This window comes from Rhamphochromis sp. 'chilingali', assembly GCF_963969265.1.
Source record: "Rhamphochromis sp. 'chilingali' genome assembly, chromosome: 11".
NCBI lineage: Eukaryota > Metazoa > Chordata > Actinopteri > Cichliformes > Cichlidae > Rhamphochromis > Rhamphochromis sp. 'chilingali'.
This window is the reverse complement of record NC_137938.1, coordinates 450,052-594,230: the sequence shown is the minus strand read 5'-3', so window position 1 is coordinate 594,230 and position 144,179 is coordinate 450,052. Positions and strand designations below refer to the sequence as shown.

The 144,179-nt window shown below is 42.4% G+C and overlaps 2 protein-coding genes and 1 long non-coding RNA gene across 7 annotated transcripts; 1 reads left to right on the top strand and 2 right to left on the bottom strand.

The window, feature by feature from the left end:
- Positions 1–28,197: 28,197 nt before the first annotated feature.
- LOC308405418 lies at positions 28,198–36,084 on the bottom strand. 3 transcript variants are annotated; one of them, XR_013973331.1, is made up of 4 exons: positions 35,995–36,084; positions 31,143–35,846; positions 30,035–30,195; positions 28,198–29,239 (listed from the first exon to the last, which is right to left on the bottom strand). It is a non-coding gene; the product is annotated as an uncharacterized lncRNA (long non-coding RNA). The 3 variants fall into 3 exon arrangements; XR_013973332.1 differs by having other exon boundaries at positions 30,035–30,155; XR_013973330.1 differs by having other exon boundaries at positions 30,035–35,846.
- A 25,294-nt stretch (positions 36,085–61,378) lies between these two features.
- On the top strand, positions 61,379–78,321 carry cyb5r4 (cytochrome b5 reductase 4). Its single transcript, XM_080895906.1, has 15 exons — positions 61,379–61,814; positions 62,521–62,674; positions 66,775–66,875; positions 67,578–67,662; positions 67,979–68,060; positions 68,145–68,202; positions 68,386–68,479; positions 69,968–70,000; positions 70,091–70,213; positions 70,345–70,485; positions 71,494–71,640; positions 71,880–72,030; positions 74,512–74,598; positions 74,961–75,122; positions 75,585–78,321. Exons 1-15 carry the CDS (start codon positions 61,731–61,733, stop codon positions 75,637–75,639), a joined length of 1,557 nt encoding a protein of 518 aa, XP_080752032.1. The 5' UTR covers positions 61,379–61,730; the 3' UTR covers positions 75,640–78,321.
- Positions 78,322–78,904: 583 nt separating this feature from the next.
- On the bottom strand, positions 78,905–123,226 carry cep162 (centrosomal protein 162). Of its 3 annotated transcripts, none has more exons than XM_080895905.1 (28): positions 123,140–123,226; positions 121,066–121,156; positions 120,510–120,627; positions 117,515–117,637; positions 116,857–117,034; positions 114,533–114,612; positions 114,389–114,459; positions 113,972–114,002; positions 104,793–104,990; positions 104,309–104,390; positions 102,457–102,706; positions 102,165–102,381; positions 101,804–101,952; positions 99,516–99,650; positions 99,280–99,411; positions 96,931–97,043; positions 96,465–96,564; positions 96,249–96,375; positions 94,632–94,795; positions 87,686–87,787; positions 87,373–87,606; positions 84,538–84,735; positions 84,088–84,355; positions 83,446–83,578; positions 82,794–82,935; positions 82,624–82,722; positions 82,302–82,436; positions 78,905–81,815 (listed from the first exon to the last, which is right to left on the bottom strand). In XM_080895905.1, exons 2-28 carry the CDS (start codon positions 121,123–121,125, stop codon positions 81,615–81,617), a joined length of 3,840 nt encoding a protein of 1,279 aa, XP_080752031.1. In that variant the 5' UTR covers positions 121,126–121,156; positions 123,140–123,226; the 3' UTR covers positions 78,905–81,614. The 3 variants fall into 3 exon arrangements, with proteins under 3 accessions (XP_080752031.1, XP_080752029.1, XP_080752030.1); XM_080895903.1 differs by having other exon boundaries at positions 78,907–81,815; positions 104,784–104,990; XM_080895904.1 differs by lacking the exon at positions 123,140–123,226 and adding an exon at positions 122,975–123,131 and having other exon boundaries at positions 78,907–81,815; positions 104,784–104,990.
- Between the last annotated feature and the right edge of the window lie 20,953 nt (positions 123,227–144,179).

Sequence of the window (144,179 nt, the reverse complement as noted above, 5' to 3'; positions counted from 1 at the left end):
CACCGCATGTGGAGCTGGACAGATGGAACGGCCAATTCTTCCTCAGAGATGGAAAGAAGCGGGGGTTGATAGCCCAAGGATGCCTCGAACGGGGACACTCCGGTGGCCGCTGACGTACTGGAGTTGTACGCATATTCCACCCATGCGAGCTGCTTGCTCCACGTCGATTGGTTGGAGGAGATGACACAGCGCAGCATAGCCTCCAGCGCCTGATTAGCCCGTTCCGTCTGGCCGTTGGTCTGGGGATGGAAACCCGAGGACAGGCTGACCTGAGCCCCCAGTTCCATACAGAACTCCCTCCACACCCGGGACGTGAACTGGGGACCATGATCAGACACGATGTCCCGAGGAATGCCATGGAGCCGAAAAACATGCTGGGTGAGAAAGCGAGCCGTTTCCAGAGCAGAAGGAAGCTGTGGCAGGGCTATAAAGTGGGCAGCCTTGGAAAACCGGTCAACAATAGTGAGTACAGCAGTGTTACCTGAGGACGGAGGCAGTCCCGTAACAAAGTCCAGAGCAACATGCGACCAGGGACGCATGGGAACAGGCAAAGGGCGTAGGAGGCCAGCAGGCAGCGAGGTCGGCATCTTGTTCTTAGCACACACAGGACAAGCCACCACGTACTCCCCAGCATCCTGCAACAGAGTGGGCCACCAAAACAACCGGCGCAGGAAAGAGACGGTGCGGTTCTTACCCGGATGGCAGGCAAAACGGGCGGTGTGGGCCCACTGAAGCACCTTACTGCGGGCCGACGCAGGAACAAACAGCTTGCCCTCCGGGCCCATGCCAGGATCCGGCTCCTGTCGCTGGGCGTCCCGCACAACCCGCTCAATCTCCCAGGTCAAAGCGCCGACGAAACAAGATGGAGGCAAGATGGGCAAGTCCTTCTCATCGCCCCCGACCTCAGGCGTAAACTGGCGAGACAGCGCATCAGCCTTGGCGTTGCAAGACCCGGGTCTGTAAGTGATGGTAAGGTCAAAGCGAGTGAAGAACAGGGCCCACCTGGCCTGTCGGGCGTTAAGGCGCTTCGCAGCCTGGAGGTACGCCAAATTTCTGTGGTCTGTCCACACCGCCACTGGATACTTGCTCCCCTCCAGCCAGTGTCGCCATTCCTCCAGGGCCATTTTAACAGTGAGAAGCTCCCAGTCACCAACATCGTAATTCTGCTTTGCGGGCGACAACCGGCGAGAAAAGAAGGCACAGGGATACATCTTACCGGCCACCCGCTGCGAGAGGACGGCCCCCACCCCGGAGTCGGAAGCATCCACCTCCACAAAGAATGGGAGCTCCAGGTCAGCTTGTACCAGCACAGGCGCAGATGAAAACAGAGCCTTCAGTTGAGCGAAAGCCCGCTGAGCGTCCAGAGACCACTGAAACAACAACTTGGGAGAGGTAAGGTTAGTCAGAGGTAAGGCAATCCTGCTAAAGTTGCGAATGAAGCACCTGTAGAAGTTGGCAAATCCCAGAAATTTTTGCAACTCCCTGCGAGTCTTGGGCTCTGGCCACTCAACCACCGCCTTGACCTTAGCTGGGTCCGCACGCAGCCGCCCCTGTTCCACCATAAAGCCCAGGAAAGACACAGTTGGAACATGGAACTCACATTTCTCAGCCTTCACAAACAGGTGATTCTCCAATAGGCGCTGCAGTATGAGCCTCACATGCTCCACATGTTCCGCCGGGCTCCGGGAAAACACAAGGATGTCGTCTAGGTAGACAAAAACACAGTGGTTAATGAGATCACGCAGCACATCATTAATCATAGCCTGGAAAACAGCAGGGGCATTGGTGAGCCCAAAAGGCATCACCAGGTATTCAAAATGTCCAAGGTGAGTGTTGAACGCTGTCTTCCATTCATCCCCTTCACGAATCCGCACCAGGTGGTAAGCATTGCGGAGGTCCAATTTGGAAAAAACCGTGGCGCCCTGGAGGAGCTCAAAGGCGGACGCCAGCAAGGGCAAGGGGTACTTGTTCTTGATCGTGATCTTATTCAAACCCCGGAAATCGATACACGGTTGGAGCAACCTGTCCTTCTTTGCCACAAAGAAAAATCCCGCGCCCAAAGGGGAAGTGGAGGGTCGAATGATGCCGGCTGCCAAGGAGTCATTGATGTACCATTCCATCGACTCCCGCTCGGGCTTGGAGATGTTATAAAGCCGACTGGTGGGCAAGGGAGCGCCGGGAAACAAATCAATGCCACAGTCGTACGGGCGATGGGGCGGAAGCGAGGAGGCTTTGTCTTTGCAAAAAACCTGGGCCAGGTCGTGATACTCAGGCGGAACACCAGACAAATCAGGAGGTGCAACAGGCTCCACGGAGCCAGCGACCGTCGCACTAAAAGTTGCGGAGCGTAAGCACCCCGAAATACGGCCCGCGGCCCAGTTGATCTGTGGATTATGTTGTTGCAGCCAGGGATAGCCCAATACAAGGGGAGCATCAGGAGATTTAAAAAGAAACAAACTGAGCTGCTCCGAGTGATTGCCAGAGAGGGTGAGTGTGATGGTCTGAGTGCGGTGAGTGACCGTAGTCAGTGGGCTGCCGTCAAGAGCCGAAACCCAGAGAGGTTCAGGGAGAGGAACAATGGGTATGGCTAATTTATGAGCTAGTGATTCATCCAAAAAACTCTGCTCAGCTCCAGAGTCAATTAGCGCACTACACGGGTGAGTAAGGGAATGAAAAATCAGCTTGGCAGGACAACTGAGATGGGGAACAGAGTTAGCTGTAGCACCCGCCAGTATTCCCACAGCTACTGGCGGGCGGAGTCTTTTACTCGCTTCGGACAGGTATCAACCCAATGTCCCTTTTTCCCACACACGAAGCACTCACCCGTGCGCTGTCGTCTCCTCCGATGGGAAGCACCGAACCGAGCCCGGCCAAGCTGCATCGGCTGTTCCTCATCCTCCGCTGGGTCTTCTTCTTCCTCTCGCCAGTGAGAAGGAAGCAACCCGGTAGGCGCATTGGCGCCCCCTGCCAGCCGTCGTCCTTCACCTGCCCGTCTCCCAAACTCTCTCATATGATTATCCAGTTGAATGCACATATTAATCAAAGCGCTAAGGGATTTAGGTAGCTCTTTCGTAGCTAACTCATGTTTGATCTCTTCGTTTAGGCAGTTCAGGAAGGCTCCCCGGAGTGCGTTTTCTACCCAGCCCGTCTCCTCAGCCAGGATCCAAAAGTCAATGGAGAAATCCGTGACACTCTTACGTCCCTGCTTTAGGGTAAACAAACGATTAGCAGCGCCATCTGCATCTGTTCCTTTATCAAACACATAGCGGAACTTGCTCAGAAAATCTTTGTAGGAGATATTCGGTTGAAGATTTAAAACGGCTTGTGCCCATTGCAGCACCCGGCCAGTCATTAATTCCACCATAAGCGTGATCTTCGCATAATCTGAGCCATAAGCCTGTGTCTGTTGTCTGAAAATTAATGAACACTGCATCAGAAAGCCTCGACTCTTTGTTATATCTCCATCAAACTTCTCCAGAACCGGTAATGTATGTTCTCGCCTAGGTAGAGGTGGTGGAGGCGAAGGGGGTAGTGGGCAAGCTGCAGCCACACTTACTGATGGAGTGGGTTGTGGATTCTTAGCTGAGGTGCCGGGCGCGGTGAGTAACATACCTTGAATGTTTGCAAGCACCTGTCGCATCGCCGTTTGTTCCGTCATGATGTGTTTCATCATGCTCTCATGGCGGTCCAAAACTTCGCCCTGAACAGAGAGCTCTCGCTGAACTGGATTTGAGTCCGCTGAGTCCGCTGAGTCCATGGCTGGCTGGAGTATTCTGTCATGGTTGTTAAAGAGTGGACTCAGGCGCGGAGCTCAGAAATAAAGACAGTGCATTTATTTACAGTGCAGCAAGGTGACAACAGTTCAAATGTGCAACAATGGTGATAGTGCATCCCTCCTTCCGTGTAAGCCCGTGCGTGGTAGTGAGTGCCCGTCTCTCCTCCAAGTGCTTCCTTAGTGTCCGTAAATCCTCCGTCAATCCCTGGGTGAACACACACACGACAGCAAAATGAGTACGAAGATTAGACAGTAGTTCTATAACGTTAGCGACTCGAAAACACTACCAGGCTTAGTGCAATACTCCAGCGCTGTCTGTCGCTCAGCCACACCATTAAGTAGCCCTGCTGAAGATGGTAGTTGATTGGCAGCAGCTGGTGGATTGACTGCAGGTGCGGCAGCTCCGGGCGACAGCACTTCCGGGTCGGAGGTAGCCTGTTGCTAGGTTACCTCCTAACACATCACAGCGGAGCCGGAGGGGAAGACAGGGCGATAGGAGAGACACACATACACACGCACACAGATATACACACACACTGGCAGGTCGACCGGTCAGGGCGCCGTCAGATCCTGACAGTTTCTCCTGGTAAACAAATGAGATATTTTTATTTACCAAGTCAACTGCCTGATCTCAACCCAGCACTGCATGCTTTCAGTTATTAAACAGGAAATGCTGAAAAACCCACAAACAGACAGCAGCTGGGGCTAATGATCCTTTCTTAATTAAGCATTTTCAGTGGGAATACTGGTTGATGACCTGTCGGTGTGATGGATGATCATTTATCTCATAAACTACTCAAAAGGTTTAAAGTCATCATCTAAGTCACATCAGGTCAAAAAGCTGATCAGGATATTTTCCACAGTTGTTCTTAAGTAATTATAGGTTAACAAGCTGCTTTGTAAAACATGAGGAGACACAACACCATCATTAGTTTGATCATGGTTTAAATCATATTTATGAGGCCTTTTTCTGTTAAAATTGGGCAGTACTCCTCTTCCTCCGCCCCGATGTGTCGTGGTGTGCCACAGGGGTCTGTTTTAGGTCCAACTCTGTTCCTCCTTATACATGCTGCCTTTGGGATCTATTTTTATGAAATACAACATTCCCTTTCATTGTTATGCTGATGACATCCAAATTTACTTGCCCCCGAAACTGGACGTCTCTGTCCCACTGCAGCCTTCGCTTAACTGTTTACATGATGTTAAAGACTAACACAATTTTATTACACTAAATGAAAATAAGACTGAAGTTATGGTTTTTGGAACTCATGCCCCTTTAAACGAGTGAACTGTTACCCTCGGTCCTCTTGCTTCTCATCTTTCTCACGCTCTAACGAATCTCGGAGTCTCCAAAAGTAGATTCTGTTCATCTGGACGTTTTCAGAGGGAGAAACATTTCATCATCCATACAGGTGACGTCTTCAGTCTCAGCTGACTGCAGGTCTCAATCTTATAAACAGTACATTTGCACAATGACTGAAACCAGCCCACTGAAGGAACAATGGGCTGGGAGGTCAGTTCCTTCATCATAATTATGCAAATTCTCATGACCATTGATCAACAACCACTGATCATTGACCATGAGTTCCATTCACACAGTTGGGAAATGGCTGCAATCACAGCATTGTACAGTAAGATGGTGACAGGTGTACCCTTAGGCCCCTCCTCCATTCAGAGATGGTCTTTCCCTTTTCACGTAAATGGCCTCCTTGACTCCGCCCTCAAACCAGCGTTCCTCCCTGGCTGCTGTGTCAGTGGGGATGGTGTTTGCTCTGTGTTGCAGCATCCTGACACCCAGTTTGTGCTCCAGTGGATGATGAGAGTCAAACCTTAGATACTACGGTAATCCATATGTGTAGGTTTACGGTACACGTCAGCTTTTAGATGTCCCCCATTACTGATGGAAATCTGACAGTCTAAGAAGGCTAACCTGCCACTTTTCATATCCTCCCTGGTGAATTTGATGTGTCGGTCCACCGAGTTAATGTAATCCATGAAATGTGGAACGTCCTGAGATTTGATTTTCACCCAGGTGTCATCCACATACCTGAACCAATGGCTTGGTGGTGTTCCAGGGTAGGATAGCAAAGCCCTCTTTTCCACTTCTTCCATGTACAAATTGGCCACAATGGGTGAAACTGGGAGCCCATGGCACCCCCATGTTTCTGCCTGTAGAACTGACCCTTGTATGTGAAGTAGGTGGAATGAAGACACAGTTCAAACACACTTGGTCGATGCTGAGACTGGTCCTGTTGCTGAGGTTGGGGTCATCCTGTAATCTCTCATGAACTACCTCCAACGCTTCTGTGACTGGGATGCAAGTGAAGAGAGATGTAACATCGTACGAGACCTTTGTTTCATCTGCCTCCATGATGACATCTCTCACCTTCTCAACAAAATCCAGGGTGTTCTGGATGTGGTGTTCAGAGCTGCCCACCAGCGGGTTGAGGATCGAAGCCAGAAACTTGGAGATGTTATAGGTGACAGAGTTGATCATGCAGACAATTGGTCTTAAAGGTGCACCCTGTTTATGTATTTTCGGTATGAGGCCTGGTCAATAGCCTTGTCTTGTTCTAACTGCTTCAGACAGTCTGCCACCGTGGAATAATCTGCCAATCTCTGAGTGTTAGTAGCTCCTTTAAATTAGAGAAGCAGGTGTCCACAGTTGTGAAAACAAGTTTTTATCAGTTATGTGAAATTGCCACAGCTCAGCCTTGTCTTCCTCCAAGAGACCTAGAAACACTTATTCATGTCTTTATCACCTTTAGACTGGACTACTGCAATTCCCTCTATTTGGGTCTCCAACACTCATCTCGCCATCGTTTGCAGTTAGTCCAAAATGCAGCTGCACGTCTTTTAACAGGTGTTAGAGTGTATGAACACATCACTCCAAACTTACACTGGCTCCCTGTATAATATCGTATTGATTTTAAGAATCTTTTACTTACTTTTAAAGTTATAAATAATATTGCGCCCGGTTATTTAAACGAACTCCTCAACATGTATGACCCCAAAGAGCACTGAGATCGTCTGACCAGATGCTCTTAGCACAACCAAGGTCTCGATCGAAGCATAGAGGAGATCGAGCCTTTGGCTTTGGAATAATCTGCCAGAGGAGATCCGTACTTCAGTCTTTTAAATCGCGTCTTAAAACTCACATTTTTACTTTTACTGGCTGTTAATTCAACTTGAATTAACAGCCAGTTAACAGGCCCGTTTTATGTTTTTATTGTTAATCCACTGTCTTCTCATTTATCTCTATTTGTTTCTCTATTGTGTTCTCTTGTTTTTAACTGATTGTGAAGCACTTTGGTCGACTCTGTTGTTTTTAAATGTGTCATACAAATAAATGTTGAATTGAATTAGCAGTGAACCAGACTATTAGTTTCACATGTGGCCATGTGAGAACCACGCAGCGTTTGTACACACTCTTGATGTGCTGAGTGATTCTTCAGTGTCTCCTAGTTGGCAAACCAGCACAAGTTGTCCACTGGCTGTAATGGGACAGCTCTGTACAGTCTGCAGCAATCCTGGGTGGGCGAGGCGGACATCGCTTAACAGGATAATCTCCACAACAGGCTCAGCCCTTTGTTTCTCTTCAAAGGATCCTCGAAAGGAAAATATCCATCCAGAGGAAGAGTCCTGAGCAGCGTCTGTATTTCACTGCACTGTTTCTGCAGCTTTCTCGGGTTGTGCCTTTGATGCATGATTTAGACAGTCTCTCTCTCTCTCTCACACACACACACACACACACACACACACACACACACACACACACACACACACACACACACACACACACACACACACACACACACACACAATTTGTCCCAGTTTCCTTGTCTGAACACACCACACTGGAGGTCAGACAGACCAAGGCCACGACAATAAAAGTGAGTAAACATGGACCTATCATTTTAACCTTTGACCCTGGCCCTAGAGCCTAAACCACCACGCTGACCACTGAAACTGAGAAAGGATGGATTCCTAGGAATAGGAATACTTTGGGAACTCTTCAAATCTAAAACAATAAAGTTTATGCTTATGTTAATTTTGTGCCTTACTCATATTTTTTTCTCCTGTTTACTTTTTTCCTGCTGTCTGCTCTTCACATTTTATTCCAGTTGGTGTGGAGCACCCACAATGACAACAAACGGCTATTCTATTCTATTCTATTCTATTCTATTCTATAAAGGTGCAGTGGGGCTTAAAGAGCAAACAGTGGGAAAAGACAATAACTCTCAAAATGGCAGAAATCAAATATGAGCCACTTCATGTTAATGTATTTGAGCCCATTTAGAGAGTAATTAGTTTGTTATACAGACAAGAGTTACAGGAACAACAAAGTGATTTATTTAATGTTTAATAGCTCCCAAAGATAAATAAAAATATATCACATATATTATTTGCATGAAACCTTTAGAAAGATTTTTACAGTATCCAAATGTTACAATATATAGCTGTGTTAGAGTATAAAGTCATTGTTTTGGAATTTAGATAAATGTGGCCTAAATAAATGATGCTCTGCAGCGGCTGTAACAGCTTCTGTGCTGTTGTGAAGCTCCTCCTGTCATCATTGTGTGTGGTATGAAATATATTATCACTATTTCCAACATGAAAATCCATTTTTGCACCAGTTACATGAAAACAAGTTTCACATGAAATAATAAACAGTTTTATTGGAATGTAAATATATATATTTTTTTGACAGACACAGGAAGGAAAGGACAGGGGGGGCACGTGGCAAAGGGCTGTGGGTCGGACTCGAACCCGGGACAGCCGCTCTCAGCCGTACAGCATGTGGTCGTACACTCAACGCGCTGAGCTAAGCCGGTGTGTTAGAACGTGCATTTAATCATGTAGACTCGATCTACTACTACTAATATCTTTATAATTTTAAACGTCTGGTTTCCCATTGGAGGAAATTTCAGTACCTGAAAAAAACCATGTCAATACCTTTAAAGTTTTCTCATTTCTACCTATAACGTTTTGTTTCGTTAATGTTTCCAGCTGGTTGTTCTATGCGTTTTTCTTACAGCGATACTTAATACGGGTGATTGTTATTACTGGTGAGCTAGTTCAGAAATATCTCGCTGGAGGCTGTAAACACAAAATAGGTGTAACTGGACACATGAGACCTTTGACCTCTGCATCATTGTGTCACCTTTCCCTTGCTCAGTTGTTCATTCCTACATGCTGGGTGAACACAATCCTCCTGGCATGGCAGAAGCAGGGCTACATGTCACCATGACACGCAGACTAATGCAGGAACAAGCAGGACACGGATTAGCAACAATCCTGCCTGGGATTCCATTATGTTGCTGCAGTCGTGATGGAGACAGGACAGGTGTGCTACAACAATGAGCGCTTTCACATGTAGAAGTGAGAGCAGCAAATGCATGTATGTGCGCCCTCAATGGAACCAAATAATGCTGTTAGTGGCTGAAGTTAGCTCTAAATCCAAGTGTCCAGGAAACACTGCTGCAACTATCAAAGTGTAGAAATAACTGACTGTTGTTACAATCAAACACTCATCGCTACGAACAGGCAGACTGATGCCAGGCTACACTCTGATAATATGTATATATGAAAACCACTGAATTTTATCAATTACTATTTGTATGATAGAAAAAAGCAGTAAGTATGTGGGTCTGAGTGCCCTGCAAGCTCCCCTTACAAAAACAGGTTGTGTTCCCATCATTACAGAGAAGACGTGTCTCTACACTGTCTGCTGTTTGGTACACGATGAGCACAGCGAACTGAGCAGGGGGAGCACAGTCCTCAACCAGTAACAGCAGCATGCTGAAAAATGCTCATACATGCTGTAAGGTAATAGAAGTTACATTTATAATGTGTACATGTCTTTAAGGGCTGTAGACAAGTTAGCGTGATTTCATTTAACTCCTTGCAGAAAAACAAAGTGTGCTCGGCAGAGACGCTCATTTATTTGTTTCTTCTAAAACATGAACATGAATTATTGTTACACTATAAATAGTGTAAGCAAAGGTAAAACTCATAACATCTTCAACACACTAAAGAAATTTGTTTTGTATGTAGTAAATTCATAGATTGAGATTTCTAACAGAATTCAACCTTCTGTGTTTGAACAGACAGAGGAGAAGAAAAACTGTTAGACATCAAGTTCAAAGAAATAACTAATATTTACACTCAGTGTTATAAATTTATTGGAAAAAGGGTGCAATTGTCAAATAATGCTGGCAGGAATTTTGCTACATTGTGTGCGTCAGAAAACCATTAACAGTCATAATCAATCAGAAGTTATGGCCGCGCACAGCAGACCACACAAAGGAAGAGGTGACGAGAGCAGCTACCTGTGGAGAGAAAGTCACAGAAGCAGGATAAAGTGTGGCTGCTAGGATGCTGCTGCCTGGAGTGTACTCTGTGTGCTGTGACCTCCTGTTCCGCTACATCTTTATTTCATGGCTGACAAATTGAATGCCAATGTGGCGTAAGGAATTCTGCCTACACATCTGATTTATGGTCCTCAGCTGCTGTCAGCCACCAGCTGGCCTTTAGATAGGCTCAGAGGGAAGTGGACAAACAGATGGACCCAGGCACACAGACAGGAACCGAGACCAGGACCTTCACACACTGGGAGGAGTGCAAGCAGATCTAGAGGAGACGTATTTATATATACTTTTATTGTCAAATCATAGACAGAAATAAGTCGATAAATAAAAATATCAAAAGATATTAAGAATTAATCATTAATATTATTAAGAATTTGTTTAACAGTGGCTGAACTGCTAACTAACACTCCATAGACACCTCACTTTCCGACACTTATGCACTCCATACTGTACATATATGACCTTTCTTTTGCACAATATTCATGCTGCTGACTCTGTATATTTATTTATATATGTATTTATATGTGTACATATTTAGTATGTGCATACATTCTTATATTTGTACATATATTTATTCTTCTAATTCTCATGTTCCTGTTCTTGTATTTTGCACCACTGTTGCTTGTGAAGCTCGCACACAAGACTTTCACTCACGTGTGCCAGTGTAGCATTAATGCGATGTGACAATAAAAGTGATTTGACTTGATAACCCTCTTCATATCCTGATGCCTACATTACCTACACCTTAGTCATAAACAGTTCAGCTGACAGTCGGCTTTGTTAAGTGAGTGGATTCCACAGTGTGGAGCCTGAGGTGAACTCCTGTGACATCCTATGAAAATATTAATGCAGCTCGTCACAGCTTCACGTGTTTGTCCCTGATGTGGTGACTCAAACGCAGTTTGCCTGGTGAACCACTAAGGAAGACTGTTAGGTTTATTCAAAGCAAACAAGCCTAGTTTCAGAAATTTCATATATTACCCTTCAAATCAAGACTCAGCCCGCACTGTTAATGTTGGTTATTGTAAACTAGTGCCCAATCTATATAAAGGAGCAGAACTTCCACCTTGTAGCTTCTGAAAGTATATTTGTTTAGCATGTGTTGTTATTATTTTCTGTTCCAGTTTTCAGGCTACAAAAGTCAAAGATGATGGTTTTGGTGAAAACAGTTAATAATGGTAACCATGTGTTACTTCTTCCTCTTCGTTCTTTTCCCCATGTTGTAAAGCTATGATGTAAACACAACGTGATTAGTCAGTCACAATTATGGTTCTGGAGTAACAGCATATATTTTACTGTAGGAACAACCAACATGGTAACTCGGGGGTAAAGACTTCATGCAACAAAAATGTTTCAGAAACTCTGCATCCATCATAAAACCAGGAGATCTCTCACTGCCATACTCAGCAGCTGCTTTCAGACTTTATTGTAATGGTTTTGCATACGTCCAGGACACAATCATCTCTAAATCAAGCCAAAACTGATTTGTGCTAAAAAAGCAAATTGCTATTTAAACTTCAATGCAGTGCAAACATGTAGGTAAAAGACAGCTGTGTAAAAGATCGCGTAATTGCACCCTGTCATTCCTGTCTCTGTAAATGTGCACAGACTAATATTTGATAAATGCATAACAAAGGAAGGGTGCAGCTCGGGGGGAGGGGACTTGTTAAGAAAGTCATCTGAATTCAAGCCTCATTCCTGCCATTGATCCGACTGTTGAGAAGGAAACCAAAATGTTTGGCGTATTTTAGCCAATTAAGCTGTGAGAGAGCTAATTGTGGATGTGCTATTGAGCGTCTCTTTGTTCAAAGTGCTTAATGCTGGGCTGCTTGCACAAGGATCAATCGTGGGCTCTGCGATGGGATTAGATCACAGAGGTTGCTATTATATTAACAAGGTAATTGTAGTGCTGTGGAAGAGGTAGCAACTGCAACAAGTGCAACACACCACCATTATTGGACATGACAGGCTGGGGCGAGAGTAATCCCCGTTTCCAACCCGCCACACAGCTTTTGCTGTTTTACACACACAATCGCACAAAGTGCTGGCCTTTGTGCCCTTGTAGAGAAGGCGTTAATCACATTACCAATGATAACACTTCACACTTCACTGTACTGCATACGCTCTGTACCACTGAAGACGTACAGCAGGGGGGCTTAAATGTCACTGCTGCTCATTACGAGTTTCTGCAAACAGCAACGTCTGTAGCCTCCATGAGCCACACACACACACACACTAGACTTTGTCTTCCTCTTGACTTTCCATTAATACCAGATTCAGCATGAAATCCAATTGGAGTTATAGCAGAGGATCGCCTAAAGACAGTAAATGTGTGCTGCACATGATGAATGCATGTTGAAGTATTTTATGCTACTGCTTAAGTTGAAGGCTACTACTTCTGTAGTTCCCCTGTGTTGTCCTCGGGCCAAAGACGGTCCCTAGTTGAATGGCAAACAACACAAGACCCAAGTGCTGACAGGCAGAAAACAACACTTAAACTCTGAACAGAAAACGAGCCGTTTATTTACAGCTGGTTAATAGCACAAAACAAAAGCACAAAGCCGAAACGAAACAATAACCTAAACTGGGTGAAGATAGAAAAACCCTAAACGTGACCATGAACATGGAAACCTGGCATGAAAAACTGGAAACGTGAAGACTTGAGGACATGACGATCTTGAAAACATGGCAGGAGCACGATTGGACAAGGAAAGACTGAAAACTCCGAGGCTAAGTACACACAGGGGGGATCAGGGGAAGTGGAAACACCTGGGGAAACAGCTGATAATGACGTCACATGGGAAGTGAAACTAAACACACTGAACATGGAAACACGGGACTCTTCGCAATAAAACAGGATACATAACGGGACGCAGACATGACAGCGCGAGCTTGACAACATAGGACACGCAGACATGAAACACATGACAGACTAAGACACGTGGACGTGACGGACAGACGAGGAACACACTCTGCAGCTACACAGAGGGAAAAGGTGGCCAGAGATGAGACATGATGACTGCGACACGTGACAGATGGAACTGGTCACAATGGGGCAACATGTAAACAAGAGGAGGAGACAATGACATCACCGAATCACATGAAGGGCGAGGGAGACTTAAACTCAGGGGGCGGAGACACAAGGGGAATCTAATAAACATGGAACTATAACTGAGCTTAAGATAACTAAATGAACTTAAACAGAAAAACCATCAAAATATATAAAAACTAAAACGCTGGGAGATCCCCAACAGGAGGAGGGGCCTAAGAGGCCATCTGTCACCATCTTACTGTACAATGCTGTGACTGCAGCCATTCCTCAGCTCTCTGTGAATGGGACTCATGGCCATTGATCATGGTCGTGACACTTTGATCATGAAACTGACCTCACAGCCCGTTGTTGATCAGCAGAGCTGGTTTCAGTCATTATGCAAAAGAACTGTTGTAAGATTGGAGGAACCTGCAGTCAGCTGAGACTGAAGAAGTCACAAAAGGCTCCTCCCACTGAAACCCCACGTCCACATCAGCAGATTCACCTCCTCTTAGGTTTATGTGAATAGAGTCAAGGGCAGCCTAATTACTGTCACTTTAATCTGAAATGAAACTAGTGCAAAAAAAAAGATTAAAATAACATCACCACATTTTCAGTATAGTCATTGTCTTTATCCTCCTCCTCCCTTCAGGACTTGTTGTAATTTGGCTGTACAAATAAAACTGAGTTGAACTGATGTGTTTATCAGAGTATGAATGTTAGATAGAAAAGACTCATGTTTAGGAATAAAGTGCTTGTATGAATGGGTGAATAAGGCATGTTGTATGGAGTGTAAAAGCACTACATAACAAGCATACCAAATGCCAGCATCTTTAGTTTGGCCTCCTGTCTTTCTGTTAGTGGCAGTGTCTCCACACCGTATGTCACAGTAGTTCTTACCTTTCACTCTTGCTGCTGTCATAAATGACCCTGATGCTCACCTGCCCCACCCTGACTGCACTCTGTCACACCTGTGTCCCTCTCACTCATACACATGTATTCTGTCTTACTTCTACTGACTTTCATGCCTCTTCTCCCCAGAGCAGATCTCTCTCTTCCAGCTGCTCCATACTCTCACTACACATCACGATGTCCTCTGCAAACGTCATAGTGCATGGAGATTACTGCCTGACCTCCTCTGTCAACCTGTCCTTTACTGCTGCAAACAAGTAGGGATCAGAGCAGATCCCTGATGTTATCCCTCAAACCCATCTGTCTCTCCTACTGCACACCTCACCCCTGTGTCCCTGTCCTCACACATGTCCTCACAGATGTCCTGCACCGGCCTCACATACTTCTCTGCCGCTCCTGACTTCAACACGACACCACAGTTCTTCTCTTAGCACCCATCACTAACAAAGACACTTTTGACCCTCGCTGCATTTTTCCATCAACATTCTCAAAGCAAACATGACGTATGATGTCCTCTTTCACAGCATGATCCCACACTGCAGCTGGTTGGTCACCTGCCAGTCACATCCATGTGTGACAGCATCCATTATTTACATTACAGTCAAAATCACGTTGGTGTTTGCATTACAGAACGTCTTCAGTGATCTGCACACCGAGTGCAGCAATCAACTGAATTTAGTTCATGTGTGGGAGCATGAAAGTCCAGGGTACTAACAACTGCATTATACTGTGAACTACTGCAACTCCTGCTCCTCACAAACATCTGCACAGACAGCACGCTAACACAAAGCTAGTGAAAAGCTGAACGCTCGTCACAGCCAGAGCCTGAACTTGAACAGATAACAGTGATGCAGAGTTATGCTTGTTGTTGTACAACAGAATCACTGTGCAGATGGATTTGAAGTCTCTTTGTGTTCATATGTAAAACTAAACACAGCGTGTTGTCACTGGGATGTGTTAGTGTGTGGGTCAGATCTGTACTGTTAACTGGTAATTATGAGTCAGCTTTCAGCTCGTTTTATGAAGTAACCAGAAATCAATGTAATGATTAGTGAAACAAATTACTCTTTTAAGTAACGCACTGCAATACTTTTAAGAAAAGTAACAAGTAATGTGTGATAACCACATTTTTTGAGTAACAACTTCAATTTGTATTTGAAATGTGTTATGGTTCTGTCACTCCTGGCATTAAACTGTAGGGTGTTTCCATTTGTTTCCATTAAAAATGCTTATTTTCTTCACATTTTATGAAAAGTACAACAATCTGTGTCACTGACATGAAGGAAGAAGTGCACAGGTTTAAGGCAGAAACATCAACATAGTCGGCGACCATGATAAAGAGTTCATCTTGTCAATTTTCTGGTTTGAGGACTGTGATTTGGAGTGTGGGAGTTCTTCAAGGGTTAGTTGTGCAAAGTATTCCCAAACACTGTCACGTTTAAAGCGCTTGCTGCTGTTAACTGTTTAAAGGCCCAGCGTTTCTTTGAAGAGTTGTCTCTTTGTCTCGTGGATTGGGATGCAGGCTTAGCAGAGCTGCTTGGTATTCCCCCTGAGGCTTTGTTCCTTTGGCCGCCATATGGGAGAGAGAAAACAGCCATATAAGTACTTAAGCAAAGTCTATATTTACTCAGGAATTTTCTCAGCTTTGCTTTACTTTAGTGGAAAAACAATAACCAGGCTGAATCAACGCTACCATTATAAGCACTTATGCAAAGTTCATATTAGCAATGGAGATTTCAACCTTGGCAGGGATGAGGCACTACACAGAGCTTCAGCTGCTGAACAAACCTGCTTTTCTCTCAATCCTGAGCAAGCACAGTTATGAAAGATGGTGTGAGAAAACAAACAATTACTACGTTTTATTTCATTCAAACTGTTGTTTCTTTCTCTTCTTCTCATGCACTGAACTGTTTTTTCTTATTAAAGGAATTAGCACTAATCAAATACCAAGTGAGCATGTCAGGAAAGCTGCAGCCACTGCTGCATGAGATGCGTGTAGTTATCAGGCCATGATAACACGTAGTTATAAAGTCATGTGACAAAGACAGGTTTCACTAACAGACATAAGAGACTGTGACCAGTTTTGCAGATGAGTTTTTCTGTGCTCATCTAATTCACAGAGCTTTGCATGTTTTCACATTATTTTCAAGTATCGTTCAATTTAAAATGTAAAATGTCAGGTTTCCTTTTCGTCGTATACAACACTGTACTCATCGGTGCAGTGTTGTATCAGATCACGGCTTGTGTGTATGAAAGGATAAACTGTTGAACCAAGTGTGAAATAAATGAATGAATGAATGAAATGAAATATATGTTGTAAGAAAATGTCCTTCCTTTAGATACTGAACATCAAATTGCATCTGCAAGCATAAAATTAAGCAGAACAAATGAGTGACTGTGGCTTGTATTTTAGAGAAAGTTGGTATAAAGATGCCCCTTCAGGCTGTCCTCACGCTGCAGAGGGATTTACGTCCTGCGTATTCAGACTTTCAGGCTGCCGTCACGTTAGTCGGCAGTAATCCTGCCATGTGCAGAACATTTCTGGCTACATCGCATTGATAAGATATCAGTTTAGTCAACTCTAGTGTTACTAAACATAACATGCTGTATAATATTTTCTGGGCTGGAGAAAGTGGAAGTTGCTGGCTTCAGTCTTTGGCTGAGTTATACATGTATCTGTCTGGATTGCAACATAGCAGAACATATGAGAGCTGTTTACCAAATAACTCCCAGCAAAGCCGTTCATCTGGAGAACTGAGCGTCAGCCGAGTGCATGCTGGGAGATTAGACTGAGCCTGCTTGGCTAAATCCAATATTTACTGAGGAGGCTGCTGTCAACACTTCTCTGTTACTGTTAGCCTGTGTGTGTGTGTGTGTGTGTGTGTGTGTGTGTGTGTGTGTGTGTGTGTGTGTGTGTGTAGGAGAAAGACACAATAAATATTTAAACAGCTTCATTTCTTTTGTGTTGAAATATTAGTAATGTAGCTTCATCTTTACAGAGACTTTATCCTGCTGTGGTAAAGCCAACCATGCAACTTTAAATATGGGTGGGTGTTTTTAGGCGTGGGGAGTTAGGGAGTAATTGATATCATATGATAAGCAGTTTCTGGCCTTATATTCAACTGTGTTTGTGCATCCCACAGAAACTGGAGCAACTCGCCCACATCTGAGAGCCATCTTTCTCCTTCATGCAAAAAGCACATGCATAAAGAGCAGGCCTCTCAGTGGAGCCCTGATGGTCGATTGATGGCATGTGAACATACAATAAAACAAAGCTCGGAGATTAAGAATAGAAGGTTTTGTGGTTTTCTAACTATAACAGGTCTTAATCGGTTAATCTGCTGTGATTGGTTGGGGTGAGAGAAGGAAGACAGGATAAAGACATGCTGTGGAAGAGAGACAGAGGTTAAAAACAGATATGATTCAGTGCAGAGAGGTCTGTTAACACATAGTGAGTGAGAAAGGTGGATAAGCATCTGACCTGCAGCAGAGCCTCCCCGAGCACAGCAGCTTGCAGAGAAGAACAAACAAAACAAACACAAAGCCAGTCTGCACATACCCTCGCACAGTTCAGGTGCTGGCAGATTAAAAGTTAGCAACTGTGCAAAACAACATTCAGTTACTAGAACAAAAAACAAAACAAGCAAATCTGTGAACATTAAAGTTAATTATGAGGCAGGTGGAGAACCTTTAAGATTCCCTAATATCAGCTGACCTGTTCTGCTACTCCAACGTACACTGTCCTTTGTAGATTCGGCCAGCTACATTTAATGAGATACATGCAGATTTTAATAGACTATACAGCTAATTTCCAACCCCCCTGACATTATAAAGCTAATATAAAGAATTCTGTGAGTGAATCATCACCTTAAATTGATGTCTGCTAACCCTGATGAACCCTGAACTCTATAGCCCACCCTAGCACTGTAATCCTCAGCATAGTACTGTAAAAGAACATCATACTGCTTTGTGTGCCATCTGACTCCCTGGTTGTTCCCAACTGTGTCTTGTTTTACATTCAGCTCTGTGTATATGTACTCTTATCACACCACCTGTTTGTTCCCTCATATGCTGTTTTCTAGATTTCTGTCTCCCTTTTGAACTTTCTATTCTGTAGCTGTTATTCCAAACTGCTCACAGAGCTGCACTTTTCATCTGCTCAACAATCAGTCAGTTACTCAGTTCCTGTTTTAACCCACAAGATGGAGTAAACCTGTTTTTAGGGCCCGATACCACAAAATTAGTAGTTTCTTGTTTCCTGTGTGGTTTCCCTGTAGGGAACTGTTCCTTCAGCTGCCTGTGTAACAAAATGTATGAGGACGCAGAGCCACATGCTCTTATGTTATTCCTGTTTATATTCCATTATATAGAGGTATGATTGTTGGGTTTGTCTCTGTATCTATTATTGTAGGATCTACTGTACAATATAAAGCGCCTTGAGGTGACTGTTGTGATTTGGCGCTGTGTAAATAAAATTTAATTGAATTGATAATCCAGCAGCATTATCAGTGTTTCTCTCCGCTCCCCTCTTTGTTTCTTTGCCTCTCCTGTGTTATAAGTTTCTAGTTTCCTCGGTCTCTGTGTTTGTGCAGCTCCTGTGTCTTCCCTGTTAGCTGTGGTCAAGTCTGTGTCTCCGTGTCTGTCTTGTGTTTCCTGTCTTACCTTGGGAGTCTCTTGTCCTGTGTTCAGTGTTTTGAGTTTTGCTCCCCTGTCTTATTATGTCAACTCAATTCAATTCAATTTTATTTACACAGCGCCAAATCACAACAACAGTCGCCTCAAGGCGCTTTATACTGTACAGTAGACCCTACAATAATACATACAGAGAAAAACCAAACAATCATATGACCCCCTATGAGCAAGCACTTTGGCGACAGTGGGAAGGAAAAACTCCCTTTTAACAGGAAGAAACCTCCAGCAGAACCAGGCTCAGGGAGGGGCGGGCCATCTGCTGTGATTGGTTGGGGTGAGAGAAGGAAGACAGGATAAAGACATGCTGTGGAAGAGAGACAGAGGTTAATAACAGATATGATTCAATGCAGAGAGGTCTGTTAACACATAGTGAGTGAGAAAGGTGACTGGAAAGGAAAAACTCAATGCATCATGGGAATCCCCCGGCAGCCTACGTCTATTGCAGCATAACTAAGGGAGGATTCAGGGTCACCTGGTCCAGCCCTAACTATATGCTTTAGCAAAAAGGAAAGTTTGAAGCCTAATCTTGAAAGTAGAGATAGTGTCTGTCTCCTGAATCCAAACTGGAAGCTGGTTCCACAGAAGAGGGGCCTGAAAACTGAAGGCTCTGCCTCCCATTCTACTTTTAAATACTCTAGGAACAACAAGTAGGCCTGCAGAGCGAGAGCGAAGTGCTCTAATAGGGTGATATGGTACTACAAGGTCATTAAGATAAGATGGGGCCTGATTATTTAAGACCTTGTATGTGAGGAGCAGGATTTTGAATTCTGGATTTAACAGGAAGCCAATGAAGGGAAGCCAAAACAGGAGAAATCTGCTCTCTCTTTCTAGTCCCTGTCAGGACTCTTGCTGCAGCATTTTGGATCAGCTGAAGGCTTTTCAGCGAATTTTTTGGACATCCTGATAATAATGAATTACAGTCGTCCAGCCTGGAAGTAATAAATGCATGAACTAGTTTTTCAGCGTCACTCTGAGACAGGATATTTCTAATTTTAGAGATGTTGCACAAATGGAAGAAAGCAGTCTTACATATTTGTTTAATATGTGTGTTGAAGGACATGTCCTGGTCAAAATGACTCCAAGGTTCCTCACAGTGTTACTGGAGGCTAAGGTAATGCCATCCAGAGTAAGGATCTGGTTAGATACCATATTTCTAAGCTTTTCAGGGCCGAGTACAATAACCTCAGTTTGATCTGAATTAAGAAGCAGAAAGTTAGCGGCCATCCAGGTCTTTATGTCTTTAAGACATTCCTGCACTTTAACTCATTGGTGTGTGTTATCTGGCTTCATGGACAGATAGAGCTGGGTGTCATCGGCATAGCAGTGTAAATGTATGCTATGTCTTCTAATGATACTGCCTAAGGGAAGCATGTATAATGTAAACAGAATTGGTCCTAGCACTGAACCCTGTGGAACTCCATAATTAACCTCAGTGTGTGAAGAGGACTCTCCATTTACATGCACAAACTGGAGTCTATTAGATAGATATGATACAAACCACAGCAGTGCAGTACCTGTAATACCTACAGCATGTTCTAATCGCTCTAATAGGATATTATGGCCGACAGTATCGAACGCTGCACTGAGGTCTAGCAGGACAAGCACAGAGATGAGTCCACTGTCAGAGGCCATAAGAAGGCAAGGCAAGGCAAGGCAAGGCAAGTTTATTTGTATAGCACAATTCAACAACAAGGTGATTCAAAGTGCTTTACAGAGACATTAGAAACAAGAACAAATAAAAAGCATGATTTAAAATTGAATAAAACAAGCAAATAAACTAACTAACTAATTAACAAACAAACAAACAACAGTATATAAAATCAAAACAGATAAAATCAGAACAGTAGATAAAATCAGTAGTTAAATGTAAGTTTTGAAATTTAAGCTTAAAGTGTGGATTTGGTGCTTTATTCAAATGCAGCTGAGAACAGGTGAGTCTTCAACCTGGATTTAAATAAACTGAGTGTTTCAGCTGATCTGAGGCTTTCTGGGAGTTTGTTCCAGATATAAGGAGCATAAAAGCTGAATGCAGCTTCTCCGTGTCTGGTTCTGACTCTGGGAACTGATAAAAGACCGGATCCAGATGACCTGAGGGATCTGGATGGTTCATACTGGGTCAGGAGGTCATTGATGTATTTTGGTCCTAAACCATTCAGAGCTTTATAGGCCAGCATCAGAACTTTAAAGTCTATCCTCTGACGGACAGGCAGCCAGTGTAAGGACCTCAGAGCTGGACTGATGTGGTCCACTTTTTTGGTCTTAGTGAGGACTCGAGCAGCAGAGTTCTGAATGAGCTGTAGTTGTCTGACTGATTTTTTAGGTAGACCTGTAAAGATGCTGTTACAGTAATCAAGCCTACTAAAGATGAATGCATGGACTAGTTTTTCCAGGTCCTGTTGAGACATCAGATCTTTTATCCTTGATATATTCTTGAGGTGATAGTAAGCTGACTTTGTTATTGTCTTAATGTGTTTTTCTAAGTTTAGGTCTGCATCCATCACTACACCCAAATTTCTCGCCTGGTTTGTGGTTTTTAGATGTATAGATTGAAGTTCTCTGGTGACCTGTAATCGTTTTTCTTTGGCGCCAAAGACTATTACCTCAGTTTTGTTTTTGTTTAGCTGGAGAAAATTGTGGCACAACCAGTCATTGATTTCCTCAATGCATTTACCAAGAGCCTGTACAGGGCCTCGGTCTCCTGGTGACATTGTGATATATATTTGTGTGTCATCTGCATAGCTGTGATAGTTTATTTTGTTGTTGTTTATAATCTGTGCCAGTGGGAGCATGTAGATGTTAAACAGAAGGGGTCCCAAGATGGAACCTTGGGGAACTCCACATGTGATACTTGTCTGCTCAGATGTGAAGTTACCTATTGATACAAAGTATTTCCTGTTTTCTACGTATGTTTTGAACCAGTTTAGTACAGTTCCTGAAAGACCTGTCCAGTTCTCCAGTCGTTTGAGTAATATGTTGTGGTCAACTGTATCAAATGCTGCATTGAGATCCAGTAAAACTAGGACTGACATTTTTCCACTGTCTGTATTCAGACATATGTCATTAAACACTTTTGTCAGAGCGGTTTCAGTGCTGTGGTTCTGTCTAAAACCTGACTGGAAGGCATCGTAGCAATTATTCTGTTTTAAGAAGTAACTGAGCTGTTGGGAAACTGCTTTTTCAATGATCTTACTTAAAAACGGGAGATTTGAGATCGGCCTGTAGTTGTTCATTTGTGTCCTGTCAAGATTGTCCTTTTTCAGTATAGGTTTGATTACAGCAGTTTTTAGTGGTTCTGGAAACACACCTGACATTAAAGAAAAGCTGACGATCTGTAACAGGTCTGACTCTAAAGTCTTTGAGACCTTTTTGAAAAAACTTGTTGGCAGGACATCTAAACAGCAGGAGGAGGAGTTCAGTTGACCTAAGATGTCCTCCAGGTCTTTGCTGTTAATAGGTTGAAACTGTTTCATGGTGTTTAAACAGTTTTTTGGTGGACACAGTACATATCCTGGATCTGCTGTTGATGTACCAATTGCTTGTCTAATCTTTTGGATTTTTTCAGTGAAGAATTTGGCAAAGTCATTGCAGGCCATGGTCGAATGAAGTTCAGCTGCCACTGACACAGGAGGGTTTGTTAGCCTGTCAACTGTAGAAAATAAGACCCGAGCATTATGGCTGTTTTTAGTGATGATGTCAGAGAAGTAGGACCTCCTTGCATTCCTCAGTTGTAAATTATAATTGTGAAGTTTCTCTTTATAAATGTCATAATGAACCTGGAGGTTTGTTTTTCTCCATCTGCGCTCAGCTTTCCTACACTCTCTTTTTTCATTTTTCACCAGTGTGGAGTTTCTCCATGGAGACTTTTTCCTTCCAGAGATAACCTTCACCTTAATGGGAGCAATAGTGTCCATTACATTTAACATGTTAGCATTGAAGCTATTGACGAGCTCATTGACTGACCCTCTGGACAGGTCAGGTGTTAATGGGAAGACCTGGTTAAAAATTGCACTACTGTGTTCAGTTATACACCGTTTTGTGATCACTGTTGTTGATATATTTGTGTGGGCTGAGATTTTACTTTCAAAGAAAACACAGTAATGATCAGACAGGCCCACATCAGACACAGTAACCTTTGAAATGCTCAGGCCTTTGGAGATCAGTAGGTCAAGAGTGTGTCCTCTATTATGTGTGGCCTCTGTTACATGCTGAGTCAGCCCAAAGTTGCCCAGAGTGTTACTCAGGTCTTTAGTCCCTTTGTCCTGAGGGTTGTCCACATGAATGTTAAAATCCCCAGCAATAATTACACAGTCAAAATCAACACAGATCACAGACAGCAGTTCACTGAGGTCATTAAAAAAGTCTGTGCAGTATTTGGGAGGCCTGTAAACATTAAGAAACACAACTTTGGATGGGGCCTTCAGCTGTAAAGCCACATATTCAAAAGACTGAAAACTTCCAGGAGATAGCTGCTTACATTGAAATGATTCATTAAATAAGACAGCAACCCCTCCTCCTCTCCTGCTCGCCCTGACCTCACTGATAAAACTGTAGTTAGGAGGGGTCGTCTCGATGAGAACAGCTCCACTGTTACTTTGGTCCAACCAAGTTTCAGTTAAAAACATAAAATCAAGGCTGTGCTCAGTGATTAAATCATTAATTAAAAATGTTTTCCCAGCTAGAGATCTAATGTTTAATAAAGCCAACTTAAGTGTTTTAGAGGTATTACTTGTCCCCTCGTGTTTGGGAGCAGTCTGTGGCACACAAGGTATGTTTACTATGTTTAACGATCTTTTAGAGTGCAGCTCTCTGTGTTTTGACCAGGCCACATGTCTCCTGTCACCTAAAAGTACAGAAATTTTAAAACCTTCTAGTAAACAGGGTCCCAGCTTCTCCTGGGAAAAGTCATCACTGCCATAATCCTCACAGCCCGGACCCTCCACACATCACACATCAGACTGCGGAGACAGGGCATGAAGAGGAACTAAGGGGGGCGAGGCTGGGCAATGTGACTTCGATTGCTCTGTTGAGGGTGGGGCTCGATGGCGAACCTTTGGCCGCTCTGGTGGGGGGTTTATGGGGGACAAAAAGGGATTGGGACGGGGGGTAGATCTGAGCCCAGCATTGACCCGCTCCATCATCTCCTCAGTGAATTTCAGGTGTGGGGAGGAGGGAGAAAGGGAGGGGGAGGAGGGTGATGGCCTGTCAGGGGTTTGGGGGACTGGGGAAGGTCGTGGTCCCTTGTCCTGGTCGTTGGTGTTGTTGAGAGAGTTGGAGGCAAATAGGGACCCCTCTTCTTGCCTTAGATGTCTCTCCTTTCTGAGGCTCTTCCTCAGATGCCATGGATGTCTCTCCTTTCTGAGGCTCTTCCCGGGTGGGGGCAAATGGAGCTCCTCCTCAAGGTTTCTGCTGGGCTTTGTCTGTTCTTGGAGTACTGTTTGTTCCTCTTTATGAGATAACTCCTCGTTTATCTCAGCCTTGGCACCAAGCACAGATGGATGACGTATGGAATAAAACAAGTTGGAGGTGAACAGTTTCACCCCTGACTTGTTAAAATTAAATCCATTTGCTTTAAACAGATGCCTGCGTTCCCAAAAAATATTAAAGTTGTTGATAAAATGCACTGAGTGGTCAGCACATGCTGATATAAGCCATTTATTCAGTGTAAACAACCTGCTGAATCTATCGTCTCCTCCTCTGACCGGCGGTACAGGTCCACTGATGAATACAGCTGCATTCAGAGAGTTTACAGTATTTAATAATCCAGTAAAGTCCCGTTTCAGAACCTCCGACTGTTGTTTGGACACATCGTTTGACCCTGTATGCAGAACAATGTTTGTCACAGTTGGATATTCATCTGCAATTTGAAGAATTCTCTCCTTCAGGTTGTTGACCATATCGTTAGGAAAGCAGAGGACTTTAGTGTTCTTACCGCACATCCTTTGTACATCCTTTATGGCAGAGTCACCCACAATCAGAGTTTCAGGCCTAGCCTTTAGCTTTCCTGTGGCCTTTTACTTTTCAACAGATTTTCAGACCTTATTTCGCTGCTTTTAGATGGATGGTTGTCCGATATAGATCCAGGGTCCTTTGATAGTGGAGCAAATCTGTTCTGCAGTTTCACATTCAGTTGTTTTGGAGGTTTGTTGTTAACCTTCCTATTCACGGTTGTCCAGTCCTGTTTCCTCCCGTATACAGGGGTAGAAGAGCTTCTCTGTCTCGTAGGAAGTGAAGGCCAGTCGGTTTCAGAGATTTCAGCTCGCTGTGCCCTGCCTGTGGTACGTCCTCCCCCTTCCAGGAGACATGATTTATGTCTTGGTTTTGCACCAAGACAGTCTAAGGGGGGATTATCACTTGAGGATTTATAATAATGCACAGAGTCTACTTTCTTGGTCATGTTATCTGTGCTCCTTAGCTGTGTACTAGCTTGCTCATCGCCATTGTTTTGAATCAAAGGCAAGGTTGTTTCATTTCCACACAGTCCATTTACCTCCACGTTTACTTCTAAGCGATTAATTTTTGTCTCCAGTACTGCAATCTTCTGCAGGAGGCTGTGGTAGTCATCTGTGGAGAGGGAAGGCATCTTGTTGCTAGTTAGCCTAGCGGTTAGCACCTTTCCAGGTTATTGAGGCTGCTCGGTGCCCAGACGCTGTAATCAGGCTTCAGCTGTGTCTAGGCCACAGACACACGGAGCGCTGAGGATAAGGTAACCATAAAATGTTGCTGTTTCTGTTAAGAACACTCTAGTCCTAATGATCTACAAGTGTCCAGAAGTTATCGCAGGTAAGCTCACACGGAAAAAAGGGAAAAAATCAGCATAAAAATCAATAAAAATCAATATAAGAAGCAAAGCATTCAAGAGCAAAGAGATGAAGCGTCCACACTCACAAAGGGGAGGAGCAAGCAAGACCAAGATCATTTGTAAGATCATTTGTAACCTTCACTAAAGCTGTTTCTGTGCTGTGATGAGCTCTGAAACCTGACTGAAACTCTTCAAATAAACCATTCCTCTGCAGATGATCTGTTAGCTGTTTGACAACTACTCTTTCAAGGATGTTTGATATGAAAGGAAGGCTGGAGATTGGCCTATAATTAGCTAAGACTGCTGGGTCTAGAGATGGCTTTTTGAGTAAAGGTTTAACTACAGCTAGCTTGAAGGCCTGTGGTACATAGCCGATCATTAGAGATAGGTTGATCATATTTAAGATCGAAGAATTAATTAATGGCAGGACTTCTTTGAGCAGTTTTGTAGGAATGGGGTCTAAAAGACACGTTGATGGTTTGGAGGAAGTAATTATTGAAGTTAACTCAGAAAGATCAATTAGAGAAAAAGAGTCTAACTTAACATCAATGGTACTAAGAGTAGCTGTAGATAATATTACATCTGTGGGATGATTATTGGTAATTTTTTCTCTAATGATAAGAATTTTATTTGTGAAGAAGTTCATGAAGTCATTACTAGTTAACGTTAAAGGGATGGTTGGCTCAACAGAGCTCTGACTGTTTGTCAGCCTGGCTACAGTGCTGAAGAGAAACCTGGGGTTGTTCTTATTTTCTTCAATCAGTGATGAATAGTAAGATGTTCTGGCTTTGCGGAGGGCTTTCTTATAAAGCAGCAAACTATTTCTCCAGGCTAAATGATGATCCTCTAAATTTGTGACACGCCATTTCCTCTCCAGATTACGAGTCATCTGCTTTAGGGTACGTGTTTGAGAATTATACCACGGAGTCAGGTACTTCTGATTAGAGACCTTAGTTTTCACAGGAGCTACAGTATCCAGAGTCGTACGTAGTGAGGAGGTGAAATTATTAACAAGATGATCGACCTCTGTTGGGGTAGCGTTCAGATAGCTGCTCTGCTCTGTGTTGGTACAGGGCATTGAAGATGATAACAGTGGGTGGATTATATTCTTAAACTTAGTTACAGCGCTTTCAGAAAGACATCTACTGTGATAAAGTCTACTCTCCACCGCTGTGTAATCAATTATTGTAAATGTAAATGTTATCAGGAAATGATCAGACAGGAGAGGGTTTTCAGGAAACACTGTTAAATGTTCAGTTTCTATGCCATATGTTAAAACAAGATCTAGAGTGTGATTAAAGTGGTGGGTGGGTTCTTTTACATTTTGAGAGAAGCCAGTTGAGTCTAATAACAGATTAAATGCCATGTTGAGGCTGTCATTTTTAGCATCTACATGGATGTTAAAATCACCCACAATAATTATTTTATCTGAGCTCAGAACTAAATTAGATAAAAAGTCTGAGAAATCAGACAGAAACTCTGTGTAATTCCTAGTTCTCAGTTTTCTAGTTTGAATTTCTGTTTCCAGATTACTTTTATTGATGTTAGAGGTTTTTTTTCTAGAGAATAAAGCTGCTGCTTTGAGTTCACCATATTATGTTCGAGTCCTGCACTTGGCTCCTACATTGTGCCTGCCACACAGCTAACAATGACAATATCAGTACTTGCTTGCAGAGAGGGGCCACCTATAAACTGCTACAGGACCACCCCTGTCTCTCTGAAATGATGCTTGTAGACACGTTCCTGTTAAGATATTCATTGTGTGTACTCATGTTGTACAGTGTGTTTAACTGCATTATGGTTACTGTTGTTTAACAGAGATACAGTATTGTAGTTGTCACCACAAGGAGGCACTGTTTCATTGTAAGGGCACGTATGCTGCGTCATCACGCCCCTGAGAAAAAAGTAATACCACAACGAAAATGGCACCCATGAGGAAAAGTTTTGCCACGTGTTGATGTGGAATAAAGTTCCCAAAATATCAAGGACATTTTTGCCTCCATCTTTTCTTGGACTTTTTTTTTTTTACTAAAGACCACCATCAGCTTAAATTCAAATTGATGACTGTGAGCTTTGTATTCACAGCCTTGTTCAACTTCACTGAAGCACTTTTTGCAGCACTTACGGTTGATCTGATATCCTCGTGTTGGTGTTGTTCCCAGATCATCATACTAAATGTTGTTCCAGGATCAACATTGCAAGTGACCAATCAGAATGTTGTGACATCATACTTTTGCGACTTCGGGAAAAACCGGCGTAAAACAAAAAACTGTACTAAAGCTGCGTGAAACCGCCTCTGTCTGCCGATCAACGGACCCTGACCCTGACCCTAACCGTAACCCTTTAATAAACAGTAAGCAGAATTGATATTGTCCTTGCAACATTGGAATTTCATAAATGCACGAATGGCTTGGCGCGCAAAAGAATAACATCACAACAATGTGATTGGTCACTTGCAATGTTGAACCTGGAACAACATTTTCATGATGGTCTGGGAACAACACCAACACGAGGATATCGGATCATCCAGCACTTACAGCCTCGAGTCCTGTTGAGTACGACCCTTAGAGCTCGGCACACCTCGACCCTCACAAGCTCCATCAAATCAAAATTTCAAATTCAAATTTTATTTGTCACGTACACAGTCATACACAGTACGATATGTAGTGAAATGCTTGGACAACTGCTCGTGACCTAAAGAGAACAAAAAAGGAAAAGGCTATGAATAAGATAGGAAATAAATATGAAAATTTAAAAAGGGTAAATTTAACTAGGAAGGAATAAAATATAAATTAAGGTTAAAAATGAAATAACTGTACAACACAAATTAGAATGAAGGGTAAATTTAACTGGGAAGAATAAGATAAAATATATAAATTAAAGTTGAAAATAAAATAACTGTACAACAAAATACACAATATAGAACTATATAAGAATGTATGAAGAAATCTAAATATAAATAAATATATACACAATAACAGCAGCTGTACAAGTATTAACCGGAAATGAAGAATATAGTGACCAGTGTTGTGCAAAACCAAAGTCCAGAAAGTCCAGTGTGTGTGTAAGAACCATATGTGTGGGTCAGTACTGTGTGGTGGTGTGATTGAGAGACCGTATCGCCTGCGGGAAGAAGCTCCTCCTCAGTCTCTCTGTGTTGGTCTTCAGGGAGCGGAATCGCTTTCCTGACCTCAGCAGAGAGAACAGTCTGTTGTTGGGATGGCTGAGGTCCTTCACGATCTTCCTGGCCTTGGTCCAGCACCGCCTGCTGTAGATTGAGTGCAGGTCAGGGAGCTCGGAGCGGATGGTGCGCTCAGCTGACCGCACAACCCTCTGTAGAGCTCGTCTGTCCTGCATGGTGCTGTTCCCGAACCAGGTTAAGATGTTTCCCGCCAGGATGCTCTCTATGGTGCAGGAGTAAAAGTTCCTGAGCACCTTGGAGGGCAGTTGGAAGTCTCTCAAGCGTCTGAGGTGGTAGAGACGCTGACGGGCCTTTTTCACCACGGTGTTGATGTGACAGGACCATGACAGGTCCTGCGTGATGTGAACTCCGAGGTATTTGAAGCTGTCCACTCTCTCCACTGGGCACTCGTTGATGACGGGGGTCTGGTAGTTCCTCAAGGTCGATGCAGTGTTAATGCACAACCATCATCAGATCTCTGGAGAGAGTCAAAATGTTATGTTTTTTTTTACTTTTAATACATTTCCAAGAAAACTGTGTTTTGTGTTACTTCTTCATTATTGGTAAATGGACTGGTTCTTATATAGCGCAGTCACAGCAGTAATATCTAACATTCACACACATTCACACTCTGACAGATGCATCGGAGAGCAACACGGGGTTTGTATCTTGCCCAAGGACACTGGAGCAGACTCAAACCAGCAATCTTCCAGTTAGTGACCAGCTCCACCACCTGAGCTACAGCCACCCCAGAATGTAAAAGTACTGTGTTTGAGATGAAAAATAAAATGAATCGCTTTTAGAAATAAGGCTGTAACATGACACGATGTAGAACAAATAGAGCACCGTGAATATTTTCCAGTTACACTGTAATTCATTAATGCTTAAATGTATATCTGAGTACAAATGTCATGAAAGCAGAATGAGTGCACGTGTGCTCACAAAGAGTATGTCTTATTGACAGAAATCTCCTGTTTCCTCCTGTTTATTTATTTGGGTAGTCAGGGTGGCTCTGCGAACATCACATGTTTGTTGTCTGAACCATCTGTCTGGCACCAGAGCAGAGAAAAGACAGAGACAGGGAAGAACAGAGAGTAGTAAAAGAAGAGAAGAGAGGTGGAGAACCTAAGCAAGGAGACAGAAAAGATATAGGTGGGGGTGGGGGTGCTGGATGACGTTCATGGCCAACTCTCTCTGTATTCATGGAGATCAACCACCCATGAGATGGGCCTAGAATACGAAACATGGATATCTCCCCTCCTCCTCCTCTTACCGAGTTCTTTTTACCCTCCCTTCTCATCTCTATGGAACAGGTTTCCACGGCAACTCTACAGGAGGTCAGAGGTCAGGTGTGGTGTAGGGTGGGGTGGTTGGGCATCTGAATGTGGGTCCATCTGGATGAGTGACCCGACATAATCAGATATCAATCCTACACTACAAGTGGGGTGAGAGACAGAGGGAGAGAGCGCTGAGATGATTAGTAAAGCTTGAGTTTGCTGTTGATGTGACGGTGTAGCGGTGTCACTGACATCATCTGTTAACCTCCTTCATGGTGACATTTAACAGCACTGAACGTAATGGAGTAAAAGTGAAAATGATGGAGCCGGGGAGACGCTGCCCGACGACGACAAAGTCTGAAACATGCCAGATGGCTGGTTCTGCACGCTGGCGCTCTGCCACACAGTTACCAGACCAGGATGAAATATTCATAATCCCTCATATATTTACATTAAATGTTTTTGGAGACTAAAGCAGGCATGCTCTCTGTCTTTAACTAACTCATGTTGACCCACCACGGGCTATTGGATAAATCAAATACCAGTAATCACTGATACTGAATAATTCACAGCAGCTGTAAAGCATTCTGGTTCCTGCCTGTGCACACGTCATACAGTGGCTCACACTGTGTGCTACAAACTGACAATGTCATTGTTTTTGAGGGACACCAGTTAATAAAATCTCGTCCTGAGTATTTGTATAATCATACCTGAAAAACAAATGTAGTAAAATTAACGTGTTCTGTTTTCGTTTATTACAAATGTATTTTGACAGCTGATTAAAGCCTGTAAATGTTTTCATAGGCTTTGTGTGGAAACAAAGGAAAGTTCTGTAAAAGTTACAGGAACAGTTGTCTTAATTCACAGGCAGCCAATTTCACAAATAAACAGGATTTAATCTCGATATAATTTTATCTTTACTCGTGTTTTTACATGACAGCTTGTCAGCCCTCTCACATCTCTGTTAGAAAATTTTCAGAGCAACTTTGGTTACAAAATGACAACAAAATCAACAAATGAGTGAACATGATGAACCTTATATAGGTCGGGATTCAAGTTAACGTATAATACTCTACATTATTATAAAGGCAGAGCAGGCTGTACCTGCTGTGGAGACTCAGGCCCACTCCTGAAGACCTTCTATGACTCTGTGGTGGCCTCAGCCATCTTTTACGGTGTGGTCTGCTGGGGTGGCAGCATCTCTGCTGGGGACAGGAAGAGACTGAACAGGCTGATCCGCAGGGCCAGCTCTGTTCTAGGATGCCCTCTGGACCCAGTGGAGGTGGTGAGTGACAGGAGAACGGTGGCTAAGCTGTCATCCCTGATGGACAACATCTCCCACCCCATGCAGCAGACTGTGACAGCACTGAGCAGCTCCTTCAGTGGGAGACTGCGGCACCCACGGTGTGGGACGGAGAGATTTCGCAGGTCTTTCCTCCCCACTGCTGTCAGACTCCACAACAAAGACTCCAACTGATCAAACCCACACATGTGCAATAACACTAAGTGTAATTTTGCTGACAAAACATAGTATTTTATTCTACTTTATATAGTATGTTATTCTTTTTTTTATCTTACTCTATTCTATTCCATTGTTTTTCTACAATTTAGCTGCTTGTAACTTTGTACTGTCCACGTTTTACTGTGACCCAACAAATTTCCCATGTGTGGACTAATAAAGGTTTATCTCATCTCACCTACAGGATCTGCCCGTGGAATTCCCTGTATGCAATATTGTAGGGTCTACCTTACAATACAAAGCACCTCAAGGCGACTGTTGTGATTTGGTGCTTTATAAATAAAATTGAATTGAGTTGAAGCTGTGCTGATGTTAACACCAAGGAGCTCTGTAGTTATTGAGTCAGCAGAGTCTGGTGACTTATGCACTGTGCACATGAGCTTCGTAGCTTTACATCAGCACACTTCATGGCCGACTTGCTGTGGTTCCTAAACGCTTCCTCTCACAGTGTATCTAGGAAGGAAGACATTTCACAGACTGGCTTGTTGCAACAGTGACATCCCGTTACATTACCACATTCTCGTTCACTGAGCTCACTGAGCCATCCTTCCACAGGTGTTTGCAAATGCAGATTACATGACCAGGCTTTATACACCTGTGTGTCTTATTCAACAAAGGTCACACACGTCACACTGAGACCAGTTTAAAAAGGTTGTAGGAAACTGGATGGTGGCCCAAGAGGAGATTTTGCAGAAAACCGTTAGAGAAACAAGTTAATAACTTTAAATCCAGGTAAATGTGGTGAACCAAATTACCACAGAGGTGAAATGATCTGGTAGAGAGTTGGGAAAGAAAAAATGAAAACAGAACCCTGAACCTGCCCAGACCACGACACCGTGGCAATGAGACCGAAAATATCTGAGTTCAGAGATCAAGCAGTGTGGCAGTAATTTTGTCCCTACAGTGCAGGAGTGTGGCTGCACATCTCTCCATGGTGCACTGTGCCATCAGCTGCAAAGCCAACAAGGCAAGGCAAGGCAAGGCAAGTTTATTTGTATAGCACAATTCAACAACAAGGTGATTCAAAGTGCTTTACAGAGACATTAGAAACAAGAACAAATAAAAAGCATGATTTAAAGCACGATTGGCTGCGTTTGTTTTGTGTGTTTTTTGTTTTGCACATGCATGTTTACATAGGTTTCGTACCCCACAGCACAGGCACAGACTAATATCTATGGAAACTGACAAACATTAAAGGACGTCTACCTTAATAATTTGCCTTTTTGTTTTAAGTGCTGTGTTGGTGCAGGGTTGAAATGTGTTCAGAGTTATTATATAACAGCAGTGCTGAATCAGTCTGTGCTGTACAACATCGTCTTTACCACAGCGTCAAATGTGTCCAGTTTGCAGCCAATCAGAGCTGATTAGTTTACTCACTCTGCTGATGCTGCTCCCCCAGGAGACACTGCACTGGCCACAGCTGCCAGCACTCAACGATCTCAGTTTCCTTTAATGTTGTCAACATGCATGCTTGTATTCCTGTCATGGAAACTATCCAGAGAAGCCAAAACCACCAAGTTGTAATATAAAATTATATAACGCTCTTTAGTGCTTTAAAGTTGTGCATTTTGAGCATATGACATGTAATTATAAATAATTATAAATTATAAAATTATAAATACAAATACTGTATACTACATGTTTTTAATCCACTTTTCCATATGAGACTGAGGAATAATCTCTTTTTAAATGATGCCCTCTATTCTGTTCTAATTCTATCCTCATGTTAAAATGTGCTCAATTCTGATTAAAGAAAAAAGAAAGAGAGAGAAGACAACAACCAGAACACTAAATTATAGTGTTCAGTAGTCCCTCGAGCAACAGCTGTGACATGATTCGAGTGGAAGATCTGAACTCAGAGTCAAGGCCAGAATCTAAGAACCATAGATCCAAAGAGGGGACTGACATTTTTTACTGTTTTATTTTCATTTTGGATATTTGCTTTATCAGTACCTAAATGCTTCTTATATACATGGCTGTGGCCCACGTGGTAGAATAAGGTGGGCTGCCTACCAGTCGACGGGTCAGTGGACTGAACCGTGGATCTTACAGTCCTCGGGGACTGAAGCTCAACTATGAGTGCAAACTGAGTATATTATAAACGCACCAGTCCACTTACCATGGATACACACAGTCCCAGAATCCCACAGATCTCATTTTCCAATTTTATCAAAACTTGCAGCTACAGCAGAATGAAGATGGTGAGTTCAAAGTCAGCCTGACTCCATGCATCAACGTGGTCGACGGTTCGTTTTCTCCTGTTTTTGACTGAGTGTCAAATCTCCACTGTGTCAGATTTAGTACAAAAATACATCAATTTCAAATCATGTATTCTTACTCAGAATGTGAAGAGATTAAACTATTAAACTTTTCCACCACATGAAGACATCTGAATTAATTTGGTAGATCATCTTGTGCTGTCCTTCAGGTCCAATTTCACAAATGAAGAGACAGCATAGTTTTAGTAAGAAAGATGGTGAATCATAAACATGCTGTAATTGTTATTGTCACAATCGTGTATTTCAAGTCAGACAGAGGCGATTCAAACGTATTTAGATGCTAATATTTGCTAATACAATCTAAGTGCTTTTCTGTAGAGGCTGTTTAATGTTCTCAGTACACATTTTAACCAAGTGATAACAGTCTTAACTCATCCAGCATTTCCATGATGGCAGCATGGTCTAATTTCTTTCACAGAGCAGATTTAAGCCGTGTTATCCCATTTGCTGACCTCTGAGGCCATGTTTACATTGATTGTATTATCAAGTCTTCAGTGACAGGAAAGATGTGCAGTTTTCTCTGTAGTCTTTGTAACTCAGTGAGGCAGGAGCTTTTTGCACTGTGGACTGTTTTACTTGCTTTTTTGAAAAATACCTTTTCAAACAAGTTTCATAGTTCTGCAAATAACAACTGCTTACATTTAAATGAGTGCACATCCTGCACGAGACTGTGTGCACAAGATAAGCTGTTATCCTTATTAAAGACATGTCCTTTGAACACTGTGGTAGCAGAACAGAGAGTAATAATTACAGTTTAGTTTATACATATTTGAAAAAGCGATGTAATTCACCTATAATTGTTTGATTTAAAATTCAGTGTGCTGACGTACAAAATATGACTGAAGTGCAGATTTTCAGCTTCAGGGGATTTAAAACAAAGTGCAATAACTGTTTAGGAACTGCATTATTACATGATTATTCTATAGTCTCCCAACGTAAGAAATAATAGGACAAACTAACATGATTTTCAACTTGATGATTATTTTCAGTACTTGTATGGAAGTCATTTGCAGTCAGTGAACCCATGGACAAAAAGTACAGCAGGAATGCTTCATATGGCCTCTGTCACCACCAAGGTTGACTCTTACAGATAAAGAAATTAAGAATTGTACATTTTCAGTGCTTGAATTGTTTTGATATTTATTGACAAGACTTCTTTTACAGTTTATTTTTGTTTTTCCTTTGTAAATCAGAAGTAAAATTCCCATTTCAATACTGTACAACATAATGCTGAATTCAGCATTAGAGTTCTATTTTATTTATATGTCACCTCAAGGCACTTTATGTTAGAAGACTGAACAATAATATGGAGAAAACCCCAACAATCAAACAACCCCCTCTGAGGATGCACTTGGTTACAGTGGGAAGGAAAAGCTCCCTTTTAACAGGAAGAAACCAGCTGAACGAGGTTTAGGAAGGGGCGGCGCCATCTGCTGCGACCGTCTGGAGATCCGAGGAAAGAGAAGACAAAAAAGGACAAAAAGGAAACTATAGGGGAGAGAGCCAGAATTTATTAACTGCTAATGATTGATAGGACGTTTCTAATTTTAGAAATACTGCACAAATGCAAGAAAGCAGTCCTACATCTTTGTTTAGGATCCACAGTGAAGGACATAGCCTACATAAAAATACTCCAAGATGCCTCAGTGTTACTCGAGGCACAATAATGCCATCCTGAGTAAGCAGTAGCTCAGTTTTATCCGAATCTAGAAGCAGGATATTAGACGTTATCTGGGTTTTCATGTTTTTGAGAGTGTTGAACTTACTGGTGTCATCTGGCTTCATGGATACAGTGTTGCCAACTCCTCAGTAAGGAAAATCGCTATTGGCTGTCCTAAAAGTCGCTAGAAGTCGCTAAATGACGTCATCGCCTAATTTGTATAATTGGTCACCCAATGTAATTGTAGTGTTTTCAACGAGGATGTTGGTGACACCGAGTTAAACCACAAATGAAGACCCTGGAGTTTAGTTGCAGCTTGTTTAATTGTCTCCATGAACATGTGGTGAAAACTGAAATGACAGAAAATAAACTCCATCTCAACAGGCAGAAGCATGTTTACATCAATAAAATGCATTACTCTCACTAAAACATTCATGTTAGCAAATACACATTAATATCCAAAGTTATCTGTACAAACTGTCATATAAAGTAACTTACGGCGTTCCGGCCTGATAATTCGGAGTAGATGGCATTAGATTACATCTCCATACTGCCTTTAGCATGAGCCTGTTTCTCAGCAAAACCGAGCGCTTGACCCAAACCGGAAGTGCTCGAGCGGAACCGGAAGTGCCCCGCCAGAACGGGAAATACATTTTAGCGATATTTTCCTTTTAACTAAAACGTATGTAAAGCATGAATTATTCATTTTAACAACACATTAATTTTTTAATGGCAAATCTTGAACCTATTTATTCAGAGAAACGCCTTAAGGGCAACACAGTAATTGTAACCTACGTTGTGGAAGAGACATAAAGTGAGTAAAAAACGTCCTTAATGCATTTAGAGTTTATTTAGAACTACAAATTAAATTTGTTTTAGCAATTATTGTTTTTTTTCAATGTCACTTTCCAACCTTATTCCTTTATCTGGGTTTGAACCGACAAGTAACTCCAGGCACTCTGGTGGAGTTACTTTGTGTGTGTGTGTTTATAAGTAGTTTTAAACCTTGTGATCCACAAAACAGCATAACATTAAAGAAGAACTGACTGCGTTACAGTCAGTGCAGGAGCAGCGGCTTCGCTCATGCGCGATTCATTTGCAATTTGGACGCATAGGGGTGAACATCTTCTGCCCTGATAGCAGCTGGGGGAGGACTATCCTTCGCCTGTGAGCGCTTTGGAACGGGCGAGGTGCCCACGGCAGCACCGCTGCTTGTTGAGAGTAAAAGCGATACTCGCTTTCACGTCAAAAAGTCGTCATAAATAAGTCTCCAATAACACCAGAAAAAGTCGCCAGATTTGTCGCTAGTCGCTTTTTAGAAAAAATGTCGCTAAGGGGGTCTGGAAACTCGCTAAATATGGCGAAAAGTCGCAAAGTTGGCAACACTGCATGGATAGATACAGTGGGGCAAAAAAGTATTTAGTCAGCCACCGATTGTGCAAGTTCCCCCACTTAAAATGATGACAGAGGTCAGTAATTTGCACCAGAGGTACACTTCAACTGTGAGAGACAGAATGTGAAAAAAAAATCCATGAATCCACATGGTAGGATTTGTAAAGAATTTATTCGTAAATTAGGGTGTAAAATAAGTATTTGGTCACCTCAAACAAGGAAAATCTCTGGCTCTCACAGACCTGTAACGTCTTCTGTAAGAAGCTTTTCTGTCCCCCACTCATTACCTGTATGAATGGCACCTGTTTGAACTCATCATCTGTATAAAAGACACCTGTCCACAGCCTCAAACAGTCAGACTCCAAACTCCGCCATGGCCAAGACCAAAGAGCTTTCGAAGGACACCAGGAAAAGTATTGTAGACCTGCACCAGACTGGGAAGAGTGAATCTACAATAGGCAAGCAGCTTGGTGTGAAAAAATCAACTGTGGGAGCAATCATCAGAAAATGGAAGACATACAAGACCACTGATAATCTCCCTCGATCTGGGGCTCCACGCAAGATCTCATCCCGTGGGGTCAAAATGATCATGAGAACGGTGAGCAAAGATCCCAGAACCACACGGGGGGACCTGGTGAATGACCTGCAGAGAGCTGGGACCAAAGTAACAAAGGTCACCATCAGTAACACACTACAACGGCAGGGAATCAAATCCCACAGTGCCAGACGTGTTCCGCTGCTGAAGCCAGTGCATGTCCAGGCCCGTCTGAAGTTTGCCAGAGAGCACATGGATGATACAGCAGAGGATTGGGAGAATGTCATGTGGTCAGATGAAACCAAAGTAGAACTTTTTGGTATAAACTCAACTCGTCGTGTTTGGAGGAAGAAGAATACTGAGTTGCATCCCAAGAACACCATACCTACTGTGAAGCATGGGGGTGGAAACATCATGCTATGGGGCTGTTTTTCTGCCAAGGGGACAGGACAACTGATCCGTGTTAAGGACAGAATGAATGGGGCCATGTATCGTGAGATTTTGAGCCAAAACCTCCTTCCATCAGTGAGAACTTTGAAGATGAAACGAGGCTGGGTCTTCCAACATGACAACGATCCAAAACACACTGCCCGGGCAACAAAGGAGTGGCTCCGTAAGAAGCATTTGAAAGTCCTGGAGTGGCCTAGCCAGTCTCCAGACCTCAACCCCATAGAAAATCTGTGGCGGGAGTTGAAAGTCCGTGTTGCTCGGCGACAGCCCCAAAACATCACTGCTCTCGAGAAGATCTGCATGGAGGAATGGGCCAAAATACCAGCTACTGTGTGTGCAAACCTGGTAAAGACCTATCGTAAACGTTTGACCTCTGTTATTGCCAACAAAGATTATGTTACAAAGTACTGAGTTGTATTTTTGTTATTGACCAAATACTTATTTTCCACCCTGATTTACGAATAAATTCTTTACAAATCCTACCATGTGGATTCATGGATTTTTTTTTTCACATTCTGTCTCTCACAGTTGAAGTGTACCTCTGGTGCAAATTACTGACCTCTGTCATCATTTTAGGTGGGGGAACTTGCACAATCGGTGGCTGACTAAATACTTTTTTGCCCCACTGTAAAGATGGATATTGTGTGCATGTGGGCAGGGTTAGGGTAAATCTGGGTCCAAAACTCTGTCCGCTTCAGGTCCCAAAGTCAAATGAACAGTGCGACGTCACTGAGAGCTAAAAACTGTCTAAATTCTTTCACCTTTAATAAAATGATCAGCATTGCTGCTTTACCAGGTGTAACAGTTAAGTTTAACGTCCAGGCATCCATGAAAACAGAATTTATTACATTTAACAGTTAGAAGTTAGCAGGAAGTTAGCGGAAGTTAGCTTGCTAGTTTTGCTAGTTACCTAAGCATGATATAGCATGTTCTGACGGAGAGATTTCTGAAAAAAAACAAACGTACAGCTCTGCTATCACTTCCAACATAAATGAAGACAGAAAAATAAACAGCAGTGACGTTTGTAGGGTTACTGAAGTTGGGCTAGCTGGTATATAATGATGTGCTATGTGATCTCTAGCGACACAGCTATGTTAGCATAACATAAACAGTGAAGCTGGAGGATGAACTTTTTTCCACTCGATAAAAGTTTACGTGAGGGTTCCTGATGGTTAGGGACAAATGTAGTCGCATAGCAGGATGCTGTAAACAGACCAAATTTCAGTCAGGAGAACAACTGAGATAATCCATCCACAATATGAGGTTAGTCATTAATATACTGCAACAACATGGGAACAGAGCAGCTGCCAGAGAATTCAGCATTAATGAATCAATGTTACAGAAGTGGAGGAAGCAAGAAGAATGAGTTGAGTAAAGTTTGATTTATCTGACTGCTTTGTTTCGCTTAATGTGTCTTATAATCCCGTGCACCTTATGGTCCGAAAAATACATATGTGGCTTTTTTATTTGGCACACTGCAGTTTAATGTTGCAAAGCACCTCTTTTTAACTTCAGTGGATATCATACATGGTTATGCTCAGGATATGTCAGCCCATTTCTACTGGAGATGCCCTTTGGTTAAACTTTCAGCAAGGAATTTGCATTTTCACTGTTACATTTTTATATAGCTTTAATGCACATAAAAAACAGCTGCTTGTTTAAGTGAAAATAAATGGATTGTGGAGTTTTATTTTGTATTTTGTCTCGCATCAATTATATTGTCAGTTATATCGTTATCACAAATTTTCAAATATATATCGTGATCAATATTTTTGGCCATATTGCCCTGCTCTAATCATATAATAATAGTGGATTGGATTTATATAGCGCTTTTCAAGGCACCCAAAGCGCTTTACAATTCCATTATTCATTCACTCTCACATTCACACACTGGTGGAGGCAGCTACAGTTGTAGCCACAGCTGCCCTGGGGCAGACTGACAGAAGCGAGGCTGCCATATCGCGCCATCGGCCCCTCTGGCCAACACCAGAACGAGCACTTCGCTCTCACACTGCAGGCCTACTTGTTGTTCCTAGAGTATTTAAAAGTAGAATGGGAGGCAGAGCCTTCAGTTTTCAGGCCCCTCTTCTGTAGAACCAGCTTCCAGTTTGGATTCAGGAGACAGACACTATCTCTACTTTTAAGATTAGGCTTCAAACTTTCCTTTCTGATAAATGTTAGAATTAGGACTGGATCAGGTGACCCTCCAAGGGTCAAAAGGAACCGTTTCTAAGTCATACAGCAATAGGTTTATGCTGCTGATGCACCGAGCATTTGTCCTTTACAGTCACTGTACTTCACAGTGGTTGTCACCTGAAATGATTTTTAGTTAACAGATTCTCAGAAATGAACTAACTGCGTGTTTGGTTACTGTACAGAGTATTAGTATGCACCAAGCAGGATTAGCCACTGAACTGAATTAAATGATTTAAAAGTCAATGATTAGTGTATTATTAAATATTTTTGTGAAGCATTTTGCCACGCTGTTTTTAAGTGTCAAACTAATAAACTTACCAATATCATCATCTTCTTTGAATTTTTATCATTATTATTATCATTAGTGGTAGTAACAGTAGGTCTTTGCACCTAACCATCCCTATTGAAAAGGGCAGGTCATAAAATACCCTTTAATGGAATAAAGGATCATTACAGATAAACTAAGAACACACACATTAAAGACATTCAACATATCCCCACATTTAGTTGTGAGCCTTCAGTTAAGAAAAATATTCACACATAGCATCTTGTCATCTTTGTCCTCCTTCAAATCATCACTTTGTGTGTAAATAAGACACTTCTATGTAATGTAGGCCAGGAAACAGGCACATAAAGGGATATGTTGACCTCAACCTCAGTAAAGAGCTATTGTCTGTAAAATACATGTTTAGGTAATCACTCATACAGAGTAAGAAAACAGGCATCTCCTTAAATTAACATGTAAAACGAATCATTTAAAGCACAATGGAAATAAAATTACATAAAAGCCAACGAGTTCTCTTCCAGCTTGTGGAAACAGAGAAAGCGGGACCCATGCAGATGGGAATGTGTAGCACGTGGGTGATTTCAAGTGAAATAACCTCTAATTATGCTGTAAAACACAGCCAGAGGCAGCTGAGAACAATGCCGGACCTACCGAGGGTCGCAGCATGACTTAAACACTATCAGCTGTGCTCACACTGTCAGCTTGTTCGATCAAAGTTTACACCCAAGACCTGCCTTCTCTCTCTCGAAGTCATTATCAGGTTGTCTTTCCACACCTTTATCTCTTCGTGTGTGAGAGGACATATCTACCTTCGAAATCACCTGTAAAGACAGATTTCATTTTTATCACATCCAAACTAATTTTGAACTTTTTATTTAAAAATTGTGCTGAAAACATAAATTTGTTTGAAATCACTTATGAACCCCATATTTTCTCTAGTTGTTCCACTTTCTATATAATTACAATCATTTGGCATCAGTGAGGTGATTTCGTCTAATGACAACATAACAACATTATAACAACATAATAACCCTGTGACTGTCCACTTTCTGCCGTGACCCAACAAACATGTGGGACTTATAAAGGTTTATCTGATCTTAATAAGAACATTGTTAGTGTATGTTATATGGTAAATAAATCCACTATTGTTTAAGGAAATATGTAGGGTCCATGAAAGACTGGTAGCTTCAGTTACTGTGTTACACCAAGTTCCACTGTGGAAAGAGATGGATGCGTATACTACATTATACTACGGTATACTACGGTGGCGCTGTCACTTGGTGTTCGCTCGCTCTGCGGTAGAGTATCACTTCCTGTTCCTGCTCAAACACAGTGGTGTTTCTGAGTAGCTTATTTGCTTAGCAATTTAATTAACAACTTTTAAATACATTCTTTTTCATAGTATAATCTTCACATGCTTCATTCGAAGCACACTTTCTGTGTACTCACTACCTAATTTATAGCCAAAGTATTCACTCACTGTCTCTGTACTGTTTCGCTAGCTTAGCTTAGCTCGTAGCCGACTCATTAGCACCATGGCTACTTCACCTGTCCCTCCTGCACTTTCTTGCTCATTGTGTCAGATGTTTAGTTACTCCTCGGCCTCCTTTAGCAGTAATGATATCTGTAACAAATGTAGCATATTTGCAGCTCTGGAGGCCAGGATTACTCAATTGGAGACTCGGCTTCGCACCCTTCATTCACCCATAGCTAGCCAGGCCCCTGTAGCTGGTGCAGCCGAAGATAGCGTAGGCCCCGCTAGCTGTTCCCCGGCAGACCCCAAGCAGCTGGTGAAAGAGGGCGGCTGGGTCACGGTGAGGAGGAAGCATAGTCCTAAACAGAAGCCCCAGGTACACCACCAACCCGTTCATGTGTCTAACCGTTTTTCCCCACTCGGCGACACACCCGCCGGGGGTCAAACTCTGGTAATTGGTGATTCTGTTCTCAGACATGTGAAGCTAGAGACACCGGCAACCATAGTCAATTGTCTTCCAGGGGCCAGAGCAGGCGACATTGAAGGAAATTTAAAACTGCTGGCTAAGGGTAAACGTAAATTCAGTAAGATCATAATTCACGTCGGCAGTAATGACACCCGGTTACGCCAATCGGAGGTCACTAAAATCAATATTGAATCGGTGTGCAACTTTGCTAAAACAATGTCGGACTCTGTAGTTTTCTCTGGTCCCCTCCCCAATCAGACCAGGAGTGACATGTTTAGCCGCATGTTCTCCTTAAATTGCTGGCTGTCTGAGTGGTGTCCCAGAAACGATGTGGGCTTCATAGATAATTGGCAAATCTTCTGGAGGAAACCTGGTCTTGTTAGGAGAGACGGCATCCATCCCACTTTGGATGGAGCAGCTCTCATTTCTAGAAATATGGACAAATTTATTAAACCCCCCAAAATATGAGTATCCAGAGTTGGTACCAGGAAGCAGAGTTGCAGTCTTACACGCCTCTCTGCAGCTTCTCTCCTCCTGCTACACCCCCAAAAACCCATCTCCATAGAGACTGTGTCAGCTCCCAAACAGACAAAAAACAAACTAAAAACCAGCAACAAACAACTTAAACATAAACAATCACAAAGAAAGAACAATACAGTATCCACATCTGAACCAAAGAGTAAAACAGTGAAATGTGGATTATTAAATATTAGGTCTCTCTCCTCCAAGTCTCTGTTAGTACATGACTTAATAATTGATCAACAAATCGATTTACTCTGCCTTACAGAAACCTGGTTGCAGCAGGATGATTATATTAGTTTAAATGAATCAACACCCCCGAGTCATTCTAACTACCAGAAATCTTGAAGCACAGGCCGAGGGGGAGGTGTGGCAGCAATTTTTCACACCAGCCTATTAATTAATGAGAGACCAAGACAGACTTTTAATTCATTTGAAAGCCTGATGCTTAGCCTCGTCCACCCCAGCTGTGAAACTCAGAAACCAGTCTTACTTGTTATCATCTATCGTCCACCTGGGCCTTACACAGAGTTTCTGTCTGATTTCTCAGACTTTATATCTAATTTAGTTCTGAGCTCAGATAAAATAATTATTGTGGGTGATTTTAACATCTATGTAGATGCTAAAAATGACAGCCTCAACATGGCATTTAATCTGTTATTAGACTCAATTGGCTTCTCTCAAAATGTAAAAGAACCCACCCACCACTTTAATCACACTCTAGATCTTGTTTTAACATATGGCGTAGAAACTGAACATTTAACAGTGTTTCCTGAAAACCCTCTCCTGTCTGATCATTTCCTGATAACATTTACATTTACAATAATTGATTACACAGCGGTGGAGAGTAGACGTTTATCAAAGTAGATGTCTTTCTGAAAGCGCTGTAACTAAGTTTAAGAATATAATCCACCCACTGTTATCATCTTCAATGCCCTGTACCAACACAGAGCAGAGCAGCTATCTGAACGCTGCTCCAACAGAGGTCGATTATCTTGTTAATAATTTCACCTCCTCACTACGTACGACTCTGGATACTGTAGCTCCTGTGAAAACTAAGGTCTCTAATCAGAAGTACCTGACTCCGTGGTATAATTCTCAAACACGTACCCTAAAGCAGATGACTCGTAATCTGGAGAGGAAATGGCGTGTCACAGATTTAGAGGATCATCATTTAGCCTGGAGAAATAGTTTGCTGCTTTATAAGAAAGCCCTCCGCAAAGCCAGAACATCTTACTATTCATCACTGATTGAAGAAAATAAGAACAACCCCAGGTTTCTCTTCAGCTCTGTAGCCAGGCTGACAAACAGTCAGAGCTCTGTTGAGCCAACCATCCCTTTAATGTTAACTAGTAATGACTTCATGAACTTCTTCACAAATAAAATTTTTATCATTAGAGAAAAAATTACCAGTAATCATCCCACAGATGTAATATTATCTACAGCTACTCTTAGTACCATTGATGTTAAGTTAGACTCTTTTTCTCTAATTGATCTTTCTGAGTTAACTTCAATAATTACTTCCTCCAAACCATCAACGTGTCTTTTAGACCCCATTCCTACAAAACTGCTCAAAGAAGTCCTGCCATTAATTAATTCTTCGATCTTAAATATGATCAACCTATCTCTAATGATCGGCTATGTACCACAGGCCTTCAAGCTGGCTGTAGTCAAACCTTTACTCAAAAAGCCATCTCTAGACCCAGCAGTCTTAGCTAATTATAGGCCAATCTCCAACCTTCCTTTATATCAAACATCCTTGAAAGAGTAGTTGTCAAACAGCTAACAGATCATCTGCAGAGGAATGGTTTATTTGAAGAGTTTCAGTCAGGTTTCAGAGCTCATCACAGCACAGAAACAGCTTTAGTGAAGGTTACAAATGATCTTCTTATGGCCTCTGACAGTGGACTCATCTCTGTGCTTGTCCTGCTAGACCTTAGTGCAGCGTTCGATACTGTCGACCATAATATCCTATTAGAGCGATTAGAACATGCTGTAGGTGTTACAGGTACTGCGCTGCAGTGGTTTGTATCATATCTATCTAATAGACTCCAGTTTGTGCATGTAAATTGAGAGTCCTCTTCACACACTGAGGTTAATTATGGAGTTCCACAGGGTTCAGTGCTATGACCAATTCTGTTTACACTATACATGCTTCCCTTAGGCAGCATCATTAGAAGACATAGCATACATTTTCACTGCTATGCAGATGACACCCAGCTCTATCTGTCCATGAAGCCAGATAACACACACCAATTAGTTAAACTGCAGGAATGTCTTAAAGACATAAAGACCTGGATGGCCGCTAACTTTCTGCTTCTTAATTCAGATCAAACTGAGGTTATTGTACTCGGCCCTGAAAATCTTAGAAATATGGTATCTAACCAGATTCTTACTCTGGATGGCATTACCTTGTCCTCCAGTAACGCTGTGAGGAACCTTTGAGTCATTTTGACCAGGACATTAAACCAGGACATATTAAACAAATATGTAAGACTGCGTTCTTCCATTTGCGCAACATCTCTAAAATTAGAAATATCCTGTCTCAGAGTGACGCTGAAAAACTAGTTCATGAATTTATTACTTCCAGGCTGGACGACTGTAATTCATTATTATCAGGATGTCCAAAAAACTCCCTGAAAAGCCTTCAGCTAATCCAAAATGCTGCAGCAAGAGTCCTGACAGGGACTAGAAAGAGAGAGCAGATTTCTCCTGTTTTGGCTTCCCTTCATTGGCTTCCTGTTAAATCCAGAATTGAATTCAAAATCCTGCTCCTCACATACAAGGTCTTAAATAATCAGGCCCCATCTTATCTTAATGACCTTGTAGTACCAGATCACCCTATTAGAGCACTTCGCTCTCGCTCTGCAGGCCTACTTGTTGTTCCTAGAGTATTTAAAAGTAGAATGGGAGGCAGAGCCTTCAGTTTTCAGGCCCCTCTTCTGTGGAACCAGCTTCCAGTTTGGATTCAGGAGACAGACACTATCTCTACTTTCAAGATTAGGCTTCAAACTTTCCTTTTTGCTAAAGCATATAGTTAGGGCTGGACCAGGTGACCCTGAATCCTCCCTTAGTTATGCTGCAATAGACGTAGGCTGCCGGGGGATTCCCATGATGCATTGAGTTTTTCCTTTCCAGTCACCTTTCTCGCTCACTATGTATTAACAGACCTCTCTGCATTGAATCATATCTGTTATTAACCTCTGTCTCTCTTCCACAGCATGTCTTTATCTTGTCTTCCTTCTCTCACCCCAACCAATCACAGCAGATGGCCCCGCCCCTCCCTGAGCCTGGTTCTGCCGGAGGTTTCTTCCTGTTAAAAGGGAGTTTTTCCTTCCCACTGTTGCCAAAGTGCTTGCTCATAGGGGGTCATATGATTGTTGGGTTTTTCTCTGTATCTATGAAGCGCCTTGAGGCGACTTATGTTGTGATTTGGCGCTATATAAATAAAATTGAATTGAATTGAAATTATACTACAGTATACTACAGTATACTACAGTATACTATGTGTACATTCTGGACGACAAAGTTAGCAGTAAAGCAGAATAAACTACTCTTCGGTGTACTAACAACTATCAATAGGTTACTTTGATACAGAAAAATAACAATTCTCCGGTTTTTAAGAATTTCATTTAGAAATCTGATTTTAAAAAAATTTTGGGAGTGAGAAGGAGAACCCAAATGCAGAACACAAGAGAAGACAGAACCAAGTTTAAACAAAACGTGAGCCGTTTATTTGTGCCGACAAACATGAATACAAAAAGGCAAAAACGAACAATGGGGAAAACTAAAACCTAAAGTGGGAAAAACTAGACTGTGACGACTATGAAAAAGACATGAACATGATTCAGAGCAGGAGCATGCGGAAACACATGAACATGAAACCTGAAGTACCCGAACGCTTGACATGACATGAAGGGAGGAAAACAGACGACCTGAAAAGACTGAATGAAACACAGGAGGTGATCAGGGGAAGTGGAAACACCTGGAAAACCAGCTGACACAAATGAACATAACAGCGTCACAGGAAAGAGTACAACTAAACACACTGAACATAGAAACACAAGGCTTTCAAAATAAAACAGTAAACACGGCGAGACATAGACATGACAACACAGGCTTGACAACATGAAACATGCGGACGAGAAATACATGACAACTAGCACAGAAGCCTGGGCGAAACACAGACTAAACTAAAACTCACGGCCAATTAATAATAATCCAAAACTCCACATTATGCTCAAAATATAACAAAGCAGATCAAAACACACTGAAAGCAGCAGGTCACAGACCCAGCCCCTGACAGAAGCCTTCTTCAAATGAAGAATGACCTTCATTTGTTAAAGCAATGATAGACTGTTTCTGGTAACTATAATTTATATAGTATGGTAAAGGTGGCTAATCCTGCTTGGTGCATACTGATACTCAGTACAGTAACCAAACACACAGTTAGTTCATTTCTGAGAATCTGTTAACTAAAAATCATTTCAGGTGACAACCTCTGTGAAGCACTGATGATAGCATCAATCAATCAATCAATCAATCAATCAATCAATCAATCAATCAATCAATCAATCAATAAAAAGGGGGTTAAAGCTCTAAGAGCACTTGTAGTAGCTACAAAAACCCAACACATTTATGCTTTTGGTATTGATTAGGGTCTCTATCAAGAGCACCAGCTAAAGCACACCAAACATTAAAGCTGTTCTGCATGTTGCAGGTTTTGCTGAAGCTTTAGCCTCTGCAGACTCCACCCTCTCGTCTCTGCACGTGGGAAAGAGGTGAAGTTGTAATAGAAACCTCTGTTTCTACTGAGTGACCTATTTTCAAAGCTTTCAATGTTATAGAACTTTTACAGGATGGTGAAAAAAAGCTGTTACTTGCAGTCATCAACTGTTGTTCTTTGTTACAAAATAATACTTTAAAAATAAAACTGCACCTTTCATTTGAACAACTTTGAGATAAAACTCCTGTTTCGTGACAGTGTTCTAACCTGTATTCTACAAAGTATCCAGATAAGTTGAAAGTTAACATATGGCTCTTTCCTTATGACTTTCATCTCAATATCATCATGTCATTAAAGCCAAATAAATTTCCAATTACAGACTTTCCCCCCAAGCATGTGGCCTTATATCATCCAATCAGCAACAAAGGCACACCTTTACCTGTGATTAGACTGTCTGACCTGACCTCCCAGGGCTGCATGTGTGATATCATTAACATCCAATAAGAGCAATTCATAAGCCTTATTCTGGCTGATGAGGACCATCATCAAGAAGGCACGAAGCAATTAGTACATGCACGGTGCTTTCATTAATTAGCACAAGTGCAGAACATTCAGGAAGCGACCAAAGGCCAGACTCATTACAAGAGACAGTGTAGTGTCAGCATCGCTGTGTTGGAGCAAGAAAACACTGATGTTTAAGCTGGGGGACGAACCTGTGTGTGTGTGTGTGTGTGCGTGTGCGTGCGTGCGTGCGTGTGTGTGTGTGTGTGCGTGTGTGTGTGTGTTTGTTTGTGTGTGTTCATGTGTGTTCGTGTTTGTTTGTGTGTGTGTGTGTGTTCGTTTGTGTGTGTGTCTGTGTCTTCGTGTTTGTTTGTGTGTTCGTGTTTGTTTGTGTGTGTGTTCGTGTGTGTTCATGTGTGTTCGTGTTTGTTTGTGTGTGTGTTCGTGTGTGTTCATGTGTCTTCGTGTTTGTTTGTGTGTTTGTGTGTGTTCGTGTTTGTGTGTGTGTGTTCGTGTTTGTTTGTGTGTGTGTTCGTGTGTGTTCGTGTTTGTTTGTGTTTGTTTGTGTGTGTGTTCATGTGTGTTCGTGTTTGTTTGTGTGTGTGTGTGTGTGTTCGTTTGTGTGTTTGTGTGTGTTCGTGTTTGTTTGTGTGTGTGTTCATGTGTGTTCGTGTTTGTGTGTGTGTGTTCGTGTTTGTTTGTGTGTGTGTTCGTGTGTGTTCGTGTTTGTTTGTGTTTGTTTGTGTGTGTGTTCATGTGTGTTCGTGTTTGTTTGTGTGTGTGTGTGTGTGTTCGTGTGTGTTCGTGTTTGTTTGTGTTTGTTTGTGTGTGTGTTCATGTGTGTTCGTGTTTGTTTGTGTGTGTGTGTGTGTGTTCGTTTGTGTGTTTGTGTGTGTTCGTGTTCGTTTGTGTGTGTGTTCATGTGTGTTCGTGTTTGTTTGTGTGTGTGTCTGTGTCTTCGTGTTTGTTTGTGTGTTTGTGTGTGTTCGTGTTTGTGTGTGTGTGTGTGTGTGTGTGTTCGTTTGTGTGTGTGTCTGTGTCTTCGTGTTTGTTTGTGTGTTTGTGTGTGTTCGTGTTTGTTTGTGTGTGTGTTCATGTGTGTTCGTGTTCGTTTGTGTGTGTGTTCATGTGTGTTCGTGTTTGTTTGTGTGTGTGTGTGTGTGTGTGTGTTCGTTTGTGTGTGTGTCTGTGTCTTCGTGTTTGTTTGTGTGTTTGTGTGTGTTCGTGTTTGTGTGTGTTCGTTTGTGTGTGTGTCTGTGTCTTCGTGTTTGTTTGTGTGTGTGTGTGCGTGTTCGTTTGTGTGTGTGTCTGTGTCTTCGTGTTTGTTTGTGTGTGTGTGTGCGTGTGTGTTCGTGTGTGTGTGTGTTTGTTTGTGTGTTCGTGTTTGTGTGTCTTACATGGAAATAAAATAAAGTCAGGGTGTGCTGACTTTATTTTATCGATCAGTGATAGCAGTCTTATCGTTCTACATATTACAAGCCTGGGTTTGATGTAGTTCACTCAGCACTTCATGCTGTTACAGTCGCTGAACAATGATGCGTTTGAGTGCTTTCTGACACTCTAAAATCACAGACTAAAATCACAGCTAGAAAATGAGCCTGGTAACCAGCAGCTCAAAAGAGGTCATCAATAAATACTGTAAGTATTCTCTAGTGATGCTTTATAAAACAGATAAAACATCCACTCTGTTACAATTTCTGGTACATTGGTAGACTTTTACAATTGAAACCATGATACTGGTGCCTACAGACAGCTATGAAAAATGAAGTGGCTTTAAATTAAGATTTACCAGAGCTTCACGAAGTTTTTCAGAGCCCAGAACTCATTTTAGTTCTTGCAAGAGTGCAAGACTGTAGCAATATGACATCCAATTTATGTGATATTGCTACTTTAATGAGAGGTTTTTAACTTAGCAGTATGGAAAGGATCAGGTGAAAATAACTGGTATAGAAAACAAATGGAGTTGATTGAGGGACGAGTGAAAGTGGGAGTCAGTGGGATGAGAAGCTAAAGATTGAGCCCAAAGAAACCTGAGGCACTGAGGATGAGACACTGCAGCAGCAGTAGTGAAAACTGTCCAAAGTTCTTGTATTTGCTCTAGAAGCTTCTGTTGATTATTCAGGGTTTTAGGTTTGTTTCTCCTTTATTTAACCGTGTATTGCCTTCTCTGTAGCTGCCACTTGTCTTTTGAGAACTTCTTTACAAGTTGATCCATTTCAAGTTGCCAAAGGGAACTCTGGATGTTTCCTCAGTGTCAGCGAGTCCTACATTTCTGCCCTGAGGCCGTCTGCTTTGACGGGCAGGCTCCACAGATCTGATAATCTCAGTGGGTTTTGTCCTGCTGAGTATTTCTATGTGGGGCTGCTCATGTAACCCTCACACTGACAAGTAGTGATGGGATTTCTGGCTCTTTTTAAAGAACCGGCTCTTTCGGCTCGGCTCACTAAAATGAGCTGGTTCTTGTTTTGTTGCTTTAATTAATTTATTATTAAAAACAATATAAAATTATGCACAAAAGGAATTACTAATGTACAAAAGTGGTTTTATTTATATATGTTTATATATAAATATATGCGGTGGCCCCTAGAGACAAAACACGTACATACTCCAAAACACATTTCTAGGGTTAACTAAACTTCAAAGCAGAGCTACTAGATCACTTAAATTACACAATTGAAAGCATGTGTGTATGGTTTGTGTATTTATACACAGGCACTCATATATATTCAAATAATTAAAAAAATGTTCATTTACCTGTTACTACCTCACACCAAATCCGGTCGTTGGTACTTCCTGGCTTGTGTAGCCATGAGGTAACAAAAGCTCAACACTGCCCCCTAGCATCCTGGAGCACTTCTGTTGTGTTTTGTACGTGCTTCAGAGTTCGTACGTGTTTTGAAGTTTGCACGTGCTTTGTCTCTAGCAGCCACCGTAAATATACTTTTATTTATTCACTCCACATAAAATGTAATAAATAAATCATATAATAGAAAAAACAACTAGTCACAGTTCCACTTTTAACTATTTAAATTTTCAGCTTTTTCCTTTTAAACAAATTTAAAGTGAAACAACACAAAGCACTGCAAACCACAACACAATTAAATATAAATTAAAATATGAAAACAAAAAGAAGATGCACATTCTCTGTCATATGGACCTGTATGAATAAACTTTCTGAATCCTTTATCATCTGCAACTGAAAATAGTTGTGGATGATTACTATACCTTTCGATGTGATGTTGTTGTCCCTGGCTCTCTTTCTCTCTCTCTCCCTCCCGCTCTGTTCCTGTGCTACTGAGTGTAACTACCGCCCCTCCCCCCTCTTCCTAGCGTAAAGCACAAGGCTCGCACGCAGAGTGAAGCGGGAAAAAGTGCGAGAGAGAGAGGGTGAGAGAAAGAAAAAAAACAACCCACGGCTCGCGATAAGGAGCCGGCTCGCGTCGTTCATGTCAAAGATCCGGCTCTAAGAGCTGTTTCGTTCACGACCGACACATCACTACTGACATCACTGGGTTTCAACAGATACATGCAGACACATTTTTAGACTTCAGGTGGTTTTTGAAAAATGAATAATTTAATTATCACAAAGATGGCGTCTGTTATTCCAAGTGCAGTAAAAACAAATCAGCAAATAAGAATCTGAAAAATAATATGAATAAATGAAATGTGTCTCTCCCAGGAGCTGTCTTGAGTGATCTGTTGACTACTGACCTGACCTTATGAACATGGATCTGAGTTAGACACAGCCAATTTCAAAGATCACGACAGAATCGATTGGTTCAATTCTATTTAAGTGCCTGAGCAAAGGCCAGAGGTGAAAGGTCGACCAGACTGCCAGTGAGAAGTTTGGAAGTTCTTCAAACAAGTTACTGCTCACCGAGTGTATAATGACTGTGTAGATGATTCCTGGGCAGGAGGATGCCCCACCAAAATGTGACACACACACAGTGTGTGTGTGTGTGTGTGTGTGTGTGTGTGTGTGTGTGTGTGTGTGTGTGTGTGTGTGTAAAGCATTGATTTGTTACTGTGTTATTATCTGATAAACTACTGAAAGGTGCAGTAAAACTAAAACTGCCAGGGCGATGTTCATGCACGTTTGTGGACAGCTGGAACATAGCTGCTCGTTGTTATGCTCCACCTAGCACCAGCTTTACTTAAACATGAATAAACCACACCATACGTTATGCTCCACAGTTGATAATTAATAACTCTGTCAAAACATAGACATAAGTTAGAGATCAGAAAGGTAAAGCCAGATCAGAAGCTGCTTTCTGTTTAATGGCCACAGCTGTGGTCCTTCCAATACTTCCTGATTATGTAATGGCTCAATCATTGTATGTTTAATAAAACATAATTTTAGAAACCAAAGTTTTCTCAAGAGATGGAGTAGACCAAAATCAGAGCTCTTAGTAGTTTATTCTTTAGATCAGGGCCCTCAAACCCCTGGCCCCGGGGCCTCTTCTGGCCCGTGTCAGCCCTACTTATGACCCATAGGTTTATGTAAAAAATAGGATGCAATTTGGCCCTTGAAGTTACTTTTTCTGTTAGGGAGGATGTGTTTTTTGTTGAGTGCAACAGTTCTAATGTGCACATTTATGTCTGCATTTTGATTTTGTTAAATACAAACACAATGATAGCAGAAGTGCTGCCACGTGTGTGGACAGAAAGAGACCAGTGTGTTTATTTGGTCAACAAAAGGCTTCAGTTTGTTACGAGGGAGAAAAAAGATTTATAGAATAGAATAGAATAGAATTCAACTTTATTGTCATTGCACATGCACAGGTACAGGGCAACGAAATGCAGTTTGCATCCATCCAGAAGTGCTTTAGTGATATAGATATATTACAATATATATTAGCAATAGTATAGATATGTGAGTATATTACAGAAATGGGTCTATTATGGTATGTTATAATGTACACGGTATGAAGTATGTTGTGAATATTCTATAACTATAAGTATGTACAGGCTGTAGTGAGTACAAGCTATGTACAGGATATGAACAGGATATAAATATGAAAAACTATACAGAATATGAAATAAATAACTTTACAGAAACTGAGATATACAGCTATACAGAAATGGGAACTATGCAAGTTGTAAACAGTTGTAGGATTAAAGATTATCGAATGTACAGAATGATTATTTACACAGAGCTATACAGTAGTGCAGTTAAGATAAGTGAGGGTGTAGATAGTTTCTACAGAGGCTATATAAAGTGCTAGTGGTTGTGAGTGGTGGTTCAGTCCATGTTATTATTGTGTTTGAGGGTACAGTTGTCCATTGTGGGTGTGTGTATGTCCAGTCCATGAGTTTAACGTGGGTCAGATGTCAGGAGGCAGAGTTCAGGAGTCTGACAGCTGTGGGGAAGAAGCTGTTCCGGTACCTGGTGGTCTTAGTCCGGAGGCTCCTGTAGCGCCTCCCAGAGGGCAGGAGGGTGAAGAGTCCATGTGATGGGTGACTGGGGTCTTTGATGATTTTCCCAGCCCTTTTCAGACACCGCTTCCTGTAGATGTCTTTTATGGCAGGAAGTGGTGCTCCGGCGATGCGCTGGGCAGTTTTCACGACCCTCTGCAACGCCTTCCGGTCCGAGGCAGAGCAGTTCCCGTACCAGACTGTTATACAGTTGGTCAGGATGCTCTCGATGGTGCAGCGATAGAAGTTCACCAGGATGTCTGAGGACAGGTGGTTCTTCCTCAGAGTCCTCAAGAAGAAGAGGCGCTGGTGAGCCTTCTTGACCAGCTTGGAGCAGTTGGTCGTCCAGGTGAGATCCTCGGAGATGTGGACTCCCAGGAACTTGAAGCTGCTCACACGCTCCACAGCCGTCCCCTTAATGTGGATGGGTGGATGTGGGTCAGCATTCCTCCTGTAGTCCACGATGAGCTCCTTGGTCTTCTCGGTGTTAAGCAGCAGGTTGTTTCTGTCGCACCACTCAGCCAGACGATCCACCTCCTCCCTGTAGGCGGCCTCATCGTTGTCACTGATGAGGCCAATCACCGTGGTGTCATCTATGCTCATGTTATGCTCATGTTTGCAGTTTTTCTCTTATTGTACAATATTTGAAATAAAAAACCTACTTTGTACTACTTGAGCCACTTGAGTATAAATATATATATATATATATATATATATATATATATATATATATATATATATATATATATATATATATATATATATATATATGTATGTATATATATATATATATATGTATGTATATATATATATATATATGTATGTATATATATATATATATATATATATATACATACATATATATATATGTATGTATATATATATATGTAGGTAGCATGGTGGCACGGTGGTTAGCACTGTTGCCGCACAGCAAGAAGGTCCTGAGTTAAATTCCAACATCAGGCCGGGGTCTTTCTGTGTGGAGTTTGCATGTTCTCCCCGTGTTTGCGTGGGTTCTCTCCGGGTACTCCGGCTTCCTCCCACCGTCCAAAGACATGCAGCTTGTGGGGATAGGTTAATTGGATAATCCAAATTGTCACTAGGTGTGAATGTCCGAATGAGTGTGAATGGTTGTCTGTCCCTGTGTGTTGGCCCTGCGACAGACTGGCGACCTGTCCAGGGTGTACCCCGCCTCTCGCCCTATGACAGCTGGGATAGGCTCCAGTGCCCCCCGCGACCCTGAGAAGGATAAGTGGAAGCGGATGGATGGATGGATGGATGGATAGTTTGAATCTTTGAACTTTCTGCACATCAAGCAAAAATGTAATTATATGCAACAGGCTTTGACTTAAAGAAATTCGTTAACATTTAAACCTATTGTCTGCATATTCCAGTATATAAAATAAAATAATGTTTTGTGTATACACTCACTCTTTCAAATAGATGCAAGTAAAACACAGCAGAAAATGAATAAAATCAAAGATTCAGCAGCTCTTAAATCTATTGTCACCTGTTTAGCAGGAGTGGGGCGGGTGGAGGTTGGCCCGTCACCTAACCCTAACCCTTACTTTACTCATTACTTGAAAAAAGTAATCAAATCACAGAAACACGTTACTTTTAACGTGTAATATCTCTGCATATTACCCATAACTGCAGTTGGAGTTTGAAACCACGATTCCACATGTAATAAATTACATTGGTCTGAATAGTCATTAAGACTTTGGTAAGACAGATGCATTTATACACGTGTGCACACAAACAAGAACAACTGACGTGTTTGGCAAATGCCTCCGACAAGGTTGGAGTGATGACGGCAAGTGTGCAGCACATCAAATAAAATGGTCGCCAAAGTTATTTGTTGATCTACCCGCCTCGACCGCATGAGTTACCATGGAAACTCTGTTTCTGGTCAACTGACCCAGGCCAGAACACCGTACATTCAGCCAATCCAACAACCGCATGCCACTGGGAACTAACTGTCAACAACAGCAAACAGTCCATTCACTGCAAATGTTTACGAGAAGACACCGGCAATAAGGGCTGAACATGCAGAGGAAGAAGCAGATGGACATTAAGGTCTAATGGGCGGCTTCTGGTACGAACCAAGTGTTTTTCATGCTGCCTATCTTCACAGCTGCTCGGCAAAGTCCTGGCACAGATGGCTAGTTGTGAAAGAAGTATCAGGAAACAATTGTCCAGAACAACTGGTAATTTCCTGTTGCTGAGATGTGACAGCTGAGCCTAGATCAGGTACATCCACTGAACATAATACTAATTTTAATATATCAGATGCCTTACAAATATTTATTATTTATATAAATGATATTTGTAAGGCATCTGATATATTAAAATTAGTATTATTTGCAGATGACACAAATATTTTTTGTTCTGGGGGGAATCTAAAGGAGCTGCTGGATACAATTACTTCAGAAATGTGCAAAATTAAAAAATGGTTTAACAGGAACAAACTATCGCTAAATCTAAGTAAAACTAAAATTATCTTATTTGGGAATTCCCTTAGAAATGGACAAGTGCAGATTCATGTAGATGGTGTGGAAATTGAAAGAGTACTTGAACATAAGTTTCTTGGTGTGATTATAGATGATAAATTAAACTGGAAGTCTCATATAAATCATATACATGACAAAATTTCAAGAAGTGTCTCAATCTTGAGTAAAGTAAAACACATTCTGGACCACAAATCACTCCACATTCTCTATTGTTCCCTGATTGCACCGTATTTGAATTACTGTGCAGAGGTTTGGGGCAATACTTACAAATGTTCGCTATCATCAATCTTTATATTACAAAAAAGGGCCATAAGGATAATCCATAAAACTGGTTACAGAGATCATACAAATCCACTATTCTTAAAATCAAAAATTCTAAAATTCACAGATCTGGTTCATTTTCTCACAGCACAAATTATATATAAAGCAATAAATAACCTGCTTCCTGACAATATTCTAAAAATGTTTTCTAAAAGGGAACGGGGATACAATTTGAGGGGGGAATTAAATTTAAAACATCCTCGTATCCGTACAACATTAAAAAGTTTTTGCATCTCTGTGTGTGGAGTGAAGCTGTGGAACAGACTAAGTAAAGATATGAAGCAATGTCCAAGCATGGCGCAGTTTAAAAAGCGGTTTAAGGATATGGTTTTTACAGGGTACAGGGAAAAGGTAGAGATTTGATAGGGTGTTCTTGTCTAATATTTTCATGTGTGTGCGCATGCACGGGTTTGTTGGTATGGGTATATATATATATATATATATATATATATATATATATAAAATTGTAGGTTGTGTATCCTTGAGGTGTTAATGGGGTTATTGAAAATGTGTATATGTGCGTATGTGTGTATATACGTATGTATGGATAGATAGAAACATATATGTGTATATATTAAAAAAAAAAATTTACACATAACATATAATGTAATTACAAGGAGGTATTTCTGTAGTCTATTGATACTAGATAGTAGAAAAGGGGTGGGATTAAATAAGCTTATGCTTCTTCCTGCTCCTTTTTGAACATGGACGTTATTTGGAGTTGTGGTTGCTCGTTTTCCTTTTGTTTGCTTTGTTCATTTGTCTCTTTTAATTCTATTTTTTTTATACTTTTTCAACATGTTCAAAATAAAGATTCAATCAAAAATCAATCAAATCAATCAAACATCAAAAATATACTATCATCATGATTATATATGACAAACTAACAAATCACCATGTCTAATGAGACATGTACGGTGATGACGCCACCAGGAATGATTTTGAACCTTGCAGTAGTCCGTAGCAGTGCTGTGCATTTTGACCTCATGTTTTCTGCTGTCTTAGGTTTTGCTCAGTGAAATGTGAAGTTTCTCTTTATTCAAATTCAGATACTGGAGTGTTTTTGAAACTGAACTATAAAGATTTGGCCGTAACAGCCCACTTCTCTTCATGTCTTCTGGGTTTTTTCTCTGTTCTGTCTGTCTATGCACTAACTGCCACAAACAGCAGCTGTAAGCATCTCCTTATTTCTCATTGTCTGTGGCATCATGAGAATCAGCTGCTGATTTTATCAGCTATTAGCCACTGCATACAAACCCTAACAACTCGTGTGTTCATTCGTGAAACTTTAATCCTCAGCACAAGGGTCACATTCCAAACACTACTACATAATTCAGAGCTTAAATATTTTTGGTAAATTAAACTGCATATTTCAATCTTTTCAGACTGCAATAACCGAAAAACGATTTCTGACTGATATTTTTACGTTTCCCAATTCGCACACAGCTTGCATAAATTTTTATTTGTATACCAACACTATGGAGGTCTCCTTCATTATCTGCATTAGACCAACTTCCTGTTAATTGTTAACCAATATGGCTGGTAGCGCATGTTCTAGACAAGTAGCAGGTACAGGAGGGACCTATGAGATGTGGGAGTGATTACAACATTAATTTATAGTGCAGAGTGCAGAAAGATGTATGAACAGAGAGCATGCAAAGGGATAGATAAAAATGAATGGGACTTTTATCCTCACAGAATGATTGCTTAAGTGCATCGCTTTAGTCTGCACACAAACACAAGGCCCAATAATCTTTAAAAATCTTGTCTAGATTTACACTCTGTCCCTTAATTTCCTCTGTAATGGATCCCTGATTGTCGTGGAGGAACAACCCACCATCCCAAGCCCAACCCAAGCAGTGTGGTGGCCCCCGAGGGCAGGCTGGTGGTCCTTGGCCAGTGTTTGTGAAAGGGCCCCAAGCTGCATGCACCGTGGCAAATGAGGCGCGTGACTCATCAGACCAAACATGGGATTAGCTGGTAATGATCTGGCAAATGGTTTTGAAATTGTAATTATCTGGCCTTCAGCTGGATCTGCTAGGAGGCAGGGACACATAGAAGGACTGACAAAAAAGGAGATAGAAAGGAAAATTATAGTTATTATTTGCTACGTGACATGCACATTAGCAAAAGTCTCATTTAAATATAGTACAGTTGGGACTAACAGAGAATACACGCACGAGATTCAAGCAGACGGAGAACTTAAAGAAAAAGGACTGAAACATGAACATGGAGAGGCAACAAACACTTTCACATCCTAACACATGTCCACTCCAATCTGACATAACTGAGCTCTAACTCTGTGTTGATCCATCCAGGCAACAAAATAACTTCCACAAAGACTGATGTAACCCGTCCAGTCATTACTGCTGACCTCTGCTGCCACCTGCAGGGAGGAACATAGAACAACTTGTAGCGATGCCCACTAAAGTTCCACGTGCTGGGGTATGAGTTACTGCAAACCCAGCAGCAAAGCAAGAAAAATATCAAATAACACAAGTCCAAGTAAGTAATGAACCAAGAACACATATTATAGTTTTAGACTACATTTTACCAAACAGTCTGAGTTCACTGAAATATTCAATAATACCCTTCATGAAGCCTGGCCATCATTACAGTTTTTCTCAAATGCTAAAACACATGTCACAAACGTTACCACCAGGTCCCCCAATGTCCAAACACAACACCCTTCTCTAAAGCTACATAAACACAACCACACCTTCCCACTGCAAAACTCAAACTCCCACACCAAGAGAGCAGCTCGAAGCTGTCAAAACTGTAAACACTATACACAGCATTACACACTACAGCAAAACAATTGAAAACACAATGCTCAATTTGTGAGAAGGTTCTTTGTTCCATAACTGCCAATGCATATTTTAGAAACTATACAGTAACGGATCGTCGTAGATCTCTGCAGAGGATTAGGCATTTAGATTTGTGAGTTTCATATGAGTAGTATAAATCTATGGAAAATCCTGCATGTACGTACACTACTGTAACACAACTCAATGCAAAAACAGAATCTATTGCACACAACAGTAATCTTGAAAACATGAACAGGGTGTGAAGTTTTTTTATTTACGTTATTCACACCACACACACCACAATCACTGTGCGGCATCATGTCGCTGAGCTGTTGCTCGCATCTCGTCCGTAATGATGGTGCGAGGTTGTCTTGCTCTCCCTCCTGGACCTTCTCCTCTCCCATGTTGGCCTCCTCCTCTTCCTCGTTGGTCGCTCCTCTTCTTCCAGGGCCAGCTCTTCTCCCTCCTCTGCATCAAATTCCTCTTCCCCTGACTCTGCCTTCATCCATTGTGTTTGTTTGGAACCTTCAGCATACTGTGCACTCTGAACTTGCTTTTACATGTGGGTACAGCATTAGCAACAAGTGTCTTCAATTTTGAGTCATTGTGTGTAGTGACTGACGCCAGGTGTGTTCCCTGTGTTCAAAGATTGGTGACTGTGGCAAGCATTTTGCATCACATGGGCTTTCATTTGAGGATATGAGCAGAGTTGTTTTGCAACATGTGTTTTAGCAAGGAAAAATGTGTTTAGATTTATGAGTACAGAGGGTTGTGTTTTGTGAATTGTGTCTTCATGTGACATGTGTTTACGGTACTGGAATATGGTGGCTACATTTAGTAAATGTGTTTAGACTACTGGTCATTTGGGTTACAGGATTGGCTTTTGTGTTTTAACATTTGAGAAAAACTAATGTTACTGCTCTCTACCAACCCTCTCTCCGTGAGTCTTGACTAGGTACATACAGACTTTTATTGTGAAGGTTGGGCACTCTTGTCCATTAATCCTCTTAGCAGATTAGCCTTTGAAAAGCAAACCCTCCAGCTGCCATGATGTCTTTTAGAGTGCACAGTAGTAACACTGAAATGAAGATGCCACGTTTCCACAATGCCAGCTGACAACCAGACAGATTCAGACGAGGAGGAGGAGGAAGATGACGGCGGGAGTGAGGGAGGAAATAGTTCATCTGTTGTCACTTTTTTCAGTAGTTTAATTTCAGGTGTGTTTTCATGTCAGTGTAACTAACCTGACTCTATTCAAGCTAACTTTGAATTGTTGTGAGTTTTTCTGAGTGGTGTAATCAGTGTTGTTTTTGATGCAGCTCCTCTTGTTCTGTAGTGACACCCTACCAAAGACATCACACAGTGTCACCAATGTTTTGCTGATGTTGTTTGTAAATGTCTTAACTGCAGCACCCCGAGGAAACCCTGAGGCCTGTACTACAAGGCAGGGTGTGGGCTGATCTGGGTAACTCTAGAGTTCACTCTGAGCCTTCTGTACTATGAAGCAAGTTCAACATATCCAGAGTATCTTTTCATGACCTGGAAGCACTTCCCCTAACACTGACGGTCAGCATAAGTGGTTGCATGATGCTGGTTATCAGCCTGCTAAGTTAACCTGGGGTTTACTGATACAAGCGTGTTCATATGAAAGAGTTGTGTTGGAAACATCTGGCAAATCGCATTGATTAGTGCACTGGCAGCTGAATTGAAGAATAAACTATAGATTTAGAAAAATACACACATAATACAAAATGAAAGCAACAAAACATAAATAATTGATGAAAGATGAAACTCACTTTACAATGTTTACAGTTGGGGCAGATTGCTGCCCCTCACTGAGCCTGTTTGGAAGGTTCTTCCTGTTAAAAGGGAGTTTTCCTTCCTTCCCATGTTGGGGTTTTCTCTGCGTTATTGTAAGATCCTTGTCATACAATATAAACCTGGAGGCAACTCTTGCTGTGATTTGGTATTATAAAAATAAAACTGAGCTGAAATGAATTTATTTAAAAGTATGAACAGCATCAATGACTTTGCACTTCAGGAGCTTCGGTCAATAAGACTGGAAAGAGGCTTTAGCTGATTTGAAGTCTAGAAAGAAGCTAAACAACTGGGAAGTCCACAAACTTATGACGATCTCAGCTCCCAGACACGGGAGAATCTGGTGGATCATAATCGAGCATTTTCTTAAATTCATATTTTTATCGTAAGAATACAGAAAGATAATCTGCTCACGTTAAACTTGTTTGGTCGCAAAATGATGACTTCACGTGTTGACTTTGTCGTCAGACTGCGCGACAAATGTAGTCTTATTTATTTACGGAAGCTTAAGCCAGGCGGTAGTTCGCACTTACATCCTGGATAAGGAGAACTACTGGATTTGATTATTAAATATTTCTTTCAACTCGCGAACATTAACTTCAGTCGAAGTCTCACTCTTTAGATTTGCCTCTAAAGTGCGTTGACCTGTTAGCCTAGCTTAGCCTAGCAGCACTGCTCGGCCGAGATGTGTCCTGAGCTAGCACCGCCGACAGCATGACAGCACTGTGATATCTGGTGTTTGTGTGTGACTGTGTTAAACTGCCGCTGGTTAAACAGGGTTTGTACGAAAGTGGGGCTGCTTCCGGACCGTTCACAACATGTTAAACGTCCCGACCCAGTCCTTTCCGGCACCGAGCTCCCAGCAGCGGGTCTCTCCGTCCGGCCAGTCCGGGAGGAACAAGGTAACTCACTTTCTGGATCCCCCGAACACCCGTGAATCCCGCACACGCCCGTTACACACTTTATTGTGTTGATGCGCTTTCTCCCTTCTTTACTTTTGTAACCATTTATTAATTATCCTCCAAAATATTTATTGCGCAATTGACTTTTTTTTACATTTCTCTTTATTATTCTAATAAATCAGAGCTTCTATTCTGGCAAATAAGTCAGTGAGTTAAACCTGGCACATAAAATAAACTCGCAGTGGAAATAACCGAGTAATCTGGAGACACCTGTGTCGTCGTTTCCGCTCATGAGAAGAACTGAACACTTTTTGCCACATAAATCAAGATTTCATGTTGTTACCTGGAAATGTCGAATCCAACAACGAGTTCGTGCCTAATTTATTCCAAGTGAAAATGTTTTTTGTTTGTTGTTTTTTCAGTGGCGGAAGCAAATATTCTGCTAAATAAGTAAACGTAAAATAATGTCAGAGCTTACTTCGTGGGATGCATCAGTTGTTGTGTATGTGAAGTAACAAGGCTGGTTGCTGTTATGGCAGATTTATGTTTTGCATTAGAGAGCAGTATTTATTCGTTCAGAGTTTTGGGGTTTTGAACGTCACACCATTAACATCTGGCATATTAGCAGAATTGAGTTTCCACAAAGCTCCAGAGCTCTGCTGTCTAAAATGAGTTCCTAACGTTTTTCATGACTCTGCCCTCAAAGGTGGCCTTGAAGCCGGGCCACAGTCTCATGGACTGGATTCGGTTTGCCAAGAGTGGAAAAGATCTTACTGGACTCAGAGGGCGCCTCATTGAAGTTACTGAGGAAGAACTGCAGAAACACAACAGGAGAGAGGACTGCTGGACCTGCATACGAGGTGAGTCTGCAGAGGCCTTTCTTCTTGGAGAAAACTTCATGGCACTTCTCTTTGTGAAGTTTGTCCTTTTGACAAACTATATAACAAACAAATATGACAAACTAAATAGATGCAAGTAAAACACAGCAGAAAATAAATAAAGTCAAAGACTCAGCGGTCCTGTTGCTCTATTTTCACCTGTAAAGCAGGAGTGGGGCAGGCGGAGGTTTACCCTGGTGCAGGTGTGCCGCGGTCAGTGGAAGAATCCGCGAGTTTCTCTGTGAGTTTCCCATTACGTCGTAGCTACTCGGTGCTTGCTGGAAGTTTAGGGGTTTTTTTGCTGTAAAAAGAAGTTTTCTTCCCACGCACAGCGGACACTGTTTTTGTCACTTTTTATGGAATCAAACTTAAAGTAAGGTCAGTACTTCCACGCTTTAAACGCTGCACGCTCATACTCTCTCTGCACTCGATATGTGATCCACTGTTGATCTGCACACAGCTGTTGTCACTAACAGCGCACTCGCTTACGTCACTGTCGTGAGACATTCTCGCAAAAAATCACGGTTTTAGTAACGCAGTAACGCAGCGTTCCTACGGGAAAGTAACAGTAATCTAATTACCGTTTTTGCAATAGTAATCCCTTACTGCCCATCTCTGATCACGATACACGATATATCACAATATGTCTGAATAACCTCCAAAAACAAATGTGATTTTCAACCATACACGGCCCAACATTGCACAGCTGTACTCATTCAAATTCACCGTTCAGTATGTTTTTCTACTTTGAACACAAAAAATCTGAATGAATTGAAATGTTTTATTTGAACCCTTGTGTTGTCCTTGGGACATTTTTGTCCTCTAAAGAAATGTTTTGCTCTCAACAATGTGTTTTTTATTCATCAGATGGTCTGAAAATAACAGAAGTTATTCATTACTATACTATGCATGACTGGAATAAGTTTTAAGTAATTTGAGTTATTTATGGGATTTTTATTGGATTTTATGACATCTCTTGTCCTCGGGGACAAAAATGACCCCAAAGTACAAAGTGTTGCAAAGAGCCGTATTTTCACACCATACTGTTTTCAAACATCTTTGATCTTGGATCACTGATGTGTGGGGTCAAGCACTGGTCATAACAACCACAACAGGCAGCACAATGAGGAGGCAGGTGCTCTATATTCAATGAAATTTTATTTATACAGCGCCGAATCACAACAACAGCCGCATCAAGGTGCTTCATATTGTAAGGTCGACCCTACAATAATACATACACAGAAAGTAGCTCACAGGTCTCCATTGCAGTGGAGGCTTGTGAGCATACTTTTTTTTTTTTTTTTACCATGTTGTGCAAAGCAATGACCAGTAGGACAAAGCACATATTGTCCTCTAGTATAATGAGGAGGGAGAATCAATGTTCAGGAAGATCCAGGGTTAGAAGATATAGAAAATATTTGTCAATATTTAGAGCACATGCTACCCTTTCTCTGAAAAAGCACATCAGCCACCTGCAGAAGTGGAAGAAGGCTATGAAGTGAAGAAAAGTGATGAAGAATCTGAACTATGTTCAAGTAGGTTCTCAGGCATCCAGGACATGGTAGTCTGAGGAGCTTGTCCAAGGACACCTTGGTAAGAACTCCAGACTAGAGCACACAGAGATTGAACCAACAACCATCCAATTAGCAGATGACCTGCTCTACAGCCAACTCAATGATGAACAAGGAGGGACAACAAGAGAGGAAGAAAAATGGACCGAATGCAGCTGTAGGCATATGTGGGTGTGTTGATTCTTACTGCCGTGCATCCAGCAGAGTCGCTACGGCCAGTTTATGACATCCTGAGTCTGGTAGAGAAGTTTTAAAGGTGACACAAGATTAATCACAGAAGCACAAAAAGGATATAATTTCTTGATAAAGACACAATAGATGATCGTCGTTCATGACACAAACGTGCTCCCATTTGAGGTGTATGGAACAAGTGGGTGTTCCTCCTGCTGTGATGTAAGATCCTGGTACTGATGTGACTGTATGAGCACCAAGTCCCCTTCAGAGGACTCTGTCCAACAGAACATCCAAGTAAACCAGGGAACTTTGAGACAAAAACATGGGCAGCATGTGATGCAGGTCCAGCTGTACATGGAACATGCTCGTGTGCGATGGCAAACCGTCTGTCCTGCAGTCAGGACACGAGTTGTCCCTAACATTGCAGGTTTCCAAAAGAAAACAATCACCTGTAACAGCTTGTTTACTGTATATGCCCCTTGGCCTGCAACTGCAGAAAGAATGCTGTCCATGATGGGACCAGTGCAGAGGAATAAACCTGAGCTTCCTCCTGCACTTGGGTCAAATATGGACACGCCTTTGTCCTCATGAAAGTTTGCCTTCACTCAGACTCATGCCCTCCTACCATGCCAAAATATAGAAAACTGTCAGGCAATGAGTTGGAATAAAGTTGAATAAAACCTTGAAACACAGAAATGATATTTTATACTTGACAGGGGATTTCTCTAAATCACCCCGTAGTTCTTCAGCTAAGACGCCTGAGTTAGAAAACACAAACACTGCAGTTGTCTTTACTCGCGAGAGCAGTCATGGACGCACGACCTGCGTCTCATCACTGTCTGCGTGCTTTATTTATACTTGTCTGTGTGTGTGTGTGTGTGTGTGTGTGTGTGTGTGTGTGTACAAATAGCTTCTTATTCTAAGAACTCTGAGCTGAGGTTCCCCTTTTTCTAAGTCTGTATGTTCTTACAGAAAGAGGAAGCTATTAGTTGTTTATCACACAAAAGTACATGTCAAACGTCACGTAGACATTTGCTTAGTGATCAATAAAAGAATACATTTCATGAAGCTGATCACATTATATAAAAACTATTTTCCTTTGACAGTACTTGTTGCTTTATAAACAGTCAAAGCAAACGGGGGCATTTTTGAGCCCAGAGGACAACAGATGTGATTATTTGCTGCCAGTAAAAAACTAGTAGTTTAAAAACAGTTTCCTACATTAACTTTGACATAAACCCGTCTGTGATCATCTGTTAAAGCAGCCGACTTTGGTTGTGAAACGATAATCACAATAACTGATGATTTAATTTATTTTTTACCCAAAAACAAAGAAACATTTTGTATAAATGAGACATACATTTGAAATGGAATAAAAAAATAGTGTCAAAACAGTGCCCAAAATGTAACATGTAGGGTAAATTTTGTGGTCATGTGTTGGTCTTAAGTAAAACTAAGCTGTAACACTGAATTGATTGGCAATTTATACTTTTAAAAACAGTCAAATGAAGTGGGGTCCCGTGGTATCAGGAGGACATTATGAGGGTTCGCCACAGAGGTTTGTCACAGTGACGATGCTGTTCGTCTCTTTCTGTCATCAACAACACTGATATTTAACAAAAGATCACGGCAACAGAAAAGGGCATCGAGCAATGTTTCATCAGACAAAACAACTGAAATTAAAAATGTGCTCCTTTGTGCTTAAACAAAAACTGTCTAAACAAAAGTGTAGACGGCGACTACAAAAACCCCCGACTGGTGCAATCCAAACGACAGCGAGTCTCAAACTCCCGCCGCCACCATGTTTTTCCTGATGTTGTAGTAAATAAACACGCATGCTGAGTGCAGTGTGTCAGGTTGGGAGGGGGGAATTAGTGATGCATTTGCAGTGTGTGGGAGAAAAAAAACTCAGTGAATTACATGCAGACAGCTTAATATTGCCATGGCGACGTATACTCAATGGTTACGATAAAGCCATTTATGCGTCGCACGTGGAAAAACTCGCGATACCTCGCGTGTATTCGATAAACATGGCCCGCCCTAGTTTGAAGCTGTTTCATTTAAGGTAAAGCAGACGTGCTGCAGCCTTTGAGGACGAGGTCTCTCTGTGTGAGGAGCCCAGTCACTGATAACACAGCTGATTTCTCAGCAGAGTGTGCACGCTCACGATGTGGGACCTTTCTGGGTTTTCTGGGTGTATTCTGTGTAATTTTAAAAATATAATTAATTAAAAATATGATAATATTGAACAATCGTTTTATACTGTTTTATCTGTTTCTGTCTGCAGAGGACAAACATAACTTAATACACAAAACGTTGTGTGGATGTTTTTGACAGGTATGGTGTATAATGTGAGTGCCTACATGGACTACCACCCTGGTGGAGAAGAGGAGCTGATGAAGGCAGCAGGAGTAGATGGAACTGAACTCTTTGACCAGGTATGGAAGCAAAAAGTAAATGCAGTGTATTGTATAGTCTGGAATGCATCTGCAGATTTATGATAAGTGGTAAACGTTTAATTGGTTTACCAGTGTGCACATGAAGCGCCTGTAGGCTCATTTTCCTATCAAGCATCACTGGAATCAATAAATCAGTTACAGAGTCGACTTCACATGTCCGCTCTTTATTCTAGGCAGGATTTGTTTGTTTAGTCATGCCGATGTGTTTAGCTTCGATTTTAGCGTCAGACTGTGACATAGTTCTTTATCAGTCTCAGAGTCAATTAAAACGACTCTCCTGTTGGCTTCATGTGTGAAAGTGGGGCCTCGCTAACGGGCAAAGCTGAGCAGAGGTGAAAATAAGTCTGTAAGACTGCAGCAGGACTTGTGTTTGCAGTATGATATAGATTTGTAAGCTCAAAGCTTCAATTCAGCTTTATTTACACAGCGCCAAATCACAACAACAGTCGCCTCAAGGGGCTTTATAGTGTAAGGTAGACAATACATTGATAGATACAGAAAAAACCCAACAATCATATGACCCCCTGTGAGCAGCACGTTGGTGACAGTGGGAAGGAAAAACTCCCTTTTAACAGGAAGAAACCTCCAGCAGAACCAGGCTCAGGGAGGGGCGGGGCCATCTGCTGTGATTGGTTGGGGTGAGACTGACTTGGATGAGTGTATATGTGTGTTTGTGAGCAGGTCCATCGCTGGGTCAACTATGAGTCTATGCTGAAAGAGTGCCTGGTGGGCAGGATGAGCACCAAGGCCGCCACAGCTGTTAGAGGTACACAGAGATTTACATCCGTCTGCACTCTGCAGAAAAACACAGCCTTTAACTAAGTCTATGAAGCTGGGGGTCGGGGGGCTTCTCACAAGTATACATGTAGAAACTGCTGTGACGCTACATCCTGGTGCTGCCATAGTTGTGTTTAAAAAATAAACATGTGTGCAGCTGTGACCAGTTTATTGGCACATCTGTAATAAATACACATAAATATAATCGAGTCATGCTGTGTATGTTCATGTTTAGTATGATGTGTTGTTGTTATTCCAACTGAAAGTTTTTGCTGCACCTAACATGGTTTCGTCTGTTGCCATAGCAATCCTCCCTCCCCCACCTGTGACTGGCCTCGCCTCACCGACTTCAGTGGCTCCTCTTCCAGACAAAGACTCTCGCCCTCGGTATGAAGGACAGTAAGCACCTAAAGAACACATCTGATAAGGAAGCTCTCGAGTGACAAAATCCTCTTCTTCCTGTTGCTGCAGGTACGATTGGTTCCAGACTGATGGCACTGTTCATCTGGTTGTTTATACCAGAAGAAAGGTAATCGCTCCACCTGTGATGTGCTGTAAGATGGAGCTCTTCACATGCCCCCCTCTACACTGTGTGCATCCAGGCCCTGACTGTTATTGAGCTCCACTTGTGTCCTGTGTTGCTTTCATTCCTCTAACCAGTACAACCAGTACCAGCTGTGCACACAGTAACTGTACCATCTGTATGTGTCAGATACCCAGCTCAGGCTGTACCACTGTCGATCTAAAGGCAGGTGTTCTTCGACTGGAGGTGCTGCTGGGGAAAATGTCCTACATGATTCATTTGCGTGAGTATTGCTGTGTTGCATCGATCCTACGCAGCTCACTACGCTGTGTCGTTGCAGCAGTCTTTCACTCTACATAATGAAAGCCCAACTCTCAGCTGTCCAATCTGGCAAACACAGAAACATTTTCATTAACTGTTGTTATCATCTGCCTGTCAGTCATAGCAGACTTGTGTAAGGAGGTAAGGTTGTGTAAGGTGTGGCACTAAGCTAAGAGGCCTTAAAGAGCTGCTGGGCTGGAAGTGTGATACACTACTTTAAAAAAGCACCTCAGCTGTAAAAGGCTCCTGGGGTCATCAACGTGGCCCTGCTGCGAGGCCGGCAGCATAGGTGCATCAATGAAAAGCAAACTACAATAACTCACATGAGGCAAACACTGAGCTTCACTGACGAGAGCGGGAGCTTCATACAGCACGCCTCATTCACCCGTACAAGCACCTTTTATCTGCGCTTAAGTTCTTTCTGTCTAACATCGATACGCATTCGTACTCTGATGGGCACGTCGGTAGATCAGCTGATGACCCGCTCTACCTCCTGAGCTATCGCCACCCCAAGAACAGCAGATCAGCTGTCAAGCATGGTGGTGGTAGCATCGTGCTGTGGGGCTGCTTTGCTGCCAGTGGTCCTGGTGCAGAAGAAGGACGACCTCTGAACTCTTCAGCTAGACAGTTAAAACAGCACAGGACAGTGATCTCAGACCTGTTCCCAGCTGTTGTTCTGCATAAAGCAGGTTAACATTAACCTTCCCAAAGCTCCGAGCTGAACTGTATTGAAATATGTGTAAAACTGACCAATTTAAACGAACTGTTCAAGGTTCAACATACCGAGAGACATTTAGTCAAGTATTAGTTGGGACGTGTGTACAGTATTTAAGCCTGTATGTATCTGTTTGACTTTGGTGAGAGAAAATACAAAATGGATTTAGATTTGTGTGCTCAATTCTTGTTTTTTTTTTCAGTCCACTTTGGGAAAAGAGCCGTTCCAAGAAATCATTAAAAGCCCAAAGAGAGCCTGAGTTTCGTGTAAACGTTTGACCACAGCTACACAAGAGCTTTCTCCCAAGCATTCCTCAGTTGTGGAAGTCCTACAGAGATATTTGTTAGCTCCCACATGTGTTGCTGCTGACTCTCTGTTCTCTTCACCCCTCACAAGTCACAGCAGATGTTTCTCTTTCTGCTGTCATTGAGCATTTCACCATAGAGGATCTGAAAGCTGGGGTTGTAGTCTTGGTCTTTGCTTAGCTTTATAAAGGTGTGAATCGGTGGTATCCAGATTTAGCTAAAATCAGATTATGGTTTGATTTGGTGCCAGAACTACTTGAATGTCTAATGAGACTTTTAGGTGCTGTTACTTGTGGAAGCCCCAGTTTTTCTCCTGTGGAGATTGTTCCTCCAGCTTTTAGCACAGCTTCTGTCAACACAGCCCTAATGTGAGTTTCAAGCTTATGAATAAATGCTTTTGTTTGTAAAATCGACTGTCGTGCTTTTGCAGGTCTTTCTGATGAAGTTGAGGAAAATGTTGCAGGTGAACAACATCTTTGAAAACAGATTCTGTAAAATGAACATGCACTGTGTTGCTGTTGTCCTTAAGTTGGTAAGTTGTTATCATCTACAGTTCACACTGCTTTCTCCGTGGGAAAGATCCAGGTTAGCATACGCAAAGGTGCTCACGGAAAATGGGCGAGTCTCGGTCAACCTCTGGAGTCCCATAATACGTTTGTACGCCAAAAGGACCGAGGTGGGTTCCAACAGCATCACAGATGTGCCCGTGTAGCCCGTTCACATCGCTCCACTCGCTTCCTGCATGCTGTGTGCTCAGACAAAAAGAAAGATACATAGGAGACCACGTTGCTGTTCCCTGTTTTACAGCTCTCTTCTATCGGGATTGTGTGTTGGTGTCTAAGACTGAGGTGAACCACAACACTTACCTGTTCAGACTGCAGCTCCCTGCTGGGACTGTCATGCATGTGCCAGTCGGGAAACACGTCTGTCTGAAAGCGCTCGTCCAAGGTGAGCAGTCGCACAGGCAGCTGGTGAAACGTGTATAAGCTGCAGTTAGAGGAAGCTTAAAAACACCTGTGGAAGCAGGTGTGGTAAGCTGCTGAAGATAGAGCAGTGTTAGAAAGTTTATATTGTGTGGGGATGTTTCATTATCATCTACAACCATGAAGTACACAGTGGTACAGAGTATTCACATCCTTGTTGTTGGTGTCTTAAACCAGGTGCATTCAGTTTGCAGGCCTCCTGTCCAGAATAATGTGCTGCCCTCTTTCATCAGTGGGACAAACTGGTCCCCAGTGCTGCCGCCTGTGTGCGTTTGCTAACCTCCAAATAAAATCAGCATAAGGCATAAAATCTGATTATTGTGCTCATTTCATTTTGATGTGGAGAGGACGCAAACTGAAAATAAGAAAAACACATTACATGAAAGTTGTAAAGTGATTTTCAGTGAGTAAAATAAGTATTTGAACCACATGGAAAACATGACCTTGCACTTGGTGGAGAGCCTCTTGTTGGCAACAGTAGATGGTCAGCAGGTTTGCACACATCTCAGGGTTTGTGCTCTTCCACTCCCGAGTCTGCAGTCCTGATGTCCTGTCACAGCTCTCTGGTTGTTACTTCAGGAGTATCTGACTCATCGGTTCATTATGATGTAGCGCACAGCCTTTGTGTGGCTGGGTTGTAGGGGATCGCTACTTATTTTACTCAGTGACCTGCAAATGTGTATAATTCAATTCATATGTGATTTCTAACTTTTATGTAATGATTTTTTACATCATTGCGCATTTTTGTGACAACTGTTTCCACCAGTCTCATTCTAAGCCTTACTATAGTTAAAAATGAGCACAGCTAGATAAGTGATGACAGGTCAGTTAGTAAAATGCTGATATTAGTTTGATTATTTCAATGGCAGCGAATCACAGACCGAAACAGCTCTGACCTTGGACTGTTTCTGGGAGTGTGACATCACCGAGACGGGCACAGCTGTAAATCTTACTGTTTGTTATCTACATGCAGACGTGGAGGTAGTGAGGCCGTACACTCCAGTGGAGCACATATTTCCAGCAGCTTCTAAGAACGGGTCACAGGAATCAGACCTCTACCTCATGATCAAAGTCTACCCTGGTGGAGCGTTCACCCCACACCTCAGCAGCCTGAGTGTCGGTGAGTCACATTCAGGGAGCAGCTCCCAGGGTGGGAACATGGATGAGGTCCAGTGACTTCTCTCTCTTAACCTGTAACAAACAAAAGTACAATGAAAAAACCAATGTGTGCTTTTCCACGTGCGGCACAATAACGCGACCAACTCGCCATCGAACAGTAAATAATGTTCTGAATTTTGATTTGATGAAGGTGTTTAATCTGTGGAAACTGTTGTAATAATGACGCGTTTACTCTTCTAGGTGACCGTGTGGCCGTAAGTGGTCCAGAAGGCACCTTCAGTCTCCGCCCTCTTCGTGATGTTACAAACCTCTACTTAATAGCTGCAGGCACAGGCTTCACGCCCATGGCTCGTCTCATCCGTGCGGCCCTCGAAGACATCGAAACCATCGGGTAGGAGCAAACTTTCAGAAGCAGCGCTCATAAGTGACACCTTTGTATTCAGTGCTGATCAGTAAGTGCATTCATTTATATAAATCAATGTACTTGGAGCAACCATCTGGTTGTTGGTCGCCTCCCCGAACTGTATCAGGAGTCTCCAGGGCATGAGAAACAAACACACAACAAGAGAAGCAAACAAACAACAAGAGAAGCAAACAAACAACAAGAGAAGGACACAAACAACAAGAGAAGGACACAAACAACAAGAGAAGCAAACACACAACAAGAGAAGCAAACAAACAACAAGAGAAGCAAACAAACAACAAGAGAAGGACACAAACAACAAGAGAAGCAAACACACAACAAGAGAAGGACACAAACAACAAGAGAAGGAAACACACAACAAGAGAAGCAAACAAACAACAAGAGAAGCAAACAAACAACAAGAGAAGCAAACAAACAACAAGAGAAGGACACAAACAACAAGAGAAGGACACAAACAACAAGAGAAGCAAACACACAACAAGAGAAGGACACAAACAACAAGAGAAGGACACACACAACAAGAGAAGCAAACACACAACAAGAGAAGCAAACACACAACAAGAGAAGGACACAAACAACAAGAGAAGCAAACAAACAACAAGAGAAGCAAACACACAACAAGAGAAGCAAACACACAACAAGAGAAGCAAACAAACAACAAGAGAAGCAAACACACAACAAGAGAAAGAAGCAACAAGGGAAAGAAACACACAAGAAAAGCAAACACACAACAAGAGAAGCAAACACACAACAAGAGAAGCAAACACACAACAAGAGAAGCAAACAAACAACAAGAGAAGCAAACAAACAACAAGAGAAGCAAACACACAACAAGAGAAAGAAGCAACAAGGGAAAGAAACACACAAGAAAAGCAAACACACAACAAGAGAAGCAAACACACAACAAGAGAAAGAAGCAACAAGGGAAAGAAACACACAACAAGAGAAGCAAACAAACAACAAGAGAAGCAAACAAACAACAAGAGAAGCAAACAAACAACAAGAGAAGCAAACACACAACAAGAGAAAGAAGCAACAAGGGAAAGAAACACACAACAAGAGAAGCAAACACACAACAAGAGAAGCAAACACACAACAAGAGAAGCAAACAAACAACAAGAGAAAGAAGCAACAAGAGAAAGAAGCAACAAGAGAAAGAAACACACAACAAGGGAAAGAAACACACAACAAGGGAAAGAAACACACAACAAGGGAAAGAAACACACAACAAGGGAAAGAAACACACAACAAGAGAAGCAAACACACAACAAGAGAAGCAAACAAAGAACAAGAGAAGGAAACAACAAGAGGAAGAAACAAACAAACAAGAGGAACAAACAAACAAACAAACAACAAGAGAGCAAACATGCAAACAAAAAAGATGACTTGCAAAGACCTTACATTCCTGCATTCATTCATTGCATGCTGTGGGTCAGATGTTTGCGTACTGGAGATATTTCCCGTCTTTGTTGTGATCAGTTTTGGGTTTCATTGCTCAAAAAAGTTACTTATTGGTCACTTTTCTTAAATGTAGTGCCGTACGTTACCTTCCAGGAATTTGTTTCACTACTTTTTACACCGTTTTTGCATTTTTCCAAAACGCACTGAAACACACTGTGTGATAATCACCATTTAAACACATAAAGCTACAGCCCCACACACCAACACTGATCTGTCTTAATGAGGACACACGTCATCTTTCTCTTAGTACTTAGGTGTGACCACGAAGCAAAGATGAAAGTGGTTGCCATGGTGATAGTACTGTAGAAACGGAGGCTGACTGCTCATCAGTGCTCATGTTAACTGTTGAAACATAGAGTGTGTCTGCTGGGCCGCCTCACTCAGCTTTAACGTCGCTGGGTTTTTGGCTAGATTAGCATTAGCATGTTTGCAAAGCTCTAAAGTTGCGTTAGCAGCATGATGCAGCTGCTGTGGATGCAGTTTGCACTCCTTTTATAGAAATAAAAGTCATGTCCATCCACTCTGAAGACTGTGGCACTATGAAGTGCAAGGGGAACTGCGGGATGGATAGACAAGCAAAGTAACAAGGAATTAGACTTCTGGGAACCGGTTCTTGATTCCCATCAATACTTCAGAGTGCTTGAAGGATCTGGTTAGCTGTGCAACAGCTTTAGTATCTCACACCCACTCACCATCTTTGATTTATTCTTACAAATCCAACAAGACAACAAATACGTTTGCACAAACCTGATCATTTTATGAAAACCAAAGTGTTTGGATGCAACATCTGTCTGTCATGTGTGGGTGGTTGATTATATTTTGTTTGAGGCTCTGACACTGTGTTCTTAGATGCTCTGTGTGCACTGTGACCTCTGGTGTTTTACCAGTGAACTCCCTGTGCTCTTGACACTAGTTTGAGAAAACAGTCGTAGTGTTTTTCAGTTGGCTGCTTGCTTCATAACCTACAACATGTTTGTGTGTCTCCAGAAACACAAAGCTGCTCTTTTTTAACCGACGAGAAGAGGACATTCTTTGGCGCTTTGAACTGGATGAACTGGCTGCTAATAACGGCAGGTATAGGAGCTGTGTGCCTGGGGAGGGCCTCACACTGTGGGTCGTGTTAACAACAAGCCTCTAAGGTGGTGCATGTGAACAAACGGCAGGGTGGAGTCATCGGTAGAAAAGAACCCGAGCTCTAAGAAAGAAAAAGAAAATGCAGAGAAAGAGAGACGATGAGGAGAGGAGTAGTAACCAGTTTAGGCCAGTCCTGTTAAATGTAATTTAGATAGCTGGTTCAATATTTGTTTTAGCCTTTGGAGCTTCAATAAGCCGGTGTGTCAGAAAAATAACTCTTCTCAACTGAAGTGAATGGCTGTGGAGACATGTCTACATGTAAAATGGCTCTCGTGTCTCGTCTTCCGTTTGCTGTGTGTTAGGTTTCAGGTGGAGCATGTCCTCTCTGAGCCCAGTGAACGCTGGACCGGCCGGAAAGGTCCGGTGAACGAGCCCATCCTTACTGAGCTGCTGTCCAGGCCTGATGGGTCCAAATGCTACGTGTGTGTCTGTGGCCCTGCAGCCTTCACAGAGCTAACACTCGGGTAGGTAACACAACCGCACTGCTGCTCTGACAAAGTGTTTTATTTAAAAGCCATCCTCACGGAGATCTATGTTCTGTTCGACTGACTGCACTGTTTCACTTGGTGTGCAATCACAGCATTTAAGAGCGCCAATACAGTCATGTGATACGTCCCAGATAATATCATTGAAACATGCAGCAAGCATGTTCACATAGACTCCGGCAAAGTCTCAGATTTTATATGATCATTAAATAATAAATGTGTTATAAATTCAAAGGCCAAACTGCCTCAGCTCCGCGCTCTATTGTTCTTTTTTTTCCCAAGGACTTGATGTAATTAATGGCACATATTTTTCCACCTGAAATCTTTTTAAAACATTCAGCTGCACGGGCCTAACAACACCACACTGAGAACATTTTCCATGTGTAGCGTGAACTGACTCAGCTTTGTGTTGACCTCCTTTCCTGTGTGCTCTTCTTGTAGGTTGTTGAAGCATCAGGGCTTCAGTGAGCAGGAGCTCCACGCCTTCCAGGGTTGACGTGAAGGGAACACTGTGTTTCTATGCATCGAGAACTTGATGATGCTGATACGTTGGAGGTGCTCTGAGGAACGTCATATAAATAAAGAGAAATATCACTGGTACTGTTTCAGATACAGTGGATCCAGAAAGTATTCATTCAGCATTTGTCATGATCCAGCCTTATTCCAAAATACATTCAATTTGTTTTTCACTTCAAAATTCTACACGTGACACACCATGATAGCAAACTGAAAAACATTTGCTATATATATATATGTTTTTCAGTTTGCTATCATGTGTACATGGCCTTAATGCCTACTCCAGCTCATTTAGCTTAAAGCTGCTCTTAACCTCGTCAGTGAGGTAACCTGCGCTCACTGGGCATATTTAATTGCTGCTCACCTGAATGCTTTGAGGAGTGAACAGCCAGTGACACCTCAGCCTGAGTCCAACCTGCTGATTTTTATAAACACACTGCACCTTCAGTTCTGCCTTGACAGAACCTCATCACCTGCCTCTAGTTTTTAATTCACTTTCATTTATAAAGTGTTAAAATCACAACAGCAATCCCTGCGAGGTGCTTTATATTATAAAGACCTGCAATAACACAGAGTTCACATTGCAGGATGTTATGCCACACAGCTACGAGAGTAGAAGGTTACTAACAATGAAATGTCCCAGGAGTATCTCTGCCTGCTAAAGAAAAGTGTTGCAACAGAAGGAGATTTTTCCAACTATCAAAAAGAAAACTCTAATGACCGCCACGTGCTTCCTAGCATGGTATGGTGGCACCACCGCCTGGTCACGGTGCCAGTAAAGCAGCCTTTTCCCGGGGCTTTAAAAACGTTGCTCAGGCTAAATTCAAAGGTTTGCTTTGATCATATCAAACTCATTGCTACATAATACAGGCCTCAGCAGTGCCGACCTGTGGCTGTAGCTCAGGTGGTAGAGCGGGTCACCTACTAACCAGAAGACATGATACTAATCCCAGGTTGCTCTTCAGTGCATCCATCGGGGTGTGAATGTTAGGTAGCACTGGAAGCCTAGAAACGTGCTGGTGTGATTGGGTGAATGAACAAGTTGTATAAAGCGCTTTGAGTGCTCAGATTGGGTAGAAAAGCGCTATATTAGAACCAGTCCATTTACCTTTAGCTCCTCCCACAATAGTTGGTGCACATTGTTCCCATTGGGCTGCAGTCTCTGGATCTTCAGTTTCAAAAGGTTCTAGCACTGAGCTACCAGGTGTTTCTTGGTTCTTTGCCCGTTCATAGTCATCACATTTATGCATATAACCTCTCTGAGTGGGTTCGCTGGCGTAGCCGTGTTACATCAGTTCCATGTTTCCTGTCCTTACCCGTGTAGGCAGCTTCTCATCTGTCCTGTTCTGGTTTCCCAACACCTGACCTTGTTAAGCTGGGTGACGTCTAAGCCAGTAGTTAGGCTTAGCTAGCATTTGGGGTCTAGCCCATGCTGCATGCATGTCTTGAATGGGTATAATACTGTCAGTGGATACAATTAGAAAACATCGTTTACATTACAGTTGGTAAACTTCATCAATACTTGGTCACCTAACATGACTTATCAGTCAGGGACGCACATCCACTGTTACAGTCACGCCAAGTACCCCAGCATGGCTCCTCTGCTCCTGCAGTGTGATAACACAACCCTTGAATTGTGCAACAAAGACATTCAGGCTGCAGACAGAACAACGACAGAATCTGCTGGATTCCACTAATGGAATCCAGCAGATTCCATTAGTGTGCGAGCTACACCACAGCTCTGTGTTTGTGTCATATCAGTAATGCCAGCTCACAGTCTGGGTTCAGGGAAACTGCTCTCCTTTAACATAAGGCTTCAAACTTGCATTTTTTGTAAGGGCAGCCTGTAGCTTCAGCTGGAACAAACAATCTTGAACTTGTGGAAAAATAAATTGACACCAATCAGATTTTCTGAGGTCCATTAAAATAAATCCGGATCAATAAAGCCAGAGCAGGCTTCACACCTGCACTGATACTGAAAAGAATAACTAACATCTCCTCTACACATGTGTGGATACAAACACTGTGTTTGCAGCTGAATGCAAACGTTACAGTTAACAGTACATAGAGGTTAAACCAGGTGAAACATTTCTAATCTTGCATTATTTTAATTCATTCACAGCACAAAACTCGTGTGTAAAATGTATTAATAAGAGCGGTGGTGAATTAACATTGGCTGTTTTGTAGCAGATGGGCATCTCACTGCACACTGTAAAGACAAATGAAAGCATTTACACCGAGTGTGGTGCTCAGCTGCCCCGTATCGCAGACACAACCTGGAAACACATTATGCAGAAGGTTCATAACATCATCCTCCCATCCAGACCACAGTCTGTGCTCCCTGCTTCCCTCTGGGAAGAACGAGGTTCAGGAACCTCTGATCCAGAAACAACCAGCTCAGGAACACCGTCCTCACATTTTAAACCCTAAACACACACAAGCACACAAAAATAACATTGTGCAAATACTGTGAATCCATGTACATATTTACTCTGTAGGCTTCTCTTTCATTCATGTTCGTTACTCTGGACAATAATGTTATATCGTTTCCACTTCACATCAGATACCAAACTTTGTGTCATAGTTTGAGTATTGTGGTTTTCAGTGACAATAAAACAGTCTAATCCAAAGCCGTCTTAGTTTTGATTACTAATCTTCATAACCTTCCCGGGATTCAGGAGATCAGGTAGTTTATTCACGAGAGCTGTTATTGAGTTTAGGCTCTCGTTTGCTGTGCGACACACTAATAGGTCCCTCTGACAAGCCGCTCTCTTAACACGACATCATGTGTTAAGAGCAAACACTACATTAACACTACTGTCAGACTAATATTGTTTTCCATTGAACATTATTGTTGGGCTGCTGTAGGCAGCTGGGGTCAGCGTCACTACTGGTGCCATGAAGTAGTTCTGACGTTGCACAGACCATAGAGAACATTATGCTGCTCGTAACATCGTGCAGATGAACGGTTTGGTCTGAGGACTCCTCCAGAGGAAGGCACAGACCTCTGCAGGCTGAGCACCTGACTGCCATTACATATCGGGCCTGAGCCCAACAATGCCTGGCCTCATGTGGCAGATTGCACTTCAGACTGTCCGGGAGCTCGCAATGACCATCGAGACGTGGGGGGGAAATGCCCCAGGACACTGTCGTCTCATTAGGAGCATGCCCTGATCCTGTCAAAGTCAAATTTATTTATGTAGCACATTTAAAACAGCGACTGTTGACCAAGGGGGTGTACATTTAAGGTAATCAAGAGATAAAAATATAGGAAGAAATGATAACATTTAAGAAAAAGAAGCATAAAAAGAGAAGATTTAAGTAAGAAATGAGACAAATAAAAGTCATACAAACTCTTTCTGATTTAAAAGCCAAGGAACAAAAGTGGGTTTAAAAAGAGTCCAATGTTGGGGAGGTCCTGATGTGAAGGAGCAGTTTGTCCCACAGTTTAGGAGCAGTTACAGCAAAGGCCCGATCTCCTCTGTGCTTTAATCTGGACCTCGGCACAGGAGCATTTGAGCCGTACCCCCAAGTGAGCTCTTTGGGGTGTACCAATTAAAAAGACCAGAAAGGTGTGAGGGTGCTAACCCGTGCAACGCCTTCAAAAACGAATAATAAAGCAACAAAGGATCCAGCAGGTGCATCGTTCCAATCCTGGGAAATGTAGGATGCATTTGTAGGCTGTATTTGGATGAACCTCTAAATTGGGACATCCTTCACTGCCTACAATACGAAGCTCAACGATGGCACATCCAGTGTCCAAACACAGTAGTCCAGTCAGGTAGAGACATCTAGCACGGTTTTTTGGGTGTTTTTCTAAACTGATGTTTAACACTATATTAAGAATGCCTTTGCAGTGTAATTGAGAGAATCCTTCTCTCATCTCACATGATTTTATGTTATTTATGTTAAATAACTTTTTCTCCCTCTTCTTTTTGAAGTCTTATGTTTACCAGTTTAAAACAGTGTTAATGAACACGGGGTCGGTCAGTCAGTTTAAAGCCAGCACATCCTTTATCACACAAATGCATTTCATCTGAGAGAGTCAGGCTCCAACACAAAGAGATGCAAAATTATGAGAACCTAGAAGTTTGTAGATAACTGCTGGAACAAAGTTGAGAATTTGTGTTCGTGATCTGACGTATTTTCTCCAAAACAAAATATTCAGCAACTCATCCACAAAGTGGCAGCCAGGTGTCAGAGACGTCCCGAGATGCATAAAGTGTAAAAGCTGCCAGTGCTCCGCTGACACAATAACACAGACCTCTGAACTTCTGGCGACACAAAAACCTCCTGGTTGTAGCGCAGTAAGTGCCAGGAGCTTACAGGAGTTCATAGTAAAGGCTCCAGTATTTTTGTCAGTTATTAATTTCACCCCCTGCTTTAAGTTCACTTACATACAAAAGAAACGAACAGTCACAAATTTCATGGTAGTATCCAGAAAGAACAGAAAAAAACTTAAATAGATTTTCATGTCATGAGTGAAATAAATATTATATCACACCAAGCACAACATGACTTAACACTTGATGGAAAAACGATTCTTTCGAAGCACAGCAGTAACTGGTCACCAGGTTTGCACACATCTCAGGAAGGAGTTTGTTCCACCCTCTTTATAGAAACTCCTGTAGTTTTCTTGGCTGCTGCTAAACAACAAGAAAGTTCAGCTCCCTCCTGAGTACCGAGGCCTGGAGACTGGCTCGGCCGCTCCTTTGTTGCCTTGGCAGTATGTTGGCAATCACTGTCAAGTTGGAAGACCACGACAATCTTCAGTATTCTTGCTGGTCTTGTGCAGGTCCACAGCCTCGTTCCTGACATTTTTTGACAGCTCTTTGGTTTTTCCAATGGTCGTAGAGAAGCTGGAGCGGAAGAAACTGACTCTGAAGACAGGCGGCGTGCTTTAAACACAAGTTAAGATCAGTAGTGTCTGTAATTGACTGATTGTAATCTGTGTCCCACATGGGCGCACAGCTGCCACAGACTGTTGTACACCGTATTTCACTCAGTGACATCAGGTTTGACAGCATTCCTCGTCAGTGGCTTGAGCATGAATCGATGATTAATGTATTTGCTCGCTTGAAGATTTTATAGTAGACTTAAATATGGCTACTCGCTGCACTTTTCTGTACTTAACTGAAAGAGTGATCACAAGGAAAACGGCATGTACATGAAGTCTTCAGAACCAGGAGTTTCAAATTCTGATTCAATGACTCTGCTGCTATAGATATGTAAGAGTCTGACAAATGACTGTAACAAAAAACCTTTCTCACCGCTATGGGTTTAATTATATTGCCAACTCATGTAGGACCACCAAACTGTGCAAAGAATCCAAGAAGATGGAAAATCTGATAATGAAGACAAATTGGATCTATAAGTTGAATCTGGAGCTGATTTCTTATTACAAAGTCTGGCATGTAGTTGACCTGCAAAGGCACTGAAACAGAGGAAAAGAGATGAAGAATTGAGACTCTGATGTGAGTCCCATCAAAAACACCTGCAGAGGATAACAACTGACGGGCATGTTGCGCAGCAGCCATGCTTGGGTGCAGGCTGCTAACCAAGCCGGCCAGTGTTAGCTGAGACTTGGCCTCCACCTCACACCGGGGCCATAAGGAGAACATTTACTGCAGAATATTTAAATATGTGTTCATATTGTGGTTGTGATCAAGTATATTACTTTTATCTGCAGGCCCTGCTGTCATATCTAGACATGTAAAACAGTCAAAAAACAAAATGATGTTCGAGAGGTTTCTTTATTTTACACGACTGTTTCCTCTGTGGAGGCAGGGATGGTAAGCCAGTCTCTGCAGGTCTTTGGTGCAATACTGATCCTAATAAACCATTAACATGAAAAATATAAAAATAGTTATTTAAATAACAAGTAAAAGCTTCTATTGCTGACACACTGGCATGGAATCAGTGCAGCATTCACAGTCTCAGCTTTCAAACGTTGTATTAACTCCTCTGTGGAATGGCGAGCTCAGGAGTCGGCAGAACCGCTCCCTGTCGTTGCAGATGTCTCAGGATGTCCAGGATGGAGTCGAGCTCAAGGCGGAAAGCATCCATCTCCCTGCTCTTGTCCTGAGCCAGACGTCTCCAGTGCTCCAGCTCAGACTGCAAATCATCACCTGGCGTCTGCCACGCCCCCCCAAGCACCTGAAGGACACAAACAAAAGACCTCAGGTTGTATTTGATACAGTAGAACTACTTCATCTGACCTCTATGTGGATAATATCATCAGGGGAAGTGCACAAGCTTCTCCACCAAACAGTGTATATGTTTGGCCACAGGTTCAGCAGTGTGTTTAACGCCGATGTCTGTGTGACTCGCAGACGGTTTCCCAGAGTCCAGGAGACGTTTAAAGTCATTTACAGCATAACATTCAGGTCAGCTTACGTTTTCGTACAAGTTTGCCACTAGTTCAAGTTAGTTTCATTTACGCTGACAATGTGGATCCAGACCTGCTTTTGTTTGAACGTGGTTAGTTCAGGGGATCACCCACCGTGGATGTCCAAGCCTGTGTTCAAAGTTTATCACAACTGCTGATTTAAAACACCTGAATCTTGACCTTAGGGGTCACTACAGGTTCACATCAGGTTCTGGGTTCCAGTTTCTGTCAGCTAGTTGGGCCCTCACTGGTACCTGCTGCAGCTCCTTCTCTCTGTGCTGGTGTCTGAGCTCCATGTTCAGTATCTTCCTCTCCAAGGTGCACAGGAGTTTCACCTCTGAGCTTGAAGCTTCTTTAGCTTCCTTCAGCTCCTGCAGCAGTTTGGTTAGCTAAACATGAGACAGAAGCAGCTAAATTAAATTAATTAATTCCAATTAATTATTGACACATTTAATGAATTGTTTAATGGTGTATTTCATTAATTCATTTTGGCAGTCCTGGCATTCCATAATTCAGAGTCTTTCTGTGTACAATCCTGGATAGAGCCAGCACAGCGATCTTTCTCCAGCTCCTCACCTGCGTCTGCAGAGCATCCTCTCTCCTCCTGGATATTTTCAGTGCTTCTTTGCACCCCTGCGTTTCTTTCAGCTGCTTGTCCAGATGATTCATCATTATCTGCAGGTACATATGAATGTTAAAGCAGCAGGCTCATGTTGTACAGAGGCTGCTTGATGAGGGAGCCCTACCTCTTGAGTGCTCAGCTTATTAGTCAGTTCTGCAACCTTAGAGTCTGAGTGTTCGAGTGCATGGGTGGCCCGCAGGTGGTCCAACACTCTAAAGTGTTCTGCCTTCGTAGTGGATAGCTGCTCTTCAAACTCCTCTGTCAGCCTGGGAGATTAAATCATATCTTTAATTCAGGGGCAGCAGGTGATTGGCTGGGTTGTTGAAGAACATCCTGCTTCTTTGCAGGATGGGTCTCTATTTGCACTATGAAGCACTGTCCAATCAGCTTTGCCTGAATCTGAAGAGAGTGTAACTTTATATTCCTGAGAATTCATCAGCAGCACAAATGTTCCAATAGCAGCCACGCATCCCCAACGTGACATCCCCTTCACCGTTGTCCTGACAGATGATGTGATCTGTATCATCTCCACACACTGTTTGTTCTCGAGTATAACCAGTGGTTGGCACTTTGTTGTACACCTGTGTATTGACGTTGACAGTGATATTCCCCATCAGCCTTTTATGGCTCAGGGATAGAAATTCAACACTGTAAATGAACTTTGATATTTAGTCTGCTTCACTGCTTTAAGTATAACATTTCCTAAACAGCAAGTGCAAGTAGAAGCATTTGGAAACAAGCAGAAAGCACACAGAAGCAAAACTACAAAACTGTACCTGCACAGCTGCTGCTTGGCCTGTGCAGCATCAGCCTTCAGAGCTTCCTTCACCTGCTCGCTCTGCAAGAGCACAAGCTCCACCTGCTTTTTTAAAGCTTCGTTCTCCTGCAGAACCTCAGAGATATGACTCCCTGTCAGAAGGAAACATGAAAAAAATCTTCTAGTGCCTCCAGCTAGCTGCATTTTTTAAATCTGGAAAACCACAGCCCTGCTTATAGACGCTTCTATATCCCTGCTGTTAGTGTTCACACTGGGATCGATGTGGGCATGTTCTTCCTTCTGATGCAAGTCTAGAATATGTAAACAACACTTGTGTGTAAACCACTTTCAAGGATCGCTCGACAAATAACAGTCACACACACACACGCACACCATAAATTGCCCCCTTCACGCACTATGTACTTATACAGCACTCTGCATTGAATTATGAGTTGTTATTAATCTTTGGCTCTCTTCCACAGCACGACTTTAGTCTCGTCTCCTTGCTCTCGTCCCCGATGAGGCGAATCTTGTTGGGATTTGGAATTGAATAAATAAAATCAAAGTGAATTAAACAGTGTGACCACAAAATATTTTGATTGCATCAGGTGATCTTTAGTCCCTTTTGTGTATTACTTACTTTAAAAAAGTGCATTCCCACCTGTGAATACGGTGGGCTGATAGGTCTTCTCACACGGAGCAGCTGGGAATGTTTCTCCTCCTGCAGTGAGGAGACCTGGTTGTTGGAGTTTGCTCTCAGTGGATCGTCTTTCTGCTGGTGTGTTGGGGGCAGACGGCATGTTCCTCCGTTCCTTCTTCAGTTCCTGAATGGTCCGTGTCTTTTTAGCGAGCTCTTGATTCAGCCGCTCAAGCCGCACACCAAATGCTGCCTCGGCTTGGCGCTGGTGCCGGCCGGGACTCAGCAGGGCCTGTAGAACGAAGGGCTCTCCTCAGTATTGTATAATCGAGTACAAGTTTATTTTGTGTTATCAACTCCTCCATTATCCTACTTCATCCATTATTCCAAGGTTTCAGAGCAAAGGCTGCCTGCTCTAGCATCTGGAGGCAGCTAAGAAAATAGCTCTTTGCTTTTAGTAAGACTTGTACTGACCTTCTGTTTAAGCTGCTGCTGGAGAGACTCGATCTGCTCATGCAGAGATTTCTCCTTCTGTTTGTGGCTCTGCTTCACACGGTACAGCTCTTCCTCCAGAGCCTGGACTACTGGTGACTGGGACCCAGCTGCTGCTTCAAGCTGCTGCTTACGCTGCAGCTGCTGCTCCAGCTCACAGATCTGCTGCTCGTAGCGGAGCTGCAGAGCAGACACATAGTGGCATTCAACAAAAATCTGCTACACTGTTGCAGGTTGTTTGTTTTTAAGACTCAGTTTGTGAGCATGATTTAAAATGTATTTGATTTTATAATGTGTCTAATTTGATTAAATAACTGTGACAAGTTATATATAAAACAGTCCTTAATGAAGAGGAATTAATAATACAGGACCAAGCGCAGTACATCAGTGACTGCAAGCAAAGAAGCAACAAATCAAAAGCAGCTACCGACCAAAGAACACTGTTACTGATCCCTGTGTGAAACAAGCCACATGTGCTTCACACTTTCTACTTTACGTATAAACAGTGAGTGATACACAAACCAGTTAACAGGTACAGCTGGAAACTGAGCCAGTCAGCAGCTGACAGGCTCGTGGGTGTGACTAAGCAGGCCGACGCCTACAGACTCAGATCCTCCACAGTAGAGAGGCTGCAGTCCTTTATGAAACAATGCTCTGAAAACACTAATGAATATGTCCATGTCCATGACAAGAGTCCAAACTGAAATAAAACCTTTCTGTCCGTCAGTTTTTCCACAGAAATCAAAATGGCCAGTGCTGTAAGTGACTCATAGTGCTGTCACACAGCTGCTGAGGGATTTTACTACAGTGAAACTGGAGTTGAATCAGAAAAATATTATAATGTATTCACTCTGCCTCATCTCTTGAGTTATCTGCTAATGGTGCTTCAACCCCTGGCTGCTCCACAGCACTGTGACTGAGCTTGTGGACAGGTGACTGAGACGAGCTGTGTAAAGAGCTTTAAGTGCTACGAGGCGCTACAAGAGGAACTGGTTCATGTGTTCCCTCATCTGATGTTTTTAATGATCATTTCATCATTAAATGATACAAACCACAGAAAATAATGGTTCTGACACAGACTTCTATAAAACACACGGAGTCTCTACTATAAGCAGACGTCTGAAACGTGATTCTTCACTGTGATGAATCAAACTACCGTAATTGTCGGGCTATAAGCCGCTACTTTTTGCACAAGCTTTGAACCCTGCGGCTTTTAGTCAGGTGCTTCTTTTCTATGGATTGTCCGTGATTTTTGTCATATCGTAAGATTTGTTTTGTTTGTTCCGCTGTTGTACGGCACTACGTTGCCTGGCGGAAGGATCGGGGTTCAAGAGTGGTATGTTGGTCACATGTCCGTCCGCCAGGCAACATAGTGCCGTACAAGTAGCGCGAAAAACAAACTTCAAAGTAGCGCTACGGGTTCAGCGGGAGGCGTGGATGACCAGCGGCGATAAACTTGCGAAAAGCAAGTTATGCTCAACTCCACCGGTGGAATCTGACAGCGTGGAAAAGTGTGAAAACATCCACGATCACCAACGGATTTTGAAGGGCTGGACTGCTGCATGATGGAGAGGAGGACACCGCCACGGCCCTTCTGAGGGTGTTCGACTCTGACACTGACAACGAGGATTTCTTTGGTTTTGAAAGTGACAACGAAGGAGAGAAGAAGAGTGGATGACGAAGCCATCCTGAGCCTGTTCGTTTCCGACACTGGAGAAGAGGACTTTGGTGGTTTCAGTGGCAGGAAGAAGAGAAAGATGGTGAATGACTGACTTTTCTTCTTGTTAAAGCCGTGTCACTGCACCTGAGCCTGAAAGGTAGGCCGGATCTATTTTTCTGGTGTGCTGTAGGTTATTGTTATGTACTACATTTGTTACTCATTTATGAAGCACAGCACATGTGCAAATATGTACCCATAACTTGTTTTTCAAAATATTAATAAAAGTGATGTCTCCAAACAGCCGTCTCTTTCCTGACAATTCCCTTTGTGCATATTCTCTTACATATGATGAGTCAAAATTGAAACACCTGCGGCTTTTGGTCAGGTGCGGCTAATGTATGTACAAAACAGGATTTTCCCCTGATTTTAGCTTGTGCGGCTAATATTCAGGTGCGCTTTGTAGTCCGGGAAATACGGTACTTCCACAGCAAGAACATTTAAAAGTGTTGGTTCAGCACAGACACACGTTTCCTCACTGATCTGCTGTAAGTCAGACATGTGAAGGAGAAAAATAAAGGTTTTACTGTTTAGTCTCACAGCTGTGCGGTTAAGAAGCTCATTGACTGACTGAAACTGAACTTATTATGTCACACGGCTTCCTCTTTGGGCTTCAGTTCTCTATGAAGCTTTTGTCTGTTTGTCGCTCTGCTTTGCTTTTCTAGCACACCAAGCAGGAGGAGACGTGGTGATCACAAAGTGTGGATTCAGTGACTTCTACTGATGACCAGCAAGAGACGGTGGCTGCCCTATTTCTTTGGTATTAAGATGTGATTAACATATTTTTTGTCATTTAAAAAGGACAAAACCCCACACTAGCAGACAGCTGTAAAAGGTATAAACACGCCCCCAGCAGCCGAGGCTGGATGCAGGGTCACCTGATCCAGCCCTGACTATACGCTTTATCAAAGTTTTAAGCCCAATCTTAAAAGCTGAGAGTGTTTGACCCCTGAACCCAAGCTGGAAGGGGGTGAACAGGTCGGTGGTGTGACGGGGGCTTTCTGTTTAGGGTCCTCTTCACAGTCACCCAGCTGTTACTTCCAGGCTGAGTGCTGGCAGGTCGTTACATCGACAAGCCTGTGGACTGATGTTAGCTGTACCTTGACTCTGTGAAACTGCTGCTCCATAACCTGGAGGCTGCGTTTGGCTTCCTCATCGTGATTCTCCAGCTCGGCCTCCAGACGTTGGATCCTTCGCTCCAGCAGAGCAGTGATCCGGCTGGAAGAGGACATTTTGCCAGCGTCCTCGTGGCTGGCAGATGTGGCTGCAGCATAAATCAAAGCAGGCAGCGAATTTGGGTTTCTGCTCCTGAGTATTTGTTCCAGCTCCTTCACCTGGTGAAAACACAAGTGATATGAAGTTGTAGAAGAAGGAAGGAGAAATGAATTGTTAGTGTATGCCCGTGTGCCAAACCTGTCGCTCCAAGTCCTTCATCCTCTTCGAGTCCACAAATTTGTCTCTCGCCTTTCTCTGCCAGCTGTTTCTTTTGCCCACTTCCTGTTTCAGTTTTTCTACCTGAAATGGAGACGGCCTGTTACTTCCCATCCTCATTCCTAAAGCTTTCACTGTTGTCACTGTAAAGCACCACAAAAGAACTCTCGCGGCCCGGTACCAAACGAGTCACGGACCGGTCCCCAACCCCCGGACCCCGAGGCCCGGGGGTTGGGGACCGCTGCTCTAGAGCAATGTTTCCAGAGCCAGGAAAGATAGGCACGTTCCTCAAAATTAACACAATTTAAATCAATTTTAGTTTTAGTGGGGCGATCGTGGCTCAAGAGTTGGGAGTTCGTCTTGTAATCGGAAGGTTGCCGGTTCGAGCCCCGGCTCCGACAGTCTCGGTCGTTGTGTCCTTGGCCAAGACACTTCACCCGTTGCCTGCTGGTGGTGGTCAGAGGGCCCGGTGGCGCCAGTGTCCGGCAGCCTCGCCTCTGTCAGTGCGCCCCAGGGTGGCTGTGGCTACAATGTAGCTGCCATCACCAGTGTGTGAATGTGTGTGTGAATGGCTGGATGACTGGATATGTAAAGCGCTTTGGGGTCCTTAGGGACGAGAAAAGCGCTATACAAATACAGGCCATTTACCATTTTTTCAAATCAAAACAATAGTTTCCTTGAGGCACATTTTGCTGTAACATAAAGAACTGAATGTTAGACTGAAACCAACAATCACACAATCCCCTGTGGGAGGTGCTCTGTGACAGCAGGAAAAAAAAACGATGGTTTGTGGCAAAACCATCACAGCCTGGTCACATGGTCTGACTGGGAGAGTACAACCACCAGCCTGCCTTAAATGGGAATGATGAATTATTCAAGTTGTATATCTAAAAAAGGTACAACAACAACAAAGACAAATAAAGTTCTGATCAACAAAGGAAACCGTCTCTAAGACTAAACACTGACCTCATTAATTATAAATGGTGTGATTGAATGTTTTGTTTCTATTATAAGTCCTGTTTAAATTAGTTGTTTAGAGTATTTAATGAAAACTGTACCACACACATGCTAAAACAGACTCTTAGATGGCTCGACTACACCATCTATTTCAGGTACAAACACTGAGTCACATGTTAGAAGGTTATGTTACAGTCATTGAATTAGCCTGCTTTATGTCCTGGTGGGCGGGGCTATGACTCGCCACACCCACTATCAGATCGTTACATGGAGAAACCTTTTGAATAGAGATTGAAAATGTGACGTCATTTCCGTGGTAAAACTGCAAAGGATTCTGGGTAAGAGTGGCAAGCGGTACCAGTGTACGAAGCTGTTGTATTATTAACTGCAATAGCCGGTCGCATGACAGCCACGGGAAGCCGACGGGTAAAGAGATCGTTTTTATCGGATTCCATCGTTGAACAGAAATTGTTCGAGCCATGTTTCCGAAGTAACAAAGAGCCGACGGATGGCCTGGATTGCAGCCATTCAAAGACCAAATATAACGTCCCAGAACACTCACAGGTTAGTCTGCTCCAAGCATTTACACGAAGGTCAGTCTGCTGTTGTAATTGTTGATGTAGGTTACAAATAAGTCTTAATTTGAATTGAATTCGTTGCTATGCTGCTTTGTTCACTGTGGCTTTGCGGGCTAATGTTTGTGTTTTGTAGGAAAACCAGCCTACAAAATGCAGGAATGTGATCCAGACTGGGCCCCTCTATCAGCCTGGGTCAGACCGAGTTTAAAGCTGCTACCACAGCCCGATTTGATCGGTTAAGAGAGAGAGCGAGATCGAAACGTCCCGCATATATGTGCCCAAGTGTTGTATTGAAGCAATCAATTGATGAATAACTTTTCCAGTATGTTGTTTTGTAATGTTTTTTTTTTTTTGTTGCATTGTTGATTAGTTTTTCACCGAAGCAGCTAATAAAGCACGATGGATTTTTTTTTTTACAATTTTGCCTCTTTCCTGTAAGATTCTATAATAGAGCGAAACAATAATGCCAGTTATAAATAAAAACAATAATTGAATGAATTACGAAACACTCATTTTATTTCTATTAGATCTGAAAATGTTGTGTAACACTACAACCTGAAACAACAAATAGATGCGTTGGCCTGTAACAACAGCTGTGAGATGGAATAGTCCAAATCACCAAAGTAAACTGGAGCTGGGCTTGTTGCAGGATCTGAAGTTACTAAACATGTTGTGAGTGTGTGCACTCACACTTAGGACCATATAATAATAAATATGTGCGTGATGAAAGTTGTGCAGCATGCTAACGTCCTTACTCCACTCTGTATGCTCGTGTGGGTCTGACCCTTTCACTCCTTTGATTTTTTCCTCGTCCTTTTTTTGCCTCTTCGCCACGTCTGTCTTCGTACAGAGCTGCCGTGTTCACCGTCGTTTTGTACAGAACTGCAACTCGTAAACATAAAATGCAAGTAGGGATTAAAACCGCAGAATTAATGATTGCCGGTGCTGGAAATGCTTGATGCGCTTGATGCAGTGTTTTGATGTTGTTGCCACTCGTACCCACAATGCAATGCACGAAAGTCACGTGGTCTGTCAATCTCTATCTCTGTCAATTTCTATACAAAGTGTTCACGGACACCTTGGCTGCTGCCTCTAAACATATTGAGCGTTGTCGGTCGTGCATGCTGCTCATTAACATTCAGTATTTGTTAGTTACTGTTACAGGTTGCTGCTGTGGTCTGCCTACTGTGTTGTTCTCTTTTGGTTTCTTGACTTTTCTTCCAGCAGGTGATCCAGCTGACTTTTGTGGTCTTTTCCTTCTGTCCCTCTGATTTTCTTGAACTTCCCTTGTCTACGCCTTTCCCGTTCCTATCCCCCGGTCATGTCTGTTCTCATTGTAATAACTTAAAAGTAAAAATAAAGATCAATCAAGTGGACCAGTATGACAAAGCCGTAATGATCCACGTTGCCTGTTGGGCCTCTTTCTTGGCCTTCAGACGATAACTCTGATGCTACAGTGCCGAACGGCACAGGAAGAATAACTGAATTAAACTAACAACAATGACTTGCATGAGGGAAGTTCACTGAAGTCAGAGTATCATTTAAATATGTCTGTGAAGGTTCTCAGTCATCTAGGTCATTTTGACTCAAAATTGAGTCAAAGGACTCAATTTTGCCATTTCTCCGCAACAGTTGCCCACAGTGGACCTCATCTCAGCCACAGAAACCGCCATACGGATTAATAAATTATCACAGACAGAAGCAGAGCAAATCAGGATGAAAGTCTCAGCCACCCTCTCCAGTGCCAAAGTCCCTCCATCCAACCTCACAATACAGGAAAAGAAGGCCGTCGCTTCCCTGAGCAAAGACCACAACATCACTGTTTTACCAGCTGATAAGGGAAGATGCACCGTGGTCCTAAACACTACAGATTACCATACAAAGATCACTACTCTCCTCAGTGACAACAATACCTACGAAGCCCTAAAGCGAGACCCCACAAGCAGCTACAAAAAGAAAGTTATAGCTTGCCTTCAGGACCTTGAAAAGGACAAAATCATTGACTGCCTTACATATCACCGCCTTTACCCAGGGGATGCCATACCCTGCATTTACGGACTTCCTAAGATCCACAAGGAAGCTGTCCCACTCAGACCCATAGTCAGTAGCATAAACTCAGCCACTTACAACATTGCTAAACACCTTGCTACCATCCTTGCGCCTCTCGTGGGGAACACCCCACACCACATCAAGAACTCCACCGACTTCACCGACAAGGTCCAGAAACTTACCCTGGATCCAGATGAAACCATGGTGTCCTTTGATGTAGTCTCTCTCTTCACCTGCATACCCACCACGGAGGCCGTGGAGACTGTCAGAAAACGACTACAAGAAGACAGCTCCTTGGAGGACAGGACCAACTTCACACCCGATCAGATCTGCACACTGTTAGACCTCTGCCTCACCACTACATATTTCAAGTACAACGAAGGCTTTTACAGACAAAAACATGGCTGTGCCATGGGCTCCCCCGTGTCACCTATTGTAGCAACCTTTACATGGAGGAAGTGGAAAGGAAGGCTCTTGGCTCTTTCAAAGGAAGAGTACCCAGCCACTGGTACAGATATGTGGACGACACCTGGGTCAACATCAAGACACAAGAAGTGGATTCCTTCACTGCGCACATTAACGCTGTGGATAAAAACATCAAGTTCACCAGGGAAGACACAAAGGACAACTGTTTGCCTTTCCTGGACTGCGCTGTGCACATTGAAGAGAACGGCAACCTCAACATCGAAGTTTACCGGAAGCCCACACACACGGACCAGTACCTCCTCTTTGACTCCCATCACCCTCTGGAACACAAACTTGGAGTAATCAGGACCCTACACCACCGCGCAGAACATGTTCCCTCTAAGCATGAAGGGAAAAAGAAGGAACACACACATCAGAAAGGGTTTTATTGCCAAATGTTGAGCGGGTTTACAACATTAGGAAATTGCTGCGGTGCTTCAGTGCAAACATACTGTTATAAATTACGCTTAAATAGACATGAAAATAAAAATAAGAATAAGAGTTAAAAGTGCTAACTAGATAGATATATACATGATATATACATGAGTGCAGGTGGTGATCAGTGCCAAACATGGAATGATGCAGTGACACAGCGTAGGGTCATGTGTTAGTGGTGGGAACAGTCATATGGTTATTGTTCATGTGTCCAACAGCAGAGGGGAAGAAACTGTTCTTATGGCGAGAGGTTCTGGTGCGAATGGACCGGAGCCTCCTGCCTGAGGGGAGCAGGTCAAACAGACTGTGTCCAGGGTGAGAAGGGTCAGCTGTGACTGAGCTGCACGCCGCAGTGTCCTGGAGGTGTACAGGTCCTGCAGAGATGGGAGTCTGCAGCCAATCACCTTCTCAGCAGAGCGCACAACACGCTGCAGTCTCTGTTTGTCCCTGATAGTGGCTCCAGCGTACCACACGGTGATGGAGGAGGTGAGGATGGACTCGATGATTGCAGTGTAGAATTGCATCATCGTCCGTGCTGGCAGGTTGAATTTCTTCAGCTGCCTCAGGAAGTACATCCTCTGCTGGGCTTTCTTAATGACGGAGGTGATGGTGGGCTCCCACTTCAGGTCCTGAGTGATGGTGGTACCCAGGAAGCGGAATGAGTCCACAGAGGTGATGGGGGTATCAGTCAGGATGATGGGGGGGAGTGGAGCTGTGTGCTTCCTGAAGTCCACAATAATCTCCACTGTCTTCTGGGCATTCAGCACCAGGTTGTTGTGGCTGCACCAGGACACCAGACGTTCAACCTCCCTCCTGTAGGCAGACTCGTCCCCGTCCGAGATGAGTCCGATAACGGTGGTGTCATCTGCAAACTTGATTAGCTTGACAGACTGGTGGGTGGAGGTGCAGCAGTTGGTGTACAGGGAGAAGAGCAGAGGAGAAAGAACACAGCCCTGAGGGGAGCCGGTGCTGATGGTCCGGGAGTCCGAGACATTCTTTCCCAGCCTCACGTGCTGCTTCCTGTCCGTCAGGAAGTCAGTGATCCACCGGCAGATGGGATCAGGCACATTCATCTGGGAAAGCTTGTCTCGGAGATGGTCTGGAAGGATGGTGTTGAAGGCAGAGCTGAAGTCCACAAACAGGATCCTGGCGTAGGTTCCTGGGGAGTCCAGATGCTGCAGGATGAAGTGTAGGGCCATGTTGATGGCGTCGTCTACAGACCTGTTGGCTCTGTATGCAAACTGCAGGGGGTCCAGGAGGGGGACCGTGAGGGTCCTGAGATGGGAGAGAACCAGGCGCTCAAAAGACTTCATGACCACAGATGTCAGAGCCACGGGTCTGTAGTCATTTAGTCCAGTGATCCTAGGTTTCTTGGGGACAGGGATTATGGTGGAGGACTTGAAGCAGGCAGGCACATGACATGCCTGCAGTGAGGAGTTGAAAATGCCAGAAAACACTGGGGCCAGCTCGTTTGCACAGTGTCTGAGGGCTTTTATAAAGTCAGCAAAGAGGCACAGAAAAGAAGACCAGACACCAGTGAGGGAGGATAAGAAGGACAGACGCAACAACATTGTCATCCCCTATGTAGCCGGTGTATCAGAGAAACTCAGGAGAGTTTTCTCCAAGCATGACATCCCAGTGTATTTCAGACCCAGCAACACGCTCAGACAAAAACTGGTTCACCCGAAAGACAAAATGCCAAAACACAAACTTAACAATGTGGTGTATGCTGTACAGTGCAGCGAGGAATGCTCAGACCTCTACATTGGAGAGACCAAACAGCCACTTCACAAGCGCATGGCACAACACAGAAGAGCCACCTCCACAGGACAAGACTCAGCAGTCCATCTGCATCTAAAGGTCAAAGGTCACTCTTTCGAGGATGCCAATGTTCACATTTTGGGCAGAGGACAGATGGTTTGAAAGAGGAGTGAAAGAAGCATCTATGTCCACTGTGAGCGACCATCTTTGAACAGAGGCGGGGCTTACGACACCAACTCTCTGCCATCTATAATCCAGTTCTGAGTTCCTCCCCAGACGCCTTAACGCCCACTCACATCCTGGGCCATCTGACCTCAGGAAATCACATGATAAGGTGGGGCCAGGTTTCACAATGAACACACCCGAAACTCTGGCTAATTGGGACCCACACCCAGTTTCACACCTTGGATTAGGTAGATGATCATCAGGGGGTCCTTTTGTCCCTCTGTGGGGGGAAACTCCCACTAGGTTTAAATCTGGGACTCTCCACCATTTGACCTTAGAACTGAAGAAGCTTCTTGGATGAGAGGTGAAACGTCTTCAAGCAACTCAAAGAAGTCCAGACGCTTTTCTTTGCAAGTATCATTTAAAATAAAAAGTAGTTAGCACAGACAGAGGATTCATGCAGATTGAGGGTACAAAACAAATCAGTCTGTAACCATCGTGTGAGAGCGGAGCATCACCTGTTCTCTGAGCTGGTGTATCTCAGCTGTAGCAGCCTTCAGCCTGCCAGCATCTCTGTCCAGCATCTCCTGCTTCTCAGCAAACCACTGCAGTTTTTTCTTAAGGGCTGTCACTTCCTCCTGGTGCCTGTCCTCTAATACACGCATCTCAAAGGTCTGATTTCCTAACACGTTCAGGAGAAACGCACTCAGTTCTTACTCACATATACACAGCAGGTACAATAAGTATTGAACATGTCACCAGTTTCCTAAGTAAGTATATTTCTAAAGGTGCTACTGACATGAAAGCTTCACCAGCTTAATTCCCACATTACAAGAAATCAAACATAAATGTCCACAGATTAAGTTGTGTGTAAGAATGAGGAGTGACACAGACAAGTACTTAGAAAGCAATCCTGCCTTTTTATAGGCCAGATGGGACCATCAAGAAACATCTCATGATGGGTAAAAACAAATAATCTAGCTCAAGACCGTCACAGTCCTATTGTTGTAAAACATCCTGATTGGTTACAGAAGAATTTCTAAAATCCTGAAGGTTCCAGTGGCCAGCGCCCGGTCATGGCCGGTTCTCCCCACAGAGCAGTGAACAGAATTATCGCAGAGCCAGGGGCCACTTGTGGAGAGCTACAGAAAGACCAGGAATCCTGCAATTGTTTCAAACAACACAATGAAAACACGGCCTGTATGCACAATACTGTTCATTACTGAAGAAAAAGCAAAATGAAACATTTAAATTTTGCTGAAAAACAATCAAACAAGCCTTTGAAATACTGGGCGAACATAGTCTGGTCAGATGAGACCATAGTTCCACTCGTTGCATGCATAATAAACACCATGCCAACAGGTATGCACCACCAAGGCCTGGGTGTTTCAGCATGTGACACTGGCACACTTCAGGATGAAGGGAAAAATGTGCCGAGACATTCCTGATAGCGAAGAAATGACAGTAGATGTACAGAAAGGAAACTACTGACTGGCTTCAGAGAAAGAAAGAAAGTGTCTCGCCCAGCCAGTCACCTGACCCATATCCAGGTTAAAGTCAGTGGAAAGAACTAAAGGTCAGAGGTCATAGAAATACTTTCTCCACACAGGAGACGTCGTGAAGCCGTCGCCTCCAACAACGGCTTTTTGTGCGAACAGTTAAGTAAACATCAGTCAGCACGTTCAGTACTTTCATCTGTGTGTGGATTAGATGTTACCCACATCTGGTGACAACTTCACTTTGAATCATACATTTAATGACATATTTGTCAGTTTGATACTTTTTGGGGTTTTATAAACAAATCACCAGTAGCAGCTGGTTACACATCTTTTCAGTGTTGCAGTAATCCTGACAGCATTTGATGCTTTTCTTTGTCACACAACATTAAAGTGAGTCTCTTTGGTCAAACACAACATTTGAAGCTGCCACTTTGATTTATGGGTTTCTGCTAAGGTGGCACATTTTTTAAACTGGCAGAGTTTTGCATATTTCTACATGTTTTGAAGGCAAAACGAAGCTCCAAACTTGGGCTTGTCATTATCCTATTATAGCATTTTGGAATTGGGTTTGTATATGAAGTGAAAAGGGGATGAAAAATATGAATATTGTAGTTTCAGGACTGTTCTTTATCTTACCCGATGTGGAGGTGGCTCGGGCTTCAGCCAGGTCTCTCTCTTTCTTAATGAGCTGCAAGTCCACCTCCAGAGCCTGCTTTTCCTGCTTAAGCTTGTGGACGTCCTCAGACATCTTGGCCTCATTTCTCTGCACAAAGATTCACATCTGTGCTACATCAAAGAGGCTAACATAGCCCTTCAAGCCTTACAGTACAGGTGGATGAGAGCGGTACTAACCTGAAGTGAGTTTATTTGCGCTAACAAGTCTGCAGTGCGTGGAGTATGATCCGTTAAGCATATACTTCCCACTGGCCTCGAAGTTTTATGCAGCTGCTCCCTGGTGAGGTTAGAAAAGGTTTACCCTAACCACAGAACAACCACTCCACAGCTAGAGGACTTTATGATCTCTATTTGTTAACAACCTACTTCACAAACTTTGAATAAAGTTAGCGCTGCTGTCCCTGAACACGAGTGACTCTCCGGTTTGGCCTATGAGTTGAATACCTTCCATAGCCCAAACACGTGCTGTTAGCTTCACTGTTAGCTTCACTGTTAGGTGCTTAAATGCACAGAATGAAGCGATGCATGAACATGTGTATGACTCGCAGTGTTCCAAGTGGTCAGTCTTTCACAGTGCACATAAACACACATATATGGGTACAACAACATGTGTGTGGGACGTACAGGTCTGTCAGACGCTCACCTGGTGGCAGCCAGCTCATTCAGCAGCCGCTGGTTTTCTTTAAACATGGCCTCCTCATTAGCTTTACTCTTGGCCTGCTGAGCCTTCATCTGTAAATACAGCTTCTCATTCTCCTGGAGGAAGATTAATGTAAAAAAACAAACAAAAAAACAATGAAAAGAACAACAACTAGGTACAAATGGCTCTTGTTTTTTTAAACCGTTGCTCACACCTAATATGGGCTTTTCTATTTACTGCAGTTTGTATAAAACTGAAAATGATTAGAATTTCATAAACTGTGCCCACACGGCGTCTTAACATAGAGCTTCTGAGGCAAAGCACTGCTACGAGTGGAGAGGACTTCTAAAAAGTTGTTTTAAGCAGATGGCAGAAAGTTTAGTGCTTGGGGAAAATGAGTCCCTCTCATTAAAGACACACTCATCTCCCAAACCTATGCAAACTAAAGCAGGGGTCCCCAATCCCAGACCTCGAGGGCCGGTGTCCTGCAGGTTTTAGATCTCACCCTGGGTCAGCACACCTGAATCACATGATTAGTTCATTACCAGGCCTCTGGAGAACTACAGGACATGTTGGTCGTGTCCAAATTCATGGGCTGCATCCTCCTGAGGACCCGGCCTTCGCGGTCTATGTGGGCCGGGTCCTCAGAAGGTCGGGTAGGCCGGAAGTAAACGGCCGTGAAATTGGACGGTCTAGCCTTCTGATTAGCGTCGCCGCTGTCTCGGTGGAGTTTAATAAACTCGGCCGTCTGCTCCTTGCTATCTAAAATATAACAGGACACTGGCGTAAATTCTCGACTGTCTCATACTTCTGTTTAATCAGTTTTCTGTTTGACGTTTAGTCAGCTGTGTGAAAACCAAGGAGGAACCCACCCGGGGGATTAATAAAGTTTTATTTTATCTAATCTAATCTAAGAACTTTAATCTCAGCCAAACCGATTTACTCACGAACAAACAAAACACTGAAAAAAGCCCAACAATAACATTTTTAGGTTGTCTAAGTGACTTATATATTACGTTTAACCCGAGCAGCGAAAGTCCGCGGTGATCTGAAAATGATGTGCCGGGAGTTGTGCCGTTCTCGGCCGCATCAGTAACCCTCGAGCTCCCGGCTTGCTATCGAGCTGGTGGGTAACAGACGCCTCTGAAAACGTCGAAGCACTTTTGCAAATATGCGATATCTTGATAAACTGAGCAGATATTTGATGTTTACACAACTACTTTCTCGCCTGAAAATATGTTAAAAGTTTATTTTGTGACCCAGAAAGATTAGTATGAGTAATTTTAAAACTTAGTAGCGGCCGCCATTGTTGGAAACTGGAGTTTGGCTGGGCCGCGCTATGAGTTCTGGGATATGGTGGGCCACGAAGGACACACCCGACCCATCCTTCAAATTCGGGGAAAAGGAGGACGCATTTGTCGGCTGCATTCGGAGGAGTCTACGAATTTGGACAGCCTTCGGCGCGTCGCTGTGACGTAATCGGTCTACAAATGCGGCCTCAGGAGGATGCAGCCCATGAATTTGGACACGACCGTTGAGGAGGTAACTTATCCATTTAAATCAGCTGTGATGGATCAAGGACACATCTAAAGTAGATGTAGAGTAGCGAAAGTCTGCAGTGATCTGAAAATGATGTGTCGGGACTTTGCCATTCTCGGCGGCTCTAGTGACCCTTGACCTCCCGGCTAGCTATCGAGCTAGTGGGTAACAGACGTCTCCGAAAACGTCAGAGCGCTTTTGAAAGTATGCGGTGTCTTGATAAACTGAGCAGATATTTGAGGTTTACACAGCTACATTCTCCATGAAAATATGTTAAACGTTTATTTTGTGACCCAGAAAGAATAATAAGAGTAAAGTTAAAACTAACTAGCTGCCGCCATTGTTGGAAACTGTGCTGGGCTGCGCTATGAATTCTGGGACACAGCTTCTTCTTCGGGGTTTAACGGCAGCTGGCATCCTTGTACATGCAGTGCTGCCATCTTCTGTTTCAGTGCGTTATTACACTCTTAAATCCTGCTACTTATTCCTGCGTCTTTTGGGATCTTACAAAGCTTCAAACGACGCGTCGACTATTAAATCAGTCGTCGACGATTTTGATAGTCGACTAATCGTGGCAGCCCTAGTATGTAGTGTCATAAATTTGCATCCATTCAGTTGATGATGTAGCAAATGTATAAAATTACTTACACTGCTGGGATTACAGCTGACAGAACACAAATTAGAAAACAGTCTATTTGTTTTAGAAACAAGTCCTAATAAAAGTCCTTAAAAAGTCGAAATAACACTGAAATCATTGAGAGAAAAACGTTGTGACAAAAGTCACAATAAGATGTAGAGTTCAGGGTCACTAACCTGTTGGTAACCTTTTATGAGTGCCTCCTGCTCTTTTATTTCTTTATCAATCTGCTGGAACTTCTCATCTGCAGCAACATCTGCAGCCTCCACCCACCTCTTCTTCTGACTGGCTTCTTCTGCACTTCTCAGCTGTTGAGAGAAAAAAGTCTTACCCTGGCAGTACCCAAATAAGAATGGGCCATCCTACAGATTTCCCATATATATGGAATGAAAGTAGTGACGTGTTTGTGCACCTTGCTTTGCAGTAGGTAATTCTGCTGTCTGAGTGAGCTGAGCTCCTCTGCTCCTGCCTTCATCATCTGCAGCTCCCTCTCCTTCTGTGCCAGCTGCGTCCTCAGCTCCTCCAGCACGGAGCTGTCGTGGCCAGTCTGAAAGGCAACAAACCAAAGTCACGTCTCTCTTTCAGCAAGAATCAGTGTGCACAGGAGCTGCAGCATGTTTTTGCTTTTCTCCTATTGAACACACATTTTGGCAGTATGTTTGTGTTGTGACACTCTAAATGTAGTGTTAGGTAAAACAACACTGTCCTTGTAAAAGGTGAAAAACACTATGGATGAACGTGTGAAATCCTTTAAGCAGAGGCTGTGGCACTTTAGCTCTGCAGCTCAGTCACTCCCTGGATGGCTCTCAGTTTGCTAAAGTGATGTGCAAACAACAAAGGCTCTAACTTTACTCACATCTTTCCATTTTAAATATTTTATGTTTTAGCACCCAGAGCTGTACCAATGACCAGCTACTACGCATACTCAGGTTTTATCTAGGAGCTGTAAGCTTTAGGCTCTGCTTTGGTAACCAGCAGCAGATTTTAGGCACACAGACTTCATCCCACAAAGAGCTGGGCCTAACACTGTAAAACATGGCAAAAGGAGACCTCTGGAAGTTCAGCTCAATCTCAATGCCAGACACCAACACAGACATCGAACAGGCTGGAGAGAGGACACATCCCTTCCATCTCCAATACCCTAAATGTCAAAGGAGCTTGCAAAGAAAAGCGTCTTTAAGTTGCTTGAAGACGTTTCACCTCTCATCCAAGAAGCTTCTTCAGTTCTAAGGTCAAATGGTGGAGAGTCCAGATATAAACCTAGTGGGAGTTTCCCCCCACAGAGGGACAAAAGGACCCCTGATGATCCTCTAATCGCCTGAGCCAAGGTGTGAAACTGGGTGTGGGTCCCAATCAGCCAGAGTTTCGGGTGTGTTCATTGTGAAACCTGGCCCCACCTTATCATGCGAATTCCTGAGGTCAGGTGGCCCAGGATGTGAGTGGGCGTTAAGGCAGGGAAGGGAACTCAAAACTGGATTATAGATGGCAGAGAGTTGGTGTCGTAAACCCTGCCTCTGTTCAAAGATGGTCGCTCACAGTGGACATAGATGCTTCTTTCACTCCTCTTTCAAACCATCTGTCCTCTCTGTCCAAAGTGTGAACATTGGCATCCTCGAAAGAGTGTCCTTTACTACTGTAACTTGGCTTCAGATAAGTAATAGAAAATAAATGGATTCATGTTCGCTGTATGATGTTGTTCAAGAAAAGCAGAGGTCATGGTTACTGCTGACACGCTTAGTATTAGAAGTTGAGATGGAAGTAAGCATGAGGGTGTTTGGTAATCCAATGCCACGTTCTAGATGCAGCCGGAAATTTAAATTTCCAAGTTCCAGTCAGAATATCATCTGGAATGTTCCCTCAAATCAATTAACTAATATCCCAGAAATGAAAACTGCACTGACACTGTTGTGTATTCAAGACTCACTAAATAAGCAGTGCGCAGCACACAGACCAGGCTCTATCCATCAATGTGCTGCAGGAGTGTTTCTCAGCACAAAACAACAAAAGTGTTACGGCAGAGGTTCCCAAAGTGGGGGACGCAGAGCCATTGCAAGGGGAGTATGAATGAAAAACGTGTGGACTCTGCTGGCATAACGGACAGGTTTTTGACGGGGCTCCCACACAAATGCAAAGCAGAGGATGAAGCATCTCCAAATATGTTTCCAAACCAACTTCCTTCCAAGTCAAAGAACAGATGATCATATCTTGCCTTTGGCTTCACCTGCACAAGTGCAAAGGTAGGTCTCCCTGCAGGATTAGTTTCCCCTGCGTCAGGAGCAGCGCTGGGCTGTTTAAATCACGGACACGGACGAATGTATTGACAGCAATGCTGAATATTATTACACAGGAAAAAACAACTACACAAAATAGACCATGACACCTTTCTAAATGGAGGGACAGTAACTGTGTGTAAGTGTGAACACAGGAACCACTGTGTTATGGTGTAATGTTAATGATGCATTAATGAATCTACTTTGCTAAGATACAAAACAAGCCCTGTTTTCCTCTTTTCCAGCTTCATCACTGGAATGTGAGTGATGAAGTCACTGCAGAGTTCAAACAAGATTAACCAAACGCAGCACAACAGCTGTCGTAATCTTCCTGAAGTTATACAGGTTATTACCAACCACACAGAGTAAAAAGAACAATGTGAAAAGATGCTGGTGGTCAGGAAAACCTGCATACACAGTATTTCCTTACACGGATCTGTGGAAGATGTTGCTCCAGCCTGGTTTCTCTGACTTCCTGTGCAGAATCCTGGTGTTTGGTAGCATCTATTTGCTGCTGGAGGACAGCCACTAAGGACTGAACAGATGCCACTAGTTCATTCCTCACTGTTACTCCTGGTTCTACCAGTGAAAACACACAGAAAGGGATTCAAAGAAGTGCTAACAAGTCAAGACATTACAAGGTAAACTGACAGAATTGATGCTGGTTGATAAGAAATGAAGTTAAGCAGTTATCCAATGATCGATCAATGAGTTTCTAACAGTGTGGAAAGCACACGATTCTTTCCTACATTATTTAAGCCTCTGATGACTTGATGTGTGCAGTTAATAACCTGTGCAGTCCCAGCAGTCTTCATGGTTCGCTCTGTGTGGACACTGTGAGGAAACAGCAGACCGGGTTTTGGCTGGTGTAGCAGAACCTCTACTTATCCCCGATGACCTTGAAGTCACCGCCGTTCTCCCATCCAGGCGCTTGCCTCTTACAGGAGCTGGAGTGGCTTGTCTCATTGAAGAGGTACAGGAAGGAGAAGTAAGGGAGCCACGGGAGGCCTGAGAAAAACGTATAATGCAAAGTGTGAATGTAATCTCTTTTCTACAGTAGTGCCTTTTATATAGTTTGCTCACCGGGTGTTTCTTAGTTTTGCCAGTGTGAGATGATGTGAGAGAAGAGCTTTTGGTATGATCCTGCATCAGCTTGTCTACTTCTGCTCTGATGCTGCAAATCAGATCCTTGTTGGGGGGGTGAGCAGCACTGATTGGGTGGCTTGTCGACTCCTCGGCCCCATTTATTGCTGCAGCTGCAGGGTGCTGTGCCTCATCCGGGAATGCCCTTTCCAGTCCCCTGGAAGTCTTTTCTTGGTTGGGCTCCACAACACTGCAAAGTGACAACCACAGTAAAAAAGAAACAAAATATTTTGTGTATTGTAACTTTACAGTTACTACTGTAACTATTTTTTCAGAAGAGTGGCAGTGATGTCACGATGGTGAGTTCTCCTAAATACAGACAGACGGTGGATAATACATTTTTTCTCTCATATTCATCTACATAAATGAGTACACATTAGTGCCGAGCAGAAGACTGTGGACGGACGGACGGGTGGACAGGCTTCAGCATGAGTCGTCACATCTGCCCGAGTTTCATTGATAGGTAACACATTTAGCTCACCTGTCACATTTGCCTTTGCTGTGTAAACTACATACTTTTATTTTCTTGGAGGGTGCAGATGGTTTCCTAATTATTACAATCCATTTCATAATCATTGACACTCTGAGTCCAGACCTTTTACCAACTGAAAACATTTGATTCATCATGAAAAATAAAGAAGAGTCAGGAATGATGAGCAGCTGGACAAGAATGGGACAACAATGCTCTCCAACATGTCCAGCAGCTGGTTTCCTACTTCCAGATGTTTCAGGACTGTTGTAAGAAGAGGGGCTGGTACACATGGCCCAGTGTTTTTGAGATGTGCTGCTATCATTAAATACAACAGATTTTTTTTTTTTATTGTACATTTTATAAATATCGGATATATTTTCTTTGTTTTGCTGGGAACAAATAGGGGCTTCAACATATTTGCAAATCAATGCAAAGCGCTTTAATTAACATTCTGCACAGCCTCCCTGAATTTTAGAACTGATGATCACAGAAGTGATCCCTGTGTGTTGGCCCTGCGACAGACTGGCGACCTGTCCAGGGTGGACCCCGCCTCTCGCCCTATGACAGCTGGGATAGGCTCCAGCGCCCCCCGCGACCCTGAAAAGGAGAAGCGGAAGCGAATGGATGGATGGATGATCACAGAAGTTGTCATGCTCTCCATAACGATCGATGCTTTCAATACTGTTTGTTTCACTGTTTTTGTTTGCGAGTTTATTCTTTGCTTCACTTCTTGTTTTATTGCTAGCAGAGTTCCTCCAGTTGATCATCCCAACCCACGGATGAACTGCTGTCCACGGCATACCAAGAACTCTTGTTTATAATAATAATAATAATAATAATGGATTACATTTATATAGCACTTTTCGAGACCCTCAAAGCACTTTACAATGCCACTATTCATTCACTCTCACATTCACACACTGGTGGAGGCAGCTACATTTGTAGCCACAGCTGCCCTATGGCAGACTGACAGAGGCGAGGCTGCCAGATCGCGCTACCAACACCAGTAGGCGGTAGGGTAAAGTGTCTTGCCCAAGGACACAACGACCGAGACTGTCCGAGCCGGGGCTCGAACCAGCAACCCTCCGATTACAAGACAAAATGCCAACTCTTGAGCCGCGATCGCTCCTTAACATAGTTAAGACAGATTGTGACGTCAGATTTAAGCTTGTCTGTTGGCTGACGTTTGAATATTTACAGTGAGTCCCTTCAAATGTTACTTGAACACTGTATTTGTGCCACAAACACTGAGATACTGATGAACTGGGAGGAAAACAAGCTGGCTGCTTGCTGAGAATCCATCGACTGCGTAGTCCTGACCTGACAGGCTGGAGGGTGAAGCCTCTAATTTGAGCTGCCTCTGGTCGGAGGAGCCTCATCAGCTCTTCTGCAGTGGGCAGCTCTAAATACACACAAAGACAAAAGAATTTCTTAGCATACTTTTATCATTAACGATCCTGCCCATCACAAATACTTTTGCACAAGTAGGATGCATCTTATTTATAGGGCTAACACACATGAAGTGACATGATGTGACACAGAAGTGGAGCCCAGGTGTGACAAATGTGAAATGAAGACCTTTCTCTCAAGTCTTTGAAATCTGTGGACAAAGAAAATAATCAAAAAATTTTGATGCTTTTTCCAAAACTGTCAAATGACATTGAGGGTTCATCCCTGATCTCATTTGTAGTGTCAGAAAGAGCCGTTAGGGTACGCTCACTGAGCAACCACAGACCTGGGGTTTATACACTGTATACTCAGACCGACAAAGACTTAAAGTAGAATCATTTCTGACCTGACTCACTGGTAGAAACAGGCTGCAGAGACTGTTGGGCACGTTGAGGAGGAGAGGAAGGAGACAGAGGTCTGTTGATGCTCCATCTCACTTCCAAAGATGAGGTATGATGACCATGATCATCTGAATCCTCCACAGCATGGACCTGCCTGTAGGCCTCCTGAAGAGCCTCCAACTCTGAGGCCCCACTTTGCACGTAAGACTGACCTGTAGAGGAAATGAATGAAGTTTATCCAGAAAGCAAAGTTAAAACTTGAATGATGTTTTAGGGAAGCTTCAGTCACGTTTAAAGACCTTCCTGAAAAAGCTCGTTTCACGTGTTTACATGCTTGTTTACATCCTGACCACATATGTATTGTTTACAATTTTGTCTTATAATCTGGTTTTCATTATGCATATTTACATATTATTTTACCTAATGAGGCTAAAGTTATTAAAATGTTTTCTGTAAAAGTCAATATATAATTCATTCATTGCATAGACTGAAAATGTCACATGTGAATCACAGTGTGTGAGATGTGGATTAGACACTTTATAACCTCAAATTGGGATTAAAGTAATCTCTGTCAAAGATCAGGGACTGTGGCTGATCTCCTTAGAAGTAGTAAAATCACACAGACACTAAAGAGAAAACTGCATCAGGAAAGAGAAGCCCAGAGAAAGGGCCACATCTTAAAGGAATACCAGAGCTGAAGACCATCTATCATCCTGACACTATATTTCTGATCATGGTGGAACTCACAGTACACTGGGAGGAGCGGATTGAGGAGGCCAATGAAAGGAAAGTACCAGGAACTAGTGCAGGAGTGCAGGGGAAGGGGCTGGAAGACTTTCTATGAGCCCATAGAAGTGGGATGTAGGGGCTTTGCAGGACGATCTCTCTGCAAAGTCCTAGGCCGGCTGGGCGTGGCTGGGGCAGCCAAGAAGAGGGCCGTCCAGGCTGTGAGCGAAGCAGCAGAGAAAGCCACAAGGTGGCTGTGGATTAAGAGGGCTGATCCGTGGGTAGCTACTGGTACGCAAGTCAGGGCCTGATCACCCCCGGCTGGGTCGCCTGGGTGAGGGTGTGTGATGTTGTGAGACCCGAAACACCTGATGACCCCAGGATACATCACTGAAGATGCGTACCAGTGCATCCAGGAGATGTGTCTTGTATAAGAAAATAATTTATAGAGTGAGGAGGAACTGGAGCGAAAAAAGAAGCAGCAGCACTCCTGACACAATTTGTATGTTGTATGGTCGTTACCCTTCAAGCTCAGTTTGTCAGCCACGGAACTGGGAGCGTGATGGTCCTACAAGCACTACCACTCACACTGTTTAGGGGTCCATGCCCCGAGTGCCCCAAACACCTCGTGAACCACTATTGGCTTCACCCTCCACACAAGCTCCTCTCACAGCCCTTGGGTTGTGTCGAGCTTTTTGTGTTACGTCCTCCTGATGTTGCTTCTACCTGGTATAACATTTATCACTATGGCCGTCTTCTTCTTCTACGCCTGGTCATCACCAGTCTGTGAGAGCGTTCAACCATAGAACTGGGACTGAACTGCACTTGTGGTGTGGTAGACCCCAGCCTCTATCGAGCTTGTGCCTTTGGTGCCATTGGTAGGATTTTTCAATATCAGGTATTTCTATCTGCTGGTGGTGCATGTTGTGCAGAGGTTTGTCTTTCCATGATGTTTCCGTTCTCTGTGTTTCTGTTGCCTCAACAGAACCATGTACTCACTAGGCACACTATCAGCTGTGGCCATGTTCCTGGTGTACTCATGGATCTTAGCCGTTTCATTCTGAATAGTGGTTCTGACTTTCACTGGTTCTTAGCCTCCTTCCTTTCGCTATGTATCGTCTCAGGGTGCTGGACTTGGGCTGAAAGCCTCCATGCACAGAACATGGCCCCCTGCTAAGTCCAGTATCTAATTTAAAATCCTTCTCATCACATAAAACATCTTACGTACAGTATTTCCCCACAGAACAGTGTAATTTAAGTTCTACGCCTCCCAGAAACTACACAGAAAGGCATAAAGTCAAACATGACTTTCAAAAACACCAGCTGACCTTTGAAAGGCCCTGTAGGGGGAAAACTATTTTCCCCACGAAAAGCGACACCACTTCCGGTTTCCCCAGGTAATGGCGGACTTGAAAGTTCGCACTGACAATTTGATGATGTTAATTGCAACGTAGGAAGTGCTATGAACAGCTGATCAAGGTGTGTTTCTGGATTATGTTACTGTTGTTGCGTTTTACTTGATTTTTGCAAAGGAAACCCTGACCTGGGACAAGTTGAATGCATGCTGTGTAAGTACAACTCCTGTGGTTTCATACGCAAAAAAATGATTGCACTAGCTTATTTGTGTCATTGCGGGGCAAGCCGTGTGTAAATTATTAAAGGACCCTTTATGCAGGCAGCTCAGATGCAAGTGAGTTTATTCATCAAATGTTGATACAAACAGAGATGGCGAGGGTGAGCATGAAACTAAGAAAAAACCTAAACTGGAAAAACTAACAAAAACAAACCAGAAACAGAGATGCAGGGAGACACGGAGAGACAACCTGAGACGACGGAGGGAGAGACGCAGACCAGAAAACACCAAATAACGCAGACAAACCAGCAACGCACACGAGAAAACACAGGGTTTAAATACACACAGGGCAATCAGGGAATGGGAAACAGGAGGGAGACACGGCTGGGAGTGATTGGACATAACGAGACAAGGGGAAGCGAAACTAGAAACACTAACGAGAGACGCAGACCTGCAAAATAAAACAGGAACTCACACATGGAAAGACACAGACTAAGGAACACGGACTTTACACAGAGGAAACACTGACAGAAATGACTAAACATTAAACTGAGGAAGAACAGAACCAAAATATATCACAACAATAGAAAACACAAAACGCTGGGTCAAAGACCCAGGATCATGACAATTCTACCAGGATTTTAAAATAGTTACACAAATGGGAGCGTGTACGCTCCCATGGGCTTAAAGGGTTAAAGTACTTGCTCATACGGGGTCATCTGATTGGTGGAATTTTCTCTGGATCATTGTAGTCTTTACCTTACAATATAAAGCACCTTGAGCCAATTGTTGTTGTGATTTGGCGCTGTATAAATGAAACTGAATTAGCCAGCTGGTTGCAGTGATGGTCACAGTAGGGATTGTGCATAATGCTGCACTCTTATCCTCTAGCAGACTTTCACAGGGTACGTGACACGGGTCTTGGTAAATAGCCATGTAGAGTCTAAATTTTCTTTGCCATGATCTTCTCTTTCAGGTCAGCTGCTCTGGCATTCAATGTCAGTAGTCTCTATCGTCTCCTGTGGCCAGCGTATTATTCTAGTGGGGGATCTGATAATTGGTGCATGCATTGATGGCTGTGATCTTATTCCTACCGTTCAAATGGCTTCTCAGCAGCTGTCTCGCCTTCTGGAAATATCTGGCTGTGGCTACCCTTTCTACATCTTCATCATGGTTCCTGTTGGCCTGTGGGTAACCCAAGTACTTGTAGCTGTCCTGTGCATCTCCTATTCTGCCTTTTTACAGCTCAACCCATTCAGCCTGGACCATCTTCACTTTCTTTGCAACCATTCAGCCACCCTTATCCAGTCACAAGAACGTCCAGATATCCTTGCGGCAGATCCTGGTGAGATGGATCAGTAAAGTAATGTCTCACTAACTCTTGGGATATAGCTCGATGTCATCCATGTACAGCAAAAGGCCGATGGTATTTGCTCTTAATGACGAGCTGACTTAGGCGAGTGAAGCCTATGCAGAACAGCAGTGGGGACAGTGCATTACTGTGTGATTGCCTTGTAGATGGTGTCCAGTGTCATTTTCCACAGTCCCACTGAATTTCTGATGAATATAATTAGGGCACTATTAGAGCACCTTGTACAGTGCCAAGCACTCCAATATACTCAATCCAGCTTCATCTGTTGGCCTGAGCTACAGCCACCCACATGATCTCACCTTCAGCTCTAGGTGTGTCTGGCTTGTGCTATTGTTCCCTTGTAGCTGAGATTCCCCCATAGATGAATCTTTGGAGAAACAGGCTATTTATTCTTTTTGCCTCTCTTCATCCTAGTGGCCAACGTTGTGACCCTTATTCTGGATCCGGTCTTTTATCAGTTCCCAGAGTCAGAACCAGACACGGAGAAGCTGCATTCAGCTTTTATGCTCCTTATATCTGAAACAAACTCCCAGAAAGCCTCAGATCAGCTGAAACACTCAGTTTATTTAAATCCAGGTTGAAGACTCACCTGTTCTCAGCTGCATTTGAATAAAACACCAAATCCATTATCTACTGTTTTTTTTTAAATCAATTTTAAATCATGCTTTTTATTTGTTTTTGTTTTTTAATGTCTCTGTAAAGCACTTTGAAGCACCTTGTTGTTGAATTGTGCTATATAAATAAACTTGCCTTAGTTTGACAGTTTCTAGAACTCAGTTATTGAGATCTTGTCCCTCTTTTTCATCCAGCAGCTGTCTCTCAGAGTCCTTCTGTACCTCTGTTAACTAACATGTTTCTAGGCTTCTCTGATTTACACTGAATTACACCACACGGTTCTACCATAGTTGGCTCTTTACATCCACACAGCTTACTACTGTTCCCATTGTAGCCTCTTGATTTCCAGCTAACAGGGGCTCCTTGATCAGTGTGTCTTATTTGCATTGTACTCATTCATAGAGCCCACATACACTGCATATAAATGCTCTCATTGTGCGTGTCTAAGATATTAGGTTTCAAATAAAACCACTTTAAAATACACATATCGATATTCTTCTCTGGAGTTGGTGTTGCCTCTGTTCAGAGACTCCACTGTGTTGTTCTTTCTCTCCTCTTCGCCTGCCTCATCCAGAGAATCATGAAAAGACACTGAAACAAACATTAAGTTGGAGTGACATATATTCTTCAATAACTAAATCCAAAACAAACAAAAGAAGAGGAAGCCTTTAAGGTTTGATGAAGACCTCAATCATATGTTTTGGAGAAAGTGTTGTTGTGTTTCAGACAGAGCTGAGAAGTAACAAAGTACTTGTACTTTGTTACTCTACAAACTTTATTCATTCTTCTTGCCTCCTCCACTTCCGTACCATTGATTCATTAATGTTGAATTATCTGGCAGCTGCTCTATTCTGGACCTGAAAACAGGGTTTGATCTTTGGTTTCACTCTGTAATACTGGGCTTATTTTTCTCTGAACGTTTGAACTTTGAGAGTTTAAACAGGAGAGAAAAGTGTGAAAATGTTCGTGCCTGTCTGAGAAAAGTGTAGAAAGTGTGTAGTGAGGGGTTTTACAGCCTTAAAACATCTATAATAACTGTAAAAAATAAAGCTGGCTACTTTGTGGATTTCACCTTTCACGGGTCATTTTTACAACGTAACTCCCGCGATAAACGAAGGACCGCTGTACTCTGAGAAATGGAAGTTAGCAAAGATGGCTCATGAAACATCTGCTGACATCTGTTAAAGTCAGCTGTGTGAATCCACAAAGATCAGCAGCTCTGCTGATCACAGCCTGTCCACAAAGAAAATCTCCTCAAGCTCACATTAGACCACAACTTAGACCACAAAAGTTTAGGGTTCTCCCACATGTTGAATCTAACTGTGGCGGGGGCGTGGTTTGCTGGCCTGTTGCAGAGGAGGGGTGACACAGTGAGCTCTCCGGGCGGCACGGAGGCGGGGAGGGAAAAGGTGTATGGGACTGTTAATGAGGGAGATGTGTCTTAAAAAAAAAAAAAAGGTAAATGGCCTGCATTTGTATAGCGCTTTAATTAGTCGCTAAGGACCCCAAAGCGCTTCACACTACATTCAGTCATTCACCCATTCACACACTGGTGATGGCAGCTACATTGTAGCCACAGCTGCCCTGGGGCGCACTGACAGAGGTGAGGCTGCCGGACACTGGCGCCACCGGGCCCTCTGACCACCACCAGTAGGCAAACATGGGGTTAGTATCTTGCCCAAGGATATTTGGCATGCAGCCTGGAGGCAGTCTGGGATCGAACCACCGACCTTCTGGTTAGTGGCTGACCTGCTCTGCCACCTGAGCTACAGCCACCCTTATGCGTCTTATGTGTGTCTGCAGTGAGAAGGAGCAGAAGATGCTGGGAGAGAGTCGGAGTGGCTGCGTCCGAGGCGGGTGCCAAAAACCGCAGATTATTTCTCAATAAACGACAGTCTAAGCCAGGGGTCGGCAACCCTGGGCACGCGTGCCACTGTTGGCACGACCATAGCTGGACTGGCCATCGGGCATACCGGGCATTTGCTCAGTGGCCGGCCCGATGATTTTTTTTTTTTTTTGTAATGGTATAAACAATGAAAGGTGGTGGATTGGCCAGATGCTGGCAGATGTGTAAAAATAACTCAGTTGTTTGGTGGTGGCTATGGCGGGGCTTCCACAGATTCAGTGACATTAGCAAGTGGTGGAAGCCAGCAGGTGGAGGAGGGAGATCGGAGGCAGGAGGAGCAGAGACCCGAGGCGGCCGCCGGTCCGAGTGTGAACTGAACTTCAGGTAAGAAGTTATGAGCTGCAGTCTCTCTGGTCAGATATGAACCAAGTTTAGGTGGAGTTTATTTTCGTTATGCTGACTTTTTACAGTCAGTTACAATAACTCGTACTGGGTACTAGCTAGCATGACGCAGTTTCTATACAGCTGGGTGGGTGCTATGATGTTACTGATAGTGAACTTTATTTAATTCATAAGGTTAGTTAGTAGCTGCCAACCGTCCCTTGAAAATATGGAATCGTCCCGCATTCAGAGAAAATATTACGCGTTTCATGTTGAGCTGAAAAGGAGCAGTTTGTCCCGGACTTCAGCTGAAAAAGACACAAAGCTGGAGTTATTCTGTCGTAACGCTGCACAGCTGCCTCTTCTCCTCTCATTCTCTCACCCTGCCTCTCCTGTTGCTACTTCAATCATGAAACTGATCAATGATCAGCTGATCGGCTCTCGTTTGTTTATCATCCACTTTGTGCCAGAAAGAGGAAACCAGCAGATGTCGCGCTAAACAACAGCAGCACGTTTAAGCTTGATCAGCTGTTGTTAGAATTTATTTAATATTAATTTCTACTATCAGCTGATGTTTGCTGGAGCCACAGCTGTAAAGCTGCTGGTCATGATGTCGGTTTGGATATGTGGTGAGAGGGAAACATGAAGATGAAACCAGGAGATGTCCTTACTGAATCATCAGAGCTGTGATGGAGAAACAGGTTTACCTTTTAGGTGACATGGATGAGTTGAAGTTATGAACTGTTTCTGAGAGACAAATAACACCAGGATCCTTTTCTAAGTAGCTGGGTCTAGCAAAGTGTTGCCAGGGGGGCAGGTAGGGCATTAACAGGGAGAGGAGGGCACAAAGAAATACTTTTATTTCTTATTCTCATTTTAAAAGTCTCACTTTTATTAAATAATTATCTGAATCTTACAACCAAAGTCTTTATCTGATGTAAAATGTATAGAAATCACACATATACCAACAAGACTGTGCATCACTGTCACAACAGCGTTTGTTTTCATTCAAAGGCTTTATGGCTTTAATACCTGGGGGGCCGGTCTCTAGTCAAAATGTCCAGGCTGATGTTTTGTCCCAGTCCAGCCCTGGGCACGACACGCAGTGAGTTAATCTGAGAGGTGCATTAAAAAATAAATGGCTGGGCCAGCGGTGCACATCGCAAATTAGCTCGCATAGACACATTAGTTGTGCTGCTTCTTAATGACGGTATCTTAGCTAACAACCCAACTACCAGATTCAACTTGTAATTGGCTAAAAATAAGTTAGCCTACCGGTGAGAGGGACATTGTTAGCTTTCCACATTCCGACACTTCAACAGCTTCAGCAGCTGTCCGCTCAGCATCAGCACCACGGAAATACACAGATACATCCGTAGACTCGAGACACAACGTGTTTTTGGGACTTTCAGGTGTTTGGACCAATGTTTTATTTTCTGAACAAACCAGAAATCTTTAATGAGCAGCTGGATTTGTCTCGCATTAACTGGCTGAGTTAATGCCAGTTAATGCAACATCGAAGCAGCTGGAATCCACAGCTGTGCGTGTTCATGGAGCTGCATGTTCACCTGCTGGACGTCACTACCTGACAGGTTTAACTGTCTTCAGAACATTGCAGAGGCCTTATTGACAGTAGCTTGCCATCACCAGTGTGTGAATGTGTGGATGACTGAATGTAGTGTAAAGCGCTTTGGGGCCCTTAGGGACTGAGTAAAGCGCTATACAAATGCAGGCCATTTACCATATTTGGCTCTACATGTCTGCGTGAGCAGGTTTTCTCACACATGAGTCCTCAGGTAGCCTCTGAATGCTGGACACTGGGAGACCTGTGTCTCTGAGTGGGAGACCAGAGATCACATTAACATGTGTGTCTCTGTATTAACAAACATGCCATATTGGCCCAGTTTATTTTTCTTATCATTGTTGTGAGGAGACCATAAATAGCATTTGTATTTTCTGTTGTACAGTTCATTTGCTGTTATGGATTAAAAGTGTTTTGTTTCTAAATAGCTGATAACTATTCGCTGACAGCTGCCAACATCTGTGAACAAATATAATCCTATAACGTTGTTCTATATAGTGAGTAACTGTTCATATAGAGCGTTATTACATTTATTGCTAATGCAGTCATACGGCACACTGACCTCTGAGGAAATGTTAGATGCACTCATCATCAGAAAGGTGTGTGTGGGTCCTGTGTTACACGAACTTTAAGCCCCGACTGCACTCGTTTTTCTATTTAGGTCTACCTGCACTGTAGTTCTCTAATTCTCTGCACGTGTCCTACATAACAGAGTCAAGCTGAGTACATTCATTACAACTAGAATTTAGATTCAAATAACATTTGTATTCTCATGTACTTTATTTTATTATCATATTAATAGAGCACAAGAGTCAGTTACTTTGTACTGTCTTACTCTGAGTACATTTCAGAGCCTGTAGTTTTTTACTTTACTTGAGTAAAGAAGTTGATTCAGTACATCAGGCTTTACTGGAGTATTTTTTAAACTATCTGTACTTCAGATTGAATCATTATGACGAGACTTGGAAGAAGAAGAAGAACCATTTAGACTTCACAGGCTTAATGGGAACTAAAGGTCATCGCTTTAGGAACACTGCCGGTGACGACAGTAACACATCTCAGTGTGCTGGCCTCAGCACAATGTCATCTGTGTCTTACCTCTGGCAAGAACTGAAGCCGTCGTTGACGTCTGAAAAAGGACAAGAGTGTGACAGTGCCACAGTCACATGATATCCGTTCATTTGGAACAGTAAGTGATATATTACTAACATGAATTATACACCGCTGTTATTATATCCACTGGTTATCCTGAGGTCGCTGTTAAACAATCATACGGTTTCCCCCTGGACAAACGTCCAGTTGAACTCAGATCCAGTTTGTTTAGCTAATTTTTTCTTTTTACAGCATTTTTAACTTTGCAGATACATCAACAAAGTGTGTTCAGCGACACTGATTTACAGTGTTATACTGTATATACTATTGAACTGTATTCTGTGTGCTTTTCATTGGAAAATGAACTTTCTGATGAAGTTTCTAATATTTTTGACTTTAACGGGTACAGATTTGAGCACAAACCTCCTCCAGTGGAACCTTCACGTCCTCGTCATCTTCAAAATCCTCGCTGTAGTGTGGGGAGCCTGTGAAGGCTGAGAGAGGACAGACATGATTAAGACAAAGACAGAGACACAGCAGAGTTGGCCTAGATTTCATTATTCTTACCTGGACTGATCGTCCCTCTGGCCTTGCTGTGATCATCACCGCCCCCTCGCTCCACTGGTTCTTCTGCTTCTTCTACATTCCTGCAGGGAGGACATCCTTCTTATTACATTGAAATTACAACACTGAGCTCCACAGCAGCAGCTGTTGTAGAGACGCTGAAAGCACAGCTGTGCTTTACTACTGTCCAAAATTAACTCATGTGTCTTACTCAGAAGCCTCATTTAGGGGCCTTGGGGGTGGGCACGCTACATGGCGTCCAGAGGACGGTGTGTGTATTCAAGCTCACCTCAGTTTGTGTCCACTAATAGATCGTTACACGGAGAAACCCTTTGAATATAAGCATGCTCACGCACACAGGTGTGCACGGACACCTTTGCTGCTGCCTTTAAACATATTGATCGCTGTCAGTCCTGCGTGCTGCTCATTAAGTTTCAGTATTTATTATTTCCTGTTACTGACACTTATCCAGGCTGCTGCTGTGGTCTGCTACTGTGTTGTTCTCTTTTTACTTGTTTCTTCTTTTCTTCCAGCAGGTGATCCAGCTGATGTTTACTGTCTTTCCCTTTCCTATCCCCTGGTCATGTATGTTCCCATTGTAATAACTTAAAAGTTAAAAAAATAAAATAAAGATCAATCAAGTGGACCAGTATGGCAAAGCCGTAATGATCCACTCGGAAAAATAAACCCGTCGGGCATCTTTCTGGACCTTAGGCTGCTGCTGAACGGGGCAGGAGGGAAAAAAGCCTAATTTAACTGAAATGACCACAGAGGGGAGAAAAGTATCTACCATGAAATTCAGTAAGTAGTTATGCAGTATAGCGGTCATCAGCAACAGATACGGGTATTTAATTGATTTACTTGTAATTCCTTTACTAATTGAAACAGTAAAAACTGTATTAAGTGATAATATTTGCTGAGCTTTATCAGACTAATATGTAATGCTAACAACTTTATAAAGGTTTGTATTTTTGGACGGTGGATCCCCAAAGTGACTCAAAGACAGACTCTCTGCAGCTGTCCACAAAACATTTTCACATAACCAGAGATGGGCAGTGTAATCCGATTACTTTTTTCGAGTAATGAGTAAAGTAAGGGGTTACTATTGCAAAAAAGGTAATTAGATTACTGTTAGCGAAAAAAAACCCTAAACGTCTGATCAAGCACCAAATACGCTGCAGTGTGAAACTCACAGAGAAGCTCGTGGATCCTTCCACTGACCGCTGTGACACACCTGCACCAGGGTAAACCTCCGCCTGCCCCACTCCTGATATACAGGTGAAAATAGAGCAACAGGACCGCTGAGTCTTTGACTTTATTTATTTTCTGCTGTGTTTTACTTGCATCTATTGAAAGACTGAGTGTAAACACACAAATATTTTATTTTATGTGCTGGAATGTGCAGAAAATAGGTTTAAATGTTAAACTAATTTCTTCCAGTCAGAGAATGTTGCAGATAATTAAATTTTTGCTTGATGCATAAAGTTAAAAGATTAAAACTGATAAAACAAGTTTTAAAAAGAGACTTTTCCATTTGATTACATTTTGTATGATGGATTATGTAGAAAAAGTAGAATTGGGCTGAAAGATCTATTGTTTTTTTAGGGGATAAATCATGTTTTAAAAAGTAACTAAGTAACTAATTACTTTAAAAAAAGTAATCAGTAAAGTAGCGTGATTACTTTTTTCAAGTAACTTGACCAACACTGCACATAACTGACTTTAACTGATTTTCAAATGTTTGAATATTTAGTTTGAGAAACGATTTCCTTTTTCCTAAATGCAATGAAAACCTGTTGTGTTGATGGCTGCTGCTGCTGCTGCTGCTGCTGCTGCCACTCTGCACTCATGTACACAAACTGATTTAGATGTGAAAAGTTCTGATGGTCTTCTGTTAAGCTTTTGTTCATGTTTGAATCTCACTGCAAGAAGGAAATGCAGCACAGGAACTTTCTCTGTGTTCGAACAGGTTTTAGTGACGGGTGAATGAACACAGTGCTCAATGGAAACACAAGAGCTAAATGTGGCAAAATGAAGAGAGGTGAAATAAAGGATCATTTACTAGTGCTGAGGGGATGTAACAGAAAGAAAGAAAGTGTACTTTATTGGTCCCCGTGGGGAAAATCCCTCTCTGCATTTAACCCATTCACTCAGTGAAGCAGTGGGCAGCCACTGGGCGCCCGGGGAGCAGTGTGTAGGGACGGTACCTTGCTCAGGGGTACCTCAGGGTAGTTGTTCAGGGGAATCTAACCCCCGACCTTCCGATCATGGGGCCACCACTCTACCTGCTGAGCTATCCCTGCCCTAACACATAGCTGCTGACATGCCTGTAGTTGTTTGCAGGGGTAGAACGTGTTGAGTCCAGCTCCCTGTTCAGCTTGGAGTAGTCTATAGTAGATGAAGCTCCTGCCTCCAGCTGGGCAAAGAACCTGGCCTTCTCCTCTTCCTCCTCCAGAGTGTCTAAACCCACCGCGCTCATGTACACAGCTGGCACCGTCGCCGAGCCTGCACACACATTTAAACACAGCACTTCTCCACAAGACTCCTTCATGTATAGTGCTTTATGTGGGTGGACAATAACGGTGGAGCTACTCAGTGCTACATGCTCAAAAAAATGTTTTGCACCATTGCCATCCTGGTTACATAATAAAAGATGAAAAATGCTTTTTGATCTGGATCTGGGAGAACTGGAGTGCTAGCACAGTTTCTCCAAGCATGAATTTGTGTAACACCTTCTTAGCTGTCAGTACATTTCTGCAGCCTCCCAAATAAACTGGTAGTCTCACAAATTTCACTGAACATCTGTTTCTGTTCTTCATCGCATATTTTTCTTCTCGGGCTTCTTTCCATTTGAGCCTATTATTGATTTTCTTTCTTTTATAAAAAGTTTCTAAGCAGAGTTTTCTGCATGCTCCTCTGTTGTTTGCTTTTTAAATACCTTCACATATCGCTCTCGCTGGTTCGTCTGTGTGTTCAAGGACTCACCCTCTGTGTCTTTGTTGTCTCTCAGGACGAGGTCTTCCTCCTTTGAGTGAATACCTTCTGCCTCCTCATCCTCCTCTTGAATAGACTCAGACTTCCTTAAAGAAATCTGAGATTCCAACCGTGCTGACAGAAATAAAAACATCTTGATCTAAACAAATTAGGAAAAGCAACATCGATCCACCACCTGGGACCCAACAACACATCAGACACAGTCACCATAATAGAAACGATATTATTGGCTGAACAAAAGGCCCACGCTGCCACCTAGTGTAGGCATCAGCTCACTGACTGTCTTCATCAGATCATTTCAATTTTTTCTGTTTAGCCTGTGTCAGGTTTTAGGTGCTGTTGAAACATTTCTCGCTGTCTCATGTTATAGAATGACACCAACATTAACATGTACAGTAAGGTCCTATCATCACTTGAATAACCCAATCAGGGTGGCTGGTATCCCTGAGCAACATGCTGAGGCCACGTTGGTCTCTGATGCAGCCGAGTATGAATGTGTGTGAATGTTAGACAGAAAGCACTAAAACAAGAAGGACGTGCTGGTGTGAATGGGTGAAGTGAAGACAACGTACAAAAAATAAATAGTTATTCGAGTGACTGTCAGACGTTTAGCTGGATGCAACCCAACACATTCAGAACGCACTGGAGCAGCTTAGAGCACATTTAAGTTCAATATTAGCTCTAGTCTGAAAGGTTCCTGTTTATAGTTTCTTATGTATAACATTTTATAGTAAACAGTATAAATGTGTTCTTAAGATGTATTTATTATTGTTGTTATTTTAGTTTGATGAGTGGCTGCTTGCTGGTTTCTACCAGAGACACAAATCCCCTTCGAGGCTTTCGTTTGTATTAAATATGAGTAAACAGTAAAACATGTTCCCAACTGCTAACAAATACATCCTTGTGGTTTATGCAATGATAAAAACATGCGATTAAAAGAAGCTGCAATTCCTGCATTAGATGCATAAAATAACTGCAATGAAAAAGTCAGAACAAAGTCAATTACTCAAAAAAATGCATTTAGAAGCCACAATAAACAGGGCTGGGTTTAAAAGTAGCTCTTTGAATATAAATGTATTTTGCTAGAAACGCCAGAATCTCAGGGTAAAGCTTAGAAAACCGGCAGGCAGGTTTCATCCTTACAGAATCCACAGACATCCACATCACTCACACTCTCATAACACATACATGTAGGGCCTGCTACATGCTACATGGCATCCAGAGGACGGTCTGTGTATTCAGCCTCACCTCTGGCCGTGCTGGCACCTGCTGCTCTCTGGCAGCAGCACCATGCCCTCCCGTGTTTTAAATGCAAATGGCCTGTATTTATATAGCGCTTTACTAGTCCCTAAGGACCCCAAAGCGCTTTACATATCCAGTCATCCACCCATTCACACACACATTCACACACTGGTGATGGCAGCTACATTGTAGCCACAGCCACCCTGGGGCGCACTGACAGAGGCGAGGCTGCCGGACACTGGCGCCACCGGGCCCTCTGACCACCACCAGTAGGCAACGGGTGACGTGTCTTGCCCAAGGACACAACGACCGAGACTGTCAGAGCCGGGGCTCGAACCGGCAACCTTCCGATTACAAGACGAACTCCCAACTCTTGAACCACGATCGCCCCACATGCACTTTAGAACAACACGCAGCAGCACTACACATGAGCAGGAGGAGGGAGGTTTGGGGTCTTCCCCATAAATTAGAAAACGCAGTTTTTGCGTTGCAGTGTGGAAAAGCTAAAGCCAAAACAGAGGCTTTCGAAAAATGATAACGCATTTTAGTCACATGATGCAGTCATGCGACCAATTCAACTAAGATGACGGACGGCATGGTGCAGCACTTGTTTAGTCTTTTCCCATTTTTCACAGCCCCGTTAAAGATTACTATCTGTTTGCACATGCTCCCCAAAGCTTTTCTTCAAAGAGGACCAAATGCTAATTTCGGCATATTTGTTTTGGTCTATATTCTCGCTCGCTTTTCAATTTTGTACTCTTGTGTTACTCGCAGCAACAACTCCACCTCATTGTTAGTCCATTTAAAAAACTCTGTGTTTTTCCTCGACATTTTGCCGCGACGTTTCAGAGAGTTGGAAAGTAAATAAACAGCAGACAGAAATGAGGCAGGTTGAATTGTCTCACGTTTCACGCATGAGCAGTACTGGAACGTAGGCGTTTTTAGTCGTTTCATTGTGGATGAAAAACTCGTCGGCTCCTGTGGACACGGAGCGTTTTTAGATGAAAACACCGTTTTCAAATTTATCCAGATTAGTGTAGACTAGGGCTGCCACGATTAGTCGACTAGTCACGATTACGTCGACTATCAAAACCGTCGACGACTGATTTAATAGTCGACGCGTCGTTTGAAGCTTTGTAAGATCCACTTCACTACTCAGGTTAAACATGATATATGAGTCACTTAGATAACTTAAAAATGTTATTTGTAATATGTAATGTTATCTTTTTTTTAGTATTTATTTGTTCCTGAGTAACTCGGTTTGGCTGAGATTAAAGTTTTTACACAGCTGAATAAACCTCAAGCAGACAGCTGATTATCAGAAGTGTGAGATGCTGGAGAGTTTACTCCGGTGTCCTGTTATATTTTAGATAGAAAGGAGTTTATTAAACTTCACCGAAACAATCTGCAAATTTCATTAAAATGTAATAAACTATCATCTTGTCTTTATTGTTAGTGAGCACCTTACACACTTAAAGCTGTAAGCTAATGATAGTTATATCAAAGCAGATGCTGCTGGTGCAATAAGCTGTACTTTTACGTCCAATGGATGATGATCTGATTAGTCGACTATCAGAATAATCGTTTGTGGCAGCCCTGGTGTGGACGCAGCCTAATTCATGTTTTTATTTACAGATTTCTGCATCTAAGAAAAAAACCCCACAAACAGAGAGAGAGGAGAGAATGATCTACAATAAAGCTAATGTCTCACATGTGCATGTGCTGGATGTTTTATCATTATTACCTGCTGCTGATCCTCCACCACTGAGTGCCTCATCTTGCCTCACTGTTGGGTTCTGGTTGCTTTTAGAGTGTGGCTGCTTGTCAGCAGCACCTAAATCCACAGAGTCATCTGAAACAGACTGACAAAGAGATGCTCTTAAGACAAAACTGTGGTTTCCTGTTTTTTATTGCTGATATAAAGGGACCACTGATCACGGTGACATTTTTGATATTACATACACAAAGAGCTCCCTCTGTTTGGCTGAGATACGAACACTTCTCAGTAAAATCACTTCTGATATTAGCCTTTCAGCACCAGCACAGTTCACATGCAGTCGGCGCTCTAAGGGGCGCTGACTGTAGGCTAATCTTTGCTTGTAAAGCTGGTCATTAATGTTTACAGGCAGTTCTAAATATAGCCCAAGAGGGGTACAGATGAAAAACCCACCACCCAAAATAATAAGTGACCATTTAGATTTTGATGATCAGAATCAGATGAATGAAAGACTTTATACGGGTAATTGATAGTGTGAGGATGATTTACAAACATCGGCACAGACGCATTAATGTTGCGTTACCTCTTTTAAGAACTGCTCAAACTGTGCATCCAGCTCTTCTTTGGTTAGTCTGCGAGACATAATCACGCTCACCTCATCCACCAGCAGGAAACTAGGAAAGAACAACACACAATAAAACATTTTTATGAACATTATGAGAAGCATCACCCTCACCTACTTAATGCTCAGTTACAAAGAGTCCATATGCCATTCACAGAATGCTATTTCTGTTTTGTTGCATCATTCAAATGAATGAGAATAGTGTATGAAATATGTGAGATAACTAGGGTTTTGGCCCGGGAAGGGCTTGAAACAATTCACCCTATGAATCATCCAAACACTAATGTTCTCATGTCCTTTCAAGATTTCAGGTTTTCATTTAACAGGAGCAGAAAGCCTGTTCAGAAGCACATCAGTGTAATTCACATGTTTTCATCACATTTGAAAAACACAGAACAGTTGTAACCGAACTGCCTGACCACAGCCAACTGTTCAAGGAGAATGCACTGCCCACAAGAACCCAACAAACCACTTAAGCATGTTCCTTTTAAAAATGTGTTCACAGGAGTCAAAACCATCCAAAGTCAGCGTCCTACCTCAACAAAATAAACTTTCCTATCCATCCAAATAAACTTCAAAGCACCTGTCAACCCATAGTAAGCACTTTGTGAAAGGCAATATCATTTCTGCTGGCTCATCTTGCTTTGACACTGTTTCACTGTATGAAATATCAAGATTGGAAGAATGCAGTGAAATGAAACATCGTTCAGTTGGTTGTATAAATTCTAAGTCGTTTCTTATAGAGACAACATTTATTTCTAAACGGTTTTAAACCAGAATTTTCAGACAAAATAGCATTTCTGTTACTATTTAGGGTGATTTTTTCTTCTTTGAAAAGTTACTGCGTTGCCTATAGTGGAGACTGATAAGGAATACACCTACTAGAAAATATGACACACTGTACTGTTGGTATATTACGTGCAGAAAACAGATTAGAAAACATAATGTTCTGTCCAAACACCCCAAACTACCATTACTTTAATGAGTGAAACACTGTGGTGTGTTTTGCATCACATTTGAGAGAAACCGAGTCCCCACTTTGACTGTGAATGGATCTTTACTAGGTCAAAAACACTTAATGATGACAAAGCAAAGTCTTCAACCATAGATGGAGTTTGCTCAGTTGTCATGGAGATATCTCTTACGGCCATTTCACACCTGAATTATCGCCATGGCAACTGAGCAAACCATGCTGCTAATGAAGACTGAACTGAGTAGTTTCTTGAGTTATGATTACCTTATTAAATAAAACAGATTTTTCATATTAACTTTGACAACATTTTCGATGTGAGGCTCAAAATGATCCAAATATAAAGTGAAAAGACTCACTCGCCTAGCAGGTCAATCTTTTCTTCACTGTAACACGAGTATAACGTCAAACCATCATTACGCTTATTAACAACACAAATAGTCAAATATTTGCGGCTTTCACACTTATTTGACTTGGCTCTGATTCATATTGTTTAATTACTACATATGTGTTTTGTCAGGTTTCATTAGGTATGTGTTTGTGAAGGGGTTTTTCTGTAAAGCAAATTTACCTGTGGGTATAAATAAAGTCATCTTAACCTGGGTTTCTACGAGCACCATCAAGTGTTTTTCGACAACAGATTCTAAAATACTCTCACGCATCTTCGAATCTGTAATTCTCATTCAACTTAATTATACCTAATAAGGTCTACTTTTGTTAGTGTTTTGTAAAGAATCGTTTCAGCAAATGAGTTTAATACTTCACTCTTATTGCCTGTTCTTATTGTCCTTATCTAAACGTTATGCTGCTTTGTTGTTTATTAGTTGCCCCTTGGGGATAAATAAATTCTGATTCTGATACTTTGTGACTGGGTTTTATTTTGAAAATGAACTAACTTACTTCCGGTACTTTCGGGCGCCTTAAAGCCAACTGCAGCCGCAGTTTATCTTGTAACGCTAGCTGGCTAAAGAGAAGAGCTATTCCCCTACTGCATCTGCTGCATCTTGAGTAGCTTAGCTGTGTCGCTCCTGTATCAGCACAACTCACATAACACAATGGACTTACTCAGCTGAAAACTTGTTGAAACGTCTCCTCTGTTTGTTGTCTTAAATTGCCTGACGCAACCCGATTGGCTGACCCGATGCGTCACAGACCAACGACTACAGAAATAAATTCACGACCTTTCAAAAACTGAAAGCAAAGCGTCTCTATCGCCCCCTGGTGTCGGGCGGCAGGGTGGCTGTTAAACTGGTCATACTAAAACAATAAAGCTAACCTCAGCCATTAGTAGTAACTCTCGTCTGGCTGATTTATTCTATTAGTTTTATTTTGATTAATAACCTGATTCTATAAGATGAGGCATTTGATTGGCAGCTGCTGTCACAGAGAAACATGCTTATGTCTGTTTGGAAAGCTTGCTGAAAGTCAGTCAGTGTGTCATTGTTTTACTAATACTTTTTTCACTAAGATGAGTCCATTTTCACATTTTGTATCTAATTTCTTTGTGATGACTTAAGAGATGATGAATCCATTATCAATTTGCAAGTTCTAAATACATTTTACTGACCACTATATGATTACTGTGATATTTGTGTTATACAAATGTTACACTAACAAAAAACATTTGACAGTCAACACAAACAGTTATTATCTTCAGACTTTTTTCATATGTATTTACTAACATTTCCTGTAGTTAGAACTTGAGATCAAACCTCACCGTGCAGCTTTTTCTATCTTAATGGAAGTATGGTTTCAAGTTCAGGAGAAGTTTTTAACTGCAGTCTCAGTGGGCCAAAACTAGTGTCTCTGGATCCATATAATCTCTCTTTACAACTGCCTCACCGGCTCTGTTCCACACAACCTTGCACACACTCCCCCAGCTGTGTGACAGGGATACTAGCTGGAACAAGAACGCATACATGGTGCTCCATTTTGCTGACCATCATTCCAGTTTATCTGACAGACATTACCCATAATTTTGTGCACAGTAAGCACAATACACTCATACCATATAGCTTAGCTTGTAAAGTAACAGAGGAAGCATTAAATGAGCGTGCTTTCCTCCTGCCTGGGTGTTTGGTACGCAGGGGCCACTACTGAAAACAGGAAGCCTGTGCAGACGGTAATCAACACAATGCAAAAAATCACTGGCTGCCCTCTGCCTCACCTGGAGGCCATTGCCAGATCCTCCAGCCTCAGTAAAACCAGGGTAACCCCTTGCACCCCGTAACCCTTTTCTCACATACGAACTCTATACACAGACCTTTTGCACTGCTTCCAAGCACTTTACTCTCCATTGTGTGCCTTTCTCTTGTTTTGTATATATTCCTCTTGACTGTATATATATCAGTTCATTTGCTATTTATTCCTGATGTCTTTACTATTTATATTTTTTTAATCCTCCACAGTTGGCATGGAGCACCCATGATTTTGTTGTACATGTGCAATGACAATAAAGGGCTATTCTATTATATTCTACTGCATTTGAGTTTCATAAAGTTATTTATCCAGAACTACTCCTGGAAATACTTGTGTTTTACACCACATCACTAGACATCCTTAAGGCTTTTTGAGAGAGGATTTCTTAAGAAAAATATCACCTGCTACCAGAACAACTCACTGATAGTTGTCAAGAGTTAAGTTCAGGAAAGATATTCACAGATACAACAAAACAGATAAAGTGTTTAACACACAGCTTACAAACAAATGCTTCAAATTGTCACTAGGGGTGAATGTGAGAGTGTGAATGGTTGTCTGTCCCTGTGTGTTGGCCCTGCGACAGACTGGCGACCTGTCCAGGGTGTACCCTGCCTCTCGCCCTATGACAGCTGGGATAGGCTCCAGTGCCCCCCGCGACCCTGAAAAGGAGAAGCGGAAACGAATGGATGGATGGATTGTAATATATGAGAATAATGAGAGTATTATTACCATTTCTGCTGCAGCAGATGGTGGAGGTGGAGAGCTGATGAGCATCTGCAAAATGATGCATTGTTCCGCCTGCCATCTCCGTCTGAGAGAGCACAAGCTATGCCCCATTAGCTCTGAATACACTGGCAGGGAAAAAGAGGGAGAGATTCGCTGAAAAAAGGTACAAAAATAATATAGAAGGAAGAGTTAACACTAGCTGCTTATGCTAAAAATGCTTTCATGCATGTGTACTGCTAAAATGATGCGTTAAGTTCAAAACAACTAACTAGTTCTGGTTCTCTCCGCATTGTTTGGTCGTGGAATGTCAGGGCTTAGAGACGGTGCCATCTCACGCTCCTGCGCTGTCCTCTTGTGAGATCGGTGAGCAAACTATTTTACCTGTTCATTGTTTATTTGCACTTATTATGAGTTCACTGTGAGTAAAATGTTTGTAGTGTTTACTGGAGAAATAGGTTACAATGTTTTGTGGAAATCTTTATTTGCTGAACAAAACTTGAGGCGATGCCCTACAGTTGTGTTTTCTTCAAAATGTGATTGAAATTGTAAATATTTTAACTACTGAAAAGACTGAAGAAGCCCTTGAAACCAATGCAACGATTATTACATATTTCACAGTTTTATTTTCAGTTGTAAACATGGTTAATGTTACAAACAGTACTTTTATGTGCTAACAGTGTGTGAAGTGTGATAATTTGGAAACTCAGTGTTTCCTATGACACTGTTGTTGACAGGTCAGGGTTTCTTTTCGATGCATTAGAATGGATCTGATATTGATGGCGAGCCAATCCCACCGACAGACCAGTTGATTTTGTTCCTGTGCTGCACGGCACACACACACACACACACACACACACACACACACACACACACACACACACACACACACACACACACACACACACACACACACACATTCCCCTGGACCTTTGGACATTTTACTTTGAGGAGTTTTACAGACATCTCCACACACAGGAAGTGGATTTGGTGTGGGCAAGTTGGACCTGTTCCTCCAAATTAAGGTTTTGTTGCAACTAGCTAACAAGGTCTATGCAATGTCAAATGAATGTTGCCATTTGGACTTTTGTCTTTGAAATTGTGGTTTATTTTGAACTGGAAACCTCAATTATACATTTAGAAGGGTGTACCCAGGGGGTTTCCGGTATGTGTAAGGTGAGAGCTCCCAGACTCACTAACCAAAAATCCCCAAATTTACTCGAATTATTACTCTGACAGCATTTTACACTAATGGAGGGGAAAACTGGTCGTAAACAGAGAGGCAAGACACAGATGATGACAGCGACGAGGGTATGGATGGCCTGCAAGCTAGCATCCGTGCTATCCACGAAGAGCTAAAAGCTACCAGGTTGGACATGAAAACAGACCTGAAAAATTTCAAAGATGCCTTCTCCACGGAACTTACGTGTTTTAGAAAAGATATTGATAACATATTAAACGAAATTGTCAGAGACATAAAGGACACAATAAGTAGAGTGGATGGGGCAGAAGGGAGGGTGGCGGAGGTGGAGGAGTGGGCTACCGTAGCTAACGAGGTTCTGCTTCAAGCTATTCAAGCACAAGAAAATATACAAGCTAAACTGACAGACCTGGAAGCCCGATCACGAAGAAACAACATTCGTGTTTATGGAATCCCAGAACACACGGAAGGGAACAACCTACGGGAGTTCTTGGAAACATTTATTAAATCGGAGTTGTCCCTAAGTGATACTGAGCTGGGAATGCAAAGATGTCATAGAGCTCTCAGCCCGAAGCCACCGCCGAATGCCAGCCCCCAGTCAATAGTGATTTACTTTCTGAAGTACAGAATTAAAGAACTGGTGCTCTGCTCTGCTTGGAAAAAGAAAGGTCTTTCTGAACGGAGTGAGAATCTACTTTGACCAGGACTATCCCACTGAAATTCAACAGAAAAGAAAGGCTTACGCCCCCATCAGAAAAGGAAGGTTCTGAGCTCCGCGGGAGAACAGGCCCAATCCATGGATGCAATACAGGAAAAGCTGAAGCACCTTTCCTGGAAGACAGCAGAGACAGCGGGATGCCGGAACCGTGATGAACATCAAGAGAGAGCGAAGATGATGTTCTAGGCATTTCGACATGAACCAAGGGACACAGTTTGATCATGTTCTAAGCTGAATAGTTGAGAAATTCAGTTTCTCTACCGATTTGACTTTTCCTGGGTAAGGATTGACATTTCAGCCTTACACTGTACACAATACAATTTAGTGTAAACGTTTAGGTTTCATTTTACACCTAAATATATACTGAAAGTTAAATGTCTGCCTTAGAGTACTTAGAGATTAAAACACTGTTTGATTGTTTGATTACTTCTTACTTTGTGGTATTTTGTTTATGCATAACCTCAGGAGACGTCACTTTACACAGGAGAGGCCGCTTGTGAAACGACAGCTTTCCTCTCCAAAGGGTTTTTGGGGATTTCTGTTTTTTAGTCGAAACCACAGTTCTCTCATTTGTTCTGTTTTAGTTAAAGTTCAAGTTTCAAATTTTGAAATCAAATTTATGTTGTGTGTGGGTGTTTTTTGTTTATTTGTTGTTGTTTATTTGTTTTGTTTTTTGTTTTGTTTTATCACCCAGGTCTTACAAGGTAAATGCTCTGACTTATACAAGACATGTCATTTTAAGAGTACAGTTTAGTAACACTTAATGTTAATAGGGTTAGGGTTAAAAGAGGTAAGCTCTTTGCTTATAGAACAGTTACAAAAATTAAAAATCCACTAAGACCTATTCCCACAAACCCGAAGATATAGAAGAATCTTTTGCATCACATTACAAAGAGCTTTACACTCAACCCCAAATAATGGATTCATCACTAGTGAAAGGATTTCTGGAGTCTCTAGATTTGCCTTCCATAGGAGAAGAACAAAACAAAATACTAACGCAAGAGGTTACTAACGCAGAACTTGATAAAGCTATATCTAGGCTGAAGACAAAGTGCCAGGAGCAGATGGATTCCCTGCAGAATGGTTTAAGCGGTATAGGGACCTTTTGTCACCAGTGCTGTTAAAATGTTTTAATTATATCTTGAAGGGAGGAGAGACTCCAGTATCCTGTAAACAAGCTATCCTATCTGTGATTCCAAAGGAGGGAAAGGACAGATCAGAGTGCACCTCATATAGACCTATCTCAGTCTTAAATATAGATTACAGAATATTTACTTCAATCATTGCAAGAAGACGGAAAAATATTAGTCCCGACTTGATCGACCACGACCAAACGGGTTTCATAAAATATAGACAAACACAGGACAAGAAGAGCATTATACCTAATAAATATTATGAGTCAAAATCAATTTATATCAGTTGCTTTGAGTTTGGATGCAGAGAAAACCTTTGATGTGGTGCAATGGGAATTTCTTTATCTAAAACAGTTTGGCTTCAAAGAGCAGATCATAGGCTGTTTGAAATCGCTATACAGTTGTCCAACTGCGCGGATTAAAATGAATGGAAATCTGTCCAGGACAATTATACTGGAGAGAGGATGTCGTCAGGGGTGCCCCCTAAGCCCTACCTTGTTAGCATTTTTTATAGAGCCCCTGGCTCAATGTATTAGAGAAGACCAGAAAATCGAGGGCATTCAGGTTAAAGGAGTGGAGTATAAAATATGCTTATACGCAGATGACATACTTTTGACCTTGTCAAATCCGGACTCTAGTCTTCCCAAACTGATGATGCGCCTTGAACCGTTTAGCCAATTCTTGGGTTACAAATTAAATATACACAAAAACCAAACTCTAACTTACAACTATGTACCAAAAGAAAACATACGTAAAATGTATGATTTCAAATGGAATACTAACAAACTGACATATCTTGGAGTCATTATACCAAAGGATTTGACAGAAATTTATAACTTAAATTATAATGCCATCACACAAAATATAAAAGTGGACGCTTTACACATCCACACACAGGTGTTGGCAAGCTACATTGTAGCCACAGCCACCCTGGGGCGCACTGACAGAGGCGAGGCTGCTGGATTCATGTTTTAGTCCTGGACACTGATGCTTGTTTGTTTGAAAGGACACAGATGGCACTTTTGTTCCCTCTTTCCTTACTTTTTGTGACTTTGATGCTTCATCTGCTGCTCTTCACTCTGTTAGTTTGGACTGATTTCACTCACATTCACTTTTTTACTTTGTTTTCAAAGAACTGTTGAGATTTTTGAGTATGAAGAAGCTTCCAGGCAGAAAGCAGAACAAAGAGCTGAACATCAAGAAGAAACAAGAACAAGATGGCAGTTTTAATGGCCGAGCAGGGAAGGGAAAACAGATGAGGGCACTGTGGGAGTAACTCAAAGCAGGAGGAGAGTGTGAGGACACCTACTGGCTGGATGTGGAGTGACAGCAGATGGATTGAAGAAGTGAAAACAACAGAGGGATGAGACAGGAACATAGACTGGGGGCACTTGAATTGAATTGAATTGAATTCTCGACATTCAACTGACCCACAACAGACTCCTTGTGGCTCTGAAAGCAGCCTCTAGCTAAAGAAGCATTAGGAGGTCATTTGCATTATCTCTGCTATGGTTCCTTTTTCACACCAACATTTATCATCTGATTTCCTCTATTTAAAATCAGTTGGAAGCTTCCTTTTAAAGAGCTGCTCTCACATAACTGATTACATACACATTCTGCTGGCTTCTGAACCCGAAACATGTGAAGTAGCACATCATGGTTCTATCTTGAGATGCAAATGAGGAGACTTCACTCAGGCAAGTCTGCTGGACCAGACGGAGTGAGTCCCCTTGTCCTCAAGGCCTGTGCCCCCCAGCTGTGTGGAGTCTTTCATAAACTGTTTATGCTGAGTCTGAGTCTGCAGAGGGTCCCGGTGATGTGGAAGACATCATGCCTCGTCCCTGTACCAAAGACGCCTCGTCCCAGTGGCCCCCAGGATTACAGGCCCGTGGCACTGACCTCCCACATCATGAAGACCCTGGAAAGGCATCCTGGACCAGCTGCGACCCATAGTAAGACCACATCTGGATCCCCTTCAGTTCGCTTATCAGCCTCGTCTCGGAACAGAGGACGCCATCATCTACCTGCTCAATCGTGTCTACACCCATCTGGACCAGCCGGCGAGCACTGTGAGGGTCATGTTTTTTGACTTTTCCAGTGCTTTCAACACCATCAGGCCGACCCTCCTGGGTGATAAGTTAGCAGCGATGCAGGTGGATGCTTCTCTGGTGTCCTGGATTGTTGATTACCTGACAGGAAGACCACAATATGTACGTCTCCCACAGTGTGTGTCTGACAAGGTGATTAGCAACACAGGGGCACCACAGGGGACTGTCCTCTCCCCCTTCCTCTTCACCCTCTACACCACAGACTTCAGCCACTGCACAGAGACCTCCATCTTCAGAAGTTTTCTGATGACTCTGCGGTGGTTGGATGCATCAGCAGGGATGATGAGACAGAGTACCGGGCTGTGGTCGACTCCTTTGTCACGTGGTGTGAGCAGAATCATCTGCAGCTCAACGTGGCAAAGACCAAGGAACTGATCGTGGACTTCAGGAAGACCAGGAAACACTTGACCCCTGTTTCAATCCAGGGGGTCAGTGTTGACATTGTGGAGGACTATAAATACCTTGGAGTACACATTGACAATAAACTGGACTGGGCTAAAAACACCACAGCACTTTACAGGAAGGGCCAGAGTCGTCTCTATTTTTTGAGGCGACTGAGGTCCTTCAACATCTGCCAGAAAGTGCTGAGGATTTTCTATGAGTCTGTTGTGGCCAGTGCGATCCTCTATGCTGTTGCATGCTGGGGGAGCAGGCTGAGGGTCGCAGATGCCAACAGACTTAATAAACTGATCCGTAAGGCCAGCAATGTTGTGGGGATGGAGCTGGACTCCCTCAAGGTGGTGTCGGAGAGGCGGATGCTGTCCAAGATAAAGACAATGTTGGATAACACCTCCCACCCACTCCATGACATGTTGGTCAGTCACAGGAGCTCGTTCAGTGAGAGACTGAGATTACCGAAAAGCACCACTGAACGACACAGGAAATCATTCCTGCCTGTGGCCATCTCCCTGTACAACGCATCCACTTAACACACTGTTTGCTGCTACAACTACACATGTTTCTTTTCCAAATATTTATTTATAAGTGACTTATGTATGTATGTATGTATATATATGTATATATTGTACTATTCTTAGTTAGCGTATTGTCTGTCTTGTCTTAATGTTGGTTTAAAATGGAGCACTGTAACAAAAAATAATTTCCCCCAGGGATCAATAAAGTATTCTGATTCTGATTCTGATTCTGATATCTTCCTGTGTTGTTAAACGTGGAGCTATTAATGATTGGTTGACGCATGTTAGTCTGCTGAAAGCTGTGATTGTTGCATGCATGAATCAACTAAAGTGGAAACATATCAGGTCATCAGACCTGTGGTAAAAAGACTATTTCTTCTGTTTTGTTATTCCTTCTCTCTGAAGCAACTTTCAGCACAAACTGTGGTCCAGCAGTAGGTGGAAGTGTCACATGAACAATAACCACAGTGGAGCAGACCAGTTCAAACTGGTACGTCACTCAGGTTTCACCAGCAGTCACTTTGGTCAGCAATGCTCAGACAACATAATGCATAAACACTCACAAAGAGGCTAACATGCATGGGACTGTCATTGGTAGGTTTCCTCAGGGTAAAATTCGACTTCTGTAGTTCACAAATCCTTCTTATAAAGATTTGAAATAATTAACATTAATACTGATGTCAGAACAACTACAGGCTTTTGTTTGTTGTCACTGGTAGATTCTTTTTAATACAGATAATTCTGAAGCGTTTTTCCTGAGATGTTGTTAATAACTAATAATGGATCATATATCAGCAGCACGGTGGCATGGTGGTTAGCACTGTTTCCGCACAGCAAGAAGGTCCTGAGTTCAATTCCACCATCAGGCCGGGGTCTTTCTGTGTGGAGTTTGCATGTTCTCCCCGTGTTTGCGTGGGTTCTCTCCGGGTACTCCGGCTTCCTCCCACCGTCCAAAGACATGCAGCTTGTGGGGATAGGTTAATTGGATAATCCAAATTGCCACTAGGAGTGAATGTGAGTGCGAATGGTTGTCTGTCCCTGTGTGTTGGCCCTGCGACAGACTGGCGACCTGTCCAGGGTGTACCCCGCCTCTTGCCCTATGACAGCTGGGATAGGCTCCAGTGCCCCCCGCGACCCTGAGAAGCGAATGGATGGATGGATCATGGATCAGTTATTAAGCATTGTTAATATTTAAACAGGTCAATGAGACAAACATTTGTGTGTAAAGCTGTAAACATCTTTTTTTAATCTTTTTTTTCTATTTTAACATTTTAGCTTGAGTATGAGGAGATTTGTTTTTGATTGATTTTTGAGAAGGTTGAGAAATTTATGACACACTATATTACAGGAAGTATTTGATTGTCTGCCTTTACATACATATGAACTTGACTGACATCCTATTCTTAATCCAAAGGATTAAAATTGATGTCTTCCCACTGCTGCAGCTGTAACAGCTTAAACTCTTCTAGAAATGACTTCCACAAGATTTAGGAGTGTTTATGGGAATTTTATTTGAACACACTTCCAGACGCAATTGTGAGGTCAGACACTGACATCGGATGAGGAGGCCTGGCTCACATTATTCACTCCAATTTATCATAAAGGTGTTCTTCCAGACCAAACTCTCTGTGGACTTTCTTTGCTCATGCAGAGTCATGTTGGAACATGACGGGGCTGGTTGGCTCAGTTTGAACTTTACCCTCATGATTTTCTGTTCACATCTCCTCCACAGCTGTAGCTGTAATAAACATTTGTCCTCCATCTACAGGAGCAGTCAGCTGACTGTGACTCAGTTTGTAAGTGATGATGTTTGATATTCAGGCTGATGAAAGTGTTTGAATTTAAAATGGTTGTAATGTTGGAGCTGTGAGCTGAAATAAATCCAGACTGCTGTGTGGAAACAATCGCCTGTGATTGTTCATCGGCACATTTTCTGCAGACGGAGGTCGTGTTAGATAACATCAGTCCATCTCATCCTTCTACAGCTCACAATATGTCAGGATCCTGGGTCATTTGACCCAACGTTCTTAGTTTTCCTGTGTTCCTGTGTCATGTTACGTTCATTTGTTATTCTATGGGTCCTAAGTTGTTCAGGTTAATTTACTGGATTTCCCTTCGTGTCTTTATCCCCCATTGTCTCCCTCTGTGTGACCGTGTATATAGTGATGTGAGTTATTGTGCAGTCAGTGGTTGCTGGAGTACTTTTCTATGCTGTGGTGTGCTGGGGGAGCAGCACAGCAAAGAAGGACTCATCCAGGCTGGAGAAACTGATCAGGAAGGCTAGCTCTGTGGTCGGCATGAAGCTGGACACTCTGATGACAGTGGCAGAGAAAAGGACATTAAAGAAACTGATGGACATTATGAACAATGCTGGGCATCCTCTGCACACGGCCATAAACAACCAGAAGAGTCTGTTCAGTGACAGGTTGCTTCTCCCCAAGACAAGAACTAACAGACTTAAAAACTCCTTTGTCCCACACGCCATCAGACTGTTTAACTCCTCTCTGGAGGGGAGAGGGAGGGGAGACAGGAGGACAAAGGAGGGGGGAACAACTAAGCTGTAGTGCCTTTTCACTGTGCAATCCGGTTGTTCAGTCTGACGTCACTAGCCGTGTCTGGGTCTAAACTCCGCTGCAGGTCCACATATCAAACGATCACTATGGCATTACTGAGAGTTGAAAAACTGTCTAAAGTCTTTCATCTTTAATAAAATGATCAGCGTTCTGCTCTACCAGGTGTAACAATTGAGTTTAACATCCAGGCATCCATGAAAACGGAATTTATGACATTTAACGGAGTTAGAAGTTAGCAGGGAGTTAGCTCGCTAGCTTCTATCTAAATACAATATAGCATGTCCTGACTGCAGGGTTTTGGAAACAAATTAAAACGTACAGCTCTGTTATCACTTCCAACATAAATGAAGACAGAAAACTAAACAGCAGTGACGTTTGTAGGGTTACTGAAGTTGGGCTAGCTGGTATATAATGATGTGCTACGTGACCGCTAGCGACACAGCTATGTTAGCATAATATAAACAAGCTAACTTTTTTTCCACTCGATAAAAGTTACCGTGAGTGTTCTCGGTGGTCAGGAACAAATGTAATCGCATGGCAGGATGCTGTAAAAGGACCAAACTTCAGCCAGGAGAACAACTGAGATAATCCATCCACAATACGAGGTTAGTCATTCATATACTGCTGCATAGGCTGGGCTGTAGTTACATCCTATGGTTTTAAAGACTGAGCTTAAATAAATGATTAGTGGTAATAAAAGCCGAGGGAGGTCAACAGTGATCACTGACTGTTTTAGGAGCTTTTTGAGATCAAATAGAAGAAAATACATAACATTAAACATGTTAACAACACAAAAGCCATATTAAACGCAGACTACTTTAGACCCGGAAGTAGGATTCGTCGCGTCATCACTGAACAACCGGATACTTTTTGTTAATAACCAACGGTGCAATAGACTTCAATACTTGAAATGTGCAATTCCCTTGTATTCTTATTCCTATTTATCCCTTTTGTATACTCTTTATTTATATATGTCTCTGTATTTATATATGTGTAGATATGGTATTCTGCTCACATTCTGTAACTTCTGTCGGTGCTGTGCTATTTGGAAACCAAATTTCCCAAAGGAACCCACCCGAGGGATTAATAAAGTTCTATCTTACACAGCAAATTCAAAAGTGTTAAATGTTTTGGTGTTAATAGTCTTCTTGCAAAAGTAGAGTTAATTTTACTCTAAGTAGAGTCACATTCTTTTAATGTAACTCTGAGGTGTAAAATGATAGTAGTTAAAATCGAGTGTTAAAAATGAGTGTTTCTCTGTCAAATCTGGAGGTGTTACAATGGAAACATTAACTCTTGACCTCTTAACTCTGAACTCCTACAGGGGCTATGACACCAACAGAGTAAATTCACAGACTCCGCCCCCAGCACGGCTCCAATCGAAGCTGAAGTGAAGCCGTTTCAGAACATTTTGCTCTACATATTTGAGTTGTTTGCCATGCTTGGTAAGTCATTTTTTCAAAGATTGTTTCAATTATTATTATGAGCTTTTACTTCTGTGGCTCTTTGGAGTTGAGACAAAGCTGTGTGAAAGGCATTAGCCACGTTGCTCGCTGATAGCATAATATTCTGTTTTAGCTAGCTGAAAGGTATTGTTTGCGGGCAAATACCACAGCCTTGAAAAAAAGCTTGCATGTGAATTTTCAGTCAAACTTTTGGTCAAATACACCTAAAACAATGTCTAGAATGTGAAATGCTGGTATAATGGTGCTGCTTGAAGCCTGAAAACGATCGCCCATAAAAAAACACGAGCAAACAGCAGTAGCAGACGTCCTGACTGGATTCTACGTTAGCATAGATCCCTCCAGAGTTTTGTGCACACGGTTTAGGTAAAAATGAAAAAGGTTGAGGTTTTACATTTAGTTCAGTATTACCTGTTGCCTGTGTCCTTGTCTTTTGGGAAAATACTTTACACAAGTAATGGCTCAAAGAGGATTCCTTTTTTTTTTACTGTGCTGCAATTGTTTACTGGATTATTTGTGCCATTAATTAGTGTCAACTAATTTTTATTCAATCTCCGCACAGGATATGCTTGTGAAGATGGAATATGGGGGAGAGCAGAAGTGCGTTGAAGTTCCACAAAGGGATGAATGAAGGACATGCATATTGTATTGAAGAAATAGGTGATGAGAATGCTGTTATTTGCATTTACCATGTCAGACCTTTTGATAAACAAAATTCTAATGAAAGTGAGAACATGTATACTGTTACATCTTTCAGAAAATGTTTTGAAATTGTGGTGCACAGTTCAGAATAAATGTTTTTCAAAAACCATTGCATCTTTTTAGTAAATGTTTATTTCCAAAAGAAATTTCTAGAAGTTCAGAACAGTAAAATTCCCACTTTTTAGAATGAATTAGAAGATAACTCTTACGTAGTTAAACTAAAATACTCTTTGAGAGTTAATATATAAACTCTTAACACCAAGTGTTAAATTATCAACTCCAGACAGATTTGGTGTTTAACACTAAATCAGAGTTAACGTACCAACTCTCCAAAAAGAGTTAAATTAACACTCTCTGGTGTGGACCCATATAGACACTTTAATAGTGTTGAAATCAAATCCGACAGTGTTAATTTGGATATGCTGGATTTGCTGTGTATCTTATCTTTGCTCCCACTCCTTGTGTTCTGTGTTTTCCTCTTTCCGTCATGTTCTCTCTCTCTCTCTCTCTCTCTCTCTGCCTCTCTCTGTTATGTTTATGGTCCGCATCTTGGTGTCAGCATTTTCAGTTTCGTGTCCTCTCCTGCTGTCGTGTGTAATTGTCCTCAGCTGTGTTCCCCATGTGCTTCCACTTCCCTCATTACCTTCTGTGTATTTATTTCAGAGTCTCCCTTTGTTCCGTGTCACGTCGTCCCTCATGCTGTGTGTTCCCTTGTGTGCCTCTCTGTGAAGTTTAGTTGATATTTTCCCAGTCTAGTTTAGTTCATCATTAGTTGTATCATTTTCCCGAGCCTACAATAAACTACCTTTTTGAGTTCCCATTTTTGCCTCTGTGAAGTCTGTGTTTGAGTCCTCATCTCCTGCTTGCACACAGTGCTTCTTGACACACTACATCTAAGTCCTCCCCGAACACATCCTCTTATTGTGAAAATTTGCCTCTTTCTCCAAAAGAAGGTGGAGCCCTGACTCCTTCCAGGTAGCAGCTCAGAAGCTGAAGTTGAGGAGCTCAGACTTGTGAGAACAAGAGGACTCACTTGTAGAACTTCTATCAGACACTTTTTTTTTTCATGGAAATCATTCAGGACCGACAGTGGTCCCACAGACTGCACTGCAAAAAAATACCCATCTTAAAATAAGTTTAAAAAAATAATAGATTATAGTCTAAATCTTCTTAAATTTAGTGAAATAATCTGCCAGTGCAGTAAGAGAATTACACTTGATAAGAAAAATATATAGGCTTTGGACAAGTAAGAGATATCTTAAAACAAGTTGTGAATTAGCTATTCCAAGAACTCTGTTAAGTCAAATAAAACCAAAATAAGTCTATAAGTGCTTTTTTTAAGTTTTCATTTTTTCTTACTTTGAGAGAAAAGATCTTAAAACAAGACCCACTAAACAAGATACATCTTTTTTAAAAAAATCTTAAAACAGGACAAAGCATGTACACCAAATGAAAGCAGGTACAGTATACTGTGTACATGACGTTTATTGGAAACAAACTCTCCAAACAGTAACAAATATTTCAGTCAATCATTGCACACAGAAATTTAAAGACACATTGTAAGTGTAACATTGTTATTTTGTGTTCCTTTTAGAACTGCTAAACCAGCTAGCTACTCAACATATAAAATGTAATAAAAAGAGTATTTGCAATTTTAAACAAGTTGCAGAACAGATGTGTTTAAAGAAAAAAGTACTTTGTATTACATTAATTAGAATTTAAAAAAAAAAAAAAAAAAAAAAAGAATTCAAGAGTAAATTGCAACTTCAAAGCTATCAGGCCCAAACCTTCCAACACAGACTAGAGCTGGGCGATATATCGAGTTTTTAAAAAATATCGATATATTTTTATACGAGATATAAGATGTGACAATATCTTTTATATCGATATAGTCTATGTCACGTTATAACTATACTTGTCGAGCCGCAAGTTTGCCTCTCTTTCATCCACTTTTGTCTTTACGCAACGTTACTCGGCCTCGCCCCTCCTTCACTGAATACAACTCCCCCTCCTCCCCCATCGCTTCACCTGCAGGAAGCAACAAGATGGACACGGCAAATCTCTGTTAACGAGTTACTGCGCATCGCCCCATGCGTGGGGCTGGACGGCGTCAACGTGTTAGCTAGCTAACCACGCTAATGAGCTAACCACGCTAACGCCATGCAGCCCAGAGGCGCTGCACAGCCTAAAATCCTTTCATTTTCTCAAAAGTTGACAGCGCGCCTTATGTATGAATTCTGGTTGTGCTTGATGGCCGCAAACCGATTTTATGTGGAACACGCTCAGCAATCTGTCAAAAAATGTTTTAGTACGACTTTGGTAAGCTACGGTGCTGCACCGCTTGATGGATTGTCAGAGCATTGCGGCTACCGAGGAGCCTCGCGGAGTGATACGTACTGTGCTTCAACGTAATATTACCCTACTGTGTATAAGGACCATAAATGGCACCTGTTAAGAGACGTGGTTACGAAGAGGATTTCAAACTCAATGCTATCAGTCACACAGTAGAACTTGGGAACAGAGCAGCTGTGAAATCTGTCTTTGTTACTATGCTCAGCGTCTTTTAGTTTACATTTTGACTGCACAATTGTGAGCTTTTTGTTATGCACAAAAACAACATTGTTTTCTTTTATTTATTGACCATTATTATTTAATGAATGCTCATAATTTATTTTTGAGTAAATTTTATGTACATCTATGCTCTATGTTAATAAAAGTGCCTGTGTGACATCTGGGACACAGCTTTGACTAAGAACTCTCTTTTTGTTCTTACTTTATGGCTTTAAAAAAAAAAATATCGAGATGTATATCTTATATCGCCATCTAGGTAAAAAATATCGAGATATGAATTTTGGGTCATATCGCCCAGCCCTAACACAGACCTAAGTTATATCTTGCTCACACAGCTCTACGTTTGAATAAAAATTTCTCCAGCCTGCCTTGACTGTTTTGTATGAGCCTGTGGTGTCTTGCTCATGGATTTTGTCCTTTAACACTTCAGCCTGAATGACAGACAGAAGCCTTGCCACACATTCAGGATAGGTGAGATGCAGGGTGTAGTAGTATGCCATAAGATACAGCAAACCTTCTCCAAGGTCATCTGTGGCAAATGTGGTGATGGGAGTGGTTCCATCTGCAATAAGACAGCGGGACCCTTCAAAGAGCAGAACAGGGCTGATGCTGGATCTTCTGTTGGCAAAAGAAAAACAAAGACAAAATTGTACAATGTACGGAGAAACTCCAACGCTATCAGGGTAGTTCAAATAACCACAAGTATGTATTAGACTTGGACTTCACTTTATTGCACCCTTTGGGTGATACATGAATGATGACAACCATAGATCAGATGCGCTACAGTCCATATTAATGTTATTTTTCTTTAGATTGACAAATACTGTATAGAAAATCCCAAATATTCATGCCATTGAAAAATGTAATAAATTCTGCCTCATCACCGTTAGGTTTATGTCTTTACACACTTTAGGAAATGACAAAGATACTGCACCTGTAATAGTTAAATAAAAACACCATATGCTAAATAAACTGTTAAAGTGAAGGCTTTAGGGGCATTATTTTATAACAAATATGAAGAAACCCAGACCTGAAGGACAAGAATCAGTGCTTCACTGGCATGTCCCATCTTCTTGGGTGGTGCAGCTTGTGATGGGAAGAGAGTTGGTAGTGCCCTGAACAGGGCTATGTTTAAACAGAACAGGAAAGAAAGGACTAAATCAACTTTCAGTTCAATATTCCCGGCCCATATTTGTGGGTTCATTTTTATTTCACAAAACTCTGTCACTCAATATGCTGTCCAAAATGAACAGTGAGGTTAGTACTAGGGATGGGTATCGAAAACCGGTTCTTGTTGAGAACCGGTTCCCACTGTTTCAATTCCTTGGAATTGTTTGCCATTTTTGCAAACGATTCCCTTATCGATTCCAGTCGCCCCGAATGACGTCACCACGTTGCGGAGCGTCATTTACCTGGCAGGAAACACGGCGCGTTTACGAGAACGGATGGCAACAGGGCAACTTGCAATACTTGCAAAGTAGATACTTCATTTAAGGGAGGAAACACTACGAATATGCAAAAGCATTTGCTCACAAAACACGTGATAACCTTAAATGAATGTCATGTTTTTAATTCCGCTCCGGACTCGTGAATCTCAACCCAGCAGCAGCGGTAACGTTTGCACGTCCTCTCCCGTTAATGCGGCAGGTAAATAATCAACTAACAGTGCATATTATGTTAGCGTGATCTGCCTTATTACAAAACCTGCTATTACTGTGCATTTAGGTGACCATGATGAGACAGACAGACAGAGTCTGGCTGGCTCAGATGCTGGCAGTTCTCGCTGCAGTCTACCGGTAGCGTCTCCTTTCAGGCCAGGATAGACGAATGTCACCGAGCAGTGACTAAGTTTGTGGTAAAAGGCTTGAACCAGTGTTGCCAACTCCTCAGTAAGGAAAATCGCTATTGGCTGTCCTAAAAGTCGCTAGAAGTCGCTAAATGATGTCATCGCCTGATTTGCATAATTGGTCATGCTAATCTAATTGTAACCTATGTTGTTGGAGAGAGAAATAACATCGTGGAAGAGACATAAAGTGAGTAAAAAACTTCCTAAATGCATTTAGTTTATTTAGAACTACAAATTAAATTTATTTTAGCAATTATTGTTTTTTTTAATGTCACAATTCCAACCCTGCTCCTTTACCCGGGCTTGGACCGGCAAAAGTGACCTGAAATAGGCACTCTGGTGGAGTTACTTTGTGTGTGTGTTTATAAGTAGTTTTAAACCTTGTGATCCACAAAACAGCATACGAGTAAAAGAAGAACTGACTGCGTTACAGCACCCACTGCTTGTTGAGAGTAAAATCGATACGCGCTTTCACGTCCTTTTTTTAGCGACCTTTATTCTAAAAAAAAGTCGCTAAGGGGTCTGAAAACTCGCTAAATATAGCGACAAAGTCGCTAAGTTGGAAACACTGGCTTGAACCCATTTGCCACAGCAGATGCCCCCAATTTTAGGTAAGTGAATGTGTTTAATTGTAGGCAGGGACATTACTGGATATTCTTGTGTAATTGCTACTGAATAATTTATGTTATGCTTTGTTATTGCTACAGAAGAATATTTATTTTATTATTTTACATTTACAATTTTTTTTCCTGGGGACCCTGTGACACCCATTGAAGAGCTGTAGGCTGGATCTCTTAAGATCTCACTGTTGGGTTTGTAAGGCCATGTTACTCCTAAATTTCTATCTTGTTCAAAGAGAAGATATAAAACAAAGTTCTAAGCTAATCGAACTTAGTGTTCTCCTTTTTTTAAAAAGAATCGATAAGAGAATCGATAAAGAATCGAATCGTTAAACAGAATCGAAAATGGAATCGGAATCGTGAAAATCTTATCAATACCCATCCCTAGTTAGTACAGTTATATTTCCTCAATGTTGTAGGGGTGTGGTGATTCATTAAAAAAAATGGATTAATCACGATGTTAAATGTACCAAATCGATTACAATTCAAAAACATTTAAAACTCGATTATTTTTCATAATAAACAAGGGAGGAAAACGTAATATTCGGACATGCCGCCCGGACATTTTTAGCGGACGGACTGACAAGAAACAGCTGGCTGTTACTTCCGTCTCACCCCTTCGGTGCAAAATTCCCAAAACAACAAATATTTAGCACCTTAGTCTTGAAAGTAGTGTCTCTGTTGTGTTTCATGTTAGCAGAAATGTCAAGTTTCCCCTGATTTGCCAACTTTTTCTCTTCTGAACCTAGGCAGCTTAGCTGTAGCTGACAGTGTGACATCAACTCCTAATGTGTAAACATCCCGTTAGTCAAACTGATACAGAAACTTTGAAAAAGCTGTTCAACATTCATAGATCAATGCTGCTTTTATTTTCTATTACTCTGACTGGAAAATAATATTTATTTTCTCAGAATATAATTTTAAGATTTGTGTAATTTTTGTCCTACATGACTTAAAGGAAGATATTATTTATGGTTTATTTTCTAATAAAATTAAATTATTTCTACTTAGATTTTAAAGTAATTTCTGTAATGGTTGACTTGGAAAAGCTGACCTGAAGTTTTGTTAAATTTTTCTTTTTAACCACATACAGAAGGAACACATTAAACCGGGTTAAAGGTCTAAAAGTAAACTGAATTTGATGGATGTGTTTGAGTTTCCTCCTTTAAGGAAATCAAAATATGGTCCTTTTTTATTATACTTAAACTGCCAACACACATTTCATGTTTATTGTTAATTGAAAATATGACCTTGACATGATTTTGAAACATACTTTGGACATTTCTAATTCCTTTCCAGCATATTTTGAGCACCTTTGAGGACATTTGCTACCACTGCTACGCAGATGATATCCAGTTATATATTTCTTTTAAACCTGAAGATGTTTCTAGGCTGCAGATTTTAAATGAGTGTTTAGAATCCATCAAAGGTTGGATAGCTGACAACTTCCTCCAACTTAATGAAGAAAAGACTGAAGTCCTTGTATGTGCTCCAGACAGACATGTACCTAACATAATGAATGCTCTTGGTCCTCTTTCAACATTTGTGAAACCGTCTATCAGGAACCTTGGGGTAACCTTTGATTCTACTCTTACCCTGGATGTTCACGTCAAATCTCTATTTTGGTCCTGCTTCTATCATTTAAGAAACATTTCTAAATTGAGCCCCAGAGTATCTCATACTGAACTGGAGATTGTTATTCATGCATTCATTTCATCGCGATTGTACTACTGTAATTCACTGTTTACATGTCTAAACAAAAACTCCCTGGAGCGTCTGCAGATTGTCCAAAATGCTGCAGCAAGGCTTCTGACAAAAACATCTAAGTACTCTCATGTAACACCGTTGCTTATACAGCTGCACTGGCTCCCCGTTGAATTCAGAGTCCATTTTAAGATACTGGTTCTGACCTTTAAAGCTCTTCTAGGACAAGCACCAGCCTACACCATTGAACTTTTACAGCCCTATGCCCCTAGGAGGTCCCTGAGGTCTTGTGATCAGGGCCTACTTGTTATTCAGCATACAAGGCTGAAAACCAAGGGAGATAGAGCTTTTGCTACTGTGGCCGCCAGACTGTGGACTCTCTTCCTCGGAACTTAAGATCTGCAGACTCAGTGATCACTTTTAAAAAACAACTAAAAACACATCTTTTTAGAACTGCATATTGTTAACTTTTGTCTGTTTGTGTTTTATACTTTGTGAAGCACTTTGTGATCTTTTTATCTAGAAAGGTGCTATATAAATAAAATTTTACTTTACTTACTTTATCTGTTGATTTTATTTGTGGTTTCAAATAAATAAAAGACAGGAAGCTTCCATTAATATAAAATGAATGGATTTAGGATTAGAACTTATCTATGGAGGGAATGAAAAAAGAAAAACCCTGAATGGGGAAAAAATATGCAACAAAAACAATCGTTTTATAATCGAATCGTAATCGTGAGGCACCCAAGATGGCACGTCCCTACAATGTTGACAATGTACACATGAGGCGTGTTTCCACGATCAGAACTTCGGGGTAATAGGGAGAAAGATGGCAGGCCGCGCATTCACTGACAGGCTGAGATGGTGAGCTTAGTGGGACAGTCAGCACCAGCAGCAGAGGCTATCAGAATCAGAGAAGAGTCACAACCAGAAAATCCGCGGAAAAAGATGCAACGCTCCTTCAAAAATGACCCGCTGCAGCATTATTACATATCTCTCTTAGCAATACTTTCAGTTGTACATCTACATGTATAATTTTTTTCATTTATGATTTCTTATTATGTACATGAGTGGGGTAGCGCTAAACATTTTATTTTAAATTTTAATTTATATTGTGCACTGTTGTTACGTCAGTAGTAAATAAATAATTTCAGTTTTGTTATTGATTCATTGCAGTGCCTTGATTCTAGTGCGGTTAGAACACATTGTAGCCACAAATACTATGGTTCTTATAGACATAACCATTTCTTTCAGTGTTTCGGTTTTTGACGTCGCTTTCCTTATTTTCAGTTTCAGACAAGAATTTTCATTTTGGTGCATCCTTAAAATTACCCTTAAGTTCCGAAAATGGAAACATACCTAATGATGTCAATATTCCTGTAGGTGGATGAGGGAAGATGGTGTATGACAGCACACTGACTAACCTCCATCCTGGTTCTTGGGTGGCAAATGATCAAAGCTCAGATTAGGCCAATTCATCCATAAGAAAAAATGTTACCTCAGTTCAGCAAGGTTAAAGTGACCTGATTTATATTAATAGTTTACAACATAAATAATTGGAAGTAAGTTCACATTTCCAACTTACAATAGTTTATATGATTAATCATAATCTGCTGGAAATGAAGCTTAA

Coding starts and splice junctions, on each gene's coding strand:
- cyb5r4 (XM_080895906.1), top strand. CDS start 61,731: ATGTTAAACGTCCCGACCCAGTCCTTTCCGGCACCGAGCTCCCAGCAG. Junction 61,815..62,520: donor GCCAGTCCGGGAGGAACAAG/GTAACTCACTTT, acceptor CTGCCCTCAAAG/GTGGCCTTGAAGCCGGGCCA. Junction 72,031..74,511: donor GAAGACATCGAAACCATCGG/GTAGGAGCAAAC, acceptor GTGTGTCTCCAG/AAACACAAAGCTGCTCTTTT.
- cep162 (XM_080895903.1), bottom strand. CDS start 121,125: ATGTCTCGCAGACTAACCAAAGAAGAGCTGGATGCACAGTTTGAGCAG. Junction 120,628..121,065: donor TTGAGCAGTTCTTAAAAGAG/GTAACGCAACAT, acceptor TCTCTTTGTCAG/TCTGTTTCAGATGACTCTGT. Junction 101,953..102,164: donor AGACTGCTGGGACTGCACAG/GTTATTAACTGC, acceptor TTTCACTGGTAG/AACCAGGAGTAACAGTGAGG.